This window comes from Acomys russatus, chromosome X, assembly GCF_903995435.1.
Source record: "Acomys russatus chromosome X, mAcoRus1.1, whole genome shotgun sequence".
In the NCBI taxonomy this organism is placed as follows: Eukaryota; Metazoa; Chordata; class Mammalia; order Rodentia; family Muridae; genus Acomys; species Acomys russatus.
In genome coordinates, this window is record NC_067169.1 from 17,334,115 (window position 1) to 17,478,293 (window position 144,179).

At 38.3% G+C, this 144,179-nt stretch overlaps 1 protein-coding gene across 2 annotated transcripts; it reads right to left on the bottom strand.

Moving 5' to 3' along the window:
- Positions 1–15,145: 15,145 nt before the first annotated feature.
- Positions 15,146–109,455, bottom strand: Sytl5 (synaptotagmin like 5). Of its 2 annotated transcripts, XM_051141003.1 has the most exons (17): positions 108,972–109,455; positions 89,838–90,047; positions 82,163–82,278; positions 80,380–80,488; positions 76,709–76,843; positions 65,367–65,508; positions 59,461–59,590; positions 56,935–57,041; positions 51,070–51,162; positions 50,262–50,327; positions 44,901–45,079; positions 43,165–43,264; positions 41,166–41,327; positions 28,222–28,330; positions 26,357–26,492; positions 17,454–17,662; positions 15,146–15,364 (listed from the first exon to the last, which is right to left on the bottom strand). In XM_051141003.1, the coding sequence occupies exons 1-17, from the start codon at positions 109,088–109,090 to the stop codon at positions 15,222–15,224; spliced, it is 2,265 nt and encodes a 754-aa protein (XP_050996960.1). In that variant the 5' UTR covers positions 109,091–109,455; the 3' UTR covers positions 15,146–15,221. The 2 variants fall into 2 exon arrangements, with proteins under 2 accessions (XP_050996960.1, XP_050996961.1); XM_051141004.1 differs by lacking the exon at positions 50,262–50,327.
- Between the last annotated feature and the right edge of the window lie 34,724 nt (positions 109,456–144,179).

Sequence of the window (144,179 nt, forward strand, 5' to 3'; positions counted from 1 at the left end):
TGTGCATGACCAAGACTTGATCTGACCAGGGAGGGGCCATGGGGGAATTGAGGAAATGACAGACACAAAGACACAAATGCAGAAAAGCTGGGATCCAGTGCAATGGGCGCATAGCACAGGAGGAGGGCTTGGCTGTCCCCAGAGGAGAGCAGCCTCAGGTTGTAGTCATGTGAGAGGAGGGAGCTGCTGTTGATAATTTTTGCACAGACTGGTCAGTCAATCATTCAGAAACACTTGCACATAGTGTCAACATTCACACTCAGACCAGAGGAAAGCATCACCCACTGCCTTGGAGGCAGTGGCTTCTTTGACAAGGTTGTGCCTGTGTCAAACAATATACATTCACTCACAATTTCATCTGTCCTTTACTCATTTACTCAAGGCTTTCTTGGGTCCATACAGAGTCCCTCCTGCCTACTGTTGCACAGAAAGTGAAAGTACAGCCCTGTTGGAAGCATTTGCTTTGCTATGATCTCATCTTGTATGAAATGGTATCACTAAATTACCTTTTCATGGTTTTTGTGTCTGGTATTATAACAACTAAGACTCCTGTGATCTCTTTGAACACTTCCAGAAACAAAGCCCCAAAAGGGCATCTAAGTACTTAAGGAGGAGCAGTGTAGATTTCAATTTTTCAGGCTCATTCTGTACAACACATGAATTGCTAGTGTCCCACTGCCTCATTGACTGCTGAGAACTCATTGTTTCACTCACTCATCAGGCATGTATTTCCAGCCAGCACAGTTCACTGTTCCTGAGGCATGTATTTCTTTTCTGATTGTAATGACTCTAAAGTAACAACATCCTCAAAATAAAACCATCCTTCTTAGATAAGGTACTGGTGGAAAACCTAAGACTCAAATGGAATTGAGGAGGGCATAATGAAAGGACTACTTTGTAATGCTGTGGGCATGGGGGACAAGAACTCAGTGAGACATTTTTGATGCTCAAATCTGACAACACCAAGAAATATCCTAGGCTTGAAGGATGAGAAGAGAGTGCGCCTATGGGAACCTAGAAAGAACCATGTGTATAGTTTCAGGTTAAGTCACAGAGGGGAGCAGCAGTAAAGGAACGCAACCTTCGGGCCAGTAGGAAGACAGCCCTGTAAACTAAAAACCCCCGCTCTCTCCCCTTCTGCCTTGTGAGATCCTGCTCACTGTTGGCTGAAACAGTTCCAAACCAATCAAAAGCCAGAGCATAAAGGAACAGATCACAAAAGTTTAGGATATTTTAGAGAGTGGATGTGGTAGGACAAACCAAACTGCCCAGCACAGTTCATCCCTTTGGGCCCTTCATATTATGCTTCTTTGTTCGTTTCGTGTCTATAACTATCTATCTGTGATCGGCTGCAAAGGAAGACATTCTTGTCTACTGCCACACTGCAGGGTGATGACGGATGCCAATAATGCCGTTTACATTTCCAAAGGCTAGAAGAAAGTACACGGAATGTGTGCGGCGTCTACTTGGTTAACTTGTCCAAATTAAATCTCATTCCTCAGTGAAGAGATCACAAAGTTATCTGCTCCAAGAGTCAACAGATTACAGGCCACAGGCTGGCCATATGCTTTTGCTAGTTAGGTTTTAGTTGGGACATAGCCACACACATTCTTTCACATATTCATTGTAGCTGGTTTCATGCTCGAGTGGCAGAGTGATTGCGACAAGAAGCATATGGCTCATGAAGTTCAATTTCTCACCTATCCCTTTAAGAAAGGTCTACGTCTCATGACTGCTGTCAGTGCAGTGCAATAACAGTTTTGTCATAATCCCATATGAAGCCTAAAACTTTAGCTACCATCGTGACTTATTTCCTCCATTTTTTGTTATGTCTCTTTTTTAATAGATACATTTATATTATTACACATAAATCAAGTAAATTACATAGAGCAGGAAGAACCATGAAACAATCAGGAATTATATAAATGTTACATTCATAGTGATTTGGCTCTTTGTATTTGACAAACTTGAAGTAAACATCTTTCCTATCTTGTTGGGTCTAAATTTCTGAATGAAAATCAGTATCTATCGTATCTCTATTAACTTAAAGCATCTATCTTGATCTAAAAACATCTTAACCCCTTACAAACTAAGCTTCATTAAAAGACTAAGCTTCAACCCTATCAGAGACTTGAAAAGGAATAAAACTTAATTACCTGAGTGAACCAGAAATACCCATTAGCAGCTTCCAAAATGAGAAGATGACAGAGACTGTTTACTGCCTGAACAGTCACACAATGCTCTCTATAATGTTGGAGCATCTTCTTTGGCCTTCTGGCTCAATATATCCAACTGACATATTTGTGAGACAGGAACTATTGAGAACTTGCTTACCCTGTCTTGGTAGAGTTTGGCCATCGACTCTGCCTGCTGCCAAGCTTGCCCATTTTTAGGTAGAATTCTCTCTGGCTACCACTGTGTCTTAATGTTCAATATAGCCAGGAAACAATACAGTTGGAAGAAAAACTAATTGATGTAAAATTTATGTGCTTCAGTTCCACTACTGTGGCTAATCATGAGATATGAGTCGAAATGTTATTCAGAGTCTCTCTGAATCTTTCTCATCATTTCAACTAGTCTGGTTGCTTTATAAAGATGACTAATCCAAATGTTCATTTCTGGAAGGTGCATTTCCTTAGTGGCTCTGTTTTCATTGTTTGCTTGTACTTTTCACTGGTCAGGATTAGAGATCAAAGCGCTAAAATGTGTTATCCTTAGGAAATCCATGGCCTGGAGACCTGCTTCTCCTTGTAGCCCTCTGTGTGAGCAACCCAATTGTCTCCAACCCCTTCTTTACCTAAATAAAGTTGAGTCGTGTGAGTAATTAAAAATTCACTAGGAGAAAAAAATCACTAAGAAGTCTTTTCAGCTTCAAATATGACGATACACTTATGGATGCCTATGCCAGCATCCTTTCTTTTGGTAACAGAACAGAGAGACTCATTGAAGTCAACCTGATAGAAATAAGAAAATTATGCTTCTTTTTTATTATAATTTATTCACATTACATCCTGATTATTATTCTCCTCACTTGTATCTTCCCATTCCCACCTTCCCTCCCTCTTTTACCCTATTTCCTCTCCTAGACCTCTGATGGAATGGGACATCTTCCCCTGCCGTCTGACCAAAGGCTGTCAGGTCTCATCCAGATAGCCTGCATCTTCTTCCTCTGTGTACCTCTGGGCCTCCTCACCAAGGGGAAGTGATCAAATTGGGGGCACCACAGTTCATGTCAGAGGCAGTCCCTGCTCTCCCCACAATCGTGGAGAATGAGCTGTCCATTGGCTAGATTTGAACATGGGGTTCTCTGTATGCACTGTCCTTGGAAGGTGCTTCAAACTGAAGGATGTTTCTTTAATAGACAAATAGGCTTAAAAAAGAGAAGAGACATTTGCAGCTCTACATCATGGTTCCTTTGGCATTCTTAGAGGCAACATCACACACACACACAAACACACACACACAGACACGCACAGATACATACATAGACACACACATGCACACATTACATCATGAAGCTATTTTCTCATCCTCACTAAATGTTGTTTATCAGCTGATTCTTCAACTGAACTTTGAGCAAAACATCAAGCCAACTACTTTGGGATGATGAGACATGTAGTGAACCTAATAAATTTCATTGCATGAACCCACAGGTATACATTCTTCACTATAAAGTAAGTTCCTTGGCTAGAGGAATGTAGGGTATTTTTCGAGTCTAAGTATGTGGGACATTCACACAATAGGGAAAATAATATGTCTCTACATTCTAACCTTGGGGCTACATCACCCGTTTTATTTTTGTTAAGACCTTGACTATTTCTATACACAGACTCACAGGTTGAACTTTCATTGATTGAGGAGAGGCCAAAGTGAGTGCAAATGCCAGAGTCCAGATGTGGGAGATAAGCGAGCAAACACCAAAGCAAGAGGCAGATGCAGTAGCTAAGCACGGAGAAGAATTGTTCAGCAACACTTTTACCTTTAAAACGGAAACTACACATTTATCTATTCCACATCAGCTCAGCAAATGTTTATGTCATCAGAGTCAAAGAAGTGTAAACACAGTAAGACTAGATGCCGCATAATCAATCTTCACAAACATACAATCCATCTTACAGAGCTCAGAATAACTGGGAACATGTCAGAGATATTGGGGAAGTGAATTTAATGAATAAGACATCAGAACTTGCTTCAGGCACAGGACGGCATACAGCTTTAGTCTAGCATAAATATTCCATTCAGAAGCTAAGAAGTAAACATGTTAAACAGTTAAATATTATTATCACTAATTTTGTACTAAGCACGTTAAGGTAAGCAAATAGAAACTTTGTAGCCAACAACAACAAAATAGGCAATTGAGTGCAGACTTTCTATTATCTCTTGATATTAAAACATTGATTTCTCAGTGGTCTATATTTTTATTGCCTTATACTTAAACATACATACACATAACAATTAAAGTTTGTGAAGAAGATTGATATTATGTTAAGTGCACTTAGCACAGGAAAACATTGAAGGATCACATAAAAAAGACATGAAAGAAAACTTAAATGCATGTTGCTAAGCAAAAGCAGCAAGTCTGTAAAGAATCCTAATGTATCTATGTGTTTATCAAGACAAGCAGTACACTAAAACACAAAGCCTGGACCTTATTGTAAAGTATCAACTTACGTTAAAAATAATATCCATATATTGTCTCATTAATTGTAATAAATATGTCACACTGATACAAAGGATTAATTTGGAGGAACTGTGGAGATAAAAAGTGTATTAAAACTCCCTGAAGCTTCTGCTCAGTTTTTCTGTAAACCCAGTTTTCCCTCTAAGCAATAAAATCTATTAGCTAGAAACAAGCAAAATAGGCCAACTTCTTACCAAAAAACATTTAGAAGACTGTGTTGGCAACTGAATGAACATGTGTATAGATGATTCAATCTGTACCAGAATTGGGAAAATTATGCCTCCCCCCCCCCGAATAGCCCTCACTATGTAGCCCAGTCAGCCATAAATGTTCATGAGACTTTGAAAATGTGCCTTCCTTGTATAATTCACCAAACCCATAGACTCAGCTACAAGTGCCTGGAAAAAAAAAACTTGGCTTTCTCACCAATACAATGGTTACTCTAGGAATGGGAGAGCCATTACAGTCACAGAGCTGGGCCAATACCTGAGCTGATGGGGTGATGGAGTTCTCAGATCAGTCCGATACAATTGAATTTAGATGCTGAAGACTGAAGCCAGGGACTCACACACATGAGGCAAGACTTTAACACTGAGCTCCAGCTCAAGTCTTAATTTTTTTTTCTGAGACAAGATCTTCCTACATTTTCCAAGCTGGCCCCAAGCTTGTGATTCCTCTGCCTTAGTATCCTGAGTAGATAGGGTTACACCATGCTTCCCCACGTTATGACTTTGACATCCTCCTTAACTATCTGTATGGCGTTTATATTGAGGCACACTTTACTGATGGAAGAGAGATACAAAGGAAGCCCTCAGGGAAGGCAAATTCCACTTTTTCCTTTGTTCTTAATACTTTATGCCTGGCCCAAACTAGTATATCATATTCAGGAAAACAACCTCCTCATCTACTATGAAACTGTGCTTAGAAAGAAATTTACCACCTCATCTATATACTCAAGCAGCTTTTATTTTCTGTTAGTACCATATTCTTCCTGAGAGCAGTTCCTCACTTCACTGTATTTCCAGTGATGTTCTGTGCCTCTTAGGACCTTGGGAAGCTGCCAGGGTAACTCGCCTTCTCACATGGTTCTGATCATTCAGATGTTTTTCAAGTAAATAATATTAACACGGGTTCTGAGATGACAGGAAAGAATTTAAATTGAATAATGATATTTCCAGTAACCCGTATGCAAAAAAAAAAAAAAGCAGTGATGGAGTCTCCTCAGTGTGTACTCCATTAATCTGATGAGCACCAGAAAGAGTGGGAAAAGTGTCTAGAATTCCCTTTCTCTCTGTCAACTGAAAATCAATAACCTCTATTTTAAAATATCCATTTACAAATAGAAATGTAATGAATATTTGCAATCCTCAATCATACTTCCAAATCTGAGTGATTGACATGACTGCTTTGTTATAGAGTGGCTCTCTTCCCTACTTGTGTCTAAACAAGAACAAATGAAAAGGAAGTTTCATTGTTGTGGTTCATCCGTTTCTATGCATTTTCACAAACAAGTTTGAAATTTATGATGTCAAGATAAGAAATTGCTAAGTAAAATACTATGTGGCAAGTATATTCAGATGCCTTTTTGGCATAAAGAGATTTAACAACAGAGATAAGAATGCAGTCTTTTGATTTAAACACATACCTAGTCTTCTGACCTCCTACCCAGATTCCAGTGATTTAAATTTTGCTTGAATTATATACATTAATTCTGGCCTCAGTTGGAGCAAAAGGAAACCATAGAAAACATTTTTTCTGTGTTAAAATATGGATAGAAATATGAGCATTTTGGCAGTCATGTGCTATACCAAAGATGTAGTTTCACTTTTTAAGGATCCTTCTTCAAAGTAGGTTGATGAATTCTAATACAGTAAATGAAGTGCAAGTGATAATATATGAAATATTATGCCTTACTTATGGTGACACATTAGCTTGTGTTTCCATGGAGTGTGTTTTGACAGAACGGTAAATTTATTTATGTAGATTAAGGGTATTATCTTGAAAAATATTCCTGTGAGAAAGGCACGTTTCTACGACATGTCATAAAGGATATGAATGGGCCATAGAAGAAGATGATTTTATTTAGTTCAGGAGAAGATCTGAGGATGGGTAGCAAATATAGTAAAGTTGGCTCATGGTCTTGCTAGCAGGTCCCTCAATGTGATCATATTTTAAAAAACTGAGAAATAAGAAAGCGATAAGTGAAACATTACGTGGCAAGTATAATCAGATTCCATTTCTTGGCATAAGTATATTTAACAGCAAAGATATATTTTATCTTCAGCATATTTAAACGTGTTATGTAATATTCATTATCCAATTGATTGAAATATGAAATTCTGGCCTAAAGCAGACTTTCTAATTCGTCAGCATTCTACTACTGTAACAAATACTTGAGGTATTGTAGGATTCAATGCATATTTTGTTGACCCCATTGCTTCTGGTTCTCTCATCATGGGCCAGAAAATATTGGCAACAATGTATGATAAAACTATTTACTTTATGGCTTGGATGGGAGGATTGGGAAGGGGTCAGTATCCTAACAACCCCTGTAACCTGAAGGCATCACATGATGACCCATCTTTTAAACTTTCTACTACCTCCCAATAGTGATTAATTCTTAACATATGGTATTTTGGGGTGCATATACTATTTAAACTATAGTATGTCTCACAATAAGTATATTTAAAAATATCTGCTGCACACCAGAGGCCAATTTATTGTATGCAGAATGTTTAAGAGCCAACCCAGTACCTAAGAAAAAAGGAGCTAAAGAGATTATAAACCATGGTGTTATTAAAGTTGCTCATTTTTCCTAGTAGTTTAAATTATACAAGTCATATTTATATACATTAATTTACCCAGTACCTTTATTTTAAAAAATTTATTTATGTGTATATACATGTATATTTAATAGTTTGCATGTGAAGGCCAGAGGGTAATCCTTGGGACTCATTGCTTTTTTACCACCATCCCACTGTCACAGTATCTTAGTTATTTGACAGTAGACTAGTTATTTCCATTTTACTGTCAAACAGACCAAGGCCTATTTTGGAAAATTACTTTAGATGATTAGTATGTAGTCAAGATTTGAATGAAGGTCTTCTGAGACCAGGGTTAAGGTTTTCCTACCTTATCCTGTTTGCATTGTGGTGTGTGTTGAGTGAGACATGACCTCTTAGGTTTACGAGTTGGAATGCTTAGTACCCAGATGGTGGTGCTATTTGAGAAGGTTGGGGGATGTTTCGGAGGTGGAATCTGTCTTCTAAATACAGCATCTCTCAAATTTTAACTCTTTTGTAGTGGAATAATGCAAGCAGTTTGATTAAAAAATATGAGAATTTCTGGTGATTTTTTTTTTTGAGCAATGTTACTATTTTTGGAACAATGCTATGAAATTATGATATTCAATTCACACTTCAAATAATCTTTCCTAGTTCTTAATATGGCACAATATTCTTGATTTTCCAGTATATATTTGTCCATGCTCTTTCTTTTCTTAGTTCTAAGGCCTTTTAAGATTATCTGTTTCCTCATGAAACTGAAAAGCTTTTCTAAGGCAAAGGACACTGTCAACAGAACAAAATGGCAGCCTACAGACTGGGAAAAGAACTTCACCTACCCTACATCTGACCACAGGCTAATATATATAAAGAACTCAAGAAATTAAACACCAACAAACCAAATAATCCAATTAAATAATGGGGTACAGAACTAAACAGAGACTTCTCAACAGAGGAACATCGAATGGCTGAGACACACTTAAAGAAATGTTCAACACCTGTAGTCATGAGGGAAAATACTAATCAAAGCAACTCTGAGATTCCATCTTACACCTATCAGAATGGTTAAGAACAAAAGTTCAAGAGACAGGACATGCTGAAGAGGATATGGAGTAAGTGGAACACTCCTCCATTGCTGGTGGGAGTGCAAACTTGTACAACCACTTTGGAAACCAATCTAGCACTTTCTCAGAAAACTGGGGCTAGTTCTACCTCAAGACTTGCCATACCACTCCTGGGCATATACCTGAAAAATGATCCACCTCACAACAAGGACGTTTGCTCAACTATGTTTATAGCAGCTTCATTCATAATAGCCAGCATCTGGAAACAACCTAGGTGTCCCTCATCTGACCAATGAATAAAGAAACTGTGGTACATTTACACAGTGGAATACTACTCAGGTATTAAAAAGAAGGAAATCTTGAAATTTGCAGGCAAATGGATGGAGCTAGGAACCATTATCCTGAGTGAGGTAACCCTGGCCCAGAAAGATGCGCATGGTATATACTCATAAGCAGATATTAACAAAATAATTCAGGATAGCCACACTACAATACACAGACCTAAAGTCACTAAATAACAAGAAGGAACCAATGGAGAATACTTAATTCTCATTCAGAAGGGTACACAGAATAGATACTGGGAGCCGTCATTGAGAAGAAACAAGGGAGCCTACCGAAGAGGTCCTCTGAAAGACTCCACCCACAGGAGATCCAAGCAGATGCTGAGACTCACAGCCAAACTTCTGGATGGAACACAGGGTGTATTATGGAAGAGTTGGGGAATAGAGGGACCTGGAGGGGTCAGGAGCTCCACAAGGAGACCAATGGAGCCAACAAATATGGGTGGAGGAAGGGGATGCTGCTGAGACTGATACACCAACCAAGGACCATGCATAGTGTGGACCTATACCCTCTGCTGAGATAGATGTAGTAGGTAGGCAGCACAGTTTTCTTGTGGGCCCTATAATACATGGAGTAGGGACTACTGTCATGGACTCTGGTCCCCACACATTGATCACTTCCTCCTGGCTGGGTAGCCTTGCCAGGCCACAGAGGAAGAAGATACAGGCAGTCCAGATGAGGCTTGATAGGCTGAGGTCAGAGATTAGAGGAGGAGTGCTCCCCTTTCTGAGGACTAAAGAAGGGAGGAAGAGGGTATGAGGGAGGAAGAGTGGGATCCAGAGGTAATGAGGGAGGGGCTATGGTTGGAACATAAAGTGAACAAAATAATTTTTTAATATTTTATTGATTTATTCATATTACGTCTCAATTGTTATCCCATCCCTTGAATCCTCCCATTCCTCCCTCCCTCCCATTTTCCCCTTACTCCCTTCCCCTATGTCTGTGACTGAGGGGGACCTCCTCCCCCTGTATATGCTCATAGGGTATCAAGTCTCTTCTTGGTAGCCTGCTATCCTTCCTCTGAGTGCCACCAGGCCTCCCCATCCAGGGGACATGGTCAAATATGGGGCACCGGAGTTCGTGTGAAAGCCAGACCCCACTCTCCACTCAACTGTGGAGAATGTCCTGTCCATCGGCTAGATGTGCATAGGGGTTCAAAGTTTACTGCACGTATTGTCCTTGGCTGGTGCCATAGTTTGGGCAGCACCCCTGGGCCCAGATCTGCCCATCATAATGTTCTTCTTGTAGGTTTCTAGGACCCTCTGGATGCTTCTATTTCCCCATTCTCCCATGCTTCTCTCACCTAGAGTCCCAATAGGATGTCTTCCCCCCCCCTTTTTTTTTAAAGATTATCTGTCTCCTTTGATATTTTTTAGTTTATTCATGGGAAAATCAGAAAATGGTATCTCCAAATGAGGAGGGAAATATTCTAGGCAAAGTTGTCTTCTAGTCTACTGAAAAGCTGACATGCTGGGATCACCTGTCTAGGGTTGTTACTATGATATTATAGAAGGTTCATTTCTTTTTAAAAAACAAACATTTAGTAGAATATGGTATGGTATATATTAATAAGCATTAATTATCCAATTAATCAGTTGTATTAATATCCATGGTGACATTTTTATGTTCATGAAATAATTTATTGAATTAATTGACTAACAATAAAGAATAACACATATGAAAACCTAAATGTTATCATTAATTTCCACGAATTTCCTAAAAAGCATCAACACACTTCACCAACTTTAGCTATGTCTCCCTGTCAGTTACTTTAGGATAGTTTGCCAACATTCTCTCCTTTCTACAACTTTCCTTCAGCCATATCATCAACATTGTGCCTATAGAGATTTCCTATAAAGCTCTTTCAAAACTTCTGTATATTTTGAAATTTTATATACCATATTGAGATTAATCATTATGTCCATAGTTTGAAATGATGGCCAACAAGAATGACTGTATAACAGCAAGGGAGGTGTCTCCTCTAGTAATGCACTTGCAGCAAAAGACTACTGCCCTAGGTTCAGTTCCTGGAGTCCATGTAAAGGTGGAAAGAGAGAACTGACTCCACAGAGCTGTTTTCTGACTCTACATGTCCATGCGACACACACAATAGACAATAGTAAATAATTTAAAATAATTGAAATTAGGAGGCTACTGAAATAATCATGAAAAATAGTGATGCTACATTGGACTTGGGTGCTACTATTATGGAGATAAGGAAACTTAAGTAGACTCAGTATGATTCCCTGGCTGATTTTACCTCGAGGCAAAGGAAAAGCAAGAAATACAAATCATTACCTGGTGCCCGGTTACTGTCACTGGCTAGAGGATGGATGCTCTTAAATACTGAGGTAGAACAGGCTAGAACAAGAAGACTTGAGAGCAAGAATGATAATAGAGTGTTTAATTTAAATATAGTTTCAAAGATTCTGTCCTGTAGGAGATGCCATTATTGGCAGTTAGATCTGGCTTGTCAGCAGGTAGATCTGAGTTGTCGTCATTAAATATAATTATAGAAATAATCTTTAAGAAAGGGGGTCTTCAAGATATTTATTTCAAGTTTGACAAATACAAATATTCAAATCATTATGAATGTAACATTTGTATAACTCCTGATTGTCTCACAGTTCTTCCTGGTGTATGTAGTTTATTTTATTCATGTGTAATAATATAAATGTATACATTAAAAAAGAAACATAACAAAAATAATAAATAGAAAAAAAGAAAGGGGATTTTCTGTGAGAATAAATGAAAAGACAGAATTGTAATCAGTACTTAAGTGGATGGGGCAGTCTCTAGTATAGAGAAAGAATAAAGGAAAAGATGAGTGTTTTAGTGTAGAAAAAGAAAGTAACACAGATTATTTTGGAATCAAGTTCCAGAAAGAAGGAACACAATTTATTTTTGAAAGCAAGTTCATATGTCTGGTAGTGTCTTTTGGGAACTTGCAAGATTGGATTGTTGATTAGTGCCAACTGCTAGGTAAATTTTGCCTTAAAGTCATAGTGGGTCATTTGACTGCATAGGGTTTGCAAGGCATCCTATGAAACAGATATTTGTGACCTACTTCTTCCCCCCTATGATTTCTCAGCTTTGTTTACTTCGCTGTGACAGGAATAACTAACTTGGCTTGATGGATTTTTAAAGGGTCTAAGACTGAGAAAAAAAAGTTTTCCCTGGATAATGCAAGTTTGAAGTCATGTGTATATTACGAAAACTGGATAAAAGTTAGGAGAAAGAGAACACTGAAGAGTACAAATGTTAACTGCTAGCTGAGAATCATCAGAGGCAGAAGAGAAGGAGCGACTGGTAACTAGAAACAGAAACAATAAATCCTGAGTATGCCTGTTTTCAGACTTCTTTTGATGGATTTTGCACTGTGTCTGATCTCTTTCAGAAACACAGGCACGTGTATGTCCTCATGTCTTATATATGTATCTACTTCTGACCGTGTATGGCTGGTTTAGATATGTATCTCATTTTGAATGTCAAAGTGCTTGTTTTAAAAAAGAACAGGTTGTTGAGAGAAACCAATAAACATAGGCGTCTTACCCATATTTCCCATGGCATCTGATAGCACTGACTGAACAGACTCAGTGGATTCTTACAAGGTAATAACCTATGGGCATAGAAAAGACTGACACTGACAGTATACTTTGATGCAGAAGTGGTGGACAAAGGATCTCCACAGTCTCTCAGTACTTGAATTCTATGCCATTCATTGACTATTTTACTTTTGGCATGGGGTGGTCTCTGTATAGTCTAGGCTGATGCTGAACTTGTCGTCCACTTGAATTAATCCATGAATGCGGGGTTCCAGTCATCTGCCAATATACTCCACTTGTATTTCATACTATTATTTTGTGCACACATTTAGAAAACGAGGGTGACTTGACTTGAAGATGTTTGCCCTTTATTTACAGGAGCAACGAGAGTGGAGTTTTGATCTATTTTGCATATGTGACATTTATTTTATAGAAATATCCAGTTAGATGCTGGATTTCATGAAACCATTGTACAGAGACTTGCTGTGAATTTGATCTGAATACAATGGTCCACACTTTTCTTGAGCTTAACTTGTAAATTTTAAGAATTATTTTACAACATTTTTTCTAATGAATGAATCTACTATGTTGCATCTATTCCAGAGACAAACTTCACCATCATCACCTTCTCACATCCCCTAAAATGCCATTGAATAGTGTAGGAGTCCCAACATGAGTAAAGACAATTTATCTTCCAATGTCGGAAACAGTACTAAGCACATAGTTTTGTTTTCTATTTTTAAGAAAGACGGCATCATCGTGTGTGAATTCCTAAGCGGTATCATACTTACTAAGCTAAGATAGGGCATGTTCTACAGATATGGCCCGTTTTTGAACAATGCTGAAGATGGTTTGTGAATTCCCTTACTATGAAGAATACTAAATATATTCTTCAGTATTCAGATGTCAGAAATATATCTAAAACATATAAGAACTGTGTAGAATGATCCTAAACATGGTTTTAGTTCTCCTACAACTAACATTTGTTATATTTTTGAAAGGTTTGCATGTATTCAAATGAAGAAATGAGCTTTGGAAAGTTAAATCTGGCTCCAGAACACATCTGGGCCATGTGTATTTTTGCTCCATAGGTGCCATTGAGATAAGGTCTAGCTGTATAGCCCAGGATAGCTTAAAATTGTCTATGTAGCTCTGTCTCACCTTGAACTCCGAGTCCTCCTGACTGCACCTCCAAAGTTCTGGGATTACAAGAGCAACCACCACATCTGGCATAGAGCATGTATGCTTATGTTTAAATAACCAGATTCTGACCTTCGACATGTGATCTTCTATCCAAGCACAGTCATATCAAAGTTGCCTAGGAGCTTAAATCCAGATTCAGCCACAGCCACTACATGATCTTGTACAAGTTATCTCACTCTTTTGGACCATGAGGTTGGAACTCACAAACTAAGCAACCAGGCTTGGCATCCCCTCTCCATTTAATTGACTTTGCATCTAAATTTGGAAGCTTAGGCACAAAAGTGACAGGACTTATAACAGGTTCAACTACTGGCCTCTGTTTAATCATCCTTTCTTGCACCCTCATTTTTGCCATGGCATCACTGTGGGCAAGGCATATTTCCCTTTTTCATTAACTTTAGACTTAGCAATATGTCTTCCTTTTGGCCACTGAGGCATGACACATTTCAGTGCTTGATCAGTGAGACTTATCCGGTTATACCTCTGCCATCACCATATTCAGCTATTCTTTGTGTCTAAAGAGGAAGAGATATAAGCATCTGATTTAGATCCTCACACCTATAACCAGAAAGCAGAGCGAGCTTCCCTGGGAAACCTTCATAGGCATGAGAAATTGATTTTCATTTTAAGACTTTTGGGGTGACTTGTAACTTGCCACTGTAATAGCATAAGAAAATAATAAGAACCTGGGCAAAGTGAAACAGAGAACATGGAGTTTCTGACTCTGTCCTATAGCAGCACAGGATACAGACAGTAGAATATCTCCGTTTTCACTTAACTAGGTCCACTAGTGAACAAAATGTAGAGATGTGGATTGAGTGGCCATTATTTCTTATTTCCTTTTACTTAATGGCTTAAAATATTTGATAATTTAAAAAAATTTTGTAACAGAGTTCTCTAATTACTAGATTATCATCAAAATAATCTACATTCCAATTTCTTTACACACATTCTAGTTTGTGTCTGGTTATGTGTGTATGTGTGTGTGTGTGTACATGTATGTGTTCATGTGTGTAATCATTTAACTATCTTCCCCTTCAAAAAAAGGTTGAATTACATGATGAATTTTGCAACTACGAAAATCCCACCGGTACATCTTGAAACACCATTTCCATTCTGAACTTTGCCATTGTAACAGCATTCAACTCTGTCTCTCACACCATCCCCAGCATGCCTCCTTTACATCATAGGTAACCCTATGATAAGAAAAAGGTGACCAGCCTCTCTTTGTTATTCTTCAAGCAATCTACCTTCTGGTGTTCCCTTCTCTTCTCAAACTAAAGTAACCTTAAGTAAGTCAGTTGGGAAAAGGTTGGGGACCCCTATTCTAAAATATACTCCAATAAGCTTGTATCATTTCTATCAATATAAAGTCTATGAGCCATTGCAGTTTGATTATTGGCAAGATGGTGTAGTATTTTCTATCACCTAATAAGGGAGGCCTAAGTAGGTGAACATATAGACGCAAGATCCCAAATGTCCACAACACCAGCAATTTCCTCTTAGGTAAGAAATGGCAAGGAAACAGAATTCAAGGTCCCAGTCCTTTGCTGAGAGGAAACAACCAGCAACCAGAGGTGTAGTTCTTGCAGACCTGGTCTCTTCAGATCCTACATTTCGCCATGCTGGACCGTAGCATGAGAACTCCCTCAACAGACAATCCAGGGTTGTCAACCATCTTCTGCCAAAGGTGTTGTTCTTCCCCACGAGAGTCCATCCAGTCCACGGGCTTCCCATGGCTCACACCTGGGGAGGCAAAAAGGGAAGACAACATTTCATCTAGAAGGCAAGCAGTAAACTGTCAGGGGAAAGTTTAAGGAGAAATCCTCTTGTTGGCCTCATCTCAGTTCCCATATCTAGTGAGAAGTGTTAAAAGGAGTCAGGGTTTTTGAAGCTGAGGTTGTGCAGAGAAGTCAGAATGGCTCTTGCTATCTCAGTCCTCCCTACTTGGATAGATTGGCAGAGAAGTGGTTCATCTAAACCAAGTTAGTGTGAGTTCATAGGTTGGCCTCAGATATAAAGATCTCTATTTCTAACATAGCTCTTCTGATCCTAGAGGTTTCCCTTTTACTGACATATGTATGCCTGCTCTCCTTCATGTACATAAAAGAGCTTCATACAGATGGAGTCTTTCTCAACTGAAATGTTGACATGGTATATGGTTGGCCTAAGATATGGGATAAGAAGATTTGAGGTGACTACATGTGCGCTCTTAGTGCTACAGCATTGGACCACTGCAGTGTGTCTTACCACCATGTTCACACCCTGTTATAGGTTATGACATGAGAGTTATTTCTGCGTTGTTTACTTTTCTATAAACATGACACATTCTTGTGTCATTGAGAAAATACATCCATCTGATTGGCTTGTGGGCAGTATATAGGGAAGTTTCTTGATTGATGTGAGAGGAACCAGATTACTGAGGGCAGTGCCAGCCCTGTGTGGGTGGTCATGGGTTATAGAAAAAAGCAAGCTAAGTGAGCAAATAAGCATTGTTCCCCCATGGTTCTGCTTCAGTTTCTGCTGCTAGGTTGCTGCCTTGAGGTCCTGCCCTGACTTCCCTTCATGGTGGACTGTAAGTCATAGGATGGAATAAACCCTTTCCTCTCCAAGTTGCTTTTGGTCATTGTCTTCATCATAGCAATAAAAAAACAAGCTAAGACACATTGCTTGTATGAATAACATTACATGCTGTTTATAAGGAAATTTTGGCTTCCTTTCAACTTGATCATTGCTGAGTTGAAGTACTAGAGAGTGAGAAGAAGATGCAGTAAAGGTGATCTTAGGAGTTCCTCTTCTTCTATCAAAGCCTGTGCTATGATCACAGATAATTGTAGCTCTACATAGCATGGGAAACCAAGCAATGAGCAGTCAGAACCAGGGGCCAAGCTACAACCTATAGAAGCCCATCTCTAAGGACTTACTTTTACCAGCCAGACCTTACTGCCTACCATTTCTCATCATGATGGACTGCAACCCTGAGGCATAAGGCAAAACAAATCTATCCTCCTTTCTGCCATATCCATCACTTATTTTGGTCACAGTCAAGTGAAAGTAACTAATTTTGGTCACAGTCAAGTGAAAGTAACTAGTATAGAAAATTGATAACCGAGAAGTGAGGTCATTGCTGTGATTAAACCTAACAATTTGGTTTTCAGGCCTTTGGGGTTGTACTATGAGAGGGGATAAGAAAAGACTTAAGGGAAGAGAAAAAAGAAGAGTATGAAATAAAGTGCATGTTATTAGATTGGTATCAAGTTCCTAGATGCCTTTTAATCTGTCTATTGATTTTAGGTTATGAACCTTTGGCTTGAGGGATGGAAGCCTAATAGGATATATCAATCCCTAAAGCACTTCCACATGTTATAAAGTAGAATTAGCTTTTCTAGAAGTGTCAGCAATATTGTTTATATTATGAAATACATACTTTTAACATAAACAAATAAAGTGTGCTCAATAAGCAAAAACAAAAATGAAACCAAAAACCCAAACTCTGTACTGTCACGAAGATCTTTACCTGAACAAAACCTGAAATAAGATCCAAAGAGTTATTTGAAATTCACTTACATGGATGTATATAAGATTTTCTATGAACAGAACTAATATAAATATAACACTTCTTCAACTGCAAGCCTAAGGACACAAAGTTACAATAGAAAACACATATTTCAACAGTGATGCCATATTCATCTATAAGAATGAGGCATCCTAGGTTACTTCAGGAGTTAGCTGTAGCTCAAACTACATAAACAAAATCTACCACACATCACACCTGTAGTAACCATGCCAGTGAACATTCCCAGTCACAGAGCCGCTCCAGCTCCCCCATCCTTACCACTTCCAGAATTTAAACGAACACCTCCTAGAAAGATGTTACTGGAAAAGGCCTCCTTGTCCCAGATGGTGAGCTCTAGGCAAACATTCTTTAAATCTTGAGGATGCAAACCACTGAATAGGAACGTATGATTCCATTGAGGGTTAACACTCTTTTTTACAACCACGGTTTTGTGCTTAGTGGCTTTGTTATCATCAGGAAGCAGGTAGCTGTAGGAGGAAAAAGGCGCATTAGTGGGAAAGTAAGCAACAAAATTTGCTGTCTTTGAGTTGCCACTTGAATTTCCTACAATGCTGTAGAACTGGGTGTGGATGCAATATGCATGCTTGATGTTCTCTTCTCATTTTTATAAGCTTAAATAATATTTTATTTGGAGAGATGACTAGTGCCACAACGGTAAAATGCCCTCTCTTCGTTTCTGAATACAATGTCTTTCTTTCCAAACCTTCCAAGTATTTGGTCCTCCATCTGATAAAGAAAAGACCCCCAGTGGTAACCACTACTGAAAGCTTCTGGGCCATCTGATTTGCAGCCAGTGGACAGTTTTCAGCTTTCTACATCAAATTCTGTGTGTTGCAGGCCATCTGGCTCTGTGAGAGTTTGCTTTCTCATGTTCGGAGCACCTAGAAGTTACTGAGGACTGAGTGCTTGAAGGGCAATCGGCAGGTTTTACAAAATGGTTGATGAGTTCCCCAGTTCTTTAAGGGATATTTCTAAGGAACATTATATGGAGTTCTTATTGCTTCCCCAGTGGAACTGAACTCTAGTGCCTACAGTGATAATCTTCTCATTAACATATCTTTTTAATCCATGTCCCTTTCTCTTTTTGTTTCAGGTCTACATTGTTTCGCTTAGGTTTCCTGCAAACTCTTCTTAGGTCGGTTGCCTGGACCCTAAGTCCTCTCTACTGTGTTCAAATTAAATCACACACACCTTTGCACCTTCAAGAAACATGGTTTAGGGAAGAAAATGAGTGTGTATATGCAATCAATACATGAAACAATTGTGAAAAATACAAGGAAATGACACGAGGATAAAGAGGATAACTGGGTCTTATGATATTCCATTTCCCATATTGGACAGAGCTACTAAGTCAGAGAATGACAAAGTGCTTACCTAGCAAGGCCCTGGGCTCAATCCCAGCACTACTACAAAATAGGAAAAATAGCTTAATTAATCAGAAAACACTATTGTCTCCCAGTCTCCATTCTATACTTTTTTCTCTTTTAAGAACCCCAGTTTTTTATTATTACTATCTTCCATTTTATTTTACTTCATTTTTGCACTTCCATTATTAAAAACACCTTTGTCCCCGATACTCAGGGTGCTTCCATATGTGCCTTAGTTAAATGATCCTCAGGTATTGTTTACATATAAAAGAAAGTAATCTTTCTTTAAATTTTTAATATTTATTTTTATTCTGTCTATGTATGTGAGACTGCAAGGAATGGCATGTATGTGGAGGCCAGAGGACAACCTATAAGAGTCAGTTCCATTTTTTATGGGACAGGTTCCAGTTATCAAAATTGGTTCATTAGGTTTGGTGGCAAACCCATTTCTGTTTACTTGCTGAACCATCTTGTGGGCCGTGATGCCTTTCTTAAGCCACAAATATTTCAGTTCATAAGCAGAGCATATGTAATTATTTAATTTACATACTTTATAACATTATCTATATATCTGTTCTTGTTTGCTCTCTAGCCCTTTGAAAATATATCTTGCCTGTCCCCTGTGTACCCTATTTCCAGCACACAAATCAGCACCCATCCCCAGAGGCCTGATCAATCCATCTCCTGGATCACAGCCCTACATGCACTCCCAAAGGCCTGGGGCCATCAGGTACTACCTGGTAAGATTTGCTCCACCCCCACCCCCTGCCAGCTGGTCCCCCTAAAATATTACCAATAGAGGCAAAGCACACCTGCTCCCTGGCACTCCATTTTCTGGTCCACAACTCTGCCTGCATTACTTGAGGCCTACAAATACCAGAGACAACCAGATGGATAAAGGCCAATGTAAGAACACAAACAACAAGAGCTAGGGTAATATCACATGACCAGAACTCAGTTCTTATACTATAGCAAGCCCAGGATACCTTAACACAGCTGAGGAACAAGAAAATGACCTTAAATCCAATCTTATGAAGATGATAGAAGCCTTCAAAAAGAAATGAAAAATTCCTTAAAGAAATACAGATAATACAAACAGGTAGAGCTCTTAAAAAAAGAAACAAACAAATCCCTTACAGAAATACAGGCAAACACAATGAAACAGGTGACAGAAAGAAATAGAACTATTCAAGACTTGAAAATTGAAGTAGAAGAGGGATAAAGAAAACATTAGCTGAAAGAATTCTGGGGAAAACCCAGGGAAGAGAAGAGAACAACAGAAAAAAACATCAACAGAATTAAAAAGATAGAAGAGAGAATCTCTGGCACAGAAGATACAATAGAAGAAACTGATATACCAGTCAAAGAAAATTTTAAATCTAAAAAAAATTGCTGACCAAAAAAATCCCAGAAATCTGGGATACTATGAAAAGACTTAACCTAACATAATAAGAATAGAAGAATGAGAAGACTCTCAGCTCAGGTCTAGAAAATGTGTCAACAAAATCTTCTCCAAGCAAGGCTCAATAGATACAAGGAATTTGGAATACACCTTGTATTTTCTCAAACCACCATGGATGAAAGTTGGAACTCAATAACAACAACAGAAAGGACAGAAAGCCTACAAACTCGTGGAAACTGAACATCACTATGCAATAAACCCTGGATCAGGGAGGAAATGAAAGAAATAAAAGACTTTTTAGAATTTTATGAAAATGAAGGCACACCATACCCAAACTTATGGAACACAATGGAAGCAGTAAGTTTATAGCACTAAGTACCTTCATAAAGAAATTGGAGAGATCTCACTAAGCAAATTAAAAACACACCTGAAAGCTCTAGAACAAAAAGAAGCAAACACGCCTAAGAGGAATAGACAGCAAGAAATAATCAAACTCAGGGCTCGTATAAATAAATTAGGAACAAAGCAAACAATATAAAGAGTCCACAAAAACAAGAGCTAGTTCTTTGAGAAAATCAACAAGACAGGCAAACGCTTAGACAAAATAACTAAAAGACATAAAGACAGTATCCAAATTAACAAAATCAGACATGAAAAGAGGGAACATATCAAGAAACACTCAGGAAATCCAAAGAATCATTAGGTCTTGCTTCAAAAACCTGTACTCCACAAAGGCAGAAAATATGAATGAAATGGATGATTTTATTGATAGATTTCACGTACCAAAGTTAAATCAAGATCAGGTATACAGTTTAGACAGTCCTATAACCCCTGAGGAAATAGAAGCAGTTATTAAAAGTCTTTCAACCAAAAAAAGCGAGGAACAGTAGGTATTAGCACAGAATTCTACCAGACTTTCGAAAAAGAACTAATACCAATGTGCATGAAACTATTCCCCAAAATAGAAACAGAAGGAACATTAACCAAACTCATTCTACGAGGCCACCGTCACCTTGATACCTAAAGCAGAGAAAGACTCTACAAAGAAAGAGAATTTCAGGCCAATCTCTCTTATGAGCATGAACACACAAAATATCAACTCCAGCAAGGTTATTTGCCATATAAACAAGCTGAAAGAAAAAAAACCCCCACATGATCCTCTCATTAGATGATGAGAAAGCTTTGACAAAATCAAGCACTCCTTCATGTTTAAAGTCTTGGAGAGATCAGAGATACAAGGCACATACCTAAACACAATAAAGGCAATATATAGCAAGCCATTAACCGGCATCAAATTAAATGGAGAGAAACTTAAAACAACCCCACTAACATCAGGGACAAGATAAGGGTACTTAGTTTCTCTGTATCTCTTCAATCTGTAAGGACCAGACAAACTCCATTTTGTGTTAACCTAGCCAAGGGCTGAACCCAGATTCCAGAAAAAACCACAAACTAGTCTAAATGGAAAAATATTCCCTAAGCAACACAATCCGCTCACCTTGGGAAAGTCCACATATACTCTCTGCTGGTCAAGCTGACCAGCAGGTGGTCTGGCACATAGCAACAACCATTTAGGAGAAGCCAGGCCAAAGTTCCTAACGCCCCAATGACTGCTCCAAGCAATCTTTTCTATAGGCCAACTTGTCCCTACACCTATTACCCCAACATGAAACGCCAAGGCTTGTAACTCCCTGTTTGTAGCTTTTCTGCTCAAATGCCATCAAATCATATACTGTAAAATCAATTTCTTTGTCTAGCACCTATAAACCCCCCCCTCAATTGGGAAGAGGTCACTTCCCTGCATCTGCTGAGTCAGTGCCTAGAAGGTGTGTCCTGGGTTTGAACCTGCAATAAAGACTTTCTTGCCAATGCATTTGAACATGGTTCTTGGGTAGTCTGTTCAGAGAGTCTCTCAAAATTGGGCATAAAAATTATAGGGCTTGAAGTTCTAGCTAGAGCCATAAGACAGCTAAAGAAGATCAGGAGGATACAAATCAGAAAGGAAGAATCAAAGTATTATTCGAAGATAATATGATAATATACATAAGTGATACCCAGATTTTTACCATAGAACTCCTATAGCTGATAAACTCCTTCAGCAAAGTGACTTGATACCTAATTAAATAAAAATCAGTAGCCCTCCTGTATACAAGTGACAAACAGGCTGAGAAAGAAATCAGGGAAATGATATCCTTCACAACAGCCAAAAATAATATAAAATATTTTAGTATAACTCTAATTAAGCAAATTAAAGACCTGTATGACAAGAGCTTCAAGTCTTTGAAGAAGATTTTAGCAAATGGAAATATTTCCCATGGCCTTGTATCAGTAGGAATAACATAGTAAAAATGGCCATATGTCAAATACAATATTCAGATTCAATGCAATCCTCATCAAAATGCCAACACAATTCTTTACAGACCTTGAAAGAACAACAATCAACTTCATATGGAGAATTAAAAGACCCAAGATTGTAAATGAAAGAAATTCTGTTGGTATCACCATTCCTAATTTTAAGCTGTACTACACACTAATAGTAATAAAAACTATGTGGTTTAATTGGCATGAAACAGATAAGTTGATTAATGGAATTGATTAGAAGACTCAGAAATAAGCCTCCAGACTTACAGACATTTGATTTTTGACAAATAAGCCAAAACCATACAATGAAAAGAAGAAATGGTATTTGTTCAACTGGATGTCTGCTTGTAGAAGAATGCAAAAAAAGAACTCAAGCAGTTATGCACCAACAAACCAAAGAACACAATTTTAAAATTGAGTATAGAGCTAAACAGAACTCTCTACAGAGGAAACTCTAATGGCTGAGAAGCATTTAAAGAAATTTTGAAAGCCCCTATTCATCAGGGAAATACAAATCAAATGACTCTGAGATTCCAAATTATAACTTGTCAGAATGACTAATACCAAAAATTTAAGTGACAGCATATGCTGGTGAGGATGTGGAGAAAGGGGAACATTCCTCCACTGCTGGTGGGAGTGCAAACTTGAACAACCACTGTGGAAATCAATCTGCAGGTTTCTTAGACTATTGAGAATTCATCTACCTCAAGACACAGCTATGCCAGGTCTGGGTATGTACCCAAAAGATGCTCCACCTTACCACAAGAACATCTGCTGAACTATATTCATAGAAGCTTTATTCATAATACCCAGAAACTGGAAATAACCTAGATGTCCCTCAACTGAAGAATGGAAAAAGAAAGTGTAGTACGTTTACACAGTGAAATACTACTCAGTATTAAAGGCAAAGACATTGTGCAATTTGGAGGCAAATAGATGGAACTAGAAATGATCATCCTGAGTGAGAAACACACACCCAGAAAGACATGCATGGTATGTACTCACTTATAAGTGATTATTAGCCATAAATTCCAGGATAACAATGCTACAATCCACAGACTCAAAAAAGCTAATGTGGGCCCAAGGCAGGATGTTTGACTCTCAGAAGAGTAAATAAAATAGAAATCTAAAGTAGATCGAGGAGGGAACTGTATATGGGAGAGGACATGGGGAGGGTGGTGGAGGTGGGAAATCAGGTATGGGGAGAGTGCGGTGAGGGGTTTGAGAGGGAGAACTAGGAGAGAGTACCGAAATCGTAGAGGGCATCTCTGGGACAGGGAGGCTCCCAGGAGTCTATGGGCATGACCTTAGATGATACTCCTAGCAGTGAGAGATATGGAGCCTGATGTTGGCACCTCCTGTAGCCACATAGAACGTGTGGTGGAGGGAAGTCAACACCAAGCCATCCATAAAACCTTCAGCTCACAATTTGTTTTGCCTACAAGAAGTGTAGGGATAAAGATGGAGCAGAGCTTGAGAGAATGGCAAACCAATGACTGGAATAACGTGAGACCCATCCCATGGGAGAGAGCCAGCCCCTGACACTATTAATTGTGTTCTGCTATGTTTACAGACAGGAGCCTAGCATAAGTGCCTTCTGGGAGGCTTAATCCAGAAGCTGATGGAAACACATGTATATACCCTCAGGCGGAGCTCCAGAAGTCTTGTGGAAAAATGGGAGGAAGGAATGAGGGAGGGGAAGGTGTCAAGGACACCACAAGAAAACCTATAGAGTAAAGAAACCTGGGACCATTGGGGCTCACTGAGACCGAACCACCAACCAAAGAGCACGCATGGCCTGGACCTAGACCCTACACATATGTAGTAGATATGCAGCTTTGTTGTCAAATGGGTCCCCTAAGAATTAGAGTAGGAGTATTCTCTGACTCTGTTGCCTGCCTTTGAATCCCTTTCCCCTAGCTGGCCTGCCTTGTCTGGCCTCAATGGGAAGGGATGCATTTAATCCTGCTTGACTTTAGGTACCAGGGGGATTGGTACCCCTTGGGTCTTTCCTTTCTCTGAGAAGAAGAGGGGAATGGGGGAGGAGGGTTTGAGGGTCTGACTGGGAGGAGAGGAGGGAAAGGGCTATTCAGTGATTAAATAAATATGAATGAAAAGTAAAAGAAAGTATATCTTAGTGCATTTTAAGGGTATCCATTTGTCTATTTATATGTTTGTTTATTTATTTGTATATGTATGGCTGTTTTCTTTACATGTGTGTCCATTGCCATGTGCACACAGTGCTTACGGAGACCAGAAGAGGGCATTAGATCTCCTGAGACTTTAGTTAATCCATGTTTGTGAGTTGTCTGTGGGTGCTGGGAATTGAACTTGGGTTCTCTGCAAGAGCAGCCAATGCTCTTAAATAGTGAGCCATGTCTCCATCTCTTTGGATAAATATAAAACTAGCTTAATACTTAAGTATCAATAAGAGAATGTACTGGAAAATTAGTTTTAAAAATAGAATGAAGTGCTTTATTTATTATTTGTCATTCATAAATTCTTAGCAATAGAATATAAAAACTACTTCACACAATATTAAGTCATCCCTGGAAGGCCATAATGGGCCAATAGGCAACGAACAATAATCTATTTATACAAGACAGTAAGGAGCAGAGTCTGAAACTGGGTGCTGGGACTCCCAAACTGCAGCAGAATGATCAAAAACAAAACAAAACAAAAACAAAAAACAAACAACCCCCCCCCCCAAAACCCAGTTTCCTTTTGCTAAAGAACCCAATTCAGCAATGGGGAAACCCTACACATCTTATTCTCTCCTTTACAGGCATTACCACACTTAAGGCATATGAAAACAAAGATATGACTTATTTCCTTGTGGGAAAACTCATCTTTACAAAGGCTCTTACCCTGTGACCCCAGCTGACATCTGTGCCTCAAAGACTCATGCAATGTCTTGGCATTATAGAAATTTGATTTACTGCATATGTCTTATGGTGCTTTTTGAGGTCATCTACCATATCTAATTTAGTTTTCAAAGTGAAGCATCTAATGCTTGGTACTTATACATTTCAGTGTTTGCTTGAATTAATGAAAGTATATCCGTTTAGCCCAAGAGAGATTTACTATTTGTATTGCCTAGAATGAGCAAGAATATCAACTAAAGGTGAGGTGTGGTGGCACACACCTTTAATCCCAGCACTCAGGAGGCAGAGATAGGCAGATCACTGTGAGTTTGAGGTCCAGCCTGGCCTACAATACTAGCTCAGGATAGCCAAGGCTACACAGAGGAACCCTGTCTCAAAAAATCCCCCTAAAAAATTCAACCAAAAAAAAACCCATGTCTCAAGAATATCAATTTAAGGCTAGTGCTCTTTTAAGTAACTGTCATTTGCTCCATAGGGCAACACACACACACACACACACACACACACACACACACACACACACACACACGTATATATCAGGCAGTGCAAGAGCCTCTTTCATACACTCTAAGGGCAGACATTGAACTTTCTCGGCATTTTACAATTCTCTCTGAGAGCAAACCAGCAACAATTTAATATTTTCTTTGTTGTACCAAATAATAACAAAGTAAAAATGAAAGTATATTATACATAGAAACTCGTACCTTCTTTTTTATGTTGTAGAGGAGTTTATTAAATGAGCATGGGAGAAGGAAAGGGGGAAGGGGTACCCCCAGGGAGACACAGAGACAGACAGGAAGAGTGAGAAGAAAGAGGAAGAGGAAAAGGGGTAAGAGAGAATGCCTTCTTCCTTTCTATTTTTTTCTTTGTTTGTTTGTTTGTTTGAGAAATGAATCTCCAGAGAAGGAAAGTCTTCCACCCTTCAAAGTGAGAATGATAGGACTTCCAGCCAAGTGAAAGCGGGCACATGAACTCCCCTCCATACTCTGATTGCTTTACACGTAAAAGCAAGCACTTAAGAGTAGCTCTTCCAAAGTACACTCAGTAAGCAGAGCGTGGGCCTCTCATAACTACCATTGTCTACTGGATCATGGATCACTTCAGTGCCTGTTAAGTGTCATCTGAGATGAACTAAAACAAAATTACCCCTTCACAAAGCTGTCAGAAGTGCCTCCAGATTTTACTGCTGTCAGATTCTTTGCTTCTTTTATGAACACTTCAAGTATTCCCCCAGAAATGGTAGGAGATTCTTTCTTCTTTCCCCTTCTAAATGTCTTCTTTCCTGCATGAACCATCAGAGAGGAGATGGAGGAGATCAGAGATTCCACTTCACAATTTACAAAAGAACACCTACAAATAATTACTTTAGTTTCTGACAATCAAGCTTTTTTGTTATTATACATATTATAAATACATATGTACATATTTATGAATGTTTTTTATCTTAATAGACTTTTTCTGCACAGGATTTTCATTTTTGTCTATATTGAAAAGTAAAAAAATTATATATATAGTTAAATTTTTAGTATTTGAAAATTTCATATATGTATACAATATTTCTCATTCACATCCATACATACTTCCTTTCTCCACTTGCTTCCAGTATTTTCCATGGCACATTTCTCGCATAACTTCATTTTCTCTCTTGAAATTTTATTTAGTTTCTTTTAAAAAAATTTAGCCATATCCATGTACCTTCTAAAGAAACAGAATGGAAAAGATTCTTCCTGGATCACTATCCTATTCTTTTTTATTTATTTGTTACTTTGATTGGTTGGTCTTTTGTTTCTTCAAGACAGGGTTTCTCTGTGTAGCCTTGTTTGTCCTTGAACTCACTTTGGACACCAGGCTGGCTGCAAACTCACAGAGATCTGCCTGTCTCCACCTCCCCGAGTGGAGGCACCATCCTACTCTTACTGAGAAAGCACTATGGTGAATGCCAGACCCAAGAGAGATATTTCTATGACTTTGATATATTACACTAACTTCCAAAGAGAATATTCTATAACTCCCTTTTTTCTAAATTGTTAGCTTCAGGCAGGCTCTGCCGTAGGGTGTACGGCCTAGATTCAGTTAAATTTTGGGTTGGAAGGAAACTCTTTTTACTTCCCACACTTATTCTGATGTGCTAGTTTCAACATGAGCAAGCAGGACTGCATGGCTGCCACCTCTATTTAATACTCTTTGACGGACCTTACACCTATGAACCAATTTAATCCTCACAAACATTGTAATGTTTCTTCTATTTTGAGATTATAATGCTACCATTTCCCCCTTTCTTTTCCTTCCCCCAAACTCTCCATATATCCCTCCTTGTTGTCTTTCAAATTCATGGCCTCTTTTCCATTGACTGTTATTACATGCCTATACGCATAACATATATATTCCTAACTGTAATCCGATTGACCCGAATAATGTTACTTGTCTGTTTTCAAGGCTGGCCATTTGGTTTTGCCAAAATGGTTGGAGTAAAGACCACAAGGCCTCAACCCTACACAAATCACTAGCGACAACACTCTTTTGGAGTGAGACATCTCAGACATCAGTTACTTTTACAGGGAAACACTGAAGAAAGTGGTCATGAATGGGAAGATAAAGGAAGCTTCCTAGAAAGAAGGAAGAAAAGAAAAATTTCAAATTCATCTGGAGTTCCTTTGTTTTCTGCCAGATATTTTTTTCTTTTGACTTCCTGTGTCTCTATGAATGAGTCCATAGAGCAGCTTCCCAGAAACCCCTCCCTCACACGACAAATCTCTCTCACACTGCAAAAGACTCTGTATCTCTTGAAGTGATGGGTGAGGAATCTCCCCGATCAGGGTTGGTTTCTATGTATAGATTTGTGCCATGTACTCCTCCTCTCCACATCCTTTACAGCATGTACTTCTAAACTCTCAAAAGACAGTTGCCCCCAGTCCTATTTCGTGGTCGTACTGGGAAAGTAACCCTAAACTCGACTTACATGCCTGTAGAAACAGAACACCACTGATCAGAGCTTTTGCCTTTTACCTTACCTTGAGGTTGTCCTACTGGGAACGTGGGGCTCTCCTCTGGAGGAATGTAACGCAAAACAACTGTTAGTTCCCCTTTGTACTGAAGGTTGATGTCAGGAGCCAACTCCACCTAGCCAAAGAAAAAGGAAGTTAGACTACTGCATATAATTTTGTGTATGAAAGACACATATGCATATGCAGAAAGACAAGTAATTCATGTTCTCTCTCACATTTGGGGCATAGAGAGTCTATATTTCCTCAAAGCCTTCCTTAGTGGTCCTGAGTCTGCACACTGACTGGGTCAAGGGCAGAGAACTGCGTTCCTCACAGAGGCAGATAGAAGATCCTCAGAAGACAAGCCTTCATGTAGTAAAGCCAGAGACTGCTGAAAGATCAGCAAACACACACACACACACACACACACACACACACACACACACACACACACACACCACACACATATACACACACTTACTTCACACACACACTTGACATATTTGCGTGACTTATTTCTGTCATAGAATAGAAAGCATTTTATTTAACGTTCTTATCAGAAGGATAATGATATTATATGGTAAAATAAACCATCTAATACTAACTTTATTGTGTTTTTAACTTTTTATTGATTCTTTGGGAACTTCACATCATGCGCCCCAGTCCCACATATCTCCCCACCCACTCATATCTGCCCTTCACACTTGTAACCTGCCCTGAATTAAAACACACACTCTCTCCCTCTCTCTGTCTCTCTGTCTCTGTCTCTCTCTCTCTCTCTCTCACACACACACACACACACACACACACACACACACACACAAGCAAGCAATCAAATAAACAAAAAATATCTCATCATGGAAGCTGTGGTGTGTCACAGTGTGTCCCACAGTATATCCCTCTGCCCACACATCTTCATTTGCAAATGTTCATTGCAGTGACTTGTTGGTCTAGTTCAAGGACTCGGGCTTCTGTGACATCATCAATATTGGATTCTCCTAGTTATCCTGTTGTTGCTTGTGTTATGGAGAGTGTACTGCTTTGGATCAGCAGGACTGGCCCTTTCACACATCCCAAGCCCTCCCAGATGATAGAGAATTTGGGGTGGGCCAACACCAAACCCTGAATCTGCACCTGGGTGGTAGCTGACCAGGTCAGCCTGCGGGCCCTCCTTAATCTGCAAGACCAGGGTGAGCTCTCCAGCACTACTCCAGCTCAGCCACCCAATGATACCATAGGCAGGTCTCCCGCTTTCATGCCCTCTGGGATGGCTCACCTTCACCCATACCTCCAGAGGCAGCTCCAACTGTGCTGCCCAGTCAAGGTGCTGGGCTCACTCTCCCAGGTGCTGTAACCTGCAAGAGGCTGGGACAGCTCTTCTGTTCTCACACCTTGTGGCTGGATCACCAGTGCCTTTGCCATCAGGGCTAGCTGCACTGTGTTGCCCAGGTGAGGTGCAGGGCCTGCTCTCCCTGGTGAGAGCCTCCCCTCCCTACAGTCAGTGAATTGGCATGGCTAGCTCTCCCTCTCTCATGCCCTTGGGGTCAGCTCTCCAAACTATCTCTCACCTACATACTAACCCACCTATCACAGCTGTCAAGGGGAAGGGAGTCGGCATCACCCCAGCACTCACACCACTACCACAGCAGATGAATGATCAGGCCAGCTCTTTCTTGCTCTGGCTCTTGGGGCTGGTTCCCCTGTGCCCCCTTGATCAGGGCCTGCCCTACTGTGCTGTCTGGGTAAGGCACAGGGTCAACTTTCCAAGTGATGCTGCCAGTGAAGATGGGACTAGCTCTCCAGAGTGCTACAGCCAGTGAGGGTCAGGGCCAGTTCTGCACAGGCCCTGGACATTCTTGTAGTCTCCAGCAGCTTCCCACACCAGGGACATCTCCTTGCTCTCTAGTAGTAATATGAGTCACAGACATCAATGCTGACCCCTGCCTGCCAGGTAGCAATGGACCCAAATATGGCTCTCAGTAGCAGCTCAAGCTAGGACCTCACCATGACCACCGTTGGGGGGGGAGGGGCTGGCCACTGACAAGAGGCTTCTCCTCTCCACCCGTGAGTCTCTAGTTCTGTCTCTCTTCATAATGCCCAAGCTTGACCCACTTCTCTTTCTCCTTTGATTAGCAGATACTCCCACACTATAGTGGCTTCTTCTGCTATGATTGGTTCAAAGCAAGCCATCTTTTGCATAAATTTCTTACTTCTGCCCTTATTGGTCCAAACACAAGCCATCATTTGCATGAAAGACTTACTTCTGCCATGATTGATGCAAAAATATTCCTTCACTTGCATAAACACTCACTTTGCCATGACTGATCCAAACACAGCTATCATTTCCATAAAATACTTAATTCTGGATAATTGATCCAAAGAGAATCCATCATTTGCATAAATGTTTACTTTGCAATTATTGGTCTACACACCAGCAATCATTTGTATTAAATGCTTACTTTTGCCATGATTGATAAAAAGAGAATCCATCATTTGCATAAAAGCATAAGTCTGCCATGATTGATGAAAAGAGAATCCATCATTTGCATTAAACGCTTATATTGCCCTGATTGGCCCAAACATAAGCCATTGTTTGCTAAAATGCTTACTTTACCCTGATTGGTCCAAACACTAGCCATCATTTGCATTAAATGCTTTCATCTGCCCTTATTGGTCCAAACACAAGCCATCATTTGCATAAACAGCTTGCTTCTGCCAGAATTGATCCAATCAGTATTCATCATTTGCATAAAAACTTACCTTGCCATGATTAGTCCACACACTAGCAATCGTTTGTATTAAAGGCTTACTTCTGACCTGATTGACACAAAGAGACTCTATCATTTGCATAAAAGGTTACTTCTCCCGTGATTGATGAAAAGAAAATCCATCACTTGCATAAACGTTTGTATTGCCCTGATTGATCCAAACACAAGCAATCATTTGTATTAAGTGCTTACTTCTTCTCTGATCCATCCAAAGGTAATCCATCATTTACATAAAAGCTTACTTCTGCCATGATGGATCCAAAAAGAATCCTTCATTTGCATAAAGCTTAGTTCTGCCATAATTAGTCCAAAGAGAATCCATCATTTGCAATAAAAACTTACTTCTGCTCTAATTGGTGCAAAGAGAATACATCATTTGCATAAAAGGTTACTTCTGCAATGATTGGTCCAAACACAATCCATCATTTGCATAAAAGCTTACTTCTGCAATGATAGGTCCAAACACAAGCCATCATTGATATTAAAAGTTTACTTCAGCCCTGATTGGTCCAAGGAGAATTCATCATTTACATAGAGTTATCTTTGCCCTGAAGGTCCAAACACAGCCATCATTGATATTAAATATTTTCTTCTGTCATGATTGGTTCAAACACAATCCATCATTTAATTAAGTGCTTACTTCCTCACTTATTGGTCCAAACACAGGTATCATTTTCATATAACGCTTACTTTACCCTGATTGGTCCAAACAGAATCCATCATTTGCATAAAAGCTTACTTCTGCTATGATTGGTCCAAACACATCCGCATTTGCATAAAATCTTTCTGTACCCTGATTGGTCAAAGCACAATCCATCATTTGCATAAAAGCACACGTCTGCTCTGATTGGTCCGAACAAAATCCATCATTTCCACAACTTTTTACTTTTCCCTTATTGGTCCAAACACAATCCACCATTTACATAAAAGCTTACTTCTGCTATGATTGGTCAAAGGAGAATACATCATTAGCATAAAAGATTACTTCTGCCATGATTGGTCCAAGGAGAACCTATGATTTGCATAAAAGTTTGTTTCTCCTATGATTGATCCTAACACAATCCATCATTTGCATAAAAGCTTACTTCTACAATGATTGTTCCATAAAGAATCCATCATTTGCATAACCTTTTACTTTGCTCTAATTGGTTCGAACAAAATCTATCATTTGCATAAAAGCTTACTTCTGCTATGATTGGTCCTAACACAATCCATCATTTGCATAAAGCATTGCTTATTCCATGATTGGGCCAAAGAGAGTCCATCATTTGCATAAAAGCTTACCTCTCCTATAATTGGTCCTAAGAAAATCTATCACTTGCATAAAAACTTACATGTGCTCTGATTGTTCCAAACAAAATCCATCCTTTGTATAACCATTTACTTTGCCCTTATTGGTCCAAACTCAATCCATCTTTTGCATAGAAGATTACTTCTTCCATGATTGGTCGAAGGAGAAGCTATCATTTGCATAAAAGTTTACTTCTGCTATAATTAGTCCGAACACAACCATCATTTGCATAAAAGCATACCTCTGCTATGACTGATCCTAACACAAGCCATCATGTGTATAAAAACTTAACTCTGCTCTGACTGGTCCAAACAAAATCCATCATTTGCATAGCCTTTTACTTTGCCCTTATTGGTCCAAACACAATCAACCATTTGCATAAAAGCTTACTTCTGCCATGATTCATCCAAACACAATCCATCATTTGCATAACAGATTACTTCTGCCATAATTGGTCAAAGCAGAATATATTAATAGCATAAAAGATTACTTCTGCCATGATTGCTCCAAGGAGAAGCTATCATTAACTTAAAAGATTATTTGTCGTGTGCTTGGTACAAATACAACCATCATTTGCATAAAAGCTTACCTCTGCTATGATTGGTCCTAACACAATCCGTCATTTGCATAAAAGCTTACTTCTGCCATAATTGGTCCTATGAAAATCCATCATTTGCATAAAAGATTACATAAGCCATGACTAGGCAAAGGAGAATATGTCCTTTGCATAAAAGTTTACTTCTCCTATGACTGGTCATAACACAATCCATCATTTGCCTAAAATCTTAACTCTGCCCTCATTGGTCTAAACACAATCTATCATTTGCATAAAAGCTTACTTCTGCTATGATTGGTCTAAACAATCCATCATTTGCATAAAAGATTACGTCTGCCATGATTGGTCCAAGAAAAAAATCTATCATTTTCATAAAAGATTACTTCCACTATGATTGGTCCAATCACAACCATCATTTGCATAAAATCTTACCTCTGCTATGATTGGTCCTAACACAACCCATCATTTGCATAAAACCTTAATTCTGCTCTGACTGAACCAAACAAAATCCACCATTTGAATAACCTTTTACTTTGCACATATTGGTCCAAACACAGTCCATCAACTGCATAAAAGATTACTTAAACCATGACTGGTCGAAGGAGAATATATCATTTGCATAAAAGGTTACTTCTCCTTTAATTGGTCATAACACAATCCACCATTTTCCTAACACTTAACTGTGCTCTGATTGGTCCAAACAAAATTCATCATTTGCATAACCTTTTACTTTGCCCTTATTGGTCCAAACACAATCCTTCATTTGCATAAAAGCCTATCTCTGCCATGAGTGGTTGACCGAGAATACATCATTTGCATAAAAGCTTACTTCTGCTATGATTGGTCATAACACAATCCTTCATTTGCATAAAAGACTACTTCTGCCATGATTGGTCCAAAGAGATTCCATCATTTGCATAAATGCTTACTTTGCAATGATTGGACCAAACAAAATCCATTGTTTGCCTCAAAGCTTACTTTGCCCTGAGGGTTCAACCACAGCCATCATTGATTTAAATGCTTTCTTCTGCCATGACTGTTCCAAACACAATCCATCATTTGCATAAAAGATTACTTCCGCTATGATTGGTACAAACACAGCAATCATTTGCATAAAAGCTTACTTCTGCTATGATTGGTCCAAACACAATCCACCATTTGCATAGAACATTACTTCTGCCATGATTGGTCCAAGGAGGATCCATCATTTGCATATAGTTTTCTTTGCCCTGAAGGTCCAAACACAGCCATCATTGATATTAAATGCTTTATTCTGCCATGATTGGTGCAAACACATTCGATTATTTGCATTAATTGCTTACTTTCTCCCTTATTGGGCCAAACACAGCTGTCATTTGCATATAAGGCTTACTCTACACTGATTGGTCCAAACACAAGCCTTCATTTGCATAAAAGATTACTTTTGCCATGATTGATCCAAAAAGATTCCTTCATTTGCATAAATGCTTACCTTGCAATGATTGGACCAAATACAATCCATCATTTGCATAAAAGCTTACTTCTGCAATGATTGGACCAAATACAATCCATCATTTGCACAAAAGCTTACTTCTGCAATGATTGGTTCATACACAATCCATCATTTGCATAAAAGCTTACTTCTACTCTGATTGGTACAAAGAGAATCTATCATTTGCATAAATGTTTCCTTTGCCCTGGTTGTTCCAAACACAGCCATCAGTTTATATTACACTTAATTTACCCTGATTGGCCCAAACACAAGCTATCATTTGTATTAAATGCTTTCTTCTTCCCTGATTTGTCCAAAGAGAATCCTTAATTTGTATAAATGCTTTCTTCTGGCCTGATTGGTCCAAAGAGAATTCATCATTTGCATAAATGCTTACTTTGGCCTGATTGGTCAGAATACAATCTATCATTTGCATAAAATGCTTACATCTTCTAATGATAAAGTATAGAATTTTGTGATTGGTTCAAATAGTGTCCTTCATTTACATATCTGCCTGGATTGGTCAAAAGAGAATTCATTCTTTGTATAAAACCTTTTTAATGCCTTAAATGGTCCAAAAAGCATCCATCATTTGCATAAACGCTTACTTTACCCTGATTGGTCCAAACACAAGCCATGATTTGCATAAAATGCTCATTTCTGCCATGACTGGTCCAAACACATGCCATCATTTGTTTTAAATGCTTTCTTCTGCCCTGATTGGTCCATAGAGTCCATCATTTGCGTAAACATTTACCCTGCCCTGATTGGTCCAAACAATCCATCATTTGCATAACACTTTATTTGCTCTTATTGGTTAAAACACAGCCATCACATGCATATAATGCTTATTTTACCCTGATTGGTCCCAACACAAACCATCATTTGCATTAAATGCTTTCTTCTTCCCTTATTGGTCCAAAGAGAATCCTTAATTTGTATAAAGACTTTCTTCTGGTCTGATTGGTCCAAAGAGAATTCATCATTTGCATAAATGTTTACTTTGGCCTGATTCGTCAGAACACAATCCATCGCTTGCATAAAATGCTTATGTCCGCTAGTGATAAAGTATAGAATTTTGTGATTGTTTCAAATAGTGTCCTTCATTTACATATCAGTCTATTGTGACCAGTATAAATCTGAGTGCTCTGATTGATCCAAGCACAAACCTTCATTTCTATAAAATTCTTATTTTAGTCATGGATGAAATGGAGAATGCTTTGATTTTGATTAGTGCAAATACAGTTCTCCTCTTGCATAATAGGCTACTGATCTAAAAATTGAGTGTTGAGTGGTCCAAAAATAAGTGGTAGTTTGCATGAGAGTCTTAGTTGTACCTAATACAGAATTTACATTCTTTGTATTTTTCAAAAGGCAAATATTCATTTGCATAATTTGTCTATGTCAATATTAAACTGTGTACAATGTAGTGATTAATGCAGTCATATTTTTTCCTTTGCACAGGAGTCCTTTTTTTTACTGATATAAAAGTGAATTCTATGATTTTTTCCAAAAACAAGTATTATATTTGCACAAAATGCTTATTTCTGTCAGGGATAAAATTGTTTGAAATATACTCCTTCATTTGAGTAGTAGGCTTATTGTGACTGCTCTCAAATTAAGTGCTATGATTTGTCCACATATAATCCTTCATTTGCAGGAGTAGCTTAGTTGTACCTGGTACAGAATTTATATTCTTCTAATTTGTCATAACAGAACAAAAACCTTCATTTGCATAGTTTGCCTATGCCAGTGGTAAAATGTGGATAGTGCTCTGATTGTTGAAAACATGCTTCTTTCTTAGCATAAAAGAACTTTTGTGAATGATTTAAAGGCTTGTGTTGTGATTTGTTTAACACAATCCCTCATTTGCGGTTCACAATTCACATTTTTGTGATTGGTCAAAATGTAGAACTTAATTTGCATAATTTGCCCATGTCAGTTGTAAAACATGGACAGTGCTGTGATTGGTGAAAACATGTTTCTTCTTTGCATAGGTGTTCTCTGTGATTGGTTTAAAAGTGAGGGCTGTGTTTGGTCCACATACAAGCCTTCATTTCCATTAAATGTTTACTTCTCTCAGTGATGAAATGGAGAATGCTGTGATTGGTGTACAAACATTTCCTCATTTACATAAGTAGGGCTATTGTGACTTTTATAAAATTGAGTGCCGTGATTGGTCCAAATTTGCATGGGAGGCTTAGTTGTACCTAGTTTAGAATTTACATTGCTGTTATTGGTCAAAATGCAAACCTAATTTACATGAGTTGCCTATGTTAGTGCTTAATTGTGAACAATGCTGTGATTGATGAAAATATAATCCTTCCATTTCACAGGAGGCTTCTAGTGTCTGGTATGAAAATGGGTGCTATAATTTGTCAAAACACAAGCCTTACATTTGTATAAAATGCAAACTTCTTTCAGAGATGAAATGGAGAATTCTGTGATTGTTTCAAATATAGTCCTTCATTTGCACAGTAGGGATATTGTGACTGATATATAATTGAGTGCTGTGATTGGTCCACACACATGCCTTCATTTGCAAGAGTGGCTTAGTTGTACCTGGTATAGAATTTACATTCTTGTGATTGGCCATAGCATAATGTAAACCTTCGTTTGCTTAGTTTGTCTATATCAGTGGTAAAATGTGGACAGTGCGGTGATTTGTGAAAACATGGTTGTTCCTTTGCATAGGATGCCTTTTGTGATTGGTATAAAAGTGAGTGCTGTGATTGGTTTAAAGCCAATCTTTCATTTACATTTGAGTTATTGTGCCTGGTACAAAATTTACATTCTTGTGTTTGATCAAAATGCAAATGTTCATGTGCATTATTTGCCCATGTCAGTGTTAACATGTGAATGTGATGTGATTGGTGCAAAGATGGTTCTACCTTTGTGTAGGAGGCCTTCTATGAGTGGTATAAAAATGAGTGTGCTGATTGGTCTATATACAAGACTTCATTTGTAAACAATGCTTACTTCTGTCAATGATGAAATGGAGAATGCTGTGATTGTTACAAACATAGTCGTTGATTTGTATAATAGAGCCATTTTGACTGGTCTAAAAGTAAGTGCTGTGATTGGTTCAAATACAAGCCTTCATTAGCATGAGAGGCTTGTTGTACCTGGTGCAGAACTTACATTCTTGTTATTAGCCCAAAGGCACACTTTCACTTGCATAATATGCCTATGTCAGTGGTAAAATATGAATAATGCTGTGACTGGTGAATACAGTTCTTCCTTTGTATGTGAGACCTTTTGTGATTGGTATAAAAGTGCATGCTGTGATTAATCCAAACACAGCCCTTCATTTGCATAAAATGTTTACTTCTGCAAGTGATAAACTGACAAATGCCCTTTTTGGTACGAACACTTCATTTGTGTAGTAGGTATGTTTTGACTGGTATAAAAGTCAGTCTGGTTCAAGCACAAACCTTCATTTTTATAAAAGGCCTGCTGTCAGAGGCACAAAACTGGCATTCTTATGGTTAGCCCAAACATAAAACTTCATTTGCATAAATTACCTACATCAGTGGTAAAATATGGACAGTGCCATGACTGGTGAAAACATAGTTTTTCCTTTGCATGGGACGCCTTTTGTGATTGTATAAACAGTGCTGTGATTGGTCCAAATGCAGATCTTCATTTGCATAAAATGTTTACTTCTGTTAGTGTGAAATGGCAATTGTCCTGTTTTATTACAGATACTTCATTTGTGTGGTTTGTTTATTTTACTACTATAAAAGTGAGTCCTGGTTTAAAAACAAACCTCCATTTATATGAGACACCTCCTGTCAGAGGCACAAAACTGGCATTGTTATGATTTTTCCAAATAGAAACCATCACTTGCATTAATGAGTTTAACTGGTGTGAATGTTTACACAGAACATTTACATTGTAGGCTTGATGTGACTGGTGATGATGCTTTAATTGGTAAAAACACAAACCTTCATTTGTATAACAGGCTTTCTATGATTGTGGCCAAATGGACTGACTGGTGCAAACTGAAACCTTCATTTGCATGAAAGTTTTCTTGTCACTTGAGGAAAACATAATTCTGTGATTGATATTAAGACCTTCCTTTTTATGAGAACTTTGCTGATTGGTCCAAATGTTATGTGTCCCTCTCCCCATATATAAAGCTGTTGCACTCATTAGGTGAATCAACTGGAAAATCTCCTCATGCTATCTCCAGTAAAGATGCAACATTAGGTACAATGAAAATCTCTCAGCTTGTCCTTTCTTGCTTACATTTAGCAAAAGGGCTAATATATAAGGAAGCAAGCTACAGAGCCAGTGGAATCACAGTGACTGTACAGACAGAAGAGCATCATTTGAGAAACCAGCAGAAAGAGTCACAAAAATAGCCAGCTACTTGGTATCTGAAGAGGCCTAAATAGATAAGTAATCAGGGAACAGTCTATAAAAGTGACAGAGAAGCTGGCTGTGTTGTGATCACTGCAAAACCAGTGAAACTGCAAGGCCAGTGGCCAGCAGCAGCAGCAATAACAACAGTGAAAATGTGACAATAGATGATTCCTGAGCAGTGGTCATAACAATATAGATAGCTGAATAGTTTGAAAGAGTACAAAGGCAAGTTCTGTATATGAGGAATGAAAGAAGAAAGTGTGGAGAGAGAACTGCAGTTTAAGAAGAATGAGAGCTCTGTATTAAAGAGCCAGAGAAAGGAAACTGCTCATACTATTCACTCGATGGGTCCATAGAATTGTCTTTAGCATATAAGCATCTCATATATCCATTAGCTACACAACACAATTGTGAAGCAATGAGAAATCTCGATACCTAAATATCTAGCTGTAATGCTAGATATTGACAAGGGCAAAGACATCTAGATTCCTTGGGCCCACATACGATCTACAACACTTGTACAGCATAGATACTTTATGTCTGTCTCTACAAGAGCTGCAACATTTGTAGAGTAAGTGTCCTGCTATATATGGTCTACATGAGAGCTACACTAAAGAGTGTAACATGCTGCTGCTCTTTGTTTCTGTTAAACATCAAATGATACAAGGCAAAAACTATCAGAAAATAGTGCTTGAATAGCTTCTTCTTGTTTATGATATCTATCCAGGCAGAGTAAAATGTCCTGAGCCAGATGACTAGTAGCAATACTATACAAAACTATGTAAGTCATAGAAAACTGCTAAGTCTTCTAGACACTTTTATGCTAAGGATTTTCATTCAGTTTCAAATGCCTAATTCTGAATGACTAAATATTTCTTATACATAATATCAGAACAATTTCATTATATCATGGATTTTCTTGCTGGTAACACTACACCTGTCTTTATCTCATTCATGTCAGTCATGTACTTACTATATGTTATGCTTAAGAATTTTAAAACTTTATTTCATATAGGCCAAATATATCTCCTAATTTTTTAAGTTATTTGTAACAACTTTAAGGCCAATAGTTTAACTCAACCAGCAAGTTGAATATATAAGCTTCTTTATCTATAAAATAAGGAGACCTTACGTCACTGCCTTGTGACTATTAAATACCAGTATGTGTTGCTGCCACTGATAATGATATGGGAAACATTATTTGGGCTTTCTCTCTAGTATTATTATATTGTTACATTTGTACTATCTATTGGGTCTGATTTCTTTTGTGGTAATCTTAACATTATGGCCAGAATATGCTATAAATGTTTTTATTCCAATGCATCTTACCTCACTGGTGAATTATTAGCTCATTAAAATATAATTACAGTTAGGAAATCCAGGCAGACAAAAAGCATTATTTTGATTATTGGAAGAGAAAAAAATTCTCTTTTTTTCCTGGACTGTATATACAAAGTAGGGAGCCATCACCCACTAATAGCTAACAGTGTACAGGTTCAGCATGTGTGGAGCTAGGAAGGGAGGTCAACAGTATGTGGACCCTGAAATTGAAACCAAAGAAGAGTAGAAAGTTAAGGGACTCCAAGGTGCAGTTAAGATTTGCCAATCTGGATCAAGCTACCAATCAATGCAAATACTACCAAGCTTTTATGGACAGCTTACAATGTGTCTAACAGAATACAGACAGTAACACTTTACAGAAAACACTTATCCAACCCTTATATCAGTTCTTTAAGAGGAATAAGCACTTCAGATACTCCATGTCTCAGAGCTATAACAACAGCTACCACATTGATAATTATGTGTTAAATTCAAATACAAAGGTTTAGGAAATAACTTGCCCAAGATCACATAGGCATTTTGAAGCCATGGGGGAGCCAATGCTAATTTCCATTCACTATCTCTACAAATTGGTTTTGTCACTACATATAAATAATCTCACGTAGCATAAATATGACTTTTTATTTTCCCTCTTATTTACAAACTGACTATAAATGTGAAGAAAATGAATCCAAAGCACTATTATTCTAAGGTTGAACATTTTCGACTATACTAGCATTTTATGACTCTCCAAAGTAAAAATTGTTTTGGATAGTGATCACTTTCTCATGTGAGCCAAGGAAATTATTCCTGCTTATTCTGTAAATTGTAAAGAATGAGAAAGAGAGATGATGTTTTGAGATTGGTTGTGCTCTATGGAATTGCTTTGGAAGGCATAAAAATAAAAGATTTCTTGTTCTACTAGGGTCCTAGAGTGTTGTCTTTTTTAGCAATCCACAGAAATCTTCAACTGATATATTTCAGTAATAAAAGTCACTCATGTATGATTGCATGGCTTCTTATATTCTATAACACATATCTATCAAGAGCTTCTAAAACAATGGACTTATATTTATCAAAAGATTATAATAATCTGTGCAGATTATTACTGGAAATTTAGACGTCTTCAACTTCTTGAGGCCTGGGATTCAGCCTGGATCAAATTTGTCTAATTGTATAGCCGGAAGTATTTCCTACCTTGGGCTGAAGCACAAACCACTCATCACACGGATTTTCAAAGTTCCATGAGTCAAAAGCAATCTCCACCTCTCCAAGGAAACTGTTGCGTCCAAACCGATCATAGTGCCAGACTGAGAGCTGCAGAGTTCTTGTTTCTAGCTGGGTGTGGCTGATGGTATACTACAAATGAGAGTAAAGCATCACACCCTGCCAAGAGTGTTCCATCTAACTGTAAATCAGGCTACAGGAATTCACTTCATTTAATTTTCAGACCATAGGCAGCCGCAATATGAAAAACACCTTTGATTTCTGCTACAATTGAAATTATAATGCCAAAACACAGTTTAGAAATTACACACACACACACACACACACACACACACACACACACACACACACACAATGGCACATGCACACACATATATGTACGTATAGAAAATTGTAGGGTCAACAAACTTCAGGGACAATATGAAAGTGTTAGGTGATAAAGAAGCCTCTTTCTAACTTTAGCTTTTTTTTTCATTTGCCTGTTTATTTTTGTTTTTTCATGTCTACTGGTACTTTGTAGATCTAGGCTTAATATAACAACCCTCCAACTTGCTTATGTATAATAAATATCCTTAAATGTAGAAAAGTATTCACAAGAGAAATTAGTAGCCAATGTTTCATAGAACCTAGAATTAAGGGTAGATGTTAAAAACTACACACATTTGAGCAGAAAAGTAAACAATGGGGCTTTCTTTATCTTTTCCAGCACAGTGTTACAGAGACACATGAGTACACGCCCTCTAACCTTCTGTTGTTCCATATATCCATCTGGGCCACACTTGGAACTGACAGATGTCTGAGCTTGGATTTGTGTGTATTGCTGGCCCAGCTGTGACTAGCAGACTAATACTGGCACTCTGCTTCCTGAACGTATTTGTTATGATGTTTACCTCTTCTTCTTGAGCTCCTCTTTGCTGTCCTATTGTGACTACTGGATTCATACACAACTTGTGTTTCTTCATTTTCCATTTGATTTGTCTTAATATTGGACCCTGCTTCCACATATGCCTCTACTAGTGCATGTAGACTCTTGGCTTTTTTCTATTATGACCACCCACTGTGTTAGACTCTGAATCTGGGCACAAGTCCATGTATTTTCCTGTGATTACAATACTTTTTATCTTTCCTTTGTCTTTCTCTACCAGGCCAGATGGATCCAGAGTGAGAGAAAGTGCTGTTTATAGCTACCGATAAGAAACAGAAATTTCTTTAGAATTTAGAACCTAAGGTCTGGTTCATGTTTTACCTAGGTATTTTCAGAGACATCTCAAATCTAACCTGACATTGCTAGTGTTCATTAACCACACTCTCATATTTAGCCAAACTTGGAGATCCTAATAAAAAACAACACCTAGCCCTTGTTAGCAGAGCAATAAATATGCCAAAGTGATTTGCTGAGTTGATGACAAAGTCCATTTAAGACAATGTCTAAGAAAACAGACTGTTCAAATGTACAATTTCTTTTGTGGAAGTCTAGATGCAATTTGTAGTTTTACTGGATTATTTCAACTTTAGGTATAGCCCCAGCAACAGCAAACAGTGAACAGAGTAAGACTAGGTTACTTTGTTTTTCTAGTCAAAAGAAGAAGAGGAAGAAGAAGAAGAAGAAGAAGAAGAAGAAGAAGAAGAAGAAGAAGAAGAAGAAGAAGAAGAAGAAGAAGAAGAAGAAGAAGAAGAAACTGATAACATTCAAATCCTAACTTTCCAAAGACACATGCAAGTTTTGAAATATAAAAGTACTCCATTTAGTTATGTTTTTCCTCTTGGTCAGTTTCTAATTTTGATACAGAATAAGCTGGTCTCATTCTGGGGCTGGTCTCATTCTGTAGGCCAGGCTTACTTGGATGTTACTTAGCCTTGAACTTTTAACAATATTCCTGGCCCAACCTTCTTGCCTATAGTTAATCCTAAATCAATGAGGTTCTAGTTAATATTACATGAGTCCCTATCATAGTAAATAATCATTTACCTTTAATGTTTCATTGAATTCTGGATTGGTACCTGTCCTGATTTTGGTCTTGCGCTTATTGTTTCGAGACTTGTCTGGAAGAAGGTATGACTTGACATAACTATAAATAACAAAGGATAAAAATCATTATTTGCAAACATACTTTACTAGACATATTCCAGAACTTCTGTAAGAAAAGGGAATGGGTAAGTGGATAAAAGAGAATGAAGAGACTTCAGTCTGAACAATAGGGTATCATAAATAGAACTCAAGAAAGCATTGATGTATATTGGTAGAGAACAGGCTTTGGCATCAAGGAAATTGGTTTGGGACCATCCACGTATCAGTGCTCTTGATAGCCTTGGGTTTTAACTTTTTCAGGTTTGTTTCCTCAAGTGTAGAAAGTGGGATAGTAACAACACCTAACCTGCAAAACATATATGAGTAGCTGTCATATTGTACTACTGCATACACAGAGCCTTCTAACATTTTTTTCTGTGATATATATCTCTCTATTATTAGTCCTATCTTCTGATGTCAGAACATAGGACCAACTGGAGTAAATGAATGGAAACTGACAACTTTATAGTTGAAACCAATATCTTGGCTTGTGATAGCTAGCTATTTTAGAAGTCTCTTGGGATAGGGACATCAGAGTAGACAAATACATGCACAAGATTGAATCATATTACATCAGAGTTCTGAAGCATATCTTCTAGGGTTTTAGATGGTTCCTTTCTGTGCTGGCAAAAAATATTTCTATTTGTCATTTAGCCATTTAAAATCTAGAGATAGGAAATGAGCAAAAAGTCCCAGCACTAGGTAAGCAGCTCTTTGTAATTGATAGTTGTTGGGAGAGGGACAATGGCTTTCTTCAACGGAGTGACACTGGGTATTATCAAGCATATTCCAAGGCAGGCCTTACACTCAGGAGTAGTTGACCAACATAAAATGGACTCCATGTCCCATGTGTATGTGTGTGTGTGTTTGTTTTTGTTTTGTTGTTGTTGCTGTTGTTGTTGTTGTTGTGGTGGTGGTGGTGGTGATGGTGGTGGTGGTGGTGGTGGTTATTGTTGTTTTAGAGAAATACAAAGAACATGAAGTTCATATGGGTGAATCTCAAAGATTTAGGACAGGAAAGAATATGCTCAAAATATATTGCATGAAAACTGTTGTAAACAACCAGCACCATACTCTTAGACATCCTGGTATATCCCAATATGTCATTCCATGAGGGGCTTCTGTGCAAGCTAAAAGCTTGTTAATCTTGAATCATATAATGGCCTCTTTCAAACCAGATAACCAAGGATAAAAACATCTTTCTCATACTTCAAAATACTTTATCATACTTTAAAAATACAGTATGGGAAGGAAGTCACAAGTAGCTTTATGAAAAGATTCTTTTTTTCTTTTCTTTTTTTTTATTTTTACACATACATTTATATTATTACACATATATACAAAAAACTACCTACATCAAGAAGAACCACGAAGCCATCAGGAATTATATAAATGTTACATTCATGGTGTTTTGGCTATTTGTATTTGACAGCCGTGAAACAAACATCTTTCTTATCTTGGTGCATTTAAAATTCTAAATGTAAATCACTATCTCTCATATTTCATCATTATCAACCTAAAACATCTAGACCTAAAAACATATGGAAGGGAGTCCTTGACCTCTTCTGAAAAGGAAATGTGCATTCAGACAGAGAAGACAGTGTTAGAGACAGTAGAGAAACATCTTATGTGCTTACGCATCTGTCCTCTGTTTCTTTTCGTCTCCTATGGCCAGGTTTCTGCAATTCTTGACAAAAATGGAGAGCCCACCAGTTTTGTAGCAGTAGCTGATGTGAAGAAGAATTTCACCAGTGACCTTCACGTTGCCATAGTCTCCTGTTTCACTGTAAACACTCATCATGCTGTTAAGACTGGTCTGCAATAAAGAAGATGAAAGAAGTGGCCCGGTGCTATTCTAAGGCTCTAGTCACAAACTCACCCCTCTAGTCATTTCTAATTGCTCTGCTATGTTACTAGCAGAGGGGTTAAAGGTGAGGGAAGAAGGCAAGTCACTAACTTTGCTTGTTTTGCTGGTAGTACATAAAATTCTATTCTAGGAAGAACACTCCAATTAGTTCCATTACTAAGGGGGACAGGAAGCTTGCTGAAAGAGGAAACATCTCCTTTGGGCTAGCTGAAAACCTTTATTTATGTCTTTTAATGAATACAGTCATTTAGTGATTTCTAATATAATTTTGCTTCTTCAGCCCTGTCACTATCTGCTGTTTCCTGTTAGACTCTGGTGCAACCTAATTAAATATCTAGACTAGAATGATCAGGAGAAAGAAAAGCACACTCTATGTTATGAGCTAGCAGAAGAAATATTAAAGTGTCTTTCTCTACTCTAACATGGTGAATGCCATCAGTTCTGGGGGAGACACAGCTGCAACCTTAACAAAGGTATGGCAGGATGTCCTATACTCACAAGGCTGTCAGTTTCTCAGCTTAGTAGCTGTGTGTCTAAATAGGTAGTCCAAGACCCATGGTTTTGAAATGCCATGGAATAGTAATGACCAAAATATAGCACCAAAATAAATAAATAAATAAATAAATAAATAAATAAATAAATCAAACATACAAAAATTCTATGAGGGTGAATAAATGTTTTTGCCTAGATGTTTGTAACATGAAATATGCATTTTAAATCAATGTAGCATTATTATTCAGTGCAGTAACATGATGGACACAAAAGACCAGTAACATTTATGAATGACACAGTAGTTTCATAACCTCTCTTTACCACTGAGAAACAAGGACTATAGCAGTACACAGAGCTTAGAGTTGTCATTTGTTCATAGAGATAGATATACAGACATGAAAACTATACATGAAGCATCTATCCATCATATATCATGTGTGGGCATATGAATGTTTCTATGTATCTTTCTACCTATTTATCTTACTATATGTCTACCCATCTATGATTGGCTCTTGTGTTTCAAATAGGATTATTTTGTCAAGGAACAAGAGATATCTTACTTAGCTCATATTCTCTTTTATGCTGAAATCAAAGGTAAAAATAAACCAAGAATTCTAAAATCGCACACAAACTATTTTTTAAAGAGAGCCAATAAAGCTCTTCCCCACTTTTTCTTCTAACCAGTTTAGCATCTCTGGTTTTATGTCGAGGTCTTTCAGCCACTTGGAATTGAGTTTTGTGCATGGTGACAAATATGGGTCTAATTGCATTTTTTTTACACGTAGACATCCAGTTAGACCAGCACCATTTGCTGAACATACTATCCTTTTTCCATTGAATAGATTTGGCTTCTTTGTCAAAAATAAAGTGACCATATGTGTGTGGATTCATTTCTGGGTCTTCGATTCGATTCCACTGATCGACCAGCCTATTGCTGTGCCAGTACCATGCTGTTTTAATTACTCTTGTTATAGCTGTGTTATAGCACAGCTTGAGATCAGGTATGGAGATTCCTCTATAGGATCTTTTATTGTACAAGACTGTTTTAGCTATTCTGTTTTTTTTGTTTTTCCATATGAAGTTGAGAATTGAACTTTCAATGTCTTTAAAAAATTGTGTAGGTATTTTTTTTTTTTTTTTTTTTTTTGTGAACAACCAACCCATTTTTATTTTATTTTATTTTATTTTTTTTGTTTAATTTTATTTTTATTTATTTTTTTTATTAATTTATTCTTGTTACATCTCAATGTTTATCCCATCCCTTGTATCCTCCCATTCCTCCCCCCCCCCCCATTTTCCCATTATTCCCCTCCCCTATGACTGTTCCTGAGGGGGATACGTTCCCCTATATATTCTCATAGGGTATCAAGTCTCTTCTTGGCTACTTGCTGTCCTTCCTCTGAGTGCTACCAGGTCTCCCCCTCCAGGGGACATGGTCAAATGTGAGGCACCAGAACACGTGAGAAAGTCGTATCACACTCTCCACTCAACTGTGGAGAATATTCTGATAGGGATTGCATTGAATCTGTAAACTGCTTTTGGTAAGATGGCCATTTTTACTACGTTAATTCTCCTGACCGACGAGCAAGGAGTTTTGAATTTTTTTCAAACAAGTTCTTCACTTGATTGTTTAGAGTAACTCCTACATATTTTATATTGCTTGTAGCTATCATGAAGGGTATAGTTTTCCTAATTTCTTCCTCTGCATGATTGTCACTTGTATATAGGAAGGCTACTAACTTTTTTTGAGTTAATTTTGTATCCAGCCAATTTGCTGAAGGTGTTTATCATCAGTAGGAGTTCCCTGGTGGAATTTGGGGGGTCACTATGTACACTATCATATCATTTGCAAATAGGGATAATTTGACTTCCTCCTTTCCCATTTGGATCCCCTTGATCTCCTTTTGTTGTCTTATTGCTCTGGCTAGAACTTCCAGTACTATATTGAAGAGATATGGAGAGAGTGGGCAGCCTTGTCTTGTACATGATTTTAGAGGAATTTCCTTGAGTATCTCACCATTTAAATTTGATTTTGGCTATTGGCTTGCTGTATATAGCCTTTATTATGTTGAGGAAAGTGCCTTGAATCCCTGATCTCTCCAAAACCTTAAACATGAATGGGTGTTAGATTTTATCAAATGCTTTCTCTGCATCTAAGGAGATGGTTACATGATTTTTTATTTTTATTTTGTTTATATGGTGGGTTTCATTTATGGATTTCCATATATTAAACCATCCCTGCATGCCTGGAATGATGCCTACCTGGTCATAGGAGGAGCCAGAGGTTCCTAGAAACCTACAAAAAGAACATTATGACGGGCAGATCTAGGCCCAGGGATCCTGCTCAAACTATGGCACCAGCCAAGGACAATACAGGCGGCAAACTTTAAACCCCTACCCAGATCTAGCCAATGGACAGGACATTCTCCACAGTTGAGTGGAGAGTGGGGACTGACTTTCACACAAACTCTGCTGCCCCATATTTGAACATATCCCCTGGATGGGGAGGCCTGGTGGCACTCAGAGGAAGGATAGCAGGCTACCAAGAAGAGACTTGATACCCTATGAGCATATACAGGGGGAGGAAGTCCCCCTCAGTCACAGTCATAAGGGAGGGGAGTAAGGGGAAAATGGGAGGGAGGGAAGAATGGGAGGATACAAGGGAGGGGATAACAATTGCGATGTAATATGAATAAATTAATAAAATATATTTTTTAAAAAGAGAGCCAATAAGAAACTGAATTTGTCTTTCCCACTCTTAAAATAATGCAGCATAATTTTAAAACTTCAACTACATAATAATCACCCGGGTACCATTTTGAAATGAAGATTAAGTCTGACATTTTAAGTTTTCCACAAACAGCTATGCCTTAAAGAGCCAAATAATGTGTGCTTGAATTCCAGGGTACTACTGTAAACTCATGGGCATATCAAAGAAGATTTGAAAGGGAAACACAGCTACAATGGCACCCATCAGTCACCAATAGGGTAGGCAAAAGTACTAACTATATGTTTGTAGTGTTATTATCAATATTATACTTTATTTTTCTAATGAATTCTTATTTGTGGTATTCTGAGCTTTTGATAATTTCTTCAATCTAAAGCAAATTTCATTAAAATCGATATAGAATTCAGGCATGGTGGTACACATCCATCATCTCAGAGCTTAGGAGATGGAGGCAGAAGGATGTTGAGTTTTTCAAATAAAATGAAACAAGACAAAAGTGTAGAAACAAAACATTGCTGTGGAATGGCAAGTGAACATGACAGCTGTTGAGATTCTAAGATCTGACAAACTATATAGTTTGTCGGGTACACTCATTCTATTATTAGTGATTAATGGAACAACTGAAGAACAGAATAAAACATGGACCTGAATTATTTTTTCAAATAGTTATTAAATTCAGAGGATCTGTGTGCTTATTAAGTTTTTTTTTGGGGGGGGGGGACCAGTCCTTATTTTTCTTTTTCTTTTTTTTCCTTTTATTTAATTTTTTATTAATTTATTCTTGTTACATCTCAATGTTTATCCCATCCCTTGTATCCTCCCATTCTTCCCCCCCCCGATTTTCCCATTATTACCCTCCCCCATGACTGTTCCTGAGGGGGATTTCCTCCCCCTGTATATGCTCATAGGGTATCAAGTCTCTTCTTGGCAACCTGCTGTCCTTCCTCTGAGTGTCACCAGGTCTCCCCCTCCAGGGGATATGGTCAAATGTGAGGCACCAGATTACGTGAGAAAGTCATATCTCACTCTCCACTCAACTGTGGAGAATATTCTGACCATTGGCTAGATCTGGGAAGGGGTTTAAAGTTTGCCGCCTGTATTGTCCTTGGCTGGTGCCTTAGTTTGAGCGGGACTCCTGGGCCCAAATCTGCCTATCATAATGCTCTACTTGTAGGTCTCTAGGACCCTCTGGATCCTTTTATTTTGCTATTCTCCCATGCTTCTCTCATTTAGAGTCCCAATAGGATGTCCTCCCCTCTGTCCCACAGTCCTTATTTTTCACCCTGGAGTTACATGAGAGAATAACTGAAATTCCAGGAGCTCCATAAATTGAGAACGTTTGGGGTCCAAGGTTTTACAATAGTGTTGCTACATGGACCATGCTTCAAGTATTAAGAACATCATGAGTTAGCTTCAATTATATTACACAAGAAGAAAGTCTGGTTCACAAATTTTTTAGAAATACCCAGTTTCTAGTTAAAGTCTTACGGGTCACATTTCACTGCCCCATGATATAGCTGAGGGATGAGGGATTTCCTATAAGTAGAATAAAATTTAAGAAGTCATAAAATGTGAGATTTAGGATTTAAGATAATTATGACAATTTTACTACTAATAACCTCGTTTTCTTTATCAAGATACAGCTGTGACTTAAAATAGAGACACTTACTGCAAAGCTCATGTTATTGATAAACCATTGTGGGGCATGTCTTTTGCCTGGCACTCAGATTCTTACATTTAGTAAACTGGAGTCCTGTAGATGTTTCAGCTCAAGAATCCCTTCCAAAGGGAGTATCTAGCTGTGTACAAGTCAGAAGACAGGTGGGAGTGCTCATCCAAACCAAATTTCCCAAACCATGGATCTTGTGAAGTATGGTTGGAAAGAGGGTAACAGCAAAGGTGAAAACTCACGGTGTCTGAATCAGCATCAGGCACATTTAGATAGCTCCTCTTCCTATGAGATCCTGCTTGGGAGTTCTTTAAGGATGCCATACAATGACCAAAAGAAAAAGGGAATTAGAGCATGGAAATCAGAGAATCAAAGACATGCGCAGGTACGGAGGCAGATACAACAGCATAGGAGTGGCTAAAGGCTTGCTCTCAAGGGAGATCTTCAACTCAAGGTAAGAACAGAATTTTCCCAGAAGACAATGGGAAGCTCTGGACAGTTTGTTTTGTTTTATTTTGTTGGAGTGGGAAAGAAAGCAGAGTAGTGGTGTCTTGTAGGAATACGGTTGCCAGTAGTGTGGAGAGCAGGTGGGGAGTTGAGAGAATGGTGTGAGGGAAACTTATCAACAGAACTGGAATGATTTATATACTTGGGATGACTACGAATTAAAGTAGAAAATGAAGAAATTTAAGAATTTCTTCAGGTACGTATGAAACAATTGAGTATGCTTATAGGAGTACCCAATAACTCCTGCACCCATCAATTGTCAATTGTCGTAGCATGATAATTAGCCTGTATCTCTCACCATTTAATTCTTTGTGTTGGGAGTCTTCACACTCCTCTTAGCCAGTTCTTTAGAACATGGGAATGCAGAGTTGAAAAGCTGTGCAAGGATTGTGGAAGAAGAAGGGCTCAGGAATCAAAATAGAGTGTAAGGTGGTGTGAGGGCACAGGGCAAGCAGGAACCTACAATAGCTTATACCTTACCACCTCTTTTGAAACTGCACAGGAAATGAACAAGAGAAAGCAACTTTCTGTAAGTATGCTTACAGTTGACAGGCCACTTGCCAGACTGTGGTTATTTGTAGAAAACCCAGAGGACACTAAGTCATCAGCACCATCTTCAGTCTCTTCTAAGGAGTTCTAGGAAAGGATGTGAAAGTCAATGGCTTCGTTTATTTCTATCCCAGGATGATTTCTCTTATATAAGAAAGATTCATTTCACAAATACTTGGACAATCAAAGAAAAACAGAGGCATCAACTCTCTTTAGGTTTAGGGTTTTTACTTCCAGTTAGTCTTAATTATAAAATATAAGGAGTTTATAGGGTCTGGGCATTGTGGGTAGGGTCTTTTTCCCACAATGTTTGCTTGATGGGAAAAGCTTTGGAATCACACAGACATGGGTTCAAGTTCTACCTCCCTGTTCCCTAAGGTGATCACCTTGGACAACATGTATTTTTAGATAAACATCATACACACTTTTATTTTTGCCTCTTTATTTTGCTTCTTTTATCTTAGTTTTATTAGTACAACTTTGCCAATTTATATAAGGACATTTGCTTCTTGAATCTTTTGAAACCATTTCAAGATTTCTTTCTTTTCATAAGTCTTGGAAGTCATGTTATTTTTAAATAGGATTTTTTAAAGTCCTAGGTTTAAAATAGTTGGCTTTCAATACTTTGAAAAGATTACTGCTTTCATCTTGTACTCAGTATTACTATAGAAGGCTGATATTAATTTGATTCTTGTTTATTTGTATAAAACAAGATTTATTTCTATATGTTTTACATTTTTTTCTCTTGTATTTGACAGTCTTTGACTTTAATGTTTCTAGGTGTGACTTACTATTTATCTCTCATCTTGGATACTTTCAAAGTAGACATTTCATTAAAGTATGGTAAAAACACCCTTATTTTGCAACAACTAGTGTCTTTTCTTATGTTTCCTATTTCTGAGTGTGTGACTGTGTAGCAGTTGCAACACAAACTTCTAGTCATCACGATTCCTTATTTTCTTTTTTTCTTCATTTATTTATTTGTTCATTTTAAATCCCAATTGCAACCCCACTCCCTCTTCTCCTCCCAGTCCCACCTTCCCACCCACTTCCCCCATCCCTCCTTTCTCCCATGCCCTAACTCTGGGTACTAACCCACCCTGGCACATCAAGTTGCATCAGGACTAAGTGCCTTTTCTTTCACTGAGGCAAGGCAAGGCAGGCCAGCTAGGGAAATGGGATCCAGAGGGAGGCAATAGACTCCAACTCAAAGACAGCCCCTGCTCCAACTGTTAGGGGACCCACTTGTCGACCAAGCAGCCCATGAGTTTCATATGTGTAGGGGGCCTAGAACCAGCCCATGTATGTTCTTGGGCTGGTGGTTCAGTCTCTGTGAGGCCCCATGGTCTTTGGTTAGTTGATTCTATTGGTCTTCTAAAGGAGTTCTTGTCCCCTTTGAGTTCCTCTGTCCTTCCCCCAACTCTTCCACAAGACTTCCTGAGCTCTGCCTAATGTTTGGCTGTGAGTCTCTACATCTGTTTCAATCCACTGCTGTACGGAGCCTCTCAGAGAACAGTTATGCTGGTTCCTGTCTACAACCAGCTATGGAAAAGGGATCCAAATGCAGGCAACAAAGCCAGAAACAGCCCCTACTCCCATTGTTAGGGGACCCACATGATGATCACACTGCACATCTGCTACAAATGTGTAGAGGGTCTAGGTCTGGCCCATGCATAATCTTTGGTTGGTGGTTCAGTCTCTGTGAGCCCTCATGGGCCCAGGTTGATTTACTCTGTAGGTCTCCTTGTGGTCTCTCTTTGACCCCTCCAGAGGGGAACAGGGTGGAGGGGGGCCAATGAGCAGGCATGGGGGTGAGAAGGCTGGGAGAGAGAAGGGAAATTGGTGTTGGGGCATCCCAGAAGCAAGCTGGAGACCTGGATAGGGGAGGCTCCTGGGAAGATATTGAGGTTACCCTAGCTGAGATTATTTTCTTTTAAAAATAGCATCCAGATGATAGGGGGCTTGTTTAGAAATGTATTGATACATTCAGAAAAGTAGAAAGGCTGATACCATGAACTCATAGTTCATTCAGCTTTAAAGTCTTTTACACATAAGAGTGACTATATGTGAATGAAAGGTGCATGCGTGGGTGTGTGTGTGTGTGTGTGTGTGTGTGTGTGTGTGTGTGTGTGTGTGTGTGATGTGAGCCTTTTTTGTTTGTTTGTTTTTGTTTTTTTGGTTTTTCGAGACAGAGTTCTCTGGCTGTCCTGGACTTGCTTTATAGACCAGGTAGGCCTAGAACTCACAGAGATCCACTTGCCTTTGCCTCCCTGAGTGCTGGGATTACAGGTGTGTGCCACCATAGCCAGCCTGTTTGGTTTTGATTTTGATAAAATTCACTTATTATTATTTTTTTTTTAGTTTTTCCTAAGTGCATCAATCATTAAAATTATGGTGTTCTATTTTAAAAACACTGAACAAAGTATGTAAAGATTTTCTCCCAGGTTTCCTTTCAGAATTATACAATATTAGTTCTTACATTTGGATGACTAATTTTGAATTAATTTGCATTTTTGTATATAATATGTATGATAAGAATCAGGGCCTTTGTGCTTGGTTTTTGGCATAAAGGTATCCTATTGGCCCAGTATAATTCATTGAGATTATCCTTTCCTCAATCACAAATGACTATGTGATTATATGCATTTATGTGACTCTAACTGAAAGAGTTGATTTTTAGAATCTCAATTCTACTCCCATTTATTTCCTATGCTTATGCCATTGACTTCATCATCGAAGTTACTTAAAAACTAGTAGTGTAAGTCTTCCAACTTTGTTCTGGGCCCCTGGAATGTTCTTATGAATTTCAGAATTCTCAACTTTTTTCTACAAAATTTCCTAGTTGAATTTTGATTGGTATTGAATTTTGATTGGTATTAACCTGGAAGAAGTTTTCATCTTAAAAACATGAAATTTTCTAGACTATAAATAAAGTATCTCTCCATTTATTCAGGCTTCCAACTTAGCTCAATAAAAATTTAAGAAACAAAGTACACTTATACTTTTGAAAATACATTTATTTCCTACCTTTTTCAAGTATTTTTTATGTTATCAATAAGATTACATTCTCAACTTGATTTTCCAGCTGTTTGCTGATAGTATATAAATACAATTGGATTTTATATGTTAATTTTATGTCTTGAGACTTTGATAAATTGGCTGAAGTCATATTGTATTTTTTAATCATTTAGAACTTTCTACATATAGGATCACATCATTTGAAGATAAATGCACTGCAAGTGTTCTTTTTTCCCCTACCGAGAACCTTCCTTTCCTTTTCCCACTCTTTTCTTTCTCTCCTTTGCATAGTGGCTCTCATTTCCTGTGTAATGCTGAATAAAGGAACTGCTTTGCTTACTGCACTTTGACCTAATTTACTCATTTGTGCCATTAAGTACCATGTTAATTGTACTATAGATGCCCTTCATTAGGCTGAGGGAATTCTCCTTCTTTCTTTTTTTTTTTTTTTAAATTTTCATTTATTTATTAATTAAATCTCTTTGAAGCCGGATTGCAGCTCCCTCCCTCCTCTCCTTTCTAGGTTGTGGAGATGTTAATACATACATCTGTGAGACTTTGTCAAATACTTTATCTCCTTCTACTGAAGCATTATGGCCTTCTTTTCAGTACTACTTTCATTTATTTTTAAGCCTCATATTTTATTTTTCCTTGTATGTATATATGCCCATGGAGGCCAGAAGAGGATGTCAGTTCCCCTGGAACTAGAGCTTTAAGTGCCTGTGAGTCAACTGGTGTTGGGAACAAATTCATGTCCTCTCTAACAGCAGCAAGCACTCTTAAATCCCACTTAGTAGTAGTAGGTGATTTTTTTGTTACATAATGGAGTTTTAATGATACTGTATCAAGGACATTTGCACCTCTCTTCATTGTGTGTCCTGAGATATTGTTCTCTGTGTTCTTGGGATGCCTAGCTAGCTTTGTTAACCAGTAAAGTAATGGGTGTCACCGAATGATGTGGAAATACTTCCTCATCAACTTTCTGTATGAGTTTGTAAACTGTATGATTTCTTCATCAAATATTTAATGGACCAAGCACAATGGCTCACACCTGTTACATTACTACCTGGGAGGCTAAGGCCAGAGTACTACATGCAAGATTAAGGCCAGCATGGGCTACATAGTACCAGGGTAGTCTGGGTTACAGAGGGATACCCTGTTTACAACAGCAATAACCTCAAATACTTGATGGCATTCATTAGTAAAGCCATCCTCACCTTGTGTTTCCCCATGGGGAATTTTAAGTATGACCTGAAGAGGCTTCCATACACAGTTTAAGTTTGGCCTAACATTTTTCAATACATAATGTAGTGCAACCTAACTTGATATGTAAATAAATGTAATCTTGTGTTATAACTGTAGTTGAGTCTCAGAGAATCATGAGCAAAAATAAAAAAATAAAAATAAGAATAAATTTCAAAATCATAACCTAGACAGAGAAGCTGCAATCTTCATCCTCAATTTCATTTTCAGTATTTCATTTTCTTTTTAATGCCCATGTTCTGATTAGTCTCATCAGCCTGACTCATGCTAGCATCATCTGGGAAGAAGGAACCTCAGGTGAGAAAATGTCCCTATTATATTGGCCTGTGGGGCATTTCCTTGATTGAAATTAATGTGGAAGGGCTCAATTGACTATGGGCAGTGACACCCTTGGGCCTGGTGTATATAAGCGATCAGGCAGAGAAAGCCATTGGGGAACAATGCAGTAAATAGATTATTCTATTGTCAATTCTAGTAGATTGCATTACTAAATTATCCAGGGTTTTCTGAGTACACAAGTATTATTTCATATTTTTGTAATATTTAATACTTATAACATTTTTCTATTTTACCTTATGCATTTTTCCAAACCTCCAGAACATCATTAACTAATAATAATGGCAACTAGAATCAATTACTAAGTTGTTTTTTTCCTTTTTAAAGATTTATTTATTATGTAGTGTTGTGCCTGCATGTATGCCTTCTTACCAGAAGAGGGCACTAGATCACATTATAGATGGTTTGTGAGTTACCATGTGGTTGCTGGGAATTGAAGTCAGGACCTTTGGAAAAGCAGCTGGTGCTCTTAACCACTGAGCCATCTCTCCAGCGCTCAATTCCTAAGTTGTAATGGAAATGGATTAATAATATCAACATCTAAAGTGGCATATACTGTGACTTTTAAATATTTGACATTTGAAATCATATTTAAACGGCTTTCATCAGTTTTAAAAGAGAATTTTATAGGCATGACTAAAATTTTATAAAAAGTTTTTTGCTTTTTAAAATAGTTTTTTACGTTTTTAAATATATTGTTGGAATGTAATGTTACTTCATTTCATATACATATAGTAATTATTCTAGTCCTATCTAGAACAAAATATATTTTTCTTACTGTAACATTTTAATTCATTACCAAGTCACTTTATAATAAGTTTTATGTATACATTCATAAACTAGTTGTACTTCTGGAGCTTTATTTATTTATTTATATTATTTGTTTGGGTTTTTCTGAGACAGGGTTTCTCTGTAGCCTTGGCTGCCCTGGACTCCTTTTATAGACCAGGCTGGCCTCAAACTCACAGAAATCAGCCTGCCTCTGCCTCCCTGAATGCTGTGCTGGGATTACAGGTGTGCATTACCGTGTCCAGTTTGGTTTTTAAAATTTTTAATTTTTAATTTTTAAAAAATTATAGTGTTTTAGTTTCTTCTACATTTCATTGTGAAAACTACCAGAAAACCACAGTGTATATCTCCATTTTACTCTCAGCTTATCACCTATAAGTGCAAGTGCTTGAAGGGCAAGATCGTGGCCCTCCTTCCCATGTGCTATTGAACTTTCTTCCAAATCCAACTTACCAAGTCTTTGTCTAATGCCCCAGGGACAGATCTGCTTCTTATGCTTGACGTGTCCTCTAAGTCTTCTGCAAACGACTCACTCAAATCTAACTCAGATCGACTCCGGTCTGGAGGGAGAAATATGGCATGCAGATGTGAATCAGCTAATTTTGTCATGGGTTGACATTTCCACTGCAAATAGTTTACTATCTCAGTTTTTACATGTACATACACCCACACAGAGAGAGGGAGAGGGATGAAGTATCATGGAAACAGCATCCGGGTTTACAAACATCCTGCTGTTTTACATTAATTAACATACTTACATTTTTATAGTATCTTGAAAAATGCCTTGGTGTGAAGACACATCTGAGTTCATTTGGCCTTTGATCACAGGGGGTTAAGTACTCTGCTATAAAATCCAAGGGTAGCTTTAAGCTGTTTAAAGATTTTTTATTTACCCCGTCTTAAATATTAAAAACACTCCTAGATTGGGTCCTTAAGCTTAATGAGAAAGATGACATCATTCTTGAAGAGAATTCACTGTGTTTTCACATTTGACATAAAATGAAGCCAACCAATCATAAATTTCCATTTTTAAATGCCATGACTTCCATTTGTGCACAAGGGAATGGCTACAGAAAATCTGAGATTTTTTTATTTCATTAGTTACTAGAACATTCCTTCGTCAACGGACCATGTTGCTTTCCGGTTTTTATATGTCAGTTAACAAATGATGTACTTCTCAACAATGCTGCAGACAGCTTACCAAGGCAGAGCCGTTTACTTCCACAGCATAGTTCTGTTCTAAAATCCTGCTGAGACAAATATAGTTGCTTACAGAGGAGAGAGACTGGAGTGAGCAATCAAACACTAAAGTGTGAAATGGCAAATGCAGTGATGAGGAAGGTGCTTAGCGTGCTGCCTGACAGAGGAAGTGCTGAATGGCAGACATGCAGTACAAGTTGACCTTACAGTGTTAGTTTCTAGGCTACATTAATTTTTTTTCATTGAGCTAGTGAAGCCCTTTTCTATCTTTTTCTTTTAAAAATGATATCTATTTATTTAGTGGAGGTGCACATTCATGTGTGCCGTGATACAAGAGTGGAATTCTCAGGACAGCTTTGAGGAGTTGGTTGTCTCCTCTCACCATGTGGGCCTCAGGTTGTCAAGTTTGGCAGCAAGTGTCTTTCCCCACCACATCATCTTACTGGCCTACATTTCTATTTTTGACAGCATGCATTTTGGAGGGCTCTAGTCTTCAGTGCCACACATTTACATGGCTACACCACAAACACACAAAAACATGCACACACAAAGTATTTAGGAGCCTGAAGCTTAGGAAAGGCTTCCTTGAAATTCAAGTTAAAAGCCAGAATCTAGCCTTGGAATGCATGGAGCTATTATCCTTAAGTAACACATAATGGCTTAATGTTGACAGTTTAATTATTAATTTAGTCCAACATATGGCATATAAACATTACAATAGTGATGCACTTCTCTGAAGAGTTTTATTAGTCATAGGTAATAAATTGCAATATAAATAATATCCATATAAATGAGAAGATTTCTTACTAATAGTTTTAATATGTGTGTTGACTAGGTTTTTTTTTAAAGCATCATGGAATCCTTTATTGGGATGATACTCACTTATCATATATATATGGATGTATGTATGTAAACATCGTTTCCCCTTTTCCCTACTCCCTCGAAATCCTCCAATGTACACCCACACCCACCAGATCCACGGCTTTTTCTTTTTAACTGCTGTTACTTGGATGAGGGACCCTCAATTGAGAAAGTGCCTCCATCAGATTGGCCTGTATGTAAGCCTGTGGGGGTATTTTCTTGATTGATATTAATGCGGAAGAAAGCAGATCACTGTTAACAGCACCACTCTTCATCAGGTGGTCCTAGAATGTATATGAACTCAGGTTGAGCAAGCCATGAAGAGCAAGCCAGTAAACCACATTCATCCATAGTCTGTGCTTTAGTTCCTGCTTTCCCTTCATGACACACTATAAGCAATACAAGGAAATAAACCTTTTCTTCTCCAAATTGCTTTTGGTCATGGTGCTTATCACAGCAATAGAAACCACACTAGGGCAAGCTACTTCTGAATAATTCCAATTTAAAGGATGAAACAAATTGGCTGGGTATATGGAACGTCTAGCCAGTCTATAGATTGAACTGCCATTTCCTTGATCCACAGGTGACAGTTATTAACCTGTCATATTAAATGTACCCTAACACTATTTGTGTTTTCTATGTTTCTATACTGATAATCTGGTATAGCTTTGAACCTTACCAATGACTTATGTCAAGCTATACACTCAATAAGTAGATTTCTCATAAATGCAGTGGGCACAAGACATCACCTGGGACCACCTTTAGAAAATACTTATGCATTGGCCTATTATTCTAATAGATGATTGTTTTCTCAAGTATAAAACATCCACTCAATACCATATGAAATAGGAAATTCAATTTGAATTCATCTTTTTTGTAAAGTACTTTGAGTACAGTACTCATATTGAATTGACCTACCTGAGGAGATGGAGGTACCAGACACTGCTATGGAAGGTGTACCGGATGTCTTTCTGCGGTGACTCTTTGTGAGCTCCTCAGAGGTGTTTTCAATGGCAGCCAAAGCCATGGAATTTCCAAAACCATGTTCCTTCCCACAAAGAAAAATTGAGGAAAGGAACATTATACTGACTGATTTCTCTTAAAATCTTTTCATATAAGTATACTTTAGTATATAGATACTTATGTGTATTATTTGGGGGGAAGAAATGAAATCACATTTGAAGCGTCTTTATCAAAAATCTATACTTCAAAAGTTACTCTATGAAATTGAATCCAAAAAGATTTCAATTCTCTATGAAATATGTTTGAATTATTTTTTTCATTCATAAGACTAGTGATCTAGGATTAGCAGTCCTACATGGAGTAGCAGTGAGCTTCAGAACTATATGGTCTTGTGTTTGTCCTCTGTCGACATCCCCTCTTCTCAACTGCCCTGCTGTGGCTTTTATAAGGACTGTTTCCCCAAAGGTACAAAAATTGGTTGGTGATACAGGATGATGGTAGAACCATTTTAGAGGTGTGTCAAATGGAAGAATTCAGGTAATTGGCAACCATAGGGTGAACAGCTTGCTCCACAATGCATTCCATGACATATTGTGCTTTATTATATGCCAAAGTGGAGATGGCTCAGCTGTTAAAGGATAGGCTCACAAGCAAAAATACAAGAGTTCTCTTCCTCTTTTGTTTCTTTTCCTTTTTCTTCATTTCCTTTTCTTTCTGATGGACAACTCCTAAAACTATAAACTAAAACAAACTTTTCTTTTGAATATTTTTGTGTCTCAGACACTGTTATAATAATGGAAACTCAAGCATGTACACTCTTTTTTATTAGTTTTGTGTCTATCTAGAACAGTGGTTCTCAATCTTCCTAATGCTGTGACCCTTGAATACAGTTCTTCATGTTGTGGTGACTCCCAACCATAAAATTATTGTTGTTACTACTTCATAACTGTAATTTTGCTACTGTTGGGAACTGCAATGTAAATATCTGTATTTTCTGATGGTCTTAGGTGACCGCTGGGAAAGGGTTGTTTGACTCCCAAAAGGGTCACGACCCACCATTTGAGAACCTCTAAGCTACACCCTAGAAAGCTGACTCACATGCATCTGACTTTCTCTGCTGACATTTAACCTAAGACCCTCTCACTCTCTCCATCTAGAATGGTGTGTGGTCAAAATATAGTTAGTTCCATGTATGCTGAAATAAAAATGCCATGCATAGTGCCTATCAATGTTTATAAGAATGGAGACTTGTAGGGAGGAGATGAAGCACTGAGTGGTCTTGTTTGCCATCAAAATGGCTATGTCAAGAACCAATGCCTCGTTGCCATGGAAATAGCAAATCCTTCCTTGGGTGAGACTCAGAACAGCATCAATGTCTTCATCTTGTCTATATTAAGATGCACATAGTGTGTGTAGAAAATGCCAACTGTAGCTTTATTTTCCCACAGATATTTATTGTCAAAAGACTGCTCCCCTACAGAGAATGAGCCTATTGAGATTAGTAAAACTGCATCCTTGTTCGACTACATGTAATGAACCCTCCTCCTTGTACATCTGTAGGCAACAAACCCACATCCCCATTCAACTATTAGATCACAAACAGGCTGAGCTTGGGATGGGGGATGCAGCTTCTCCATCAGAGAAGCCAGGATAGCCAATCCTAGCTCTTCTGTATGTCTCTCTTTATCCTTTCTTCATTCCCTCAGCACTCCAGTTAGAACAATCCCCAGAGCCCTGTAAGACACAGCAAGTACCTTCTTCAACTTAGAGCCACCACAGGTGATGTAAGGGATGCCTACCTATAAATAAACGTTTGCACACATGGCAGAATTCGGTCTGAGATTGGCTTTCATTGCATGATATGACAAAACAAAACCAATCCCTGTCCCAACTTTGCTCATTCCTATAGGACCAATCTAAGGTTGCTTTTGTAAAACATTTTTTGAGGAATTCAAACATGAGCACTGCCATTTACATCACTCTATCCTCAACTTCTCTTTTGCTTCCTTCCCAAGCTAACAATATCTTCTTTAATTGTTATTGTTAATCTATCATTAACATTCGAGTCATATTACATATATAAAATAATAATAGTATTTCTCTCTATTTCTGTGTGTGTGTGTGTGTGTGTGTGTGTGTGTGTGTGTGTGTGTCTTACTGAATCCATTTAGCATTGCCCATATGTACATGTATCCAGTGCTGATGACTTGGGATGGAAAAAGCTATGCAGGAGTCCAGCCTTAAAGGAAAGTGATTCTCCCCTCAGCGCCTTATTGTTGAGATTGCATAGATACATTTTCTCTGTTATGGCTATGGGCCACTATCTAGAGAAGCTATTTGATATTTAAAAAAAAAAAAGCGGGCCTCTTGAGAACTAGGCTATGGTTAACTGCCCATGAAAATGTCGTCATAGTGTGATTAATGTTAAACTTGAGAGATATTTTTACAATTCTGCTGTTTCTAAACAGTTAAATAGTGACTCCAGTGTGGGTTCCCTCCTGGCTGCCTGACATCTTAGGCATTCAGGAATGCCTTAATAAAGGCCCCCACTGATCGATCTGGCTCTTACTTGCTTAGCGTGCTAATCAATTCAGCCCCCGCATTCGATCTCCATTCAGTCCTTCATCATTCCCAACATGGAAAACTATAGCAGCAAGTCTATGTCTTCTAATTCCTCTAATTATCACAAACTAGCAAAGATTATCCAGAGTGTGACAGTGGTCAAACACACGAATTAGGTTACGTCCCCTTTCAGCAGCTCATCACAAACTCTTAACACATGGAAGTCCTCTAATGAAGCAAGACTAAGCCTCTTCCTGGCAATTATGACGACGGAAAGTTTTCCCACAGTTGATCTAGTGATACCATTAATATTGAACATTAATAGGTCAGTTAACATTGTACAGGAATTAAGATGTAGCACATGCTCTAGAGCAGTGGTTCTCAACCTGTAGGTCATGACCCCTTTGGAAAGTAGAATGATCCTTTCACAGGGATTTCCTAAGACCCTCAGAAAACACAGATATTTGCACTGTGATTCATAGCAGTAGTAAAATTACAGTTATGAATTATCAATGAAAATAATTTTATGGTTGGGGAGTCAGCACAACATGAGAAACTGTATTAAAGGGTTGCAGCATTAGGAAGGTTAAGAACCACTGCCTTAGAAGGTTCTAGGAGCTGGTGAAGACTAAAATAAGAAATTTATGTTATAGCACAGATATTCATGTTCTAAAAATTTTTTTCACTTATAGGAGAAGTTGTGACCTTGGTGTGTGTCTCTCTCTCTCTCTCTCTCTCTCTCTCTCTCTCTCTCTCTCTCTCTCTCTCTCTCTCACACACACACACACATACACACACACACACACACACACACATACACAAGCATGCACACATATATATGCCCTTTTTCAAAAAGCTATATGATTTATGAATTATTTTTCTGTCTTATTAACAAGAATATATTTTCCCCAATTGAAAACACCAGCTTAGCTCGGTTAGAATACAAGAGCAAATTTCACACCATCACTGTCTAGTCAGAGTAAATCTTCCCACTTTCCTTTTAGGAAATATCTCTGGACAAAATTGTTCTTTCTCCTTAAACAATACCTGCAAAGATAAGCTTTATTTTGACATCAAAGTGGATTAACTTATTGGTAACTAGACTGGTAGTCAGCTGCCACCCACTGCACATGTGCACAGATAATAACCTTCTAAAAAAGATTTATTTATTTATTATTATGTATATAGTGCTCTGCCTGCATGTACATCTACTGGCAGAGGAGGACATCAGATCACATTATAGATGGTTGTGAGCCACCATGTGGCTGCTGGGAATTGAACTCATGACCTCTGGAAGAGCAGACAGTGCTCTTAAGCATTGAGCCATCTCTCCAGCCCCGATAATAATTTTTTTTGAGCACTTTTATATCATAATACGTTGTAAACATTACCATTGTTTTCATCCTATCCCATTTCTTCATGCCTTCCATCACCCACAGTTCTCTTCATAGACCATGCAAGGCCCCTGAGCCCTGTACAAGCATTTGCTCAGTGTCTCCTCACTACCAGCTCATAAATACTTTAAATATCACTCCTTGTTAGGTTCCTGAAGAAGTAAATATAGTCATCAACAATCTATGCATTTTTCTGACTGCTGAACAGAATCCCCTTGCTGAGCTTAGCATAAATATTTATGAAATTCAAAATATGCCTTTTATCTAAGGAAGTCCAATTTAGGCTTTATTGAAACAGATCAATCACTGATATTCAATCTGTCTGAATGTCTTTTGATTCCTCCTCTAAAATACTGAAACAATCTGACTGCTCACTAAACACACCGCTGCTATGTCCCTGTTTCCAAGCCCCTTTTCATGGCTGCAATATGGCAGAAGCTTCCTAAATGTTCTCCAAGCTTCACTTATTCCCTCAGCTGCAGCAGCCCGCTCCCAAGATCCTGCCTAAACAGATGCTAAACTTTATTGCTCTGCTACTTGAACCCTACAGCCACACCTATCTTTTTATTCTCTCTCTCTCTCTCTCTCTCTCTCTCTCTCTCTCTCTCTCTCTCTCTCTCTCTCCTCTCTCTCTCTCTCTCTCTCTCTCTCTCTTTGTTGTTGTTTTTCGAGACAGGGTTTCTCTGTGTAGCCTTGGCTGCCCTGGACTCACTTTGAAGACAAGGCTGGCCTCGAACTCAGAGATCTGCATGCCTCTGGCTCCCTGAGTCCTGGGATTAAAGGCGTGCGCCACCATGCCTGACTAGCCCCTGCCCTCCACCCCCCCCACCTTAACCACACTAAATAGTGAAGCCTATCCAGCAGTTGTCAAGGGCTTCGCTGACTCATGGCTTCTCTGAATTCATGTGTGAATACTTGTACCCTTTTCGCTATTACTAACAGCAGTACACTGGTCTTTTTGGTCTTCCTTTAGCAAATCGGACATGCTTTCACTTCAAGTTCTTTATGCTGCCAGTTTCTCATGCAATGTACAGATATTACACAAACTATATGAGCCAGGGACCTGACCATCAAGGATGGAGTAGCCTTCTTGCTTGTTTCTTTGAGAGATTGCTTTTGTCTGTCTAGCGGACACTTTGCTGAAACATTTGCATGGTTAATTCTTTCACTTATTTTAAATCTTTTCTTGTCCAGGGTCTTTCAGGAGCTTTCACTTCACTAAATTATGGCTAAATCAAAGTATTAAAGCTCATATATAAAGATTTCTCAAAGAGAGATTTCAGCAATATTGAATTTCTTGCTTAATAAAAAGTCTAATAGATGGTAACTTATTCCAGGAATGACTTCCGAAAGAATAATTGATAAAACAAAGTGTTACTCCCAAATATTTGGTGCTTTTTCTTTCTTAAAATAAAAAAATGTGATACAAAAGATTTTTCATATATCTATCTATATATATATATATATGCACACACATATATAATAACAATTTAAGCCTTCATTATGCATCTGACCTCTCATTTTAACATCTGAATAGAAAATTACAAAATGACTTCAAGGTTCTACTTTTCCTGTAGAATACCAATCAACTTTGGGAACAGTACAGTTTAATTTGTAAATATGTCCTCTGAAAAGTAATGTGAAGGATGAAAGTCAGAACCTCCAATGAACTCATTACATTTGTTTAAATCATATGGCTATTTAAAGACCCCTCGTATGACTCCTCCTTTAAAATCTGGTTTGCCTTTTCTTTTCCACTGCAGGTTTCTGGGCCAAAGCTAAGGCTACATTCCACTCAATAGCATAAACAACATGCCCTGACATAAGGAGAACCCAAACCCAGTCATGGATGCTAGTAAAGCCCAGTCCCGGAGACTATGTGTCTCTTTACAGTAGTATACTTACTCTACTGCTGACGGACGTCACACTGCGAACACTTGGGGCGGGTGACCTCTGAGCGCCTGGGATTCCCCCATTGTTGTAGCTGCTTTTTGATGCTCTTCGTCCAGCCTCCTGGTCAATGACATCTGATGAAGTGGTCCTTCCCCTAAATGATAGGATAAAGCACACTCTAACCCAGACAGCCACCGAAGGCTCAGGCCAGGGAAGGCTTGTGAGGAACTTGATGAGGAATGTGCATTTCACCAAGTTCACACGGGAGCCTCTCAGCAGATTTCATGATCCCTTCCCCAAATACCCTGACGTGGCTAGCTCCACTGTCTTTTATAACCTCCCTCCTACCTGTCTAATTTTATGCCCCAGTTTTCATCAGCACACCAAGCCATCCCATATCTCTAAACTGACCAAAACTACATGCATGTGTAAGTCATTTGCATCCCTTGTCCCCACCTCTTTTCCATTCTTTACCCATGTATCCATGTGTGTTGTTTGGCATCTTAGTTCCTGTGCTTTTGACAGTGCTGAAGGTAGTCCTATTACTTGTGGCCTTCCATGTTATCTCCAGTATCTCCCTTGGTGCAGAAGTCATTCAGTTTTACTTAATCAATGCTTAGAAATTATAGTTCATTTCTTAGGCTAACTCACAGTGAATAACAAGTATGCTATAAAATAGTGGCACTGGGTAAATGGGCTCAAATCACTTTCGTGTTTGAGAAAATTATTTGATTCTATTCAGTGATGAGAATAGCAATTCCTGCTCAGGAGGTGATCACAGGGTTCTGATTCAGTGGAGCATCACCAATGAATATACAGTTCAGATGAATTAGAATTCAAAAGAAATATTAGTCCCTCGGAGGCCTGCTTTTTTCTGAGGAGAAATGGAGGAGGAGTGCATCTGGGAGATGAGGGTGGGTGGGATGGGACTAGGAAGAGGGGACAAAGGGAAAACTGCAATCAGGATGTAATGAAGGAGAAAACAAATTTTTAAAAATTCATTCTTATTTTATTACATATCCCCAGAAAGTCCAAAATAGGCTAGTAAACAAAACTTTATGACATTTGAGTTTTTAATTATTTTTGGTAAACTATCATAGTAAGCATATAATTGATGGGGCATACCAGCAACTAAGAATGATTAGGGTTTAAAGTTGATCCAACTAAAGCAAAGCACTAATGGAATAAAGAAAGAATTTCGTTTTCTGTTTTATTCTTTGAGAAGGGGGTCTCACTGTTTAGTTGTGGTTGGCTTAGAATTCACAGAGATCTGTCTGCCTCTGCCTCTCATAAGGGCTGGCATTAGAGATGTGTGCTAGTACACTGGGCAAAGAAAGAATTGTAACAATGTTTGAAGCTCCATACATTATTACCAGAAAATAAATCTGGCACAAGAGGGAGCAGGCAATGACCACTGTAGCTGCCAAAGCAAACGAATTCCTGCTTGACATCATCAGCCCCAATGCACACAGTAGCAGTATTCACTATATATTCACTGTTCATCAATTTCCTTTTCCTAAACATCACTGAAATACAATTTCAATTTTAATGATGAGAAAAGTGAGTCTTACAGATGTTAAATATGACCAAGGCATAATGCTCCCTACCAGTCCTCCCAGTCCTCCAGGGCCTGAGCTAGGGAAATCATGAGTCTGAAGCTAGCCCGGACTCCTTAAGTGGGATCTTATCATAAAATAAAAAGAAGGGAGAGAGAACACTCATTCTTTCTCTTTCTGCCTGTTTTTTCCCCCTTCTTGTCTTGGAATAAGCCAAAAGGGGGAAGGGAGAGGGCACTGGGAAGCAAATAAAGATAATGTGTGATGACATATAATAGATGAAAAATTCACAATGAACTCTGTTACCTTGTCTGCTAACTAAAATAAAAATCAATAAAAGAGCTATTTCTGTACATACATTACTGCATAGCCATGCTGTCACAAAGTTAATACCCAAAGAAGGGATTAAACACAGTATTGTACATCTACTCAAAGGCTGGGCTGATTTAATTTGTTTTTTCATGTTGATATCACATATCTCACTAACAGAAATTCATCCCAACCAGAATTCTGCATTAATAGAATGTAGAAGCAAGGAAAGGACCAAAGAACACCAAACTGCAAGGTAGCTTATGGACATTTGACTAAGAGAAGTCTGAGAAAACTATGTAGCACCCCTTTGATAGCATGTAGCATCTCTGTCCTCCTTTTTCTAGGGATAACCCTCAATTAAAGTGCTATGGACACAGCTCAGAGTCCTTTATGACTGTGTTTGTTGATTTTGACAAAATAACGTGTTTTCTGTTTTAATTACTTGACGTAATTTAGAAGTCTAAGTTTGGGGAACAACTGTCCTGAAGCCTCCCACAGCAGACACTGCACGTTAACAACAGCTACGCACATTCATACTTTTCCACATGCTTCCATTCATCTCAAAAATCCTACTTACTTTAGGAAGAGATCTGTTCTCTACCCAGGAACGTGTCATGATCACAGACATGATCTTCAGGACAATATTAGCCTAGAAACAGCTCTCTCTATTGTTGTAGCAGGGGAAAGTTCCTTTAAAAACGTCTACTGGTGAGACTTGCAAAGAGAGGTCAAGAACTTGCAACCAAAGGGATTCATGTGAACATTCTGCTTCGATCTGTGTTGAAGGGCTTCCCAGATCTAAGTGATTTGACAAATTTTCCCATCGCGATTTCAACAGGGCCGAAAGCAAAAGTCCTATCCATTGCAGAAGCTCTGGCACTTAGTTAATCAGAATGATGACATTTACCAAGCTAACCTGTAATAAGGGAAAATATTCTTGTGATCCTAAGTCAGCTACTGGAAATTATTGTTGCCAACAGCATTAGCTCAGAAATGACATAAACTTTCACATTTGTCCCTGACATTTACTTGTCTCAAAATATTTGCTTTTGATTGATTAAACTCAGAAAAGGTTTCGTCTAAAGAGGCCAAGAATTTTAAATACTTAGGTGCCAAGTGTTTCAGATGTTACTTAAAATATGACATAAATAGAAGGCCCTTTGCCACTTAAATGGAAAGAGGATGATAGCATCTGTGTCAAATGTAGAGAAGTTTGAAACCCAATTAAGAAAGCTCAAATTTTGATTCTGATATCATGCTGCCATGATTTAAATATGTATTAGAGCCCAGTGGCAACAAATGTCCAGGCTAACTTGGCTAAGGGGAAACTGGCAAGAGGGATGTACATTTGCCAGGGTCTGTGGAGCTTAGTTATATTGGGTTACTGAGAGACACCTTCTCTAGATTAGAAGAGGCTCGTCTCTTTTAGCTTATGAAACAGACCTTGAAACGCCTTTGTTCTCCCTAATTCTACAATGTCTCTAAATATTGATGATGCCTGCTAGATTTCTCTGTAGAGGATCCAAGAATAGCATAAATACTATAATTTAATGCTCTGCCTTTCTGGTTTCTATAATGCTCTCCCAGGAGGGCTATCTAGGAAATCATTTTCCAAGACCTACCCTTTCTAGAATGGCTGATAAGGTTGAGCCTGCACTACCTCGTTAAGTGAGTGTGTCCAGAAGACACCATTAATGTAAGAGTCACTAACACTGAGACAAAGCCATACTGTATGGTACCACACAAAAAATGCATGATATTCTTTCTGGGCCTTACAAGCGTCTCTATCTTCTTTTAGTTAATTTAACTGTGAAATGAATATATAGAAAAGATGAAAAAAAGAATTTATAGCTGTGAGATAAGTCTGATAAATGAGAAAGGAATATCAAAAATATAAAAAGAAAAGAAGGAAAGGTAAAATTCAGTACTCTCTCCCAGTCTTTGATGACCCCAAATGCTACCTCTTTAAACTGTCTTAGGTGAGATAAAACTTGACACCTTTTGGCACATCTGAAACACCAGACTGGATACTCTGAGCATGTAGTCTACAAATCAGTATACTGTAAAACTGCGTGGCTGATTCCTATACACAGAAAAATCTGGAAAACTGTGTGCTAAACTGCTCAGTAAGTTCATTGATCTCAGACAGGTGTCTACCTGTAGTCACCCCTTCCCATGTACCTGCCCACGCTTCCTGTTTATCATAGTGCTCACATGGAAAGTGTTGAGCTGCCCACACGGTGATAAATGAAGCTGTATTTCCTGGTTACGTGAGTGACTGTGAGATACTAAGGTTCAGCAAAATGGTCTGTGGATTGCAGTACTCTCATATAATATTTTCATGGCTAGCAAGCTAAGAGTAATTTCCCATTTTTAGATTGATGATAAAACGAAATAAGAAAACTTTGACACATAAATAGTATATAAAATTCATATTTAAATATCAATAAATGAAATGGTGTTAGAAAGAAGGCATACCCTTTCATTTATGTATTGTCTGTGCTGCTTTCTTTCTTCAACAGGAGAATTGAGAGGTTGAGATGGAGAGCTTGTGGGCCATAAAGCTAAACACGTTAGCTTGAATATGTGTACCCATTCACAGAAATATATAAACACACAGATATGCTTGTCTACACTTAAAAAAATCAAACTATTTGGAGAGGCCAACATATTCAAAAGGTATAAGTTGTAGACGAGTTATAACTACAAATTTCTAGCTACAGAATATTTGTGGGACTCTAGACCTCAGTTGTCTCCTGCTGGTAAGTATATGGATGAATCCATATTTCTCTGCTCCATCATTATCCTCTCTTTACTGCATCAAGATCCTGTTTTCTTAAGCCCTCAATTGTCTGATGATACTGCTTTAGGCTGTTTATGACAGTTTGTGGCTTTGGTTGCCCAGTCCTTGCTTCTATTGAAGAGTGATCTACTTACCCAAAAGAGGTGAAAATACAAAAATAAGGATTTGTAGACCTGGATGCTAGGGCAATGGTGGCACAAAACTTATGTAATAACCAAATAATAATTGATTTGGGTTAAGGCCCACTCCACAAATGGAAATGTCCCTGATGTTACTTGGGTGTCCAAGGACCAGAGACTACACAACCCAGGAACCTAGGGTAAAACCAAATAATACCCACCTTCCAAATGTCAGTCAGATATACCGGGCCAGAAGGCTGAAGATGATGCTTCAACGTTATAGGGAGTGTTGGGTAACTGTTCAGGCAAGAAACTATCTCTGTCATCTTCTCATTTGGGAAGCTACTAACCTGCACTTCCTATTTACTCAGGTAATTAATTTTATTCCTTCTCAAGTCTCTGCTGGAGTTGAAGACCAGACAGTTTAGTTTTACAATTAAGCTTAGTTGTTTAGGGGTTTTTAGGTCTAGATAGATGTTTTAAGTTGATAATGAGGAGATAGGGTAGGTATTGATTTACATTCAGAATTTTAGATGCACCAAGATAGGAAAGATGTTTTCTTCAAGCCTGCCAAATACAAATAGCCAAAACACTAGGAATGTAACATTTATATAATTCTGGATTGTTTCTGGTTCTTCTTGCTGAAGGTAGTTTATTGTATATATATATGTGTGTAATAATATAAATGTATATGTAAAAAAAAAAGAATTAATTAAAAAAAAAGAAAATATAACCGCCTTGGCATGAAAAAATAAATAAAACAGTAATGAAATGACCCCTAATGATATTCCGCTATACTCGGAGAACAGTGCTTTACTCAGCTACTCATCAGACAGGCTTCCTCCTGAAGTAGATGGGAACAAATACAGAGACCCACAGCTGGACATTATGCAGAGAGAAAGGTCTTGGAATACTCTGTCCTGAATGGGATGTGTCTGTCAAATCTCTCCCCTCAGAGCTCAAGGAGACCCATGGAAGAAGAGGTGTAAACAGTATAATAGTCAGAGGGGATGGAGGACACCAAGAAAACAAGCCCTTCTAAATCAACATGAACAAAACTCACATGAACTCAGAGAGACTGAAGCAGCGCGCACAGGGCCTGCATGGGTCTGCACCAGGTCCTCTGCGCTTATGTTATGACTTCCAGTTTAGGGGTTTTGTGGGATTCCTGAGTGAACAAATGAATGGGCCTCTGATTCTGTGGCTTCTCCCGGGCTCTTTCTCTTGTGTTAGTTTGTCTTGTCAACTCTGAAGTGATAGTTTTTGTTTTCTCTTATCCCATTTTGTTTTTCATGTTCGGTTGCTATCTCTTAGAAGCCTGTTCTTTTCTAATGAGAGACAGAAAGGAGTGACTCCAGAAGGGAGGGGAAGTGGGGACAAGCTTGGGGGAGTAGAGGAAGGAGAGAAGAATCTATTTTCAATAAAAGGGAAAAAAGAAGAATAGGTATTAGTAGAGGTGGACAAATGAAAACAAAAGCATGGAAAACAGCTGAAGCTAACTTTCCTACAGAAGGCAATTATTCTGTTCCTCAAATCTATCACAAACACAGACACACACACACACACACACACACACACACACACATGTATGCATGCATGCGTGCACATGCACACACACACATGCACACTCATACATGTACTCATGGGTGCACATGCACTCACACATAGACACACACACACAGAGAGAGAGAGAGAGAGAGAGAGAGAGAGTTTTGAATGTGTGTTGTGAGTCGTGTCTGTTTTATGTAGGTCAGCAGGCAATCTTGAGTGTCAATTTTCAGGTATCATATACCTGTCTTTTGACACAGAGTCTCTCAGTGACACTGACTTCACCAAGTAGGCTAACCTGGCTTGCTATGGGTCCTCAGGTATAAATGCATCTCAGTCCTTCCCCATGTGCTAGTATACTGCAAGCATGGACCACAGTTTTCTGACAGTTTTAAAAATGAAATATCAGTGTGAAACTCAGGCGCTCTATCCACCACACTCACATGTAAATTCATAGAATAAAATGCACATGTTTTTAGAGATACAATACACATGAAAACAATTTTTAAAGCTTGTTTTTTTGTAAGGAGTTTGCTAAGCAAATTAGAGTGTTTCATCTAAAGAAAGGAGTTCGATGACAAAGCAGTATTGACTAGGTATGCGATTACAACTGCAAGCTAGAACCCTCCCACCTTGCTATAGAATACTACCATGGAGGGGAAGCTGCCTACTGAAATCTCAATTGCGAAGAGGAAAATAGGAACCCTTCTCAGGACGTGAAAATAATGTCACTTCTAATGACAGCAGAGGCAAGATTAAATCATAATATGAATTTAATATACTTATTTTCCTCCAATAATATACATATGGAAAGACAGTGTTTTTAAGTCATGAAGGTACCAAATATGGACCATAAAAACTAGAAAAGTAGCGCTTGCGATGAGGATGAAGTTAGCTACAGGCTGATTTTAATGGTGTGATCTCTGATTTGGGGTTGGAGCCAAACAAAGCAGCATGTGAAATTTCATAGACAGTGTGACAATCAGTCCTGGGGCTTGTGGAGAGCAATTAAAAGTAAAAAAATAATTTTAGTGTGTGTGTAAGGGGATCAAAGAAGAAAGAAAAACGACAAAGCGAGTGGGCATGATGGTGTGCAAGGGCTCACGGTAAAATGCTTACCATACCTTCCAGTAATATGAAAGAAATGCTGCCTAGAAATATAGCTTCCTCCCTGCACCCACTTCTACTAACCAGCAAATTTCAGGCTCAGTGTTCTGTGATTTTCATATAATGTTAAGAGGACACTGCTGGCACCCCACCTAAGCCCTCATATCCTATTACTAGTTCTATATAACTCTCCATAGTTTCTAAGGGCCTTTCTGATGGTGTTTCGTACTTTGTGCCATTAATGTTTGTCCATTGCTGCTGCAGCTACAGGCCTAGAAATGCCTTGAAATCTTTCTCCCTCTCAACCACATGGTAGAAAACTTTGATGAAATATACAATTCCTAGTTAAATTTGAATTTCATATAAACTTTATTAAGAATTGGAATTGTCTAAATATCTCACTGTGTATACATATACTAAAAATGCTGTTTATGCTAAATTCATATTTATCTGGATACCCTTTATCTTTATTTGTTTAAGAAAGAAAACCCTGCATGGAGGAATCCATAGTCAGTAACTGACTTGGATCAGAGTAAAATGGCCTGGCTCCTCCAAATGCAAAGGGGCATGCCATAATTTGTATTCCTAAGGCTGCGTCTGGATCCTCAGACTCAGTCCTTACCTGGGCTACATCATTACCTAGCTTTTCCTTTCTCTGTTTTGTCCCTCCCACCACCTTTTCAATTTTTCTCAAAATCAGTTTGCTGAGATGCTAGAAAGAAGGCTCAGTGGTTAAGAGCACCAGCTGCTCTTCCAGAGGACCTATGTTCATCTCCCAGTACCCACATGGCAGCTCAAAACTGTTGCTAACTCCAGTTTCATAGGATCTAATGCCCTCTTCTGGCCTCTATGGGCACCAGACACACTTGTGGTGCACAGAAATACACTCAGGCAGACCCACAAATGGATAAAATACATTTTAAAAATTTAAGCCAATTGGATGATAAATCACTTGCATGAGTCCTTGTCTAGAGATCTGTGTCTGTTAGAGTACAGCAACCACTCCCTGGAGCTTAGAAGGAATTTGGAATAGCTGCCATGAGTACCATCCCATTTATTAACTACCGTTTGCAACCTTTTAAAAACTGTCCTTTGCTTTATATGTCCATTCCCTAGCAACAAGGGAACGGCCATTTGTCATGCTTTCCTGAAAGACTGCTATGCCTTTCCTGTCTTGTTCATATCTCTCCAGCTTTGAAACTACCAAAAAGAAAGAAACCACTTAGGCACTTGATAAAACATCATTTCCACTCATATAATGATGTGAGTTTAAAAAAAAAAAAAAAAACAGTCTTAGACCAGCTGCTCCAGGAAAAGACCAATGAACCATGAAGAAATATGCTCTTTCAAGAAAAAGGGAGAATAAATGCTAAGCTGGGTTAGGTCATAGATGAAAGAGATGGGCATCTCATTTTAGATGATAGTTTAGAAAAAGTAGCTCTCCCACCTTCACTTGGAACGATGGAATGAAGCTCATTATGGCAATCCATTAATGATTCATCACCAAGGTCAATACATGTTCCAGGGAAAGGAGGCTTTGCCCTATAAATCTCTTGAGCATTTTCCTTTTCTTAATAGGAAAGCATTGATCTTGACATGCTAAAACCAAACAACTCTCGTGACACTATTTGAATTGTCTACAAACCATTTTAGGTATTCACAATTTAAAAGAAAACTGTAATCGGATGCTGGGGTGTTGTCTTCCACAATAGATGGCTTCCAGCAGGGATGCGGGAAGAGGATGACTCAGCTCTCCTTAGGAAGCAGGCCACTGAGACTTTGACCATGCCCCAGTGGGCATATAGATAACACAAATTGGACTTTTTTTTTTTTTTTTTTTTTTTTTTTTTTTTTTGCTTAGGGGAGAGGGTCTCAAGGGTGGGAGCTAAACAGGGAAGGACTAAGAAGCAAATTTAATAGTGATATATGATGTGAAATCCCCAAAGAATCAATAAAAAATATTATGTTGGACAAAAAGATAGAGTCTTCTTTGCGGACTTGAAGGTGGCATGTGGGAGAGGTTTGGAGGGAGCGTAGGGAATGAATATGATAAAAATGGATTGTTTGCGTGCATGAATTTTCCAAAGAATAAATACAAAGATGTTTAAAGTCTATTTATAGTCTGTCTTCCAGTTTATAATTACAAGAAAATCTTGTGTCAAAACAGCAGCATTTGATGAAACATGATCATATGGCATTACTGCTTTACAATCATTTATGCTTAGCAACAGAGACGACAAAAGATGCAAACCTAGGCAGAGTGATTCTGGAATAACAGTATAAACACCTTGATCATGGGGAGAAAGCCTCTCGTTCTTGATGGGTTAGTAAAATTCAAAATTGCAAGATCTAATTTTGCTTGATGGGCCTGGGATCCTCTGTTTGCTTTAAACAAGGAATCCATTCTTTCCTCTTCTTATATACTGCCCGTGTTAAAGTGGTAGCCTGAAGTGTAAAACCCTATCATGGTTCTGGAGAGATGGTTCAGGGGCTAAAAACACTGGCTACTCCTCCAGAGGACCTGGGTTTGATTTCCTGTATCTATATGGCAGCTCACAGATCTCTGTAACTCCAGTCCCAAGGAATCCAATGCTCTATTCTAGTCTACACAGGTACCAGATAAGCACCGGTGTGGGGAGATGTATGCAGTACAACACCATGTACATAATAATAAAAACTAAATATATTAGTAAAAAATAAAACAAAATGGCTCCATCACAGGGTTCCAAAGAGGCTGAGAAGAGACTGTCAGTAACCCACTCAGAGCCAAGGAAGCAAGAAGGAAAAGATGCTTTGCTTACGTCTTAATCACACAGGGAATATATCTGCATTCTTGGATGTTTGAAAAATTCTGTACACAATACAGATCCTCTAATAGTGGATCGATCATCTCGTTATTATATACATCTTTCCCTATAGTCTTATGTAAAGTGACATGTAGAGGAATCCTAGAGCTAAAAATAAAACCAGCAGGAACAGTTATCACGACATTAATAAAAACACCATCGAAAGAATGTCTCGTCTATATACTAGATTATAACATGTGAGCTGCTGGGATCCATATTCACTGCCACAGTTAGAAATAAGCAGTGTTATGAGAAAAAGAAAATTCTCCTTGTAGAACCTAAAAAAAAAACAAAACAAAAACAAACAAACAAACAAACAAAAAAAACCAATGGAAATAGTAGCAGGACTGCTGCAGCCTGAGCAACCAACCCCAAAATGGAGTTAACATGTAGATAGTGCAGTGTATCATGAGAGCAGATACTTTTTCTTACTTGTAACTTTGATAGTAATAAGACAGATGGAAAATTAGGCCTGAATTGTACCAAACAAGACAGACAATCAAAGCTGATTAGAAGTGACTATGCTCTTGGCTATCCTCTCCATTTCTTTGGATTCTCCTGACAAGAGATGACACTATGCACAAGAGAGCTTTGCTTGACCCATCTGGAAATCAGAGGCAGTGAAACAAGAAATAAATGGAATTACAAAGTGAATTCTCTGGGGCAGCACACACGGTGAAATTATTAATCTGTTTTTGAAAACTGTGAGGAATGGGCATGACACTTAGAGGGTTTTATGTTGTGTTTTAGATGTTGAAAAAGAAAAAGATAAAGAAATCAACTGAAGATTTATCTGCCATGTACATCTCTAGTTGAACTATAGCCCCAACTCCCAAAACAGTTGGTTCCATCCCTTCAAATGACAGAAATGATTCTAACATTGGTACGTGGAGAGGAAAGGTTTCTTATTACAACTGACAAAGATCTTCTTGCCTTTCTGGAGCGTATGTTAGGCATTCTTTGCTTGCCAAGTCTTTACAAATACGTAGACTCCCTATGTGGGTAGGAAGTCATCAATCTAATTCCCGGGCTGTCCTGTTGCTCAGTTTGGTATATCTCTTACCTGTCTGAACCAGGGGCTGACTTGAAACTCTGAAGATTTTGGCCGTCTAGGTCCAAGCTATAGCTCCTCCCACTTCCAGGTTTTTGAGTTCTGATTTCTCCTCTGGTTGCCGATCTGAACTTGCTAAGGAGAAAACTGAAAATAAACATAGGAATTCAAGATCAAAATAAGAAAAGTTTCCTCATAATACCCATAAACTAATGCATCTGTCAACCCCCATCAGAGAACCTTCTACTTGCAGTAGATAGGGATTAACACTGCCATACAACTGGGAAAAGCACAGAAAAGATGAGACTTCTGAATGCAGAACCCTGGAAGGAACAGACACCGCACCACTCCTTCCAAAGCTCAGGAATCATTTCAGAAGAAGGGATAAAAAGAGGGTGAGAGTTAGAGGTGCTGGACAGCTACAAGGAAATATCTTCTGGGCACAGGAGAACCGCTGCGTATGTGAGCCCACAGTAGTTGTGATAGCATAAAAACTCATGCGCAGGCCAAAGTCAGACAAATTCTCAATGTGGTGAGGGACGTTGGCACTAAATCCTACACATGCTCACAGAGCAGTTGCCTATATCTAGTGGGAGTCAGAGTCGGTTTTCTCTAAGGACAGACATAGCCCCCAGTAAGTCAATTACTCTTAGGTAGAAGGCCACATTATCTAAGAATATTGAAATGTCCCAAATATGACTTGATGGTTAAAAAAAAAAAAAAAGGAGAGGAGGGGCTGGAAAGATGATCTGGCAGTTAAGATCACTAACTGCTCTCCTGGAGGACCTAGACTCAACTCTCAGCACCCACATGGTGGCTCAGAGCAGTGTGTAACTCCAGTTCTGACACCCTCTTTTGGCAAACTTAGGATCCAGGTACACACAGAGAGAGTGTGTTTAGTTAGAACAGAGAGCAGGGTTTGATTCCCCAGCACCAAAAGTGAATAATACAATAACAGTTTCTATTTCTTTCATTAACAAATGAGTATTCAATAAAAACGCAAACCTGAGGGGTTCTGAGGAGTTGGGTGCCTGTGCCTCTAGTTGCCCAGCAAGGATGCTACTTGTTGATAAGCCAGGTCTCTGCCCTGCTAAGGAAAAAGACTGTCTAGTTTGGAAACTCACCAGCCAGCTGAGCGGGAGAGGCATATTCTGGGCTGGGACTCTTTGCAAGCATGCTGAAACTAGGGAATTGCTTATAGCTTGCACAGAAAGGAAATGATTTTCTGGGATTAACAAAGATGGCAACTTAGACCATAGCTCTCTTTATTGGACCACAAAGGACTCTAGGTAATGAAAGAATATGCTACTTACATTTTTTGTTGTTGTTCTTCTTACTAAACATGTTACGTGTCATTGAGCTACCCTGTAAATGACACATCTTTTACATTGTTTATTACTTCTTGGACAGCTTCCTACAATGTGTGTAGATTATATTTACACCGCCAACTTGTCACCAATCCTCGCTCCCTTCCCTATTCACTGGACTTTGTGAAATCTGATTGCATTACTGCTTCATGCAGTTAATTGGAAATGAAACAAAAATAGATTTTGAAGAAATGGAGTTCAAGTCCTGGTCCAGAATACTGAGGGCACCAAACATGCCTGCTTTTAAATACATTTAAGTATGGCTGGCACTGATTGGACTCAGTGTCTATTAATAATAACGATAATTTTACAAAGAGCACATGAAATGTGAAAGGGGATGGGTGAGTCCAAGAGAGAGTTAGTGGGAGGCTGTATGGGTAGATAAGATACATTTGAAATTTTCAAAGAATAAATAAAATATTTAAAAAGCAACAACAAGATGTCAGCTGTAATCTTTAGGAAGATGATATTGGATTGATAACTTCATTTATTTTATGTTCAACAATGTTCTAAGTGAAGAAATGAGCTCCAGAGATACTGGCATAATCTTAATAGAATCTGCTAGGTTGTTTCTACTTCAAAGGACTCTGGTAAAATGTCACTGTCAACATGTCAGAACCTTCATTATACTGGAAAATTACCTTTGGGTGAGAATGATGCTTACTGTAATGTCAGTCTTTGCTGCTCAGAGAAGCACCTTGTACATGGCCTAGTCTTTGCACTTCTTAAGGTATTTCCTCTGCTCAGAATCACCCCTTCTTTCTTTTGATAACCTAAATCCAACCCATCTGTCAAGCTTCTTGCCACATCCCACTTGTAATCTGATGTGTGTGTCTTGATGTCTCTTATGGCAACCCCAAAGCAGCTATTATCTATTTATGTAATATGTGTCTTTATTGCCTGTGACATCCCTGTGAGTTATTAACAGAATGCTGTATTTAGGGAGAGCTTGAGAGCTCCTATTGTCATTTTCAATTTTCATATAAGCCTTTAAAACTTAGTAACATTTTAGGCTTTAAACTGTCCTGGATGTTACAGTCCATAAAGGCAGAACTAAGCTGCCAGTTTTGAGTTACATCAGGGCTCAGCCAAATGCTTTGGTGATTTGAATGAGTCAAGATCGGTGTGACCCACTGTTTGTCAGATATTGTTTTCCAGCTCCAAACATCCTTAGTTGTGTGACCTGACCCTGTGTTGCCTGAACTAAGATCTGCAAACTATAGCTCTTAGCAGCATCTGTAGGCTCTAAGATTCTTATTCTGCCAATCCATTGGTTCCTTTAAAGGAGTTAGGCACTATGTTATATGTCTTAACACAAAAGCAAGGAAGCTACTGGGGAGGCATTAAAACAGCTTACCATTAAGTGTATGTATATTAGGCAAGGGTCAGAGCGAAAGATGAGAAGAGATGCACATGCACAAGGCATTGTGGGAATCCCGAAGAATAAATGAATGCAATAGGATAGGGAGGGTTAAATGATTAGGATAAAAATGTAAGAAATTCTAGAGTATCATTTGCCTTTATCTCTGCTAACTAATGAACAAGGGAGTTAGTTACGAGAGTTTGAGTTAAACCGTACTTTTATTTCATTCTCACAAATAGTTTAGAACACTGAAAAAATGAGAAACGGCCACACTGCTTTTAGAGCTAGCTACCATCTCAGCCATGGTCAGCTATTCATGGTGGTTTCTGCCAAGAGAACAATGCAGCGCTACCTAGAGAGGAGCCCCATGAGACTTGGCACACCTTCGAAGCGTTGCTATACAGTCTTCTTTTGTGGCACCTTGCTGCCAGTTCCCAGAGGCCTCTTGCATCTTGTTCTCTGACATATATCCCATTGCTTACTCCAGTACTCAACAAGCATATCTGCCTTCTGAACTAAGTTGTAGTAGTCAAATGTGACTCTTTTCCTTACGGAAGCTTGTATTTTAAATGGGAATAGAATGTTTGAGTAACTAGGTTTTAATTGCTGTTTTACATATCAGCAGGTAGGTTAGAGGAGAGGGATGCTGGCATTTGCAAGGAAAGGTTATAATCATCAACTTATAGCTGTGACTGGCTCTGACCAGAGATCTGCCTGGGAGTAATGGGAATCATTTGGTACCAGAGTAAATAGGTCAAATGAAATAGAGCTCTTATAAGTTTGGTTCATCCAGTGAAATGATTTATACGAGGTTAAAAGTACTTAAGATTGCATCTCCCTACGATAAAATGTTACCCTGGTTGAGTCTCTCACCTCCTCTGGGCCACTGATGTGACATAAGACATAAAACACTAAAAAATTCTTTATTTTGGAGATGGATAGCATGTGCTTACCCTTTCTTCTTGGGTCCATCATGAATGGCCTTCTGTCTGATGGAAGATGAAGTATCTGACTTGTCTATATCTTGGTGGGCTTGCTCATGGCTTTGTTGTTCTTCAGACCCTCATGGGAAAAAAAGAAGAGAATAAGTTTATATACAAAAAGATCAGAAAGGATAACAAATGTCTCTTCTGCATTCATTTTCTAGACTACCACAAGACCAAAGAAGTCCATAATAATTAGTAATGACAATTCAGTTCCAAGTTATTTTGTATACATAGTTATTTTTCATTTGTTGAATGCTGTAGAGATAACTAAGAATTAAGACCAGAATTTATCAGGGGAAAGTTTGGTAAGATAAGCTTTCCTAGGAAGGCTACAATGAAGAAACAAATTCATTATGCCTCTACAGATACCTTTAGGATATGAAATGCTGCATTCAAGAGATCTCTAAATCCAAAGACAACAGATTTTCTTTTCTTTCTTTCTTTCTTTTTTTTTTGGTTTTTTTTTTTTTTTTTTTTTTTTTTTTTTTTGGTTTTTTGATACAGGGTCTCTCTGTGTTAATCTTGGCTGTCCTGGACTCACTTTGTAGACAAGACTGGCCTCAAATTCACAGAGATCCATCTGCCTCTGCCTCCTGAGCGCTGGGATTAAAGGCCTGCACCACCTCACCCGGCCCAGATATTATTTTTATAGGTATGTTTTGTTTGTTTGTTTTTGTTTTGAGACAAGTTATCAATCTATTTCTAAGGCTGGTCCGTAACTCTCTATGCATCCCAGGTTGCATCTGAGTCCATAACCCCTGCGTTTCAGTCTCCCAGCAGTAGCGAACACAAATGTGGCACAATACACTACAGCCAGACATCATGACCATGAGAGCCCAACTTCATGGGATGACAGGTATGTGTGCATGTATCTTATGCCTGAGATGTAGTCCACAAACTGGAAAAGTCTGAGGTTTAGTGTGGGAAGAGGCTGTAGCTGACTGGAACATTTTTATTCAACCTGATGGTTTTATTCACCTTTAGGAGAACTTCTTTATCAGTGTCTCACCCAAAAGTGTCACAGGAACCAGTGGTGCCCCAGACAAAAAGACACCTATTCCACCTTTACTATATAAACCATGCCTGGAAAATCTGCACTCAAGAGAGCTTAAATCAATGCTGAACCAATTCTATTGTATATACTGAAAAGCAATCTCAAGCCTGTTGTTCTTGGTACTTGGGGCTAGTATAATTCTGCATTGACTGAAGCTCTCTTACAAAATTTAAGACCATTAGCATATTCTAGGATAAATGCTATTGACTCGGTCTAATCATTATAACAACCAAAAATGCTCCTTGGCATTTCCCAATGTTCCCATTTGTTAGGAACCAAGAACTAGACTTTTTTAAAAACATAGCACTTAAAAACCTGAAATGAAACTTAGTGGAAAATCAAGAATTACTTTCAAAATGGGAGGCATTTATTCCACCTGTTTTAAGTAGCTTTTTTAAATGTTATAAAATATCAGAAATATACTTGGAAAGATAAATTGCTATGATGAGGGTGCGGGGTTCTTTTGAAAATCTCAGCATTTCAGATATGTGGAAAATCAGTACACAGTTTATTTTCTACTGACTTCATTTGTGTGATTTTCAGATTTAAATTCCAAGCTACCAGGTCTTGAAATGACCTAAGGGATTGAGGAAAGAAATCCAACTGTGTTTCCCTCTTACATTACTATAGGTGGAGTTATTTATCCTAACCAAATGACAACTTACATTCTTGAAGACAAATGATTATATTAGTTACCTGGGCTTCTTCTTAAGATGGACTGTCGAACAACATCTGTGCCCAGAACATTGACTTGCTTGAAACGCTTTGCCTTTTCTTCAAAAAACCATTCTCCACTGATAATCCTTAGCTGCCTGCTCATGAAGCAAAAAGAAAGTTCTAAAATTAAATTATTTAGTTGCATAGGTAACTTTAAAAAACCACTTAGGTGTAAACACTGACTGTGGATACAAAATCTTCAATATGAGAAATGAGGACTGACCAAAGGAACAATCATATAAGATAAATGCATAGGACCTGTTTTAAATACTGGACCAAAGTAGAGAAAAGGACAAGAGATATCACAATACTCAGGATATTGGTGATGGATAGTTTCCAGAGCAGAGGAAAACTAATAGAGAGGAGGAAATAAAATCAAAATCCCTATGTTAGGAATGTCTCCCTGGATCTTATAATCAATTGGATGTTAATGTTGGAAAATGATCCTTGATTTGGTTTTGTCAACTTAACACACATTGTGTCACCAGGGAAAAGGAACTGCAACTGAGGAACTACCTCCATCAAACTGGCTTTGAGCATTGTCTTGACAGATGACTGGTAGCCACTGCAGGTGGAAGTATCTCTGGGGACTAGGAGCTGAGTTATATAAAACGAAAAGTGGGGCAACCATAGAGAGAAAGCCAGTAAGGATATTTCCTCCATGGTTCCTGCTTCTGCTCCTACTTGACTTAATACCCTGACCTCCCTCAACGATGGACCACGTCTGAAATTTGTAAACGAAGGAAATCTTTCCTCGTCAAGTTGCTTTTGGTCAATGGTTTATGACAACAACAACAAATGGAAGCAGGACAAGTCCTGTCCATCTTTTGAGCCTTACCTATAAGGTCTATGTGAAGTCACCTCCTATCTTCCATCTAGAAATGTCTGTGATCTTTTTAACTTTCACTTTTCCTATGACATAAAGAGCTTTACACTTTATCATAGAATTATAAGTCATGTCTATTGGTCTGTGAAGTCTCTGAGAGATAATCTCTATGAAACTCAACTCCTGACCTACAGTACTGTAATAAAGGGCTTTTTATAGACTGTGCCCTCAAGATATGGTTTGTTTCTTTGTTATATAATATTAACACAATTTGTTACACAGATGATGGAATGCATATATTGCATATAAATTGTTAGAGTGTTTACTTGTTTACTTGAATGAGTGACTACTCCTTCATCATTTTAAGACTAATTTCTTTTAATATATTCACCATAAACCTCATTATCAGTGACATGAAGGCAGGAGTCTTGACTCTTTTCGTTACCATCTCTAGCAGTAATATTGGCACTGCGGTTTGTAAATATTTGTGAGATGAATCAAGATTCCTGGAATCCAACCCATAGCAGCTCACAGCTGTAAAGTTCATGTTGGAGGTTACAGATGAGACTTAAAGACTGATAAAAGTCATTGGGTAGTCTAAAGTTATTTCTAAGGAAACATGAAACACTAGCTTATAAGGGCATGAGCTGAGGATGGAAAGCAGTCCTGTATTATTGGGGTAAATGATTTCTAGAGGTTGAGAGGTAGGCCTGGGCTCTGTAATAGCAACCTTTGAATGTCATACTAAAGACCCGAAATATCATTCTGGAGACAATAGGGAACTTACTCTAAAGTTCACAGTTGATAATGCAATCTTTGGAGAAATGCAGAGAGAAATGAGAAGCCAGCAAACTAATTAAGAAGTTACTTTAGTAGACAAGACAAGAAAAGACATAAATCAAGGTAGCATATAAGAATGAGACTACGCAAGATTTGGATGCTGAAGCAAAGCAACCGAGAACCAAATAGAGAGTTCTAGCCTCAGAGCACTGTATCGAGATTTAGCAACAAGTTGTACTTGAAAATCAGCAACTGAATCCCAACTATAAAGCTTATCCTGGAATAATGTCAGCTTTATTAATCACAGTAATTAATATAATGCTTCTTACTATAGGACACAGAGGCATGATATAACTGTACCATAGTTCTACCACTGGCAAAAAAAAATCTAACTGTTAACCTTAGAGAAAGTATACAGTGAAAATATGACCATAGCATACATATTCCACACTCATTCCTGGAGGGCAGATAACCCATTGAAAAAGCACATTATTGAGTGGTTAGCTCGTAACTGTAGAAACTACAAAATGGATCAAATCTAAGGAAGATATACTCTACCAAAAGAATAAATTTGAACAAAATATCCCTGAATAAATTTCGAGGGATCTATAGATTTATATATTACTACTTATGCCAGAAATACCAGTATTTGTGGGATGTTCATTTCTAAAGGGGTTCTTTCAAGATTACTATCAATCAGCAGCTCATATAAGTACTAATGCAACCCAATTTTACAGCTCGAATTCAGCTACCAACCACATGACTTGAAAATGTCAAGACTGTCCTGGGTCATTCACGTGGATGCAAAGTAAGGAAAATAAGTGGAAGTCAAAAGAGACAGTGTAGAACAGGAAGTCATAGAGTCAAATGAGAACAAGGAAAATGACCTAGCTGAGTGTGTGAAAACCATTTAATGGAGCATGCTAAAGTCTTGGCTCTTATGGATGTTTGTTCTTTGTGTGTGTGTGTGTGAGTCAGGGAAAAGGGTAGATAGTACAGTGACGGTTTCATGTGTGGCAGTCTACATTCTCCAGGAAACGGACCTCCATGTTATCTCTACCATACACCTACAGTTGCCAACACATAACACAAATACTACTTTTCCAGAGTTCTTAGTCACTGCCCTCTACCATCTGTGTGAGAACAATGGCTATAACTTTTGTTCGCCCCCAGGTATAAACTTGAGTAATTTGTCATTTTTATAAGTCTGAAGTATCAGAAATAATGCTTTCATTTCCTTCACAATTACTGGATGCAAACAGAAAGCTTAGTAGAAGAACAAGAAATTAATACTGAGTATCTACCAGGTACCAAGTAATGTTCAAGATGCTTTATGTGGGTATTCAATAACCCTCACTATGAGATGTAAGGTATCAGTGACAGTCCTTACTTTATAGACTGGGAAACTCACATGGGTTAAACATTTTCCTCAGTGTTATAAAGGTATGATGGCAGATACAAAGCTCATACTCTCTTCATTTTGGGGGCTGGAGAGATGGCTCAGAGGTTAAGAGCACCATCTGTTCTTCCGAAGGTCCCAAGTTCAATTCCCAGCAACCACATGGTAGCTCACAACCACCTGTATCGAGATCTGGTGCCTTCTTGTGATGGGCAGGCACACGTGTGGGCAGAATACTGTATAAATAATAAAAAAAAAATCATAAGAAGAGAATTTATGTTTCCCAGCTACGACAAGACTTTGATGAGGGATAAAGATGTACGGAAGTGAAAAATAATCAGCAATGCTTAGCATTTCAAATAAATGTGTGCACACTGGGGGCCAAGTAGCAAGAATAAAGACGTGGTGAAAGAGGACAGGAAATAAATAACACACTTACTGTAAGATTTCAGTCTGTCTGCCATGTCACTGTAGTATTCAAACAATTCAAGGTTTGAAATAAATCTTGTTTCCTCTAGGTTGAACCCAGAAGAATGGAAATTACAGTGTACCACACTTATCTGTGAACACTGACTGCTGACTATCAGAGAGGGTTAGGTTCTGGTTTTATTTAACATTAAACTCCTGAGACTTATGTAAGGTTCTTTCACTTGAAAGTTTACATAAATGTGAAGATGTTCTTATCTCTTTGGAGTAGGGTAAATCAGTAATCTTTCTTAAAATGGCATAATAACCAAAGTACCTTTTCGTTATGTATTTATACTGGAGAAACCTGTAATAAGATATGCTTTATAAGTTACACTAAGTTATCAGTTTCCATCTGTTAATTACAAAGAAGCTAGTTAAGCTTAGTTATTATTAGATAGTACATATTTATTGAATTCCTACTATATGCCAGACCTATTGGGGATTAAAAGAACAGCAGAGAAAAACACATTCTATCCATACAGAGAGCGTGGTGAGTCTAGGTTCACTTACAGGCAAAAACCCAAAGAGTTTTAACATAGTTAGGGAGAGAGAAAAGCAAAAATGGATTAGCTACGAAGGGAGCAGCTTCCCTCTAGTAATTCTTGCTGTAAACATTTCAGTGTTTCAGAAATAAAACCCTGTCCAAGGTAAATGACAATAAAGGTTGTTCTTCCAACTGATTAGAGAATGACTCACTTTCTGACTCATCTCATCTCTTAGAGGTTAGGGTGGGAATTTCAATTTCATGGTCTATTAAACATGGAGACAGCCCAGTAGGGCTGTAACATTCTCTTATCACAAACAAAGAACATTTACTGCCAATAAAATGTCATTTATGCTTCCTTATTGAAAACCACTCCATGAATAGCAAACAGGATATTTCCAATACAGAAAGCTATAGTCTCAGAGAGCACATAAACTACTGGCTTAAATACTAGAGAAGTATTATTAATTGAATTTCAGCTAGAAAAGTAAGCTTGAATTTTCATATATTAAACACTCATGAAGATTTTCATTTATTGAAGAAAAACATAACCACAGACAAATTGTTGCTGAAGAAGCATAAGAACTACAAATTAAAAACTATTTTCTATTTAAAAGGCTAGAAAGACAAAGAATTTCTTTAATGGTTCAAAAATTACATAATAATACTACTTTTTACATTAAACCATGAAGCTATTGAAGGCATTCCATGCTCATTTGCCCTCGTAGCTTAGTCCATTTTATACCAATTGGTTAACAACAAATGTGTAAGAGGGATATACAGGTTTGTGGATGAATACATCAATTAGACAGATAGTTTGTTTGATTGAGATAATGTTTACCAATAAGAACACAATTGATTGAGATATTTTATTAATATATTAACACTTCCTGAAAAGCATGTTCAATGTCTTAATATTTATGTGTGCATCTTCTAATAGCAACTTGTATTTTTCTGTGATAGGTGGATATTTACTTTGTTTAAAGGGTATATGTACTTGTCAAGGCTCTTATTTTTCCCCCAACCTCATGTTCCCAATAGAATAAAATTATATTTGTTCTCTTTTTCTTCCTCTTACTCCAGCCTGATGTGCTTTAAGTAGGAGACAGTCGTGTACCCATTTATCATTTCATTATCTTGCTCATTCATGCATCTACTCATTTAGCAAATAAGCACAGAGTGAGCTACTTTAAGCATTCATTTATGCATGAACAACACAGATTTTTTTAATCTCCTTTTCTCATGGTTATGAAGCTTATATCATAGTAGAGGGAGAGAGATAAGGAATCAGATAAATAAGTGAAATATGTAGCACATGTTAGCTAAGTGGAAAACACAGGAAAAGATTCCTTCATTTTGAGTAGGCCAGCTTCTATGACAATCTCCAAATTCAACTCTACATATCAAGATGTAATTTCTTAGCCTTTAATCCTATCACTCGGGGAGGCAGAGACAGGTGGCTCACTGTGAGTTCAAGGCTAGCCTGGTCTACAAAGCAAGTCCAGTACAGCCAAGGCTACACATAGAAACCCTGTCTCAAAACAAAAACAAATAGTTAATTTCTTGTTAATACAAGTTAAAGAGAATCTGACTCCTGTCTTCCAGAGGAAAGATGTAGTGAATTAGACCTTTATTTAGCATCCATATTATGTAGTAACGGAACTGGTTGAAAAATCATAAGGCCACAGGTCTTGTGGTATAGTAATTATAAGTAGGACAGACAAAGTGAATTTTTTTTTCTTCCTATATTGAAGTTGGAAGCTCCACGTAACAGATAAAGGGCTTTTGAGTCTTAGGCCTTAGGTACTTTTGTCAGAACAAATGAGGGTCTGGGCTATAAAAGAAAATGTATGGAAATGGGATAAAGAGGGAAGGAATGTGTACTAAGAATCAACCCAGAAAGTATTGGATAAGAATTGGAGAAATAGGTATTGAGAATTTTCTCATCAATCCTTGGAGTTTTCAGTTAAGAGATCAATTGCATAAACAATTCTACTAAAACTAGGAACAACATAAGGCTGTCTTGCTATATAGTGCTTAAAGTCTTAGCTAGGGCAATAAGACAACTGAAGGAGAGCAAAAGGATACAAATTGAAAAGGAAAGAGCCAAAACATCTTTATTTACAGATGATATGAGAGTATACATAAGTGACCCTAAAATTCCCATTGAAGAATCCCCTACAGCTGCTAAAAACGTTCATCAAAGTAGCTGAATACAAAATTAACTCCCAAAGATCAGCAGCCCTCTTATAAACAAATTACAAAAGTACTGAGAAAAAAATCAGGAAAACAACACCTTGCACAGTAGACTCAAAAATATAAAATATCTTGTGATAACTCTAACTAAGCAAGTGAAAAACTTGTTCATCTCCTGACTTCCTTCAGTGATGGACTACAATGTGGAAGTTTAAGCCAAATAAACCCTGTCTGTCCAACTTTCATCCTGCCATAGTGTTTCATCACAGCAAGAGAAACTAAGACAACAACAGAATCTCAACTGGCCATCTCTTGTCAACAAACGAAGCTTTCAGTACTGGAACTAGGTTGCATACAATTGAATTGTTGGCCAAAGGCAGTGGTTCTCAACCTTCGTAACGCTGTGACCTTTTAATACAGTTCCTCAAGTTGTGGTGACCCTAACCATAAAATTATTTTGTTGTTGCTTCATAACTACAATGTGATATCAGACATTGAATGGAAATATGCAACATGCAGGACATCTGATATGAAAACCCCACAGGGGTCATGATCCAGCCACAGGCTGAGAACCACTGGCCAAAGGGGTCTCATGGAATTCCCCCAAAAATCAGGCTATTGCCAAGGTAATAGATTGTTCTCCAAAAACTGACAACAAGGCCCCATTGCTTCAGACAGCACTGACACAACTCTGCACATGGAGAGGTCAAGCTGGTGCCACCACAGAACCTTCACCCCTACATTCTAGTGCAAGGATTCTCAACTTGTGGGTCACAGCTCCTTTAGGGTTCAAACAACTCTTTGACAGGGGTCATCTAAGATCATTGGAAAACATGGGTATTTATATAGATATCATATTAGGAAGGCTGGGAACCACTGACCTAAATAAATAAGAACATAATAGGAAATCTGCCTCCCTTTGTCTGTTTTGATGAACATCTAGGCTTGGAGAAAAATTGTAACGGTTCTAGTGCTGCACCTCAGCTCATGTGGACAGGACACAGGATTCTCTTGTCTTGCTAATTACCTCAAATGTTTCAGAATGTCAAGAGAATTTTGTCTATGCCTTTGGAGAAGCCGTGTGATATCTACAAGGGCTTAAAGAAAAGAAAACACTTTCCTGTTTTTTGTTTGTTTGTTTGTTTTGTTTTTTAGTACAGGGAGACACTTAATCCATTAGGCCTCCAATTTTATTATGCTTCAGAGTTGTTTGTAATATTATTCCTTACTTTTATACTTGCTTCTACCTGTCTCTCCTCCACTTAACACTTCTCTCTCTCTCTCTCTCTCTCTCTCTCTCTCTCTCTCTCTCTCTCTCTCTGTCTCTCTCTCTCTCCCTCTCCCTCTCTCTCTAACACACACACCTGTCAAGCCTGTAACTAGGCTATAATAGTAAATCTACTCTCAAAGAATTTAAAATTCTTTGTCATTTCTTAATTTTCCCACTTCATTCTTGTCAATCATCAAATATGGAGTTTGCACAGAAAGGTAGGAAACTCACGCGACTTTGGCACAGACAGTGCACTTCCAGCTGCCATCAAGGCCCGTTACTCGACACTCACTGCACACTCTGAGTGAACAGGCTTGGCATGGATCTCCCCGATCGAAGATGAGGCCAAGGTTTTTCTGACAGTGAACACAGACTCTACTGGTCTCTTGTTGAGTCTTCCCACTTCTACGTTTTGCTTCTAAAAGTTCATTCTTCAGCTTCCTGGTAAGACAAAAAAAAAAAAAAGGCACATTGAAAACACAGGAGAGGACTGATAAAATGCCATCGTGGGTAAAGTAGCTTGCTGTTTATTCACTTATCCAGGATGCTTTTGATATTATACTCCTGGAAGTGTTCTCTCTGTGCCCACATGATGCAGGAGTGCAGAGACATTCAGCCATATTGGTTCTTTCTTTAAGTAAACCAGCTAAGAGTGCAATTACAAACATTCTACCATTTCAGTTCTACAAACTTCTACTTAGCATTTAAGAGCTTTCAACAATAAATATCCTTTCTAACATTTCTCACCTTTCTGACAGACACGTCTATGGTTGAGCCCAGGATACAACAAAAAAAATTAGCTGCCCAAATGCAAGCAACAATTTATCCACTTAATTGCTTCTAAAATATGCATAATTGGACGACTGGACCCCCCCCCACGCAACCCCCCCAGCCACTAGGGGGAGTGGGGCTGGTGCTGGCCTAGGGGCTTCCAAGTAGGGATTAAGGCTGCTCTGGGCCCTGCACAGCAGAAAAGTAACTCCAGGAAGGATGGGGATAGGTGGAGCAAGGGTTCCAGCGAAGAGAAGGGAGGGGCCCCAGCAGTGCACTTACTTCCCTGGAAGCCTGCAAGCCTCTTTCCCATCCCGTGGCTGGCCTCAGTTTGTGTAAGTGAAATGTGCCCCTTACTGGGCCCAGATCCCTGAGCTTTTGTGGGAGTGTGATTGGTTCTTATTGGCACCGAGTCTGCCCACCTGCTGGAGGTATTAGGAATTTTGTTGGTGCCTATCAATTCTATACATAGGGAAACTGAAGCCCAAGAGAGGCCAGAGCTGTGCACAGACTTCTTTCTTTCTGCCCCACCCCCACCCGGTCTGCTTGTCTGCATGGCGATTTCCCCAGCCCCCTGCTGCTTGGTTAAAGTGAACCCACCCGAGAGCTGTCCCCAATAAACCTGCTTTCATACTCTTAAAAAAATAAATAAAATAAAATATGCATAATTATATTCTTCAGTGGTTGTTTTTATGAGAAATAAAAGTGAAGTTCGTAAGCATGAGTCCTGTCACACAGGTATTAAACATATTCTACTTTGATATCTTCTTTTAAAAACTATTTGGCAAGAAATGCTTTTCTCTTCCCTTTAAAAACTTGGAACTGTCAGTATAGTCCCTTCTCCAGAAGCAGCACCTAGGAAATTCTTGGGAACACTAACTATCAGGATCTGCTTTACTTGATCAAAATCTGCTTTTTAAAATTTGGGATCTGTATTTTATCAAAATATGCAATTGATGCTAGTATGAGCAATACAGTCTTGGAACCTGTGCTCTCTAGCTTGTTTAGACACTGGAATAGCTTGGAAATACTGGTGACTAAGTCTCATGTCCACATATTGGAATGTTATTGGTTTGAGAGGTGGCCTGAGAAATGCTATGTCTAAAGTTTCTTTATTTGTTCTAGTACACTGTCAGCTTTGGCAAACAGTGCTCTAGAAGATTGGCCTGTTGCCATTTCAGGATTTTATAGATATGCCAATCCTTTCGATTACTTATCTCTTATCTTATCTTCAATGCCCAGGAATAAAACCTGGAATCTACATCTTTCACAGCATTTCCCTTTCACATTTGTAACGTTCAATTTTGTCAGACTCAACTAGACTAGCATCTTCCCAAGTAAAGAAAGGATGCTTGCATTTTCTTGACCATGCTGTTCAGGTCCTCAGTCCATGCTAGGTTATGAAGCAGTTGAACAGTTGAAGGTGATGATTATTTCTTTTGTGGACTCTTATGAATCTCCACTGGTGCATGTATAGTGTATATGTGTTGAAATCATAATAAATGCCATTAACAGTTCATTCATGTTAGTAAAAACAAAATATTTTTAAAAGAATAACTGGTATAGATAGAACCAGAATCTAGAGCTTTTCATTCCCAGGCCAATGAGAGAATCATAAGTCAGGAATTTTAAAGTAAAGAATATGTTTTCTAAAATTATTGACAGTTTTCATTTATTATTTCAGCATCTCTTAGGTAGGTCATCAGATGTAAGCAGGCTTGAAGGACTCTGAGAATGGATCCTGCCATCAGTCCACTTTGGACCCTACCTCCTGTTTCCTCAGCAACATAAGAAAGAGAAGTAGCACAATTACTGCATAGTCATGATGTATCATGCTGCACAAACAGCGTCTTAGCACACCCTTGGTTTTGGTCCATTAAAAGAAAACTATTTGTCCTGGTCAATATATCAAAATCTGGCTTCTACTTTTGGCCCTGGGTAAAAACATGACAGTCTGGTATGCTTGAAATATACAATATAATATAATCACCTCCCTTAAAAGTTAATGCAACTGGGCCCATCAGTTACCTGGCCAGGAAACCACTTTTCTGGAAAGCTAATTTAAATGAAAACATGCTAAAGAAGTTATAATCCCTATCCCATTAAAGAAATAGTGTACTTATGCATGTCAGGACTTTCCCTGACCCCAAGATCCGCTGCTTACTGAGCTTCACTGCTGAACCTACCCAGTTTTCCAAGTTCTACCTCTATGGAATAACATTTTAGTTATCCCATATTTCTTCCAGAATAATCCCAAAGGTCCTAAAGTGCTTTTGCTGACATTCTGGGCATTACTATTTTCTCAGGAGAACCCCATCTCCATTTCTATAGCTGGTTATCATCTACCATTGCTGACTCAAACTCAAAGGTAGCTCTTTCTCTGTCTCTCCTCCATTCCCTCCCAGGCTAATAAAATAGACCTTACGTTTCCTTCTGAGTCTTTTTCAAAACCCCTTTTTATTAGGGGCTGGAGAGACAGTTGAGCAGTTATGTACAGTTAGTTTTTGTAGAGGACCTGAGTTCAGCTCTCCAAACCCACATTGGGCAGCTCACAACTTCCAGTACCAGGCAATCTTCTGTCCTCTGTGAGCATCTGCACTCAAGCATGTACATAGTGCATATACAGATCTGTATATTGGCATGCATATGTACACAAATTAATAACAAAATAGTCTAAAAACATAAAATGTTTTGTAAATGACATGATAATTCACCAAAGGTAACTGTAATTGTCTGGTGACACTTGAGTTTATTGAGCCTCAGTCCTGTGCTAGGCCTTCTGGTATGTGTTACTACAGGACACCTACTATGGATTTCCATTATGTTTTATGCTACTTAGATGGGGACAAACTGCCCGAGTACTGCAACAGCAACCATACAGAATACACAAGTCCTCACAGTCTTGTCCCTCTAAACACAAATAACGATAGCACATGTTTTCCAAACTTCTGATTTAATGCTTACAATCTGTCCTTATGTGTTCTACCAGAGCTCCTCACTTAAATGAAGTTTATTTAAAACAACAAAACAAACTATTTTGGGAGTTGTGTGTGGTGGCACACACCTGTAATCACAGCACTCAGGAGGCAGAGGCAGGTGGATCTCTGTGAGTTCAAGGCCAGCCTGGTCTACAAAGTGAGTCCAGGACAGCCAAGGCTACACAGAGAAACCCTGTCTTGAAAAAAACAAAACAAAACAAATAAATAAATAAATAACTCTTTTTAGGAACTTGTAAAAGATGTAGGCTTTAAGCTCCCAGAAGAAGTCCACTATATGATATATGAGATCACAATAGTTTGGTTACTTCAGGGCCCAGTGGTAGTAGGCCTTTTGTATAACACTGTTGTCTAATGCTTTCTTGAGACCTGCATGAAACTAGAACTATTAATACTCCCTAACAAATTAGAAAGGAGCTCAGGAGACCCTACTCCTTGTTGAGGAATAGACAGTTAATGTTGTCTGGGATAGAGGGACCCACACAGTCTCACTCTTCCCTGAGGATAAATATTTGGTTGGTTCCCTAAACTGGATTTGGGTGGGATCCTTCCATTTGTGTGTCACTGATGTCCTATCTGTGGTGAATAAAGTTTGTCTCCCCCAGAAAAAGCTGACACAACTAACTGGTTGATACAAAGTAATCAAAACAATCAGAAGACAAGAACTCTTGAGAAGTATCTCATCTGAGAAGGTTGGTGGGTCAACATAATAAACAGAGCAGAGAGGCAGTTCAGAAGTAGAGGGAAAGTCTCTCCTGGAAAAGAGTGTATCACTAGGGACTCAAAGTTTAACCTCTTATCAGCCCCTTCACTACAATAGCAGGGACTGCTTGGGGAAGTTATAGCCATATACAAATCAAACACTTGCTTTCCATTTTTGTGCTTTACTTGACAGTCATATCTTTAACAGTATACTTAGTTACTTAGCTTGAAAGGACATGGGACTCAGTATAGATCAGACTAAAGGAAAGCAAGTATGTAAGGGTCTAAGCATTTTAGCTGGGCAATTCTCAGGATGATGTTGATGATACCAACTGTTTTTGAGACATGCTACAAAATCTGGAAAACATTTCACAAGCTGATTCAGAAGATGAAAGAGCTTGATGATTTTTCAAACCTCTATTAGACATTGAATTCAATCGCTTATATCCTAATCTGTGTTAAGCACGCAGTCATTTTTCAGACATTCATGAGGCAGAAGGGTCACTGAAAAGATGGCTCACTCTGTGCTGTGCTGCTATAACAAAACACACACAACATAATTTACAAAGACCAGATGTTCATTTCTTACCATTCCGGAGGCTGAGAAAGTTCAACCTCAAGGGGCTGTCAGCCTCTCAGTGGCACAAATCCATACTTCCAGCTAACTGCACAGAGCAATCACAATTTTGAAGCCTGCCTTAAATGAGCTCAGGGCCAGACTGTATTTTAGAGACCTTGTCTCAAAATTAAAAGGGAAAAAAAGAGGCCTGAGGCTATACCTCAGTGGAAGAATGCTTGTCTAGCATGCTCAAAGCTCTGAACTCAACCTCTAGTATCTCAATATTCCAAAGGGAGTACAGGAAAGTGTGTTGATAGCTGGCCATGGCCTTTTGTGTCTGCCACACATGGCAAACAGTGGGAGGGCATGAGAGGTCATAAAACACAAGAATGGTTCTAAATTGCTGTGATAACAAACCCACCATTAGAATATATATCCATTAATGGGGAGGGAGGAGTGAGCACTGATGATCTAAACACTTTCCATTAGACTCCCACTTCCAAATATGAAGTATTGGGTATAAGTTTCCAACACATCAGTATTTGTGTTTTTATTTGGTGTATGAGTGTTCTGTCTATGTACCACATGTGTGCCTGGTACATGAAGAGGTCAGAAGAAGGCGTCAGGTCCTCTAGAACTGGACTTATGGAAGTTTGTGAGCCACCACGTGGGTACTGCAAATCAAAGCTGAGTACTCAGCAAGAGCACCGAATGCTCTAAGCCTCTAAGCCATCTCTCTGGTGCCCCCATCACAAGAGTTTTGAAGGATATAATCAAATAACAGCAGCTAGTAATGAAAATAAATGAAAAAAAAACCATGCGATTGGAAAATGGTACTAAGGGGAAAGGGAGTGCAGGAAACTAGAAGAAAGGGGTAAGCTGCGAAGTGTATCTGCTCTCTGTTCAAGTAGCCAGCTGTTGGAAATCAAAGTGAAGGCCATTGATATGTGTGTGGCTGGAGTAGCTGCATGAAGGCATCTGAGGAGAGTTTCCGGTCAGCTGTCCCAGTCCCTTCTCATCTTTCTCACAAGCAGAATATGACCCTGAGAAGCCACAAATGCTTCTGGACCCAAGAAACAGCCTTAACAAATGGGGTTGTTTTCTGTTCTTCTAGCTGACAAGAAATCCTTGAGTGGTTATTTGAATTAGTTTAGATACAATATAGGATCATTAAGGGACCAGTATCCTTCCATCTTGTTGCTTCTTTATGCATGAAATATGGATTGTTCTTATGCACAATGACCAAGAACCTCCAGCATTGCAGCCTTGTTTAAGGCAGAAGAAGTGCATGTCAGGGCTTAGCTGCTTCTGCACATGGGTCTTCAAAGACACAGCAAAATCTACTTCAGAAATCCTTCCAAAAGACTTCCTGGACTTGACCAATCAATGCCACATCATTGCCGAGGAGTTGCAAGAGAGGCTAGGGAATTGACACCCCACAGGATTTTGTGGATATGAGGAAAGGATATTGGGTGAGGAATACTGCCCCTTTCCTGAGGGGTTGTGTTGTGTTGTGTTGTGAATTCTCTAACAAGCAGCAATCCCACTTTTCTGGAGACAGCAGCTAACTGCAATGCAGTTTAGGTCTCATTTCACAATAGTCTTATGTTCACTTCACAGGAAAGAAAAAGGAAAGACAAGGATCTGGCTCTGGACCACTGAAATCACTCAGACCTAGGCTTTCTGCTTCACTGCACACATCATCAATATTCTTTTTAAAGGTTCAGTAATGGTGAAAAGAAGAGCTCCTGGCTGCCTTTGCGATGCTCATTTAATTGCTACAGCATCCATTTGAAATAAAAACTATTCAGCTATGTTGCCTGCCCACTCTGTCTCAAAACTAGCTAGTGTTTTGTCACTATGACACAAGCCATAGACATCTGGGAAGAGGGAACCTCAGTTGAGAAAATGCTTCCCTCAAATTGGCATGTAAGCAAGTCTGTGAGGTATTTATTTGATTAATGATTGGTATGGGAAGACCTAGCTTTATGCAATGACATCCCTGGGCTGGTGGTCCTGGCTTGTATAAGAAATCAAGCTGAGGAAAACACCGGGAGCAAGCCAGTAAACAGCACTTGTCCATGGCCTCTGCATCAGCTCCTATTTTCAGATTCTCATCTTAAGTTCCTATCCTGACTTCCCTGGATAATAGACTACAAAATATAAACTGAGATAAGCCCTTTACTCCACAGCTACCTTTTGGTCATCACAGCAATAGAAAGTAAATGAGGCCTTTAATTTTCAACATCTATTACCTTCTTAGTCACCCATCTCATCCTTTGAACATTTTAACACTATCATCTCTCTTCTATAGTCAATGGTACAATTGCCAAACAAATCATCACTAGGCATTCCAGTAGACCTTTCTCGGTTTCATTTATCAAAAGTTGAAATAAAAATAATATTTCCCTTCCCATCTCCTGTTCGTCTTCCTTAACCTCATCTTAAATACTTTTATTCAGAAAGAAAGAATGTTTTGGTTCATCAAAATATGAACAATTCTAACCACTTCTCTACTGTCTTGAGACAAGTTCTCATTACTTAGCACAGTCTGGCCTTATGCTTCTTGTTGTCCCATCTGAGCCTCCCAAATCCTGATTACGAAATTCTGTGTTTTTTTATACCTGAAGAGGACTGGGGAACATAGCTCAGTGGTAGAGTATTTGCATAATAATATATGAAAGACTCTAGGTTCAATCCCAACACCCTAAGGAAAAAAAGTGTTGCGACCCACCTCAGTCACAGTCTGGGCACAAGAATCGAAACTATTAGCACTTTCTACTCTCCCTAAGTGCTTCTCAGGAGCATAGTCTTCTTTTAGAGTTTAGCCTCTGCCTGTCCTATCATCTCTCATTTTTATTTTATTAACTTCTGCTACAATTTTTTAAAGATTTATTTTATTATTATGTATACAGTGCTCTGCCTGCATGTACACCTGCAGGCCAGAAGAGGGCATCAGGTCACATTACAGATGGTTGTGAGCCATCATGTGGTTGCTGGGAATTGAACTCAGGACCTCTGGAGGAGCAGTCAGTGCCCTTAACCTCTGAGCCATCTCTCCAGCCCCTTTCTGCTACAATTTTTGTAGGTATTTATTTTCTTAAACCCTAGTAAAGAAACTAGTAAAAAGAAGTAATATAGTTGATACTTTATATGCCTTCAGTTAGGTGTGCTGACACACACCTGTAGTTCCAGCATGTAAGAAGCTAGCTTGAGCTACCAGGAAAGACAATAGAAAAACAAGCAGTAAATAGTTGTTGCTATTGAAGAAATGTAATTAAAGACAAAACTATTCCTTATTTTGGACAAACCTGGGATGTTGTAAATACTTAAAAAATATATTTGTTCTTAGTTTTTTTTTGTTGATGCATAGAAATAAACATTAATATAAAAATATGAATGCATGATGTACACCAATTGATCTAAAATCTTAAAGACTGAATAGAGGAACTACTTTTATCATTGCTAAATAATTGAATCTTTTCATTTCTATATTATAATGAAATATTGAATTCATTTTTATCTAATCATCCAAAAAGCTCAACATGTAAAAATTCTTCATTATAACTCAGACACATTACTTTCAAATATGTAACTTCTATCATAAAAATCTGTCTTCTGTAACTCTGACTAGAACAAGCTATACTTAACACAACTTTGTGTCAATCAAAGTAGGAATTTTATAATGGAAAGCAATTAGTTTCTTGGAAGAGGAAGCCATACATAAACAATTTATAAAGTGCTCTTATTTCTTGATGCTTTCAATAACCTCATTAGTGGGGCATATCAAGGTCCAAGATAATAAGAAAGGGAGGTTTACATAGTAGCTCAAAGCGTAGAGTCTCAATATGCCAATTATTTTATCTGTGGTCTTAATACAATTATTTAACCTCTCTGTCTTAAGATTATATATTCTTATGCTTTCCATATCTTTAAATATTCCCAGTGCAGAACAACCTGATGATACTATTGTGAGAATTAAAAAATATATTGCTTGTAAGGTAGTCAGCATAGCTTGATGAATTGTAACTAATTACAATCTAATAAGTATATTTCAACAACTTTCCTTTTTTGTCTCAATTAGTAGAACATCTCACTAAGTTCACAAGTACTCAAAAAAGAGATTAAATTTCTAAAGTGTCCTAATTTATATGGGACCAAGAAGGCCTCAAATTAAATTAAAAAACAAACTTCTAAAACAGAGGTATCACAATACTTAATTTTGAGACACAGTACAGATCCATAGTGAACAAAGAATCACAATATTACACAAAAACACTAAGTAATGGAACATAATAGGTATGTATTGATTGCTTTTTTTTTTTTGTTTCTATGATAAAATATAATGGTTGCTGGGCGTGTTGGCGCACGCCTTTAATCCCAGCACTCGGGAGGCAGAGGCAGGCGGATCGCTGTGAGTTCGAGGCCAGCCTGGTCTACAAAGTGAGTCCAGGATGGCCAAGGCTACACAGAGAAACCCTGTCTCGAAAAACCAATATATATATATATATATATATATATATATATATATATATATATATATATATATATATATATATATATATAAAATGGCCAAGGGAATTTAAAAAGAAAGTATTTAATTGAGTTTACAGATCCAAGCAATTAATGTCCATCATGGCAGAATCAAGGTATGACAGTAGGAACAACTAAGAATTCATATCCAGGAACAACTCAGGGATCATATCCAGAAATTAAGCAGGAGGCAGAGAGCACACTGGGAATGGCATACATCTTTTGAAGTTTTAAAGTCTGCTCCTACTGAAATACTTTCTTTAATAAGGCCACACCTCTTAATCCTTCCCAAACAGTTCCACCAACTGAGGACCAAGTATTCAAACATATGAATCCATGGAGGGCATTCTCATTCACACCACCACAAGATTCTAGGAATAAATTCACGCATCTTTGTTCCACTTACTCTTACCAAAGATTCTCACAATCTACTTGAGATAGGACAACTTCATCAATAAATAAAACTGGATGTTAATATGCAGATGATTGAAACTTCATTCTAATTTCTCACCAAGTTAAAAAAATTATCTCAAACTTAATGCAAGGTGTGAAACTCCTGGATGAAAATATTGGAGAAACACTACATGACATCAGTATAAGCAACGATATTTTGAATTAAAACCCTAAAACACAAGAAATAAGAGCATATGTAGAAAATAGAATTTTATCAAACTAAAAAATTAACATAATGAAGTATCAAACTATAGACTATCAGGTATTATTTTCAAATTATTCATCTAACAAAAATTAATATTGATTGAGCCAATGAGGTAGCTCAGCACATAATGGATCCTTCCAACAAGGTTGATAACAAGAGTTTGATCCCTGGATCCTACATGGTAGACAGAGAGAAGCAATTTCCACAGGTTGTCTTCTGACCTACACACCCTACCCATGCTGTGGCATGTGTGCACATGCACACAAAATAAAGAAAATATAATAAATTTTAAACATTAACTACCAAGAATATAAGGGACTTTGAAAACTTAATAATAACCAGATAAGAACAAATACTTTCCCTTAACTTACTTCCAAGAGACTGATCCCTAAGGACACATCTTGAATCAAGAGATGAAGTTTCAAGGTGCTAGAATAGTAAAAGTCAAGGACCCCATACCCCTGCAGTAATAAACAATATAACAGAGCTGCCACTCAACCCAGACATTTACATTAGTGAAGATGTCTGGAAAATCTCCACATTAAGTAATTATTATAATATCTGTCATTTGTAACCAAGTCTTTTCCCCAGAAAATCCTGTAAGGACTAAATAAATACTAGCTCTTGCACTGTCCACCTACTAGAGAAGTGCTTTTGGGATTTGCCTCACCCTCTGCTACAGCGCTTTCAACGCCAAGCAAACTAAATCCCATCTAGAGCTAAAGTCTCAAACACCATTAAGTCAACAAAAGGACACTACATGAAAACTCACAGAGTCAACCAATCTGGGTTCATAGGGGCTCACTGAGACTGAGCCAATAATCAGAAAGCCTGCATGGGTCTAACGTAGGTCCTGTGTATATATGTTATAATTGTGTAGTTTGGTGTTTTTGTGGGACCCCCAACAGAGGGATGCCAGAGAGCTTTCTGACATTTTTGCCTGCGTTGGAGAGCCTTTTCCTCCTACTGGGTTGCCTAGTTTAGCTTTAAGATAAAGGGAGGTGCCCAGACCTACTGCAACTTGTTACGCCAATGCTTGCTTTATATCCCTGAGAAGGCTGCCATTTTCTGAAGGGAAACTGAGGAGCAATAGATGAGAAGAGAGGAGGTGGAAGGACAAGGAATGTGGAGGGAGAAGAAGGAAGGGAAAACTGAGATTGGGATATAATATATAAGAGGATAAATTAATTAAAGAAATCAAAACTGGCAGGACTGATTAAACGCATAGTAAACCAAAAACAAGAGAAGAATCACAGAAATCATATACACAGTCAGCATAATATGCCAACAGGCTGATGATGGTGGCTTCTAACACTCCTTCCTATGTTAATATTCAAAGGCAGTGCCATCTACTCTGGAGCTATTTCATATCTGCTTAAAGAAAATCGAGGGTGGGGGGCCTGGAGAGATAGCTCAGTAGTTAAGAGCACTGTCTGCTCTTCCAGAGGTCCTGAGTTCAACTCCCAGCAACCACATGGTGGCTCACAAACATCGATAATGTGATATTATGCCCTCCTCTGGCCTGCAGGTGTACATGAAGGCAGAGCACTGTATACATAATAATAAATCTTAAAAAAAAAAAAAGAAAAGAAAATCCAAGATGGATGGTATCTCTTTCCTGTACTCTGAATAGAAAAACATTAACCTTTACACCCATGAAGTCTTACCAACATAGGTGCCTAAACATGAGCTGAACAAGGACACCACCAATAGGCAAGCCAAAGTGGGTAGAGGAAAGGTTAATAGACCCCCAACCTTACACAAAGAACTACAGGTAACTAAGAGAAACAATCTTCCTTAGAGAAAGGCACACCAATTAGTTATCCAATGCAAAATGGTCAGCCTTGAAAACATATATACAAGTGACATTATATAAACAGAGCAGATTATATTTAGGAATGCATTTGTGTATATGTGCACAATGAAAAAGAGGCGTGAGTTTGGAAAAGAGCAAGGTGCGGTACATGGTAGGGAATGGCTCAGAAACCTTTTAAAACCATTAGTTTTGTCAGGTAGAAGGTATGCCTCAGTGGTAGAATGTTTGAGTACCACACATGAGGCCCTGGGTTCTAGCTCAAACACCAAAAAGAAAAGAAACCGTGTGTGTTGTGTGTGTGTGTGTGTGTGTGTGTGTGCGTGTGTGTGTGTGTGTGTGTGTGTGTGTACACTACCATTTTGCTTTGATGGCAGCTTCTGTATGTAAGATAGATTACCAAACTTTATAATGTATATCCACAATAATGACATGTACCCTTCTTTATTGATCAAGCCATTAACATTTGACAACCCATGGGAAAGGCATGGTTCCCATTTCCCAGGCAAGAAAGCAGAAAGTCAGTGTGTCCTTGGTTAGGATTCAGAACCAGAATTCACTATGTAGAACTAATGAGCAAAGCCACCTCATACAGGCTTTGTGATTCTAACTTGCTTCTGCTCCGAAGAAACACTGCATCTGTGAGGACTGCATCTTTTCTACTTGTGTAAAGCCATGCTGAGCACACTCAAAGGTAAGCCACAATGCACAAGAAAGCTTTCTTTTGCAGGCTTAGTTCTATTATACAACATCTGTCCAAGTTGACTCTTGTCACAAAAGGTCTCATGACAAATATCGCATATGGAGCTTCATTTTAACAAATGCCATTCCCATTCCAGGAAATTTCATAGATTGTGATGAGTTTTCAGATCAGAGGCTACTAAAAATATCAACACCTTCCAAGAATGTGGGCAAAAGTTGAACCTGGATTTGAAACAAAAGAAAAGTTTCTTTTATAAAAGTACCACAGAACAAGATTGCACTGGTTTCTGTCCAGATAAGGAAGTCTTTGCCCATCTCAGGTTTAGAGGTTGCCTTGAGAAAAGAGGGCAATATGAAATTCACACATCTATACGTGACATGAAGTAGTTGCTGGCAGCATAAAGCTTAGCTTCTAGTAACATACAGGAGTTCCCACAAAACTATGTGAAAATCTAGACAACTGACTTCTTGCCTAGATTTATGTCAACATGACACAAGCTAGAATCATTTGCAAAGTTTGTCAATTGAGAAAAGCCCTCCATTAAAATTTGTCTGTAGGCAAATTCATAGTGGCGCCCATGGTGGATGGTACCAACCTGAGAAGGTGATGCTGGAGTGTATAAGTGAACTGAGCAAACCTTGAGGAATAATCTAGTAAACAATATTCCTCCATGGTCTCTGCTTCAGTTCTTGTCTCTAGGTTCCTGGCCTGAAACCCAATAGAATGATTTGAGAATTATAAGATGGCCCTCCCCAGCTCAATGGCGTTTGATCATCGTATTTTATTGCAGCAATAGAAACTCTAAGACACCTGGCACCCCATCCAACCCCCCACACACAAAGAATAATAGTGCTAAAAAACAGTAGAATTAAACAAAATGAATAAAACCACAGAACCTGGCAAATCATTATGGTCATTCAAGGTACATAAAATGTACTCATATATGCATTTTAAAAACAAAAAAATAAAATAACAAATATTGTCTGCCCTGGTGGAGCTCTGCCAAAGTCCCCTCTGTCAGATGTTGCCTAACTTGTCACCCCACTCTCTGTCTTGTTTTCCCTAGGACTTCAAGGTTTGCTGGTTTAAAACAGATTACTTGCACACAAACTTTAGGTTCAAGGTCTACTTTTGGTAAATCCAACTTATGACAAGTGCTTCCCTAAATTATATGACAAAGCTAACTCAGTACAATTCTAAAAAATGGAGAAATCAATCAGTACTATTTGACATTTTGCTGTTTATTAATTCTTCTCTGACATCATGTAGGGGATTAATTTTTTTTATTAATTTATTCTTGTTACATCTCAATGTTTATCCCATCCCTTGTATCCTCCCATTCCTCCCCCCCCCCATTTTCCCATTATTCCCCTCCCCTATGACTGTTCCTGAGGGGGATTATGTCCCCCTATATATTCTCATAGGGTATCAAGTCTCTTCTTGGCTACTTGCTGTCCTTCCTCTGAGTGCCACCAGGTCTCCCCCTCCAGGGGATTAATTTAATATGTAATCAACAAGCAGAATTTTCAACTGCAAAAGACCTGATGCTTTTTCCAAAGGGTATCTTTCCTGAGCATCACATCAACAAAACAGCATATTACTATTAGGACAAATTACTTAGAAAACAGAGGCAGGGAAAGAATTGGTACAGTGACAGGTAGGAAAGTGGTATTTCTTTAAGAAACAACAAAAGATGAAATTCTGGGATTTAAAAGATGGTTGCTATGACAAGTGGAAGAATAGAACTGGCTTGATGGAAAGAAATTGGGCATTTATGCAAAAAATCAAGATGCTTTAAAGAGAACACAGTGCCCTTGAAAATATCTCTCAAAGCACTTCTGCCTTAGGGTACAGGCACATACCAGAAGATTTCAGTTTTAGTGTTTGCAGGTATTTAATACAAGAACATTTCTGAAATGTTTCTAAATTGAATTTGTGCAAATGCAGGTTATTTTAGCTATGGCAAGGAAGGAGACTATGAACAGCAAAGGTTTTCAGTACTTAATTTCCACAGTTTAATATTTCAAAAGATAATTATGTAGACTCATTTTTTCAAAGATGAGACGTTACAAAAAACACTTTAGTGAGTTTTCCTGGTTCTTGGTAGAAGTATATGGTATAGAAAAAGCCAAGCATCATTTAGTTGAAACTCACTGAAGATTAACGAGTGACTTAAACGGGCTTTTTAAAAATCTTATATGCTTCTGGAAAACTGTCCTTGATAATTAATCTAGATTCCATAACAGGAAGATTAGGATGGTCATCTTGAATAATAAACAAAATTAATCCATGAGATAGATGATCCTATTGATATCAAAAGTTTACTTACTTGAAATTTAAACTCTGAAATGTGACATTTCATAATAAAAGTTTACGCATATTACTTATTAGAAATAAAATGTCTACATCCCCAAGAATACAAATGATATTATATATTTTCTTATGAACTGACCACCATTGGAGGAAGGAGGGGGCAAATATTTTTCAGTTCCCACCCTTAGCTTCAACATTCAGTAGTCATATTCTATATTACATGAATTTCATCATAATGTCTATACAATTTACAGTAAAAAGAGAATAGCAGTGTCCTGGCTATCAGCACAAATTGCTTTGTGCTACCTAGAGGTTTGTCATTGATATAAATTCTCTTTAAAGACAATATATTAAAAAGAATACTAAATGGACATACATGGAAATGACAAATATATATATATATATATATAGATATATATATATATATATATATATAGAGAGAGAGAGAGAGAGAGAGAGAGAGAGAGACTTTGATATACATACATGCAAAAGGAACACAAGTGACTTTCTTGTCTATTTCTATATCTAGTATATAACTTTAAAATAATAACATAAATTGTAAGTAAAATAGTATAAATCTCTACATAGAGATATGCATAAATATACATATAGATATAAAAAAGCAGCAAGCTTATTTATAATTATAGTGACATTGTCTCAAATAAAGAATTGTTCAAGCATTAAGCAGCTCAATTCTTGACATATCTTTAAATATCATCTGCCTAGAATATGCCTTGACAGTAAAAATCTCTTGAAGAAAAGGTTCTGTAAAATTAAATTTCACACACACACACACACACACACATACACACACACATATATATAATATATGTAGTTCAACATGGAGTCCAACTGAAATTGGACACAATATAAACACACACATACACACACACATATATATATACTAAATTATATATAACTTAATGTATAACTAATAATTTATAATTTAATAATTTTATATATATATATATATATATACTAAAATTAGTAAGTTCTTGATAGGAGAACATTTTCATTATTCTGTAGGACTCATTAAGAGTTTAAGTTCTACCAAACTAGTATATTGATATCAGAATTTCTTATTTTTAATTAGGTTTGAGTGTGTACCTACGTGTGGGTATGTGCATGTGAGTGCTGGTGCCCAAGGAGGTCAGAGATGTTAGATCTGCCTGATGCTAGCTAGAATCACTGGCAGTTGAGACCCCCTCAACATGGGTGCAGGAACCAAGCAGTTCCCACTCTTAACTCCTGAGTCATCCCTCCAGAGTCCCTCATGCTGGGATTTATGTTAATGTATTAAGAAGCTTTGTGACAATTCTATTAGGATTAAAATGAAATGTTTACCAATCTATAAATCCAGTCCAGTACTTCTCTTGGATTTCTTTGGAGACAGTGAGTCTGTAGGCTTTTGAAAGGATCGAGCTAATTTCACTTTTGGTGGTAGAATGGTAAGATTTGGGGGAGGAGGAAAGCCTTGCAGATTAAACAGTTATAGATTATTAAAAGAAATTCATTCTTTGCACTTATTGGCCTCCCTAGGTTCCAGATTGAATGTATTATCCCTGAGATCACGTGAAATTCATTTGAACCAAATGTTTATTCATTTGCTCTTCTTTAATTGTCTTCCTTTTTCCTCTGACCACAGCACTGAAATTTCATTTCATTTCATCCTTTCAGAATCAACTACTTAAAGGTAAACTAAAAGGTGGAAGGCAGTTTCAAGCCTGGGGTGTATGTTTTATTAATGTACTAAGGTCAGGCTTGCTTAGTGGTTCATTTCAGGGGAACTAGGCATGAAGAATGAAACAAGAAATTTATTCTTTAGGTTTTCAGTCACCACGCAGAGAAGATCAACTTAGAGAACTCTTTGTCTGCTTTTTAATGTTTGATAAAAGCCGTAGTAACTTGGAACAATGGTGTACAGCTGACAGGTAAGAACTGTCAGTAAGTACCAGGCTAAAGAAAGGTTTTCTGCTCTGTTCCCCCCCCCCCTTTTTTTTATGGAGAGTGGTAGGTCATGGGTGTGTTTTCAATGGGGTCATCAAAGTATCTATAGTTATTACAAAAGTATCATCCGTGGAATGTTTCCAGGCATGGCATGGCTACTGTGTCACTCAAAAACTGTAAACTGCTTTAAGTATCAACAGGAGACCACATTGAAACCATTCATTTTTATGTCGTCGAGTTGGGGAGGGGTTCACCAAACCTTGTTCATCCCTAAGGATTTATAAACAGTTAACAGTTGCTAGAGGAGAGAGCTCATGAGGACATCCCACATTCCAGAATATGTAGTCAGTTGAAGGTTGCTGTGGGAGGAGGTGATTTCACAAGCTTCCTTAATCTTTACAACAGTGCTATAAGAAATAATGTTATCGTTGTTTTATTGATGAATCATCTAAATCAGAGAAATTGGGGACAGTGGCAGCCAGTTTTTCGATTGGTGGAATGAATGTACCTGAGATGATAAAAATTACAAAGATTTCATTGAGCTCAAAAAGGATTTCAGCAGTGGTTGCTTGGCCCTATTTCTGGAGATCGTAGCAACATAATACATGCCAACAGGAGCATGTAAAAAAGAATGTTTATACGTCATTGTGGTCAGCCACCTCATGCCTGACGACCTCATGGGAGTCAGAAAGCAAGAAGCCAGTGTCCAATCTCTTCCAGGATCATGCTTTCAGTGACTTAAAACCTCTAGTTATTCCTTATTTTTAATAACTGAATAGTATTCCATAGTGTAAATGTACCACAGTTTCTTTATCCATTCTTCTACTGAGGGACATTTAGGCTATTTCCATGTTCTGGCTATTATGAATAAGGCTGCCATGAACATGGTTGAGCATATGTCCCTGTTGTGTGGTGAAGCATTTTCTGGGTATATTCCAAGGAGCGGAATAACTGGGTCTTGAGGAAGCCCTATTGCCAGTTTTCTGAGATAGCGCCAGATAGATTTCCAAAGTGGTTGTACCAGTTTGCATTCACGAAATTTGTGGACAAATGGATTGAACTAGAAATGATCATGATGAGTGAGTTCACCCAGAAGCAGAAAGAGTCAAATGGTATATACTCACTTATATCTGGACACTAGCCCAAGGGGCATGTCCCATGAAAGTCTTCACTTACCAGGAAAGTGGGTCAGAGGGGAGGACTTCCTATTGGGACTTTAGGTGAGAGAAGCATGGGAGAATGGGGAAATAGAAGGATCCAGAGGGTCCTAGAAACCTACAAAAAGAACATTATGATGGGCAGATCTGGGCCCAGGGGTCCTGCTCAAACTATAGCAATATGTGCAGTAAACTTTGAACCCCTACCCAGATCGAGCCAATGGACAGGACATTCTCCACCGCTGAGTGGAGAGTCGGGTCTGACTTTCACACGAACTCTGCTGCCCCATATTTGACCACATCCCCTTGATGGGGAGGCCTGGTGACACTCAGAGGAAGGATAGCAGGCCACCAAGAAGAGACTTGATACCCTATGAGCATATACAGGGGGAGGAAGTCCCCCTCAGTCACAGTCATAGGGAGGGGAGTAAGGGAAAAGCGAGAAGGAGGGAGGAATGGGAGAATACAAGGGATGGACTAACAATTGAGATGTAATATGAATAAATTAATAAAATATAAAAATATTTTTTAAAAACCTCTAGCTAGACAGTGGAATATTCCCTGCCCCCCAAGTAGCAGTATCAGAATTGATCAATGTCTTTAACACATGGACTTTTGGGGGACATTCTAGATCTGTCAGGTTTGAATGTAGGATGTCAGTCTATGGGTTTATATGTTTGAAAACATAGTCCCCAGATAGTGGCATTGCTTTCAGGGTCATTAGAAGCTTTCTATGCATAAGGCTTAATTGTTGCCTATAGGGTTGCACAGGTGGAAGTTGAGAATTATATGCCAGCTCTGCTTCTAATCTGGATTTCTGATTTCCGAATACTATCTAGGTTCCTACAACCACAGACAAAAATGCTCTAGCCATCATCCTTTCCTCGCCATGGTAGATGATATCCTCTGAACTGTAAGCTAAGCTAAAATCTTTCCCCCTTTACTTGTTTGTACGGTTACAGACACCATCGCAAGTTGCTCAAATATCACAGAAGACATTCCAGAGTTGGTATTCTAAAGTGAGGAGTCTTTCTTCTTAGCCACTAGGTTTGCTGTTAGCAAATGAGTGCTCTCATCTTATCAGCATCCTATTATTGGCTCATTTCCATCCTCTTTAAGTTTGTCTCCAGTGCTACTGTCAAATTTCCTATCAAAATTGCTGCAAACAAATAGAAAGCAGCTAAAGAAGGGCAAAGCAATAAGCATGCATTACCTTATTCTCTTGTCTTCCACTTTTTTCAAATATTCATCTCTCTTTAGGACTCCCAGGATCATTTCCTTCTCATGATCTAATAAAAATGACAGATTGATGAACTCCGAGTTCTTAGACATGGTATTTCAGCAGCAGCTCTGTGTAGCAATGGTTGAATTCTCCACAAGGTAAATGGGTGTCTACTATTGGTAAGGCTCTCCTGGCCAACCTAGTGTCCCAGCTCTTCTGTTTAAATAGTTTTTCACAAGGTCTCTGCAGATTTGCCGACAGGCACTGGGTAGTCTTTCACATTACAGAGAAAATGTGTTCTATGGAGATAACCATCCATGAACATCATTATTGTTTGAACTAAAGAAAAAAATCTCTCCAGCCTTTGCTGTGGTCTACAGTCAGCAGCTAAGACTCATTAATGATGTGGAAATTTGATCTGTCCAAAAGCTTCAAGCAGGAATCAATTCTTCTGGGCGCAGAATGTAGAAAACACTGAAATGGTGGGAAAAACAAAACAAAAGTGAGGAAAGATAAAGTAGGCCATATCACACAACGCACTTGTTCAACTATTTAGTTTTTCAAATATTAGTGTACTGAGCTCAAACACAACTTTAAAATTAATAAAATACGTGGACTGTGTTCTATATGCATGTGCATGCACACATGCGTGTGTGTGTGCATGTGTGTGTGTAGTACTGTTCTGAATTCTAGATAATCACCGGAAGTGTTGGAACCCATCCCTTTCAGCTACAAGGACCAACCATGCTGAAAACAGATGGACTTAGACTACTCTTGGCAACATAAGAAGCTCACCAGGCTCTAGACCATATCTTTAACCTTAGTTTTGAACCTGGATTCTCTGTGCATAACCTCCTAAGAATGACAATTTTTACAGTTGTTTACCAGATTTGGGGATTGCTACCTTCCTAAGACACTATCTCTCAGGTTCCCTTCCTACCTATAGACTCCAAGCTACATAGATTCATTGGCTCTTGCCAGGCTCCTAGACGTAAGTAAATATTTATTCAAAGGCCATTAGGGGACAGTCTAGCCATGAGGTCAAACCAACCCAAAAATGTTAGTTGATTCAAAAGAATAGGACCTTTTCCAGAGACTCCTTTACTTTTAAGAGCCACTATGTGTCTTTTGTATTCAGTGTGCACCAACCCGAACTTTGCTGTAATGACTCCAAATTGAAAATGGTTCTTACAGACCAAGAAGTAGCACCATTTGAGGAAATGTCCCAGATCTCTCCAGACTGTATGTATTGGAGGATTTTTACCAATCTGAAAAGACCATTGGACTGTGGGGATTAGAAATGAACAGGAAACAGCAAAGTCAAGGACAAGAGAGGCCCTACAGTAAAAGCAATGCTTGGCATTTTCTACCAGTGTCAGCTGCTGTTTCCCCAGATAAAGTACACAATTTGCTTTTCCATCCTTGTGTGTCTCATCTGGCTTTAAGATGAAATGAAAGAAATAAATTGGAAATTCACTGACTGAATACATCATCCTTATAGTTCAGGTTCACTCGCAATATACTTTATGCTTAAAATGTCAGATTTAATATGTCCTACATGCATATTTTACAGAATGTATTTTTTTAAAAAATATTAAAGGAGTTGGAAATGTCTGAATAAACAAATAGTTATGCATGAATCAACCAGCAGATACCAGCCTGCACTCTCAAAATGTACAAGTTCGTCGTGGGAGAGAATAAAGTAAGAGAAGGCTGACGAGTAGCTAAAGGGCTTGCTACCTTGGCATCTGAGTTTGGTCCCAAGGACCAACATGGTGGAAGGAGTGAACTGACTCCAGAAAGTTGACCTCTACATGCCCACATTGCATGCAGCCACATACCCACTCATCAAATAAACAAATACATGTAAAATGGATAAATGAAGGGAAGAAAACTGTGGAAGTTACAGGAAGCAGGAGAACTTAAAGAATTTAACAGAAACAAAATTGTATCGACAGAACTTAATTAACAATAAGATCCTTTTTTTACTGTTGCTCTGCAGTACAGCTTGAGATCAGGTATGGAGATTCCTCCGGAGGATCTTTTATTGTATAGGATTGTTTTTGCTATTCTGGGCTTTTTGTTTCTCCATATGAAGTTGAGAATTGTTCTTTCAATATCTTCAAAATATTTTGTAGGTATTTTGATAGAGATTGCGTTGAATCTGTAAATTGCTTTTGGTAAGATGGCCATTTTTACTATGTTGATTCTCCCGATCCCCGAACAAGGTAAATCCCTCCATCTTCTCATGTCATCTTCAATCTCTTTCTTCAGAGGTTTAAAGTTTTTTTTTTTTTTTAATAAGTCCTTCACTTGCTTGGTTAGAGTTACTCCTAGATATTTTATATTGTTTGTGGCTATCGTGAAGGGAGTAGTTTTCCTCATTTCTTCTTCTGCCTGTTTGTCATTTGTATACAGGAAAGCTACTGACTTTTTTGAGTTTATTTTGTATCCTGCCAATTTGCTGAAGGTGTTTATCAGCTGTAGGAGTTCTCTGGTGGAATTTTGGGGGTCACTTATAGACACTATCATATCTTCTGCAAATAGGGATAATTTGACTTCTTCCTTTCCCGTTTGGATCCCCGTGATCTCCTTTTGATGTCTAATTGCTCTGGCTAGAACTTCAAGAACTATATTGAAGAGATATAGGGACAGAGGGCAGCCTTGTCTGGTTCCCGATTTTAGAGGGATTTCCTTGAGTATCTCTCCATTTAATTTAATGTTGGCTGTTGGTTTGCTGTATATAGCCTTTATTATGTTTAGATAAGTGCCTTGTATTCCCGATCTCTCCCGAACTGTAAACATAAATGGGTGTTGGATTTTGTCAAATGCTTTTTCTGCATCTAAAGAGATGATCATGTGTTTTTTCTCTTTCAGTTTGTTTATGTGGTGGATTACATTGATGGATTTCTGTATGTTAAACCATCCCTGCATGCCTGGAATGAATCCTACCTGGTCATGGTGAATGATGTCTTTTATATGCTGTTGTATTCGCTTTGCGAGTATTTTGTTGAGTATTTTTGCATCAATGTTCATAAGAGAAATTGGTCTGAAATTCTCTTTTTTTGTTGGGTCTTTGTGGGGTTTAGGTATCAATGTGACTGTGGCCTCATAGAAGGAATTTGGTAATATTCTGTCCATTTCTATCTTTTGGAATAGCTTGAATAATATCGGTATTAGCTCCTCTTTGAAGGACTGGTAGAATTCTGTGCTGAAACCATCTGGCCCTGGCCTAATGGGAGGAAAGAGAGGAAGGGCTAACAATCTAGATGTAATATGAATAAATTAATAAAAAAGAATAAAAACCCAAGGAAAAAAAAGAAAGAAAAATTAAGCAAAAAGAAGTAAAGTTTAAAATTAAAAAAAAAAAAAAAAACCAATAAGATCCTTTTGCCCATATATGGACTGATAGGTTAACACACTAGTACCTGGGTTGGTGTATAAGTGATGACCAAAGAGATCATAAATAATAAAAACTTCAACGAGGAAGTCAGGATATTCCCTCTGAAAGTCAGGACCAGACTGTGATTATAATTTAGTAAGACAGAATCTTACTGAAGATCCTGAAGGAACACAGGGTGGAAGAAAGAAAACAGTGGGTCTGGCCATAGATAAGGGAGACTACAGGAGATATATGCCCCTCCCATCAGGAAAGAAGCACCTGGCCTCTTAAGTGGGAACAGCTTGCTACCTGAAACACGCATTCCATGCTCAGTGAAGGCACCTCTGTCTAGGAAACTTTCTCATCATTAACCACTATAATAATATAGCTAACGCCCCCTACTCGACTTTCATTTTCTTCTAGATCCTTATTATATTAAGAACGCCCATTGAGTTCCTCCTTTAAAAATGAATGTTCTAGTCTTGTATGAAGAGGCCTCTGTACTTGGGTTCATTTAAAACAAGATCTCATCCACTTGTTCACTGTGTGCTAGCGAAATTGATTTTTCTGAGCATTTGCACTGAGGACTGAACTGGGGTGCAGTTAGTTGGCCTAACTATGTGCCAGTTTATGAAACCCCTCTCCAGCTAGATTATAGCTCTGCTTTTGGAATTCTTTACCATCAACGCCCTTTAACAAAGTGAGAAAATGAGTTATCTATTCTCATCCTTTTCCTTAAACACACAACGAACACTAGTCAGATTAAGAGGGATAACTTCATTTTACTTTATTCCTACTTCCTTATATAAATAGAGCTCTGGTTTACACTTTTCAAATGTAGATTACTCGCTATGCGGTGAATAGCCTTGAAGAACTTGGCTAAGCTCTTCAGCTTGGGACATTGGTTACTTGAGACATATCATTGACTCTGGGGATCATCAAAAAAAGTAGCAGCTAAGGGGGAGACCACTGGGAGTTAGACCATGCTCCAGTGAGTGTGTGGATAACTCAATGGGGACTTTTTTTCACTTTTACTTTATTTTTTTGAGGGGAGGAGGTCACAAGGGTCAGGGGCAGCCATGGAAGGCTGAGAAGTGAATGTGAACAGGGTGCATGTTGTGAAATTTCCAATGAATCAACAAAAATATGTCTAAAAGGTTCCAGTAATAATTACCACAGCTTCAAATAGACACATGAGGTTTTTAAACTATTTGTTTTTTTTAAATAATACACAGTAAGAAATAACCAGGACAAATAATGTCTGAGTAAAAAAGAAAAAAGAAATAGTATGTCTTAGAATATCTACTAGCCATTTTATCTAAAAAAAAACAATCCTCATCTCTCTCTCTCTCTCTCTCTCTCTCTCTCTCTCTCTCTCTCTCTCTGTCTGTCTCTCTCTCCCTCTCTCTCTCCGTGTGTGTGTGTGTGTGTGTGTGTGTGTGTGTGTGTGTGTGTGTGTGTACACCATGTGGGTATCCTTATAGGCCAGGAGAAGGTGTTGTATGCCCTGGCATTAGAGTTACAGGTGGTTGTGATCCTCCTTACTTGGGTGCTGGGAACAGAGCTTCAGTTGTCTGAAACAGCAATAAGTACTAAGTGCTCTTAATCTCCATGTCATCCCTTCAGCCTCTTTATTAATTGTTCTAAATGGACCTTTAAAGCAGAAGGCTTATGACTGTTCTCTTAGTATGAAACTAATAAAAAATAAAACCAATCTCGTTTGTCTGTTTCTGTGTAAAAAATTTAAGAGCCAGACAGATTTTCAACATGATTAGAGTGATGTTTAGAATACTGGCCAATAGCGTGTGTGAAGTTTACTTATAGGGACTTCAACTAGATCATTTACAGGCAACACTAATTAGAGTACTATAAAAATTCACACAAAGGGCTTGGGAAAAGAAGAAAAACTAACACAGAAAAAAAAAAAAAAAAACAAGGTTGGGAGCAAGAGAGCAGCTCTTTCTTTCCTTTTGCTTTTTGTTTATTCTTCTCTCATATACTACATCTCTACTGCAGTTTCTCTTCTTTACCTCCCCCCACCGGGCCCTCCACTCACTCCCCTTTTTCCCCTCAGAAAAGAGCAGGGCTCCAAGGGATATCAAGCAAACATGGCATAACAAGCTACAATAAGACCAGGCACATACCATCAAATCAAGGCAGTAGGAGAAAAAGGGTCCCTAAGGCAGGCAAAAGAGTCAGGGACAGCCCCTGCCCCCACTATTAGGAATCCCACAAGAACACCAAGCTACCCAGCCATATCATATATGCAGAGGATGTAGGTCGGACCCAGACAGGTGAGAGCTAAAAGGTAGATGCTATGGAAATGCAGATATTTTTGTTTTCAGCCGAACAATTTCTTCCCTTGTGAACAAGTCTATTTGGAACATCATCTATCAGTGAAGTATCTCAGATTTCTTCCCCTTTTTTTTTTTTTTTTTTTTTTTTTTTTGGCTAAGATTAAGTGTATCCACAGCCTTGCGACTGCTGGGATAACAAGACTTTGTCATTGCATCCAGGCTATAAACTTTGTGCTGATGGTTCAAGAGCAGCACTCTCAAGAAACTCTATAATTGCTAAACTTGAATAACAAACAAGCCTTATATTCCCCTCATGAAATAAAACATATTATCTCAAATTTTCAGAAGACAAAGCTGAAGTAACTTCCCAAGGGCAACCAGTTAAGTTACTAACTTGGTAAAGTATGCCTTTTGAAACTACATTTATCTTCTAAACCCTTAAATTTAACTGCTTCTGAGTACCTCCATGGAACAGCAGTAGCTCACAAGATGGTTTTGGACAGGCTATGGTATTTTCCCGAGTGCTTTAGTCTAATAAACCATGTGACTGAGTCTGGGAATATAATTTAGTAGTAGAGTGCTTGCCTACCATATGGAAGGCCAAGGCTTTAATTTATGGTATGCAACAACCAACAACAAAACATGATCTCTGGAGGTTTCTACATATTTAAACCAGGTATAGTGATACAAATCTGTAATCAAAGATCTAGAGAGGCTGGAACAGGAGAATTCTGGATTTGAGGGAAGCCTAGGCTTCATAGTGAAACCATGCCTTTGAAAAAAACCCAGCCAAGTGGTGGTAGCACATCTTCAATCCCAGCACCCAGAGACAAGTGAATCTCTTTGTGTTCAAGGCCAGCCTGGTCTACAGAGTGAGTTCCAGGACAGCCAGGGGTACACAGAGAAACCCTGTCTCAAAAAGAAAAGAACAAAACAAAAACTCTGGATATACAGAGTTAAGCCAACTTAAAAATGTTTTCATTCATAGAACATCATGTGTACTAGCTCAGTTTTGGAAAATAAAGTTGACATATTTGGTTATGTTGGCATAGGACGTTTTAATATTAATAAAGAGAAGACCATTTCTTTCTTTAAAATATTTTTCAGAAGAAAAGCAAAATAATAAATTCAAGATATACTTGAAAGAAAAAATAGAAGATACACTTACATTATAGCATGATTATCAATGATGTAAATCTTGAAATGATTTACACTTACCACAATGTCATTGTAATATTTTAAATTAGGTGTTCAAAATATATCAACACATTAATAGTTGAAAATAGGAAGACAGTGCTAGGGATGTAGCTCAGTACTAGAGGGCCTGCCAATCATTCACAAGACCCTAGGTTCCATCCCTTAACATTTAAAACAACAAACAAAGAGAAAATTAGGAAGATAATTATGAGTTTAGATGCCTATGAAATTTATACAATATAACAGATATGTAAATATGTGATATATGACAATGCAGATGACAAAATAAATAATAATGCAAATAATACTAAACTTAGATTGTCTCGGGCTAAAGAAGGAATGAAGAAATTTATTTACATATTCATTATTTTGGACATGTTCATATAACAATATATTATTTTTTATATAAACCTTTGAAGAAGTAATAAAATTTCTCCCATTAGTAGGAAAAGAAGGAAGCCATAAATAACTTTGAAATTTGATCCAAGAAGAATCCAGGATTAATTAAAAAAATAAAAAAATAAAAAATAAAATAAAATAAAAAAGAATCCAGGTGATACTGCAGCAATAGGGAAATGGGTATGTGCTGAGTTTCAGAAATATTAGGAGTTATGTGACTCATATACCAGTCCACCAGAGTTCTCGGTCTCCATTCTTATCCCTTGAAATGGGATTCCCACATATAGACATTTTTACACTTATCACCCTCTTTCTGAAAACAATCCCTAATACTTGCCCTCGCACTCAGGGACCATAATAATCTAGGTTCCTCCTACCTTAGATATAAGGCCTTTTATTTATTGCAGATTTATATCATACAGATGGACTAAATTTGTGTATTGATATGTTGGTGGTCATAAGCTTATAGTTCTTTGACTATTAATAGTAATGCTACTTTTCCCCTACTTGCGCATTGTAAACAGACATAAGTTCTAAAATATCACAATAACGGACCATTAGTAACTAACAAGATAACTGTTAAACGTTTGCTCTTACACGAGCTTCTTGTCTACGCATGGGCAGTGGCATGAGTACTGGAGCACTCTTCTGCGCATGCGCTTCCACTCCTCCGCGCATAACGTTCATATTGCAAAGATTCTGGGCCATGCTCATGCTAGTTAAGTGCTCTATTACTCTGATATGCACTCTAAACCTTATTTCCTTTACTCTTAAAAGTCTAAATGGTTTAATATCATTTGCAAACCTTTCACAATTTGGTCCTTGACTACCCCTCTCTCATATATCTATTTTCTAGGCCACATTCAATATTTCATTCCTCCAAGGAAGCCGTAACTTTGTTTTTGTTTTGTCTTGTTGTTTTTGTTTTTGTTTTCTGGTGAGTCAAAGACATGAAAGAAAAAAAAATAGAACTAGTTGAGATAAGAAAGGAGATCTGTGGTAGCAGGAAGAAAACAACACAAGGTAAGGGATGGTAAATATGATAAAAATGAATTACATAGAAGGAAATGTCATAATTAAATCCATTATTGTGTAGAATTAATATATGCTAATAGAAATGTGAGAAGGAAGTCATGACCTTTCTTACCTTTGGCTCTTCCTACTTGCTTGCTTAGGACTGTTTACTAGTTTCTAAAGATGCCCCATTATAATCCCCAGAACCTATAAATATATTATCTTATATATCAAAAGAGAATTTGCATATTGGATTAATTAAATCAAAGAGTCTGAAGTGGCAAAATTAGTGTAGATTATATAGTGGATTCTTCATAAACCACGGCATCATCACAAAAGGATGTGATGGTACACACCTGTTAATTACAGCATTAAATATACGGAAGCAGATGGATCACAAGTTCAAGGCCAGCTTGCACAACTTAGTGAGAATCTCAAAATGTAATGAAACTCATTACTTTCTATGCAAAATTTCAAACTAATGAAATACATTTTTAAATAATCATTTCTGGAACTACGTCAATTATGTAAGGCGATATAAGACACCAGGAAAAATCATCTGTATGAACAAAAATTACAAATTTGAAATCTTCTACTGGATGTAGTTCAGTTATAAACCAACCTGCCCAGCATATGTAAGCCTCTTGGTTTTATCACTGGTATCACAAGTAAAAGAAGGGGAACACAAATATTAGAGTAAGAAAATTAGTTTTGATAGGACCGAAGTTGGAGTGATGGGTTTTGAATAACTTCATGAATGAGAAGTAAGATAAAATGTTCTGGAAAAATGCCCCAAATAAACCCTGGAATATATGGCACTTCATTCTGAGAAAGGACAATCGTCTATATTAAATGCACTGCAGTGCTACTGGACTTACAGTGGGGTGTACTAAAACTACTTATAGTGCCCCCTTAGCACGGATGTCCATCACTTTCACATGGTATCTAAGCCCTAAAGAAAAGCCTCTGGAAGGTCTCTTCCTGTTTCACCTCACATGAACTAGCTCACAGAAACTAATGCATTTGTCTAAAGGAAAATTTAGAACTGGATCTAGACACACACACACACACACACACACACACACACACACAGAGAGAGAGAGAGAGAGACACACACACACACTCACACACCCCTGTCATTCTAGGTACGAGGGAGACTGATAGGAGGATCACAAATTTAAGAGCTTCCTGGGCAATTTAGTAAGAGTCTTTTAAAATAAAAGGCACACTATATTTTGGTCATATTCTTTCCCCTCACCTACATCCTCCTGGATCCTTCCCTAACCCAATTTTATGTTCTTTATCTTAAAAAATAAAACTAAAGCAAAGCACAAACAAATAAACATGGAGTCCATTTAGTGTTGGCTACAGGACGCATGCCCTGCTGTGCCATTGAAATACTCAATGTTACTCCATTGAAAAAAAAACTGATTTTCCCTTTCCAGCAGTCATCCGTTGCAGAGAACTTCTTGGTTAGGATTAGGACCTTGATTTCCCTTCCCCTTCTCTGTGATGAGATTTTTGTCTGGCTTAAACATGTACAGGTCTTTGTACATGCTGTCACAATCTCTGCAAATTTCTCTGTGCATCACCCCTGTTATGTTAGAAAAATGCTGCTTCTTGGGAGAGGCCACAGTATATAATCAAAATATATTGTATTAAAATTGTAAAATATTAAATAAAAAGGGGGTGTCTGGAAATATAATTTAGTGGTAGAGAAACTGCAGCAGGTCCAGAACTGGATCAAAACTCAAACAAACAAAACCCAAGAAGTGGTGGTCTAAATCTAAGAAGACAAGACTTAAGTTGAAATCTGGAAAGAAAACCTGCCAACAAGAAAGATTTCCTACCCATTGTTTCACTGTAACACCTTTGATAATAAAATATGCCTTTATACTCCTGAGACCCCCCCCCCCAAAACATGGGCATTTGTGACCTAAATCCCCTATATTTTCTCCAGAGCCAGCCTTTAATTAATCTGCTTATTCCACCCACTTCTCTGTCCTGGCTTTTCCCTAGGAATACAAACCTTCAGTGCCATTAATACCTTATAACATGTAGTTAACAAAGCAGTGACCCAAATTTCCTTGGAAACATTCCATTACCTCAAAATATAATGTGTACACTTACTCTGTCATGGCCCCATTATCGATTGGTCAGCAACCAAGTTCCTCAAATCATAGTGGCTCAAAACAAAATAAACATCAATAAGTTTTAGTTGTGTGTGTTGAACAGGTTTGAGAGGATACAACTCATTTGTGTCTCTCTCAAGGCTTTTTGTCAGATGGCAACTGAGGTTACAGTCATTTGAAATGTTTGCTAGCTTTTCGTTGGAACGAAGAAGTGAATTTATACCATGATTCTCCAATCATTGTTAATACAGAATCAATACAAATGTAAGCACTTTTAATTGTATAATGAAAAGCTACCAAGGTATAAAGCACTCAGTCATTGAGGGTATCAATATAAGAGGTTTTTACACAGAGGTACACGAATCTGTGAAAAGGCAGTTTGGTTATAAGAAATAGAAATTCTTTGAAATCCAAATATCAGTCAACAATATTATGGGTATTGTGAGAAAACTAATTGTATAACTCGTGAACTCATGAAAGGGCATTAGATCAAGAGCTAATGTTTTCAGTGCAGGTCCTGACATGTAAAACTAAAGACTTCATACACTTGTATATGCCCTATAATTTGTAATAGAGGCTCATAAGCCCTTTCTGCAAACAGTTGAAGCTTATATAATCAGTGAACAACATTCTTCTACCTTGACAATACATGTTCTAATATCAAAAAGAGAGTGTTTCAGAGGTTCCTAACCCTTCATCATCAAATAGCTTACAGTCTACAGAGTATGCAAGAATAGCTATTTAGAAGACAGGAGGCTTTGAGTGCTCTCTCAGATATGCTGAGAATGAACAAGCTGTAAGTTTCTGTGTCTTGTTTTTCATATTTAAGTGAAAATAGTGCACAACATCCCAATTGTGTTAAAAATTCACATGCATGCATGTAGCTATTATAAAGGTCAATTGTATAAACTAAGCCAAAATACTAAATCTATGTGTGAATGAATCCATTATGAATGTTTTAATATCTTCTTCATTTTTTCCTATATTATGCTTTTACAACGAGTACACATTACTTATATAAATTACCAATGAAACTCATTTCTATCAAAAATAATATTATAGCCATTTTAGCTCAGCTTCATTTCTCATGTGCATGTATCAACTAGTTATCCTGTTCAGTCATAAAGCAGGAAAAGACTATTTTGCTGACATTTCAGGTCAATCTGGTTTTTTTTAAACATAATGTTCTATCCACTTACACTTTAAAAATGTAAATTAGGGGAGCTAGTTGCAAAGCGTAGACATGTTCGTGCAATAGACACGTGCAAAATCTTATATCGGAAACTGTTCTTGGTGTGAAGAAATGTGTACATGAAAAAAGCATGGGTCCTAGACTGAAGAGCCTTGTCTTTTCCTAATGGATCTAGAGAAAAACAGAAAGATCCATACATGATAGCACAGAAATAACAAGAAAGAGAATTGTAATTTTAGGTTACAAAGACAGGGTGCGAGAAATTCCCAAGAAAACACACCCAGTTCAGGAAGGGGAAAACCAACAGTTTCTATTCAACATTTGCTATTCAAAGAGATAGCTCTGACTTCAGCATTTTCTAAACCTCTCTTTGGGAATATTCTCTTGTAAACACAGCGAAAGGAGGCTGTTTGGCCAAGCCTATGGGGCCCAGCTCTATGCAAACAGAGCAGCTCTGCTTTCTGCTTTCTCTGTTCTGTTAAGTTAGATCCCTGATAGGATTTAATTGAGGAAGCAATGACCTTGCAAAGTCAAAGAGCATTCCTGTGCTGTCAGGATGTGGAGTGCTTTTAAACCAAGGAATAAAACAGATTCCTATTTTAGACTTGTGTTTTGAAAGACCAGCACTCCTTAATGATTGGTTGAAGGACCAGTCAGGCAAAACATGAGTGGGCCCTTGAAGAGTACCAGGCAGCAATTAGCAACTGAATCTCTGTTATGGGAAGGGAAATGAGGACCATTGTTGAGATATATGGGAATAGTTGCAACAAGACCCTGTGACTAGCTATGTGTGGGTGGTGGACAAGAGGGAATAAAATGGCTCTGAGATTTCCCATGGGAGATGCAAAGGTTCTTACATTTTAATGTACATAAGAACATCTAAGAGTTTTGTACATAAGTAGGTTTGTCTAGGTTTGTACATTCAACCTTCAGGGATTGTGATCTAACAGAGCACGTGGAAAACATAAAGATGCCGATGTTGAACATGATGTTAACAGAGTTAGGGACTTGATGACAAGAAAAAATGAGAAAGAAGAAGACTTAGTTTTAGTTCAGACCTGAGGTCACTGTGCTTTTGAAGCAAACATCAGCAAATATCTGTTGGGAATTTGAAATATGGAACTTCTAATCATATTCGTAGATTAGTGATATTTTATTGGGCAGCACTAGGGTCTAGATAGTGGGTGGTAGCTAAATATAAGCCAAACATAAGATTATTCACAGGGAAAGAAAAGAGCCAAGGATGGAGCCATAATGATTAACAATATTTAAAGAGTGGATGGAGCAGCAGGTACCCGTAAATGCACCACTTGGTTGATAAAGGTACAAGATCAGGCATTCTAGGCCAACTTGTGCTACACAGTAAGACCAGCCTGTACTATGCTAAGACAACTTGTACACATTTCATATATGCCCTCCTATGTCATCTACCATTTTGTCATATTTGCTTTAAAATATTTTAAACTTTTAGTATGGAAATTTTTGAGATGGATACAATGGGTAAAACTTGTACTCTCAACACCAAGAAGGTGGAGATGAGAGTATCAGCTGTTCAGGGTCATCCTCAGTTACATGCTAAGCTCAAGCCAAGACAGAACTACATTAGATCAGGTCTCAAAATGGATAGAAGGATAAGGATGATGATGAAAAAGACAGCATGTAGATGAATGTATTGAGCTTGGAGTGGTAAGCTTTCACCACTCACAGGTAATGGTACAGACCATTATTACATTTACCTTTCAGCTAATCAATCACACAATCCGTTACAAACACCTCTAGGTGCAGAGTATCACACTATAGCTAGAAAAGGATGTAACTTTTATAAGAGTACAATTAACTCAACCAAATCCAGTGTTATATAGTATTTTACTTAGCCTAACAGCCCAAATTTATTATAATATAAATTAGTATATCCTAGAATTATTTTTTGTTTGTGATCTAATTTTTTTTTCCAAGTCAAATCTTGTGCTTTATTCACCAGGAACATGCTAAATAATCATAGCTACAGATCTTGTTCTAATGAGGATTATTTGGAAGAAAAAATGGATATTAGAATGGGTATCCCCCTTGGGTTTAAAAAGGGAAAAGAAGAGAGCGTTTGCAGTTGGTTAGGAGAACTGAAATTATCATTGACTAACATGAAAGGAAATAATAGTTCAAGAACAACACCTGAGCAAAAGCTGTGTGAGAGAAAAACTATGCTATGAGAGACTACTGGATCTTGGAGACTTACACAAAGCCAATTCAAACAGGGGTACAATGAAGGTTCTTTTCATGTGGTTTAAAATAAGGGAATGTTGGAAAATGAATGGAAGTAAGATGGAAGAGGGAGACACATGTCTGCCTGGAATACTGGCAAGTGTTAAGTATTAAGATAAGGACTGCAGAGATGGATCAACAGTTAAAAGTATTTGCTGTTGTCCTAATAGACAAGCGTTCAGTTCCCAGCACCCACTTCAGGTGGCTTACAACAACCTAAAACTCCAGCTTCAGAGGCCGAGACATCTCCAGCTTTTAAGGACATCTATACTCACATGCACACACCAAACATGTAGACACACACACACACTTACGCATGATCCAAAATAATAAATGTAAATCATTTTAAAGCATTAAAATATGTTAAGACAAGCTGGGACATGCCTGTAATCCCAGCACTCAGGCAGGCAAAGGCAGTTGGATCTCTGTGAGTTTGAGGCCAGCCCAGTCTACAAAGTGAGTCCAGGATAGCCAAGGCTACACAGAGAAATCCTGTCTCAAAAAATGTGTTAAAACAAATCAGTGTTTTAGTGTTAATATGGTCTTCAAGTTCATGGTGTAAGCAGACGTTTTCATGTTCATTTTTTCTGTAAATAAGTAATGTTTTGGAGGAATAGAACAAATTAGCTCCCCAGTTAGCAGCTTTTATGATCTCCTCTACTTCTCTGGCTTTCTTGACCAAAGTAAAATATTTTTATATAATATTTCTCTGTCAATTAATCAGGCAGGCTACATTTATATCAGTAGCCAACATGTACAATACTTAAGAAAACATTGTATAGGAATTTTAATTCACAACATGGCTGTTCTGGCAAGAGATCACTTCTAGGTCTGTGTGATCCAGCTAGGATACAAACATGCATTTATTTCAAGGTGACAGAGGCAAGCAGATCTCCGAGTTCAAGGCCAGCCTGGTATAGAGCAAGTTTCAGATTTAAAAAAAAAAAAAAGAAAAGCTTAGGTCCAGGCATAGTGGGACACGCCTTTAATCCCAGCACTCTGGAGACAGAGACATGCAGATCTCTGAGTTCTAGTAGTGCTGTGCAGGCAGTTCGGTTAAGAGTGAGTTGAAAAGAAGTGCAATGGAGTTCAGTTTGTGGAATTCAGAAGCAGTTTTACCAAGAGAATTTTAGAAAGACAGCTTGAAGACAGAACAAACTAGACACAGATGGTACCAGAAGATGCCAGGGAATGAGAAGGAGACAGATTAGAACAGATTGCTAGAGTTAGTTTGAGGCCAAGCAGAACAATTCAGTGAGAAACTGAGAGAAGCCAGTTTGAACCAGTCAGCTAGGAGAGGAGTTTGAGCCAGTCAGCAACAGCTCAGAAAGAACAAGTAACGATGAACTTATTAAGCAGTGAGTCTCAGAGGCTGAAAACATTCTAGGCCTAGATTAGATGGTATGAAAGCTAGAAACTTCCAGGACTAGGCCTGGGTCAACAAATGATGGCAGTAAGTCTCTGAGATGAGAATTACATCAGGTGAATAAAAGTCACTTTTACAGCTCATAGCAGATTGTCTGTGTTTCTTTTTTTGTTTGTTTTGTTTTGTTTTTTCGAGACAGGGTTTCTCTGTGTAGCCTTGGCCATCCTGGACTCACTTTGTAGACCAGGCTGGCCTTGTCTGTGTTTCTTAAGCACAACTGTAGCTAGGGTTGTCTGAGTCGCACCAGAGATTTTGCTGTCATAAGCTTTGATATACTGTAGCTGCTGCCCTCAGAGTCAATTCCATGTAGGGCAGGGAGGAAGCACTTCCTGTGGTGGCCTAGCAGGACTGCTGTAGTGGTAACAAGGGAAGGGTGTGAAACAAATGGCCATGATTGGTTCAAATATCTCTTGTCAGGCTCTATAAGCAGGCTGGACACACTAGGAAACATTCCCCTCTGCTGCCTCTGGTACGTGAAGCATTAGGCTCAGTAAAGGGCTTTTCTTAAGTGGGTTTTCCTTACCTACTTTCAGCTAGGGAAGCAGAGCTGCTAATATGAAGAAAGAGGCAGAAGAGACAGCAGGATAAAGAGGAAGGTGCAGAGAGCCATGGTAGCAGAAATAACAGAATGATTGGGAGGCCAAGCTAGGAAAGCTGGCTGCTTGACAGATGAAGGAAAGATCCACAGCTGAACAATTTGAGAGCAGACATGGTAGCAAGAGGGGAGGGGGAAGTAGGGGACAAAAGAAGACAGAGCCTGAGCCTGAGCCTGAGCCTGAGCCTGAGCCTGAGCCTGAGCCTGAGCCTGAGCCTGAGCCTGAGCCTGAGACTGAGACTGAAGAAAGAACTGGCTACAAGAAGCCAAAGAACAGAAAAGAAATTGCAGGGCCTGGCCACTGGGAGAGTTCCAAAGAACTGTCAAGCCCTTAGAAAAACAGGTCCCAGACCTCAGGCCATGAGCTATAATACTAGCTGATGCTAATGGCAAATGATTCTTTCACCTCTTAGGCCTACTCAAGAGCTATATAGCACTGGCTACTGTCAAAGCTTGAGAAAGCTCAATTTAGTAGTCTTACCTAAGAAGCTGTATCACCACCTGCCACCAAGGAACCCTGACCTCCCAGGCATATATATAAGAACTGGACCACTTTTGGATTAAGGGTTCTGACACTAGAGGCCTGCACCAAGAGTGTAACATTCAAAGAGCACCAATGTCTATTGCCCTTGACATCTTTGAAGAACTTCTCCCGTTTTGGGTTTTCATATGCATAGCCCAAAAGCCCCTCCGCCAAATGACTATTGACATCCAACACCCTGAATATGCCTTAAATGTGTGTGCGTAACTTGTGAGCTGGTATAAGCAGATGCACTGCCATTCTATCTGGAAGTTCTTTGAGCCACCGTCCAGCAAGAGTTTATCAAGCCTCCCAAAGGACTGAAGATTGCTCTCTGGGAACCTTGAATCCAAGCTTGCAGAGACCAATGTCTAAGCCAAGGAACCACAATGGCCCTGTCGTAGTTTCATTTTCTACTGGTGTGATAAAGCATCAGGGGGAAAAAAAGCAACTTGTGGAGGAAAAGACTTCTCTGCCTTACAATTCCAGGTCAGAGTCCATCATTGACAGAAGTCAAGGCAGGAGCTCAAACAAGAACCCTTGGAGGTCATGAAGGAACAGGGCTTGCTCTCAGGCTCTTGTTCAGCCAGCTTTCTTATACCTCCCAGGACCACCTCTATGCAGGGGTGGTACCACCCACAGTGGACTGAGCCTTCTCCCATCAACCATTAATCAAGAAAATGTCCCCATAGTCCTGCCTACAGGTCAGTCTGATGGAAGCATTTTCTTAAGTGTCCCTCTTCCCAGATGACCCTCACTTATATCAAGTTGACATTAAAAATAACCAACATAGGCCCTTTATGGAAACCCATACATAGTGTTACCATGAAAGCAGATTGTAACTCCAGGAAAATCCTTTATTGTGTAGTGTTAGGGATAAAACACAGGCCCATTCATAGGTCTCCCTGGAAGCTGAATCATCAGTCACCACCAAGGCATCCTAACCTCTAAAAAGCTGAGAATATCAGTCATCAAGTTCTAGTTTGACATTCAACCCCAGAACTGCACTAAACCCGGAGAGGTCTCTTTTTAAATTCAACCCAAAGTTAACTGTCACCTGTCCAGATTGCTATTCTAAAAAAAGGAATTGTCTGCAAATACAGCCAACTTGCTTCCCACATATATTATGAAGCGGTGTAGAATAAGGTGAGATTTCTATTCCTAAAAGATGGCTTTTTACCGTCATCTATACAGAGGGTTGGCAAACATTTTCTAGTAGAGAACAAATGGTAAATATCTCAGACTTTATGGCCAAGGCCCATATGATCATTGTGCTTATGTAAAATTAAGATAACAATCTCTATTACATTTTATTGATAAAAGTTATGAAGTACAAGTCTTTTTTTATTTTCATAACATACATCTACTAGTGAGAGGGTGTGTGATATCTAAGTTAAGGTCCAAATTTAGTAATCTTATTATCAAAATTAATTATGAGGCCTCACCCTAAACTTGAAGTTGTAAGAAGAACCCTCACGGAGATGTGTGTGTGTTTTAGAGACTGAGAACATGGTGGTGCAAAGTTTCTTAATATTTTCTGGGTTAGGTTTCTGCCCTGAAAATAATGACTGAAACTTTGGGTTCTAAAAAAAGATTCACAGACTAACAGACATTTGTTCAAGATTTCTTCAGGATTTGTTATATCTATGCCAGAACAAAATATTCTAAAGTTCAATGAAAATGATGGATAACTAATCTGTACATACGCCACTGAAAAACCCACTGAACTGCACACTTCAAGTGAGTGAACTGTATGCTATATGTGTTTTATCACATCAAACCTCCTTTCTCAGTTTGAGGTCCAAACACTGCTTATAAAAACTTGCTATGGTGCTCCAATAACCACCTCACGTGGGGATTCTCTAGAAGTTCTGAGATCAGATTACATCTCTGTGTGGGCAAAACTAAGGGGCTTAATCCTTGCTTTTCCATCTATATAATATGAAGATAATATGTAATAACATTTACCTGGGTAAAGTAAAAGAAATATCTAATGTAAAATTCCTTCAAAGACCCTGTTATAAATTCATTTTTTTCCATGAAAGGATAGGATTCCACAGACAACAAATGTAAAGCCAAATATGGGGCACCAGAGTTCGTGTGAAAGTCAGTCCCCACTCTCCACTCATGTCCTCTGGATGGGGAGGCCTGGTGGCACTCAGAGGAAGGATAGCAGGCTACCAAGAAGAGACTTGATACCCTATAAGCATATAAAGGGGGAGGAGGTCCCCCTCAATCACAGTCATAGGGGAGGGGAATAAGTGGAAAGCAGGAGGGAGGGAGGAATGGGAGGACACAAGGGATGGGATAACCATTGAGATGTAATATGAATAAATTAATAAAATATATTTTTTTAAAATGTAAATCCAAATAGAAGTAATTATATACTTCAAAATCTCCAGGTGTTTAAAAGTCACATGTTGTATTATATTTTATGCTGCAATGTATCTTTAGCCCTCAGTGATTATATTGCTTTAAGTCCTTTAGCCCTGCAGCTCACAGAAAAGATAATCCTCCCATAGCACTTATATAAAGGAGTTTGTTCCTGTTCTAGGTCTGATTTATAAACACTAACATTCAACCTACACAAGATATCTTTGAGTCGGTTTTATTATTTCTAAATTATAAATAGGGAAACAGTTTACAAGTCGTGAAGCTCGGATTCAAATTACAATTAGCTGCCACTAACAGTGCTATTCCTTTTATTATTGTTGACTTTCCAAGACTTTGGCACATTCTGGAACAATATGGCTAGTTCGTCTCAGTTCACTCAGTGTCAAAGCTGGGGCAGGGACTGCTTCAGCTTCTTTCCCTTCTTCTTGAGTGCACTGATGGAATTATAAAGTTGTCTACTGCAGTGAACTTTAAGCATTGTCATATCATTGTTTTTCTTTCCTTGAAAGATATGCCAAAACTATTCCCAATTTCCTCACATAAAAAGACAGTATAGTGAAGGCTTTCGTGGGACTATACTGTCTTTTTATGTGAGGAAATTGGGAATAGTTTTGGCATATCTTTCAAGGAAAGAAAAACAATGATATGACAATGCTTAAAGTTCACTGCAGACAGAGGGGAAGGCATCCTATTGGGACTCTAAATGAGAGACGCATGGGAGAACAGCAAAATAAAAGGATCCAGAGGGTCCTAGAAATCTACAAGTAGAACAATATGATAGGCAGATTTGGGCCCAGGGGTCCCGCTCAAACTAAGGCACCAGCCAAGGACAATACAGGAGGTAAACTTTAAACCCCTTCCCAGATCTAGCCAATGGTCAGAATATTCTCCACAGTGAGTGGAGAGTGTGATACGACTTTCTCACGTACTCTGGTGCCGCACATTTGACATGTCCCTGGAGGGGGAGACCTGGTGGCACTCAGAGGATGGACAGCAAGTAGCCAAGAAGAGACTTGATACCCTATGAGAATATATAGGGGGAGGTAATCCCCCTCAGGAACAGTCATAAGGGAGGGGAATAATGGGAAAATGGGGGGGGGAGGAATGGGAGGATACAAGGGATGGGATAAACATTGAGATGTAACAAGAATAAATTAATTAAAAAAAAGAGAGAAAAAAAAAGAAAGTAAAAGAAGAAATTTTTAAAATAAAATCTTGACGTTGTAAAAAAAAAAAAAAAAAAAAGACAGTATAGACTGGCAGTGCCAGAAAAACATCCACTTAGTCACTGTGTACTCAATCACCATACCATATTGTACAAATATGGTATACATATATAAACACACATATGTAATTGTAAAGTATGGTATATATGCATATATCATAGTAGATATAATTATCTATGTAACACATAGGTTTCTGTATGTACATATAACATACACACACACCACACACACACACACACACACACACACACATATATATATATCCTATCTTTCATGCTTTGGAAAATACAGATCTATATCAAGGAAATGCACAAAGATTCATTGTTATACATGAAGACACAGCTGAAAAATGAAAGGTGGACAAAGAAATATATATTCATTCACTCCTTTTATACTTGGAAAGGTGCTAACACATGCTTTGTGGGCTATTTAGTGATGGTTTGATATGTGTGTGCATATATATAATATTTATAATTTTGTGACCTGTTAATATTTGCATATTCTTTTGAAGTTGTTTGAAAAATTAAAACAAAAAGCTAATTTGTTCCATCACACATAATTTAGGAAATACCACTGTAAGGCAGTCTTCAATATATTTGTTTTAAATGTATTTCAAGTTCTGCATTCTTTCAACCAATAACAACTTTTGGAGGTCTGATTATTTGAATTTTTTTAGTATACAGAGAGCAGAGGTTATAAAACTGGAACAATTTTCCCTAAGGAAAGAAAGTAATGCTGTAAACTGTAGATTAAAGATTAGTAAAATAGGGGCTGGAAAGATGGCTCAGAGGTTAAGAGCACTCACTGGCTGCTCCTCCAGAGGTCCTAAGCTCAATTCCCAGCAACCACATGGTGGCTCACAGCCATCTATAATGTGATCTGGTGCCCTCTTCTGGCACAGGTGTATGGGCAGGCAGAGCACTGTATACAAAATAATAAATAAATAATTCTTTTTGAAAAGATTAATAAAATAGGAGAAGGGGCATGGAGAGATGGCTCATCGGTTAAGAGCACTGTCTGTTCTTTCAGAGGTCCTGAGTTCAATACCCAGCAACCACAATGTGGCTCACAACCATTTAAAATGTGATCTGATGCCCTCTTCTGGCCTGCAGGTGTACATGCAGAGAGATCATTGTATACCCAATAATAAATAGATAAATCTTTTTTTTTTAAATAATAAAATAAAATAGGAGAAGGCTGGTTCTCCTTGACCTCTGTGAACACAGAGGGATTAGCTAGCTAAGATGGAGGAATAAAAGTAAAAGGGCTGAGGGAATGAAAGTACTGAAGGGGTCAATAGGCCTAAGAACCCTTGAATAATAGAGAATGCCAGAGCATTTAGCAAAAGAGTCATTGACAGGGAGCCAACCATGAGATACCAGAGACAAGGCCAGACTAACAACAACTTTGCAGGTCCCAGTGTAGACTAGGATGAAAAGAGAAAGAGGAAAGCATAAAAGGAATAAAAATAGATGCCAGGAAGAATCCATCAGAAATTACTTAAGCTGACTAATGTGACTCTGAACTCTGAGTCAAAGCTCTGAGTCGCAAATGTGTCAGATGTAGGATGTCATGCCTTGGTACTACAGAGACTATGTGAATACTGAATGGAAAATGGAAAGTCCTCAGAGAATGGGAGTAGTTGCTAGCATTAGTAACAATAATGGGCCTGCCTTTCATGTTCGCAGAACTATGCTGAATATTTCCCCCTGTTCTGTAGGAATGAGAACTGATGCATAGTTACCTCCTGTGGTGATTAAGTTCACAGTCAAGCATTGATATGCTTAATTACTCACAAGAATAATGATAGACAGGTATTTACTTGAAAGATAAGCAGTAGCCATGTGAATTAACTTATTTAGACGAGAGAGAGACAGAGACAGAGACAGAAACAGAGAGACAGAGAGAGAGAGAGAGAGAGAGAGAGAGAGAGAGAGAGAGAGAGAGAGAGAGAGAGAGAGAGAGAGAGAGGAGACACAGAGAGACAAGTGAGAAATTTTTTAAAATGTAAAACTGGAAGAGAAAACAGAATTTCCAATTATTCTCATGTAATTAACAATAAATAATATTTTACCAATTACAAAGAACTCAGTCAAGTGAATCTTCATTATAAGCTGAGTTTTCAGTATATATCTATCTCCCCTCAAACTGTAGACCATTAATACTTGCCTGTTTACATCTACAACTTGTGTATGTGGTGCTATGGACCAAACTGAGGGCCTTGGACATGCTAGTTGAGGGCCCTACCACTGAGCACCATCTTCAACTACTACAAACGTCTTTGTATATAGCATTATTTGTTAAGACTTTGAAGAAAAAATGACAGCCTATTTGGACTAGCCTCTTACTGCTTTGCTTAAAACTGTTTAATAAAATTAATGTAAAAATTTTAGACCATATATGAAGTTTATTGAGACTTCATATCAGGAGAAAAAAATATCAATACAACTCTTAGGAATATATATTAAGAGATTTAACTAGGCTATTTGAATTTAAAAATGTGTTGGCTATGGCTGTCTGTTTACCAAGTGGGTTGTTATTGAATTTTCACTTTAGGATCCTTATTAAGAAAGGTATGTGTTTATATCTAAAGTCTATTTCTGAATCTTAGAATATGACATCGTGGCTATGCTCCAAGTTTGACTTCTCACAGATATTTCCTCCACCTGTTTCTCCAACTCAACTATAATTTCTGGTAAAGTCTACCACTCTTATTTGTGGAAAACATGGGCAATGTTAAATCCTTTTAAGAATTATATTGTTCATTTTGAGGATTTTAGCTGCTTTAGAATGAATGGATTTTAGAGCTGCTTTCTTGTTAGTTTTCCTAGATTTTTTTTCCAAGTCCTGATACTATCTTGAAAATATGCTCTGACTGTATACCCTTAAAATGAAAATGCTACCGAGGTCAATTCACATCAACCACCAACCCTGAAATGAATTGGATATGTTCTTAACGTAGGAACACAGTGTTTGCTGAGATTCTGTTAGAAAGATTAAATTGAATTAGCCTGGATAAGTCAACTGTTACAAGGAATGGAAACTGCTAAATTAAACTTTAACAAGAGTTACAAATAAGACCGTGCCCAGTTGGAAATGAATAAGGTCATTAAGGCTTCAGGCAGTGAAGGCAAGTGTGGCTTTAATAGCTTTATTCAGTAGAGAGGAAAAGGAAGTAAAATCCAATTTGTTTTTTTATTTAATAAAGATTACAAAAAAAATTAAAAACTCGGGTTTGAGAGATCATTTAAATGAACAAGAAGTAATTAAAACAAGACACAATGTGCCCATAAATATGTAGAATTTAAATATGTGGATTTAAAAGGTGGATTTAAGATTATTTAAAATACTGAAATCAAATAAGCAGAAACAAAATGTCACTGTAAAAAATGTATCTGAAGTTGTTATTTGCTGGTTTGAAACAATGTCGCTCTCACTGTGTAGCTCAAGCTGGCCTTCAACTTGTGATCCCATTGCTTATAGGCCCTAAGTGCTGAGATTCCACATGTAAACCCACCATGTTTACAACCTGAACTTTAGAATGCCAGCAAGGAAAAACATCAAAACCAACATAGACTCATGAAGAAGCTTCATGGCCAGCAACATTAAGCACGGGGGGAAAAAAAAACCTCATTCTACACCCATGTAGGAAATAGAATGCATCAGTACTAGGAATATTTAATTCTAAAATATAGTCACAGATGAGAAAACACAGCCTTTTCCTGCTAGTCACAACTGGATACTGGAATATTTAATGTTAATATTATTTAAGGTCATGATGGTATGTGTCTCTAATCCTGATGTTCAGCATACTAAGGCATGGGGAGCTCAAGTTCAAGGCTAGCCTGAGCTACATAGCAAGACTCTGTGTCAAAAATATTATGTAAATGCTTTTTAATATATTATGGAGAGAATATTAAACATTGACTACTACACACCAAAGCTGAGCATAGTAGCTCACACATGTAATCTCAGTGTTCAAAGATCTACATGAGTTCAAGTTCAGCCTGGTCTATATAATGGGTTCCAGGCCAGACAAAGCAACACAGTATCTCAAAGAAAGAAAGTAAAACAAAAGAAAAACCTATAAATAAGGGAAAACTGGAACTACAGCATGTAACAGTGGCCCAGAATTCCAGGCGCTAGAGCACAAAGACCCTGAGATAAGAGCCCCCAGAGCTGAAAATATAAGCTATGCTGGACTGCCTGGATTTGAAGCCTGGTTAAGTTACCCATTACTAGTATGTAACCTGGATGATCCACAGATGCTCCTCACGTAAATGACATGATGATGCCTGTGCCGTGGAGTTCTCATGTGAATTAAATGAGTTTTTAAATTTTCAGTCATTTAAAAGTAACACTTGGAACATTCTAAGCACCATTTTTTCTTTCCACATGGAAAGCCAAAACAAAAAAATCTCATCTGAGGGAATTATTATGCACTACTAAGAAAACACCTGGAATGATTGATGTAGACAGTGAAGTTAAGGGTCTTCCTAAGATGCCTTTACTCTGAAATGCTAAACACCTATGCTAAATAAATGGGTTTCCAGAGAAGAAAGGACAGGTGTACCTATCTTTCTTAACATTTGGAAATCTGGGTACTGACATCTTGACTCCATAATAAAATGAGCCATTTCCTGGCCCTAAAGAGTGCATTGCAGGCTACCTAGAAGAGACTTGATACCCTATGAGCAGGGGGAGGTAATCCCCCTCAGGAGCAGTCATAGGGGAGGGGAGTAAGGGGAAAATGGGGGGGGGGAAGGGAGGAATGGGAGGATACAAGGGATGGGATAACCACTGAGATGTAATATGAATAAATTAATAAAATATATATATTAAAACAAAAGAGTACATTACATCTTTGAGCCCCAGCAGGCTGCCTCTCTGATGAGACATTGCTCAGTTCTGCTCCAATTGTCATGTGTAGGACTGTGGTGGGCATATGTAGCCTTCTCTATTTCCATTTTGGATGTGGTTCCATTATAGTAAATTGTTCTCATTTTATACCTTCACTGGAAATTAATTCAGTCATTATGAAATGTTTATTTTATGCCAGTCATTGTTTTTAAGGATTTTCCATTGATTACCACTTTTAACTTTACAACATTCCTGTGAGTATACCTATTTTGCAGGTAACAAAACTCGATTTCACATAGCTGATATGTATAACACCCCTGGTATGCAAACTCAGGTTATATGGATTTTTTTTTAATTCCCATTATGCTCTATTCCCTCATGTAGATAAGAATTGAGGCCTTAGGCCCTATTCTGGAGTTATTCTCACAAGTAAAACTCTAACTGTAAAATTATACACTGCTCAGCACTACAAACTGATTTTGAAATAACATAAAAGTACTTCCATTATCGCACTTGTTCCTTGGGAACTTTTGTAGGAATTGACGAGGATAAGAAAACTGAGGCTAACATAGAGTACAATGGAGGCAGTGGTTGCTTTAATTGTGTCCTCACCCCGGGTCTTTGGCTGTGTTGTTTCTACCAACTGCATTAGTATACTTCCAGGAATCAGAGATATTTATGAGTAATAGACGTTCTGATGGATATGAAGCCTAAATAAGATTTTGAAATACAGCAAGTTCTTAAACTTAGGAAGAAAAAATATTTTAAAAAAGAAAAAAGAGAAAAAGAAAGGGAATATGAGAAAGAATAACCACTAGATGGAAAGAGTTACAAATAAAAAGACTTGGTAGCAGTTTAGGTACAAAGGAACATTCAAAGAAAATTTGTCTCTAAAGTTTCAACTATCAAGAAACATGCGATCAATGTCATTATCAGGAGCACAGATAAAAGGGAAACTGATGCAAAGACAGTGATGTTGGCTTCACAGTCATATAATATATATTGGGTGAAAGTTGCATATTCAACTTGAAAAAAATGAACAGCCACTTTGAGGTGCCACTTAAAACTGTAGGCTTCAGCACTCAGGGAGGGGAAAGGGAAGGAGGTAAGGGGCTCACGGCTATCCTTTGCTACACATCAAGTTCAAGGCTAGCCTGTCACCAAGTATGCTGATGACAAATCAGAAGCAAAGAAAAGAAGTGGTTCAGGGTTAAATGTTTAACTAGTAGTGTACAACCACATGTAAGAGAGACCAAAAGGAGATCAAATAAATGAAGGAACAGTGGGTAGAAATGGACCCCAAGGAAGGAGAAGCTTCTAGGGAGGAAGAACTGATTGTAAATGCTTCACATCACAAAGGAGACAAATGTACTGAAGAGTTGGAAAAGCATTCTTTTCTGTATTTACCATAATTTGTATTAATTACTCAGGTAAATTTACGTCTCTCCTAAAAAGACTGGGAGAACACACTGGCAAACCCAAGGATTGTCTAATGTAACCCCAGTGCCCAGGAGTTCTGATGCATAGCATCACTAAATAAACATTTAAATCAGAAGTATAAGCAATATAAGCAGAAATACAAGCAAAAATATACCTGGACCACACAACAGCATGACATGGTGCTTGGAAGTACAGTGTTGATAAAATGATCAAGATAGATGTGACATCATAGGAGAATTGGAAAGGAAGTACAGTTTCAAGAGAGAAAATGAGGTGGCAGTAGGGATATCTTTTTTTTTTTTTTTCACACTTCTAATCTTTAATCAGGAGTTTTTATAAGTAATACATAATATAGTAATATATAATATAATTATACAAAGATGTTTATATATTGTCAAAAGTCAATAAACCAAGACACAATAGAAAATATCACACAAAATACTTAAATTTAGAAATACTGACTTAACTATTTAGTGTATATTATGGTCTACTAAATGACTAAATTGGATCATTTTAAACAAAATTATTTTATCTTCATGACTTCTTGAAAAGGATAATTGATGAATGACATGAGATTTCAGCTATACTAAAGGAACTTTCTTTTAGAGAATTTTTGCTGAAAGATAAGAGAAACCATGTGCATTGAACAACCTTCACTACTAAGCCTTATATCACGTTTGTTAGTGCTAAGGATTGGAAATGCTAGGCAAGTACTATCCCAGGAAGTATACTTTTTTGATATTGGGTCTCAATAAGTTGCCCAATATAGCCTTGCACTCACTCTGTAGCCTTAGCAGGCCATACACTTGCAATCCTTTGGTCACTAGTATTACTCAACCTGCAATGGGGTCGGCTTGGTTTATTGATGTCTTTTTCGGTGGAATCACAAGTTCATGTTGGGACACGAAGATATGACGAAACAGACAAAAAGAAACAAAACAACCCACAGGAAGAGATTAATTAGGAATAGAACCAAACTGGGAAATACAGAGTTCCGTATAATCAACAAAAATGTGTGAATTTGTGTGGGAATGAGGTGGTAAGAGAGGAAGAGAAAGTATACACACACAACATATGGATGCACAAAAGATGGTTACAAGCAAATCTGAAATAGAAAATACTGAAGATGATTAACCATGTGTTTACACATGTTGGCAAAGCAGTCATATGCCATTGTGTGATAAAGTTAGGCAAATAAACTGCTCATTTCTCATATTTTAAGGCAGCATTTTCCTTCCTTCTTTTTACATACTAAATATTTATAAGGGAGTAGTTGCAACAAAAATACTCCAAGTGTACTCCAAGATATGAACTAGTAGACAAACAAACCAATTAGAAGACTTTATCAAAAGTGAACAAACTGAACAACAGCACAGCTAATCCCCAAATAGGTTAGCAGAGAATTTCAGAAGCCTGTAAATATGGACAAAAACATATTTCAGCAACTGAAAGGCCAATGAGACTATTTCTCATGGTTTCTCATCTTTTTCATATGATTTGTTCATATAGAAATATATACATATGTGGATATGTGTGTATATCTACAAACATGGGGACTTAAGGATTATTTAGTACTTAGGAGTGAAGAAAACTTAAGGTTTCCATTAGACTAATAGAATGACTTCATGTACATAAGTCATAGTGTACGAACTGTGACAATCATTCATTGAAGGTGCTGTTTAATCAGCTCATGACTAAAGTTCAAAATGAAAATATGTAACTGCTTCTTTTAGATTATTTTATAATACTTTACATATCTTTTTCACATAAGGACCATTTTCCACTCACTTAAAACATTCTTGAATGTTATAAATATAGAATTCCTGTTGTCTCTAAAGTATACAGTTTGATATATTGAAGTGAAAAATATTTTCATCAGTTTGTGGTGCTTCCTGTAGCTCTATATTCTGAGCATTCAGTTTCATAGGCAGGAGAGGATTGCTACAAGTTTTAGGCTACCATGGGCTGCACAGTGAGAACCTAACAAATACTTGTAGTTCATTTAAATAAGGAAAGTAAGAGTCCTGATTAAAACAGTATATTAAAGAGATCACCATGAGTTTAAAGCCAGGCTGTGCTTACATGGTGAGTCCCAGATGGGGCTACAAGTGTGTCAAACAAGCAAAGGAACCATAAACAATAAAAAAAGAGAATGAAGCCAAATGTAAATATAATTTAATAATAATAACTACAATATCTGAGATTTCAAATCCATGAAAGAAATTTAAAGTGAAAGGACCCTCCATCTTAGAGAGACATGAGAACACTTTGACAAAATCACCAGTACTTTTGCTATGAACTTGATTTATTTTTGTCATTAGGATACCTACTTGGCATTAGATATGGGGGGGGCTCTTCAGTGGACTCTACCACAAGATTTCATTTTGAATACAGGATTATGAAAATACTTATTTTCCACAGCAACAATCAAACACAGCAAACAATCTAACAGGAAAATATCTATTTCTCCAAGTATTTTTTTTTTTTTTTTTTTTTTTACTTTATGGTGAGATCCTGTATCAAGTGGTAGAAAGAATCTTTTTTTTTTTTTTCCTAACCAGGAAATTTCTACCCACCTCAAATAATTACAAAAGTCAAGAAAGTAAATATCACAGTAGAGATCCCTAAGGACATCAGTCTTACCTCAGTAAGGTTAGAACGCTTTTGTAGGCTCACTTTTCTTACAGACACACAAACTGTACTGGACTACTTGACCCTCCGGAAGTGCTAAGAGCAGGAACTTGAAAAACCAGCCTCCCTTGTTCCCACAGTATATTTACATGTTAAACACACCCAGTAACACACTGTAATGCTTATCTATGGTAAACTGCTATCTCAAGAAGCAGGCAATGCCTATAGAGCCGAGCAAGAGGAAGGAGAGGAAAGGTAATCAACTTCCTCTTGTAAACAACATTTAAGATCATCTTGACATGACACCCTTTTTATACCAATGTTATGGAGGTAATTCACTCTAATATTCATTTCTTCCTAGGAAAAACACTGTTCATACACACCTTGAGGGGGTGGGTGGAGTAATAAGAGTGAGGCTTTCCATGTATCATCTCCTATGTGTTCTCCTAATTATTCAGCATATGGGAATATTATTACACACATATTACATATGGAAAAATATTCGTTTTTCCAGTTACCAAGTTAGTAAATCACAGAACCAGAAGCTAAGTATCTTAGTCCATTACTTAACCATGGCACTACACTGTCATGGGTACGATTTCTTAGAACCAGTACTGTGATGCTGGGCATATAGTAAGCACTGTTAAAACACTGTTAAAATCACCAGTAACATCCATTATGAGTTGTTTGTGGATGTTAGGAGGTTAGCCCTGTTGTTCTGAGCTAGAAATGATCATAATGAGTGAGTTAACCCAGAAGCAGAAAGAATCAAATGGTATATACTCACTTATATCTGCATACTAGCCCAAGGGGCATGTCCCCACGAAAGCCTTCACTTACCAGGAAACTGGGACAGAGGGGAAGGCATCCTATTGGGACTCTAAATGAGAGACGCATGGGAGAATAGCAAAATAAAAGGATACAGAGGGTCCTAGAAATCTACAAGTAGAACAATATGATAGGCAGATTTGGGCCCAGGGGTCCCGCACAAGCTAAGGCACCAGCCAAGGACAATGCAGGAGATAAACTTTAAACCCCTTCCCAGATCTAGCCAATGGTCAGAACATTCTCCACAGTTGAATGGAGAGTGTGATATGACTTTCTCACGTACTCTGGTGCCTCACATTTGACCATGTCTGGTGGCACCCAGAGGAAGGACAGCAGGTAGCCAAGAAGAGACTTGATACCCTATGAGAATATGTAGGGGGAGGTAATCCCCCTCAGGAACAGTCATAGGGGAGGGGAATAATGGGGAAATGGGAGAGGGAGGAATGGGAGGATATAAGGGATGGGATAAACATTGAGATGTAACAAGAATAAATTAATAAAAAAATATGAGTTGTTTGTTTGTTTTGGTTTTTTGTTTTTCAACACAGGGTTTCTCTGTGTAGCCCTGGTTGTCCTAGAACTCACTCTGTACACCAGGCTGGCCTCAAAATCAGAGATCCACCTGCCTCTGCCTCCTGAGTGCTGGAACTAAAGGCATGCATCACCACTGCCTGGCTCCTAAGCCTACACTATAACGTACTTCTTTTGAAATTCATTTCCCTGTAACTGGTCAATGACTGAGAATAGGTCAAATTGACTATTGAATTAATAGACTCTCTAATTGGACTCTTTCTTGCTACCCTGGCTGACATATGCAAAGGTACTCTCAGTCAAATAGCCAGCAAGACTCCCCTTATGTGACTGCCGGATATCTAGAACACTCCAGATACCTTGAGGAAACTAAAGGGCAGTTGCAGTTCATTGTCCTGGCTCTTGAAGGCATAGCCTCAGCCAGGACTGTTGTAAACAGTTTGTACCACATTCTTATCATCACAAACTGCAGGGAACACAGTGTCTCCTCATCCCCATTACTCTATTTTTTTCTTCTTTCTTCCACCTTGCTTTGGACCTCCTCTTCTTCTCCTTGGACTTCCCCCTTGGACTGTCTTTCTACACACACACACACACACACACACACACACACACACACGTATGTATGTATTTGGATTTTTATATTTTTATAGATATAATTTTATAGTTACTATATATAATTTAGATTCTACATGTAAGCAAAAATGGGACACACACAGAATTTGTTTTGTACGTTAAGATAGTCTCTTATTCTAACCTAAACAGGCCTAGTACTCACACTGTAGTCCAGGCTGATCTTGAACACATACCAGTCTTCCTACTTCACCCTCCCAACTGCTGGAATTCTAAATGTAAGCTATCATGGGCAAACAGAAATCCTTTCCCCCTCTAGTATGTTTTGGTTCAGTTTGCCACAACTTGTTATCACCCAAGGAACTATGTAGATCAGGTTGCCCTATGGTCATGTCTATGAAGGAGTGGCTTGATTCTTAGTTAACATGAAAGATTCAGGTCACTGTGGGTAGCACCATTCTCGAGTCAAGGGGTGTTAAACTACATAAGACAGGAAAAGGTAAACATTGAGAAGTATCAAGAATAAATTAATAAAAAAATTTTTTAAAAAGACAGGAAAAGGATAGATTGAAGTTAGATTTAGGCAGGCAATATGGGTATATTTTTCTCTGCTTTTGACTGTGAATGTGATATGACTAGCTGCTTGAGTTCCTGCCTGACTTCCATTCAGTGAAATTCTTGAATTATAACCAAAATAAATCCTTTATTCTTTATGGTGTTTTCTGTCAGAGTGTTTTAGCACAGAAACAGAAAAAAAAATCAGAAAATATGTTGGTAGTGAGCTGGTAAGGTGGTTCAGAAATAGAACTGACATTGTTCAGCATTGGGATTTTTTTTAAAAACCTATGGGAGCTTTACATTTGGAGCATATTCTACATTATTAAACAGTATCAGACTTTGGAGGTAATGGTTGTAAAATTATGGTGTAACATAGCATGTGCTATGTCAAGTTAATATGGTAGAATGTTCTGGTTAGCTTTAACTGCCAATTTGACATAGCCAAGAGACCTCTGGGAAGAGTTATATAAATCAGGTCAGCCTGTGGGAATGTCTACAGGGAATTGTCCTGATTGTTAACTGACTCAGCACCGTTCCCTAAGGAAACCTGTCAGCTTTATTTGAGAGTAAGCAAGAAGGTATTCACAGGTTTCTTCCCTCTGCTTTCTACTGTGGATGTGATGCTTTAAGTTCCGGCCATGACTCCCCTGCCATAACAAACTATAGCCTGGAACTGTAAGCAAAATAAACATGTTCCTCTCCCGTGCAGCTTTTTGTTGAGGTGACACAGGAACAGAAATGAAATGATGACACACAATACTTGGGAATTTGAGTCTGGCATATTTGACTTAGCATGCTGGTATCCAGTACCATCCACTCTCTTAGAAAGGACCTAAGTTTCATTTGTCATGGCTGAATAAATGCTATTGGTGTATATATATAGCACATTTTCTTTACCCAGCTTGGATGGGCATCTATATGGGAAAATAATGCAGCACTAAGCTTGAATATGCGAGCACCTCTGTGGTGTGCTAAGTATTTCTCAGGAACAACATGGATGGATGATAGTGTTATACTACTTTGCAGTTTTTGAAGAACTTTCATACCAATTTCCAAAATGGCTAGGTTAGTTTACATTCCCACCATCAGTGTATGAGGGCTCCACTTTACCAGCATCCTAACTAGCATTTGTTGTTATGTGTGTTCTTAATCTTAGGCATGCTGTGTTATGATCAAATCTCAGGTAATTTCCATTTGCCTGCTACCTAAGGTTGTTGGATATTTTTCAACTACTTATTGGCTATTTGTGTTTCTTACTCTGTTAACTGTCTGCTCAGTTCATCTGCCTTCAAATTTGTTTTCTTGTTGATTTTCAGCAGTGTGGGCTGTGCTGGTAACAAAGGAATGGAGCAACAAAAACAGAAGAGGACAGGCAACGGGCATAATAAAAAGAAGACTGGAGGAGAGATGCCAACACCGGAGCAGTCAGTCAGCAGGCAGTAAGAGTGACAGAGAGAGAAGCTACTGAATACTGTGTCAGTGTCCAGCACAGGAAGAAGAATGGTGGTGAAAGGAGAGAGACAAGAGAGGGTAAAGAGCTGAAGCTAAAGAAAGATAAAAGTCTGTTAGGAAACTAACAAAAATCCACATGTATTCTTCACCAAAACAATTCCAGAGTTTCTTTATCCATTCTTCTACTGAGGGACACTTAGGCTGTTTCCATGTTCTGGCTATTATGAATAAGATCGCTATGAACATGGTTGAGCATATGTCCCTGTTGTGTGGTAGTGCATCTTCTGGGTATATTCCAAGGAGTGGAATAGCTGGGTCTTGAGGAAGCCCTATTCCCAGTTTTCTGAGATAGCACCAGATAGATTCCCAAAGTGGTTGTACTAGTTTGCATTCCCACCAGCAATGAAGGAGTGTTCCTCTCTCCCCACATCCTCGCCAGCATGTGGTGTCGCTTGAATTTTTGATCTTAGCCATTCTGATGGGTGTAAGATGGAATCTCAGAGTCATTTTGACTTGCATTTCTCTGATGACTAAAGACACTGAGTATTTCTTTAAGTGTTTCTCAGCCATTCGATATTCCTCTGTTGAGAATACTCTGTTTAGTTCTGAGCCCCATTCCTCAATTAGGTTATTTGGTTTGGTGGTATCCCTCAATAGAAGAATGGATAAAGAAACTGTGGTACATTCACACTATGGAATACTACTCAGCTATTAAAAACAAGGAATTCCCGAAATCTGTAGACAAATGGATTGAACGAGAAATGATCATAATGAGTGAGTTAACCCAGAAGCAGAAAGACTCAAATGGTATATACTCACTTATAACTGGACACTAGTCCAAGGGATATGTCCCATGAAAGTCTTCACTTACCAGGAAAGTGGGACAGAGGGAAGGATAGTCTGTTGGGACTTTAGGTGAGAGAAACATGGGAGAATGGGGAAATAGAAGGATCCAGAGGGTCCTAGAAACCTTCAAAAAGAACATTAAGATGAGCAGATCTGGGCCCAGGGATCCTGCTCAAACTATGGCAACAGCCAAGGACACTACGTGTAATAAAGTTTGAACCCCTACCCAAACCTAGCCAAAGGACAGGACATTCTCCACAGTTGAGCAGAGTGTGGGGTCTGACTTTCACACAAACTCTGGCGCCACATATTTGACCATGTCCCCTGGATGGGGAGGCCTGGTGGCACTCAGAGGAAGGATAGCAGGCTACCAAGAAGAGACTTGATACCCTATGAGCATATACAGGGGGAGGAGGTCCCCCTCAGTCACAGTCATAAAAGAGGGGAATAGGGGGAAAGTATTAGGGAGGGAGGAATGGGAGGATACAAGGGATGGGATAACTATTGAGATATAATATGAATAAATTAATAAAATATTTTTTAAAAAACTGAAGTGGAGACATAGAAAGGGAGGCACATGTCCTAAAGGTCACCAAGCCTAGACTCTTTCAAACATCCCACATGTCACACAAGCTCGGTAAAGGTTAGCATGACACAGAGGCTCCAGTGAAAATAACTTTATAATCTTGGGGGCAAGTAAGCCTAGATACACAAACAACTCAGATGACATGTCTAGAATTTACAAGAGTGTACATGTGGGGTTTCACAAACCATTCACAGAAAGAAGGCACTTTCAAGTTGTATGATCAGGACGTATTTCATGAAGAAAGTGTCTAGTAAGTGTAAAGTTGAAAGAGAAGACGGATGATGACGCAGCTCAGCGCTAGAGTGATCTCCTTGTATGCAAGAAGCCCTGGCTTGATTCTCTGGTTCACACATCACAAGATGCAAGAGTCCCAGACAGAAGGTATTGAATGAGTTATTACCTGGAAAGTGTGATGCTCCCATGTAGGATCTGGTGTAGAGGGAGTGCTCAGTGTTTTCATGGGCCTCTACTACTCGATCTAGTATACTGCATCTTCCCTCCTGTGATTCCTATTATCAGCACTATGTTAGGGACATATGTGTGTATGCATACAAGGATGTGACACTTTATAGCACTTATGATGGCGATCTCTAAAGCCACATAGTGGATACAGACCCATCAATATCAATGTCACCTTGTATGCCCATGTGGACATTCTGAGGGACTTCCTTAAAACAAACAAGCAAACAAACAAACAAGCAAACAAAACAACTTCCAGATATGAACTCTGTTCCCTGATATAGTGACTGTCTAAAAGATTATGAGATGTAACTTGTGAGTTTTTGTGAACTCATCCAAATCTTGTTTCAGCTATGGAGTTGAGGTGACTACTTCTCTGAGTGATATATCCAATACAACCAC

Bases quoted from the DNA above. Each gene is read 5' to 3' on its own strand.
- Sytl5 (XM_051141003.1), bottom strand. From the start codon at position 109,090: ATGTCTAAGAACTCGGAGTTCATCAATCTGTCATTTTTATTAGATCAT. The intron at 51,163-56,934 runs GTAAGTTGGATT...ATCCTTTCCTAG, and splicing joins GGGCATTAGACAAAGACTTG to AACTCCTTAGAAGAGACTGA. The intron at 50,328-51,069 runs GTAAGCATACTT...GCATCCTTAAAG, and splicing joins TGGCAAGTGGCCTGTCAACT to AACTCCCAAGCAGGATCTCA.